This window comes from Eublepharis macularius, chromosome 12 (assembly GCF_028583425.1).
Source record: "Eublepharis macularius isolate TG4126 chromosome 12, MPM_Emac_v1.0, whole genome shotgun sequence".
In the NCBI taxonomy this organism is placed as follows: domain Eukaryota; kingdom Metazoa; phylum Chordata; class Lepidosauria; order Squamata; family Eublepharidae; genus Eublepharis; species Eublepharis macularius.
Genome location: NC_072801.1, coordinates 48412028 through 48538526, shown reverse-complemented (window position 1 = coordinate 48538526; position 126499 = coordinate 48412028). Strand labels below are relative to the sequence as shown.

Here is a 126499-nt window from a genome sequence, read left to right as displayed (position 1 = left end):
GACCCAGAAGGGGGAGGAAAGTTTAATCAGAATTTGAAATGTTTATTCTCTGTATGATTAACCACTCCATCATTATTCTATGGAGCTATTTTTGTATTATGACAGTATGAAGGGAAACATTGAAGTGTAGTGTTTAGTGTTTGTAGTTCATTCCCCCCCCCTTTTCTTTTTCCACTCCCCTTTGTCCCTTCCCTCTTCCCTTTCCTTGTGATAGTCTGGTGTAGTGTTTTGTAGTTATGAAAAATAAAAAAATTTATAAAAAAAAAAAATAAATAAACTTTTGTGAGTCATTTCACCTGGACTCAATCCCCACTCTGCCATGGAAGCTCGCTGGGTGACCTTGGGCCAGTTTTCCAGACCAACCTACCTTATAAGGTTGTTGTTGTGAATATAAAATGGGGGGGGGATGATGTGCCGCTCTCTGAGCTATTGAAGAAAGGGCAGGATAAAAACATGCTAAATAAATAACAAATGTGGGGCCTACAAGAAATCTTCCCCCCCCAACAAGATTTCCCCTTTCAGGGTTTTATAAGCTTTCAAGTGCTTTAGGCAGGCTAATATCCCTACCACCAGTTTTCCCTATATCTCTCTTTCAGCTACATTTTCAGTCCTCTTTTACCCTCCCCCCTTTTCTGGTTAATTTACAAGATCATATTTGTCAGCATCTTCCCTGAGCAGGCAAAACAATTGCGTTATTGTATGTTACCTGCACAATGGGCAGCCAATTTGCTATGGGGATCTCTTGCTGGTGAGGGGTAAATCTTGGGGTGAGAGGGTAGGCCCTCAGTTTGTTATTTATTTGGCATGTTGATGAAATGGATAAGTAACATAAAATATGCTCAACCCAGCTATTAAATGGATTGGTCCAGAAATGGATGCAGAAATGAATTCATAAATGTTGGGCTGTAACAGTGCCATCCTAAACAGCCTTTCACTCCTGAGATCAGTGAGCATAGAAGGGTCTAACTCTGCTTAGTCTTGTGGAAACTGCTCTCCCAGGAAGGGGCTTGCAAATCCACCTACAAAGAAAGCCTTGCCCTGACATTTGCACAACAAGGGGCCATTGACCTAAGTTCCTCCTGATGAGTTTAGTTCATGAAAGCCACTGATCAAAGAAAAGGGGGGAGGGAAAATCAAGGGAGTGACTCTCCCTGAGCAGCCAATCCATAAGCAAAATGATCATTTTAGCAAATCAATGATAATGGTCAAGAGATAACCAGGAAATGTTCACAAATGTCATCAGAAGGAGCAGGTCTTCTTTCTTTAAAAAGCCTTCTCTGGGTCTAATCTTATCTTCTCTTCATTGCATTCTACCCCATTAAGGTAATTTGATTGCTTTTTTAAAGTAAAGAGATCTGGAGAAGTAAAAAGATTGCACAATGTATTGTGCTAAAAATGCCCTATCCCTTTAGTAAAGAAGAATGGGCAACTGGAGCTGTTCATGGCAGGGAGGTGAATAACATCACCTGGTAAATAATCTCCCATTAAGTCTCAGATCCAGTTTGCAGGATCTGAGCAGGTCTGTTAGAGACAGAACGTTTTGGAGGTCTTTCATTCATAGGGTCGCCAATTGGAAATGACTTGACGGCACATAACACACAAGTGTCTATTAAAAGGACAGGACATTTTGTTTTCTCCAGGCATTTGGTAGCATTAAACATAGCTTCTATTTCTCTACAACAAGATGTATTTTCCAGTGCAAAATACTCTCCTCCTGTGTCCTTCTCTACTGTAATTATATCCTTCCCTGCAAGATGTGTTTTATTGTTTTTTTGGAACCTGAGAAATCACAGTGGTGCCTCTGAGCATGCGGTGAGTGTCTTTGCTTTGCTTCTGAGAAACCACAAGCAACCTCCCACACATTCTAGCTTAAGGAAGAGAGAACTCTGAAGACAGAACTCTTATATCTGCAAGCTTGGACTATAGCATTTTTTCTTGTCCTTGCCTGTTAACTCTGGGCTGAGGCTGAATACAGACAAAGCCTTTCATAGGGTCACTTGCCAAGATATACATACAAACTGTTGGTCAATCAGGCCCACAAAGTGGCAAGGAGAATCCATTCTGGATTTCTGGTTGAGTGTGTGAATCAGTGAGGAGAAAACTCAGCATAACAGATTACCAGTTGTGCCTCTGGAAAATATGCGTGTGGAGAAGTCAGTGCTGGGGAAAACAGATGTTTGTATTTCCTCTAAATCTTTGAACAACTTTGGCCTCCCAAGGGAGACTTTCACATTGCCTGCTCAAACCAGCGGCTCCCATGTACATATTAAGGGCTGATGTGTTTAAGCAGTTAGAATGTTAGGTAAGAGCTGGGAGGCCCAGGTTCAACCCCCTACTCTGTTGTAGAAGCCTGCTGGGTGACTTTGGGCCAATCACACACACTTGGCCTAACCTACCTCGCAGGGTTGTTGTTGTCATGAAAACAGGAGAGGCAAATGATGGTCCCAGTTGGAGAAGTAAATGAAGAAAATAAATGAGTAAGTAAGTAAATAAATAAATAAATATTGCTGTATATTACTGCAGAATAGCTATAGAGATATGAACATATCCCATCAAACCAACTGAGGTGAATATAAGTAAGGTGAAACTTCACCCGGGATGAGTAGAGTTTATGTGGGTACCTTACAGAAAGGCATCTTTTCTCTATCCATAGAAATAGGGAGTAGGAAAAGGGTGACAAACTACAAATTGCCAAAGAAAAGGACATAATTTTCATACGCCAATTTCGATTCATAGATAGTAACACACAACTACCATGATTTAAATCAAAATACAACTCACCATAGTGCCAGCTTTGCTAGGAGCAGCAGGCAGAGCCCAGTTCCTTGACTGACAGCCTGTCACTCAAAACTTTATGAAAGGCTTCTTTAGCAACACTTCCTCTCCCCCCACATACATTTCAGCCAAATTTACTGGACAGGAGCAGAATTTGGATGTTTGGGAAGACTTTTTTTCAGAGAATAAAAAAGAGGATTGAAAAAAAGGACATTTGGCCACCCAGGTAGTAAAAGAAGTACAGGAGAGCGATTTCAGCTTTCCGTCTTCCTTCTCAGAAAAGCACAATGCAAGCAGAAAACTAGAGCAAAGGTCCTCTCACCTTGTTGGGCTCTTGATCCTATTCCAAAATGTGACCTGAAGCGGCACAGTCCATTCGACTCTGCCAGTGTTCTGCTACCTTATTACTTCATCAAGGCTTTTGCCAATATGGACTCCAGATAAGTGGTCCCTCTGCCAAGTCATAATATATATGGGATGCTTGATTAGAAGAGGGGTGCTGCAGGGATCCCAGATCCCTGGAATTTTGTACCCCTGTTGGTTCTTCTTGGCAGACCTAGGGTGATCCTGCTCCTGTGAAGCAGACTTCAGGTTGTAATCCCATGCATACTAAGTGTAAGCCCTATTCTACATAGCGGGACTAAACTATGAGCAAACATGCATAGGATTAGATGACTAGTCATTTTCAGCACCACAAACCAGTCATTTGTAATATTTGGCAGTTGTAAATGAAGAGAAATACATTGTACCAATCCTCAATCTGCAATCGAAAGAGCCATAGGTACTTCCCTTGTCATCTAGCCACAACCATAATATACCTGATAAAAAAAGGACTAATTTTCTTTTCCAGAAGTGAAATTGGTGCTCCTATCAAGAAGGAGAAAATACAGTTCCTTAGGACCCAGTAGACATTCCTTGCTATTTATTTCTGAGATTGTTGTTCTTCAGAGCAGTATCTTCCCCTAAGGAAACGAATTACCCAAGTGACTGAAAAAAATGATGTTTTAAAATATGAACCTGTCTAGGGAGCTTGTCTGGGAGAAATGGGATTGACGGTAACAGAACTTGCTCCCATAAGAAGCTGCCTGGCTTTTGAGATCGACTCTGCTCTGAAAACCTCCATCTGACTACCAGAGTCGGGGCAGGTCTTCTCTGTGGTGGCACCTTGGTCAAGGAATACCCTTCCCTCCAACAATCTGTCTGGCATCTTCCTTATTGAATTTTACATGCTGGGCATTTGATTAGATTCTGTGCTTTTCACTGTCCAATATTTTTTCTACTTTGTACTTCAAACCGTTTTATTGCTCATATTGCTTTGCTTTTGCAAATTGCATATTGGGTTTTTTGCCATTGTTGAGATTACGTTTTAGCTTTGTACACTGTAACAAGGGTGGCATTTTCAGTGAAGAGGCAGCCAATAAGCACCGTGAGGGAGATAAATAAATAAAGCCAAATCTCACTCTGCAGGAGCATTGACCGTGATATAAAAATAATGTTAAAATCCAAGGGTTTCTTTGCTTATTTGTACAGTTGAGTTTTACTGTCCCTCTAGTTTAATGACTGCAGAAAAATCTGCATGTAAATACTGATATTTGTAAACTTTGCATACATAAATGCTGAAAATTAATACCCTGCTTTCCTCTTCAATGGGGACCCAAATCGGCTTATTACATCATTCTCCTCTCCTCCATTTTATTCTCACAATAATCCTGTGAGGTAGGTCAGGCTGAAACTGTCCCAAGGTCACCCGCCAAGCAAGGTTCCAAAGTAGAGTGGGGATTCGAACCAGGATCTCCCAGATCCTAGCCACTGCATCTAACTACTCCGTCACACTAACTTTCTTATGCTATGGTTATTTTGATTGCTGCTGTTTTAATATTATAATTTATTGTTATAGAGATATATAATGTCGTTCCATTTTGTTTCTGGAACAGAAGGGCATAAATTTCTTAAATCAGTATTTCTCCTGCATGTAGTTTGAAAGATCTGGTCATAAACCCCATTGAGGAAAATCAGTTCAGAAAATCAGCTCAGAAAATGAAACCAAACTCGCAAAGAGAAAAATCCAAGCACCTCTTAATCACAAAGTAGCATAAACTTATTTCACCAACTTAATCAGCACTGATTTGGGGGCTGCCTGCGGAGGGTTGAATATTGATGGGTTGGTTTGGGGTACTTTGGCAGAAGACTTTTGGAGTCATCCTGAACTATTGATTGGTAATTATATGTTCATAGGCTTAAGACAATTTAGACAATGTAACTTTAAATTAGAATGAACCCTAGGGTATTTAGGAAAGCTACACGTAGGATTAGGTTCAACTCTATTCTATTAGCCATTTGCTTTTATTATTTATTTAGCACATTTTTATCTGGTTAGAACTCCATAGAGCTGAGGGTCTCTCCTCACAACCCTGTGAGGTAGGTTAGGCTAAGAGAGACAGCAACTGCCCCAAGGTCACCCAGCAAGTACCATAATTAATTGAGGATTCGAACTTGGGCCTTCCAAATAGGTTGCCAACCTCCAGATAGGGCTTGGAGATCTCCTGGACTTACAACTGATCTCTAGACATCAGAGATCAGTCCCCTAGAAGAAAATAGCTACACTGGAGGATGGTTTCAGTTAGGTAACCATGTTGGTCTGCAGTAGAACAGCAGGATTTGGGTCTAGTGGCACCTTTGAGACCAACGAAATTTTCCAGGGTATAAACTTATGAGACTTAAAGCTTTCTTCTTCAGATTGGAGAGTGGACTTTATAGCATCATATTCTGCTGAGCTGCCTCTCCTCTCTAACCTCCTCCTCCTGGTTTTCACCCCTAAATCTCCAGGAATTTCCCAACCTAAGTTGGGAACCCTACTTCCAGCTTTATTCAGTCCATTGCTCCACCTCATCTAAAATTACTTTTTATCCATTATTTTAAATTTTGACCCTTTTTATTATTGTATCCCATAAATTGCTTTAATTCATTGCACTTAAGCTATGGAGTCTGTCTGTGTCTTCTGTACTAATCTAGTGTGTGCCTCCTGGGGAGACTCGAGGCCCTCATTTTCACACTGCCCCCACCCTGAAAAGAAGGTAAACAGATTACCCGCACACCAGATCTTAGAAGCTAACCAGGGTTGGCCCTGGTCAGTACTTGAATGGAAGACGGGAAGGAAGTCCAGAGTTGCAACTCCTGTTTGTCTCTTTCCTTGAAAACTGTATGTAGTTGCCTTAAGTTGGCTGACTTGATGGCACTTTACACAAAGACATAACATGGCTTTTATTTTGTACTGTATACTTGTGACTGGGGAATGTCCCTAGAAATTTCTCCATCTGTATTACCTGCCTCCACATGGGGACTTCTTTTTTAAAATCTCTGGTGGGTCTCACTCCAAGAATGTTTGGTAATTAGCATCCTGAAAAGACTGGCTTCAGTGAGCTTGATGAATTTGGTGATACAATCAATGTGAAAAGATTAGAGAAGGTGCATTCAGTGACACACCCAGAGCAGCCAGGCCATAAAAGAAAGTCTGAGGAGATCCAACAGACAGAAGCAAAGGGAGAGTCAGCATGAAGGAACTCAGTAAACTGCAAAAGGACATCTTCCAGAAAAGGCCTCATCACATGGAAGCTTCATTCCACTTGGTAAGAGGGGTTTTGGGGATCTCTAGAGTTTGTGATGTTAGAAGGCTGAGGGAGAATGTTCTGGATTTTTTCAAAGGTGCCAGGGCAGACTATCCTAAAATGCAGCACTGTCTGGTATCTTGAGATAGCACTGTCTGCTTGGGAGAAATCACCATGCTGTGTTTTCAGAAAGCTTGGAGAGAGTGAGCTGGTCAAAAGAGAAATGATTCCTGAAGGAGATGATGGCGCCCAAACAAGCATCACTCTCTGTTACAAATGAGATAGTGCTGCCTGATTGGGTACTATTTCCCTTGCTAAAAACCACGAAGTTATTCCCTTCCTCACTCCATGAGAAGTAAATGCAAGTGAAGTACTTCTTAATACTCTCTGCTCTTTAGAGAGAGAAAGAATGGGTCTTATCCAGTCCTGTGATATGGAAATCCAATATATCAGGGGGGCTATTTTGAAAGGGCTCCACACTCTGGCTGCTTTGTTGGCCAGGGATTGTCCACACTGACAATCTCTGAATGTGTGCCATGCCAAAAGTGATGCAGGGTTTGGTTGCTGTCAGTTGAGAGAAAGCTCTCTGAGTAATGAAAGGTTTTCTTTGGTTTGTCATTTGCTTGGAAAGTTTGGAGAGATTTCCTCAGCCTAGGAGAGTTTTCAAGCTTTCTCTTGCTTCTCCAAAGACCTTCCTTGACCTTTCGCCCCAACTAAGCCATATGCCTTGTATTTGTGAATGGTGTATGCTTACTTTGCGGCTCTGGTCATGTGGAGACCTCTCCCGTGGCCATTCTGCCAAGTTGGTAGTTTCCTTTCTGCTCTGCAAAGGCCAAGACTAAATATATGCAGGTTAGATCAAGCATCATGGAGAATTCATTACATATACATTGAATCAAATGATTGATATTTTATTGTTTGTTTCATAATAATCCTGGGTATTGCTAGAATCTTTGAATTAATGTGTGTGCGTGTTTTAAATTATCTTTTATAATGCAATCCTATGTAGTGTTACTCCCGTCTAAGCCCTTTGCTCTCAAAGACTGGGGTATCTCTGCAAAGGAATGTACCAGCAGCCATTCTGGCATGGTGCTTAAAGGGGATTGGGGTGACTAGAAGCCATAAGAGGGGGTCCAAAATGGAGACCTGCATGTTGCATCTGATCCCTGCCTGAGTTTTTCCCTTATTCCCCTGCCCACTTCAGCTAAGGAGGGTGCCAGCCCCCTAAGGGAAGGAAGCTGACTAAGGGGGCTGACTTTTGCTTAGCCAGCTTCTTTGTAAAGCTTCTTTCTGAGCCCCCTCCCCCCCATCTCACAAATGCTTCTCTTGGCCTCTTCCTGGTGCTGTTGCAGAAACTTTCCTGGCATCTTTTGCATCATATGGTGCCCATGCCTGAGGAGAATCAGCAGCTTACATCCTGCAAAGCACCACGGGAAGTGTCACTGAAAGCATCCTTTGTGAAAATGAGGGTGTGTGAGAACAGGGGATCGAAAGTGGCTTTCTGGTGAGGGGTTTTTTGTGATGCACAAGGAGCTGAACAAAAAGAGAGGGACACCTTGGCTGTCTTATGGGCCAAAATAAATGTGCAGGTTTTTGGGTCTGGGTTCCTCAGACCCAACTCAGGTTTCCACAACCATACAGCAGTTAGAAAGTAAATGGCTGTTAGAGAAATTAAAAAGAGCCCAAATGTCTGAAGCCATTTAGGGTCTCCTTTATTTTTAACAGCTACTCCCCAACGCTGCTGTATAGCTGCAGGGAACTTGAATTGGGTCTGGGGAACCAGATGTGATTGCTTGGAAGGAACTCTCTGGATAAATTAAAAAGTTTTTTGTGTGGCAAGGTTGTAGAATCTTCTTTGGCTTGCTTTATTAACACATCAAGCAAGGTCTCTAGCTAAGGAGGAACTGTCAAACAGAAGGACAGGGAGAACTCTTTCTCACTATTGTCCATCCTCCACCTCCATTCCCCTTCCCTTGTATGTCTTCTCTTTTTAATTTGTTGGATCACGTAGTGAGGTATCTTTCTTTATCAGCTCTAGAAGTTTCTCCAGTGCAACATCCTTATAACGGGATGCAGCATATTGTAATGAGATGCTTTAGAAAAGTAAAGATATTCACATACAATGAATCCTATTTATCTTGGGAGAAGAGCTTATATTGGAGCTTATATTTTTTTAGAAGGTGTCAAGCAATGCCTGAAAGTTCCATATCTGTGGCCATTGTTCTAGATCTATATCATGCCCCAGATTTTGTGCCCACTTTGTCCTGCAGTCTTTTATTTCTTCATCTTCCCTTTTCAATTGCATTAGATATAAATAGAATTTCTTAATTATTTTTTCATTTGTCTCCAATAGCAATTTATCAAAGGGGGGCTTTTCCAAACAGAATCCTTGTCGTTTGTCTTTGGCAAATCTGGATTCAATTTGTGCTCTTTGCCACCAGTCCATCTGTATATCTTGTATATCTTGTTCTTTTAATTCCTCTATTGAGTTTAGCTTTCCATCTTTCCCTAGTAGTTGCTCATATCTATATATTTTCTCCCAGTTTAGTGGGTAAATGCTTCCACTGGTGACACCCATTTTGGAATTATTTTGTAAATCTGCGGTTTTAATTTATCCCACACTAACATTAAAGACTTTCTTATTACATGAGCTTTGAAGTACTTATGTACCTCATCTTTCTGATACCAGAGGAATGCATGCCACCCCAATTTAAGATCATGCCCTTCTAACTTTAAAAGCCTTATATTCTGAATTAAGATCCATTCTTGAATCCATACCAGTACACAGGCTTCGTAGTGCGTTTCCCAGTCTGGCAAGGCACATCCCGCTTTCTCTTTTAATTCCTGTAACACTTTAAATCTTCTAGGTCTTTTGCCTTGCCATATAAATTTTGAAGTTATTCTATTTAATTCTTGAAAATCGCTTTTTTCTGTATGATTGGTATGGTCTGGAATAAAAACATGAACCTTGGCAATATATTCATTTTGATTGTGGCTATATACCCCAACAGTGATATATGCATATCTTTCCACTTATTTAAGTCCTCCACAACTGCTTTAATTAATTTTTGGTAATTGTCCTCCCTCAGTGAACTAGCTCTATTGGTTATATAAATTCCTAGGTATTTCACTCTTTTTTCCCATTGGAATCCAGACTTCTCTGTTAATTCTTTAATTTGTGCTTTTGTCATATTTTTGGTGATTATCTTTGTTTTTTGCTGATTGACCATTCCTGCCATTTCCCCAAACTTTTTATTTTCAATATCAAACAGTCAATGTGTTCTATTGGTTCTTCCAAAATACATACTAGGTCATCAGCAAAAGCTTGTAAGTTATATTCTTCACCTTTTGTTACTATTCCTTTTATCTCTTTATCTTTTCTAATTATTTAGGACTTCCAGATACAAAAGGAATAGGAGTGGCGATAATGAGCATCCTTGCCTCGGTCCTTTTTCTATTTTGATGGATTCTGTCAAATCTCCATTCAAACTTATTTTCGCCCATTGTTCTGTATATATCGCTCAAATCATATTAAAAAAATTTCTCCACAATTCATCTGTTTTATTTGTTCTAACATAAATTGCCAGTTAATGTTGTCAAATGCCTTCTCTGCATCCAGAAATATCAAGGCCATTTATTTTTCTGGGTGTGCTTCATAATATTCTAAAATATCTATAGCCATTCTAACATTGTTCCTCAACTGCCCTTTTGGTAAAAAAACCTGTCTGATCTTGATGTATTACCTGATTCAATATCCTTTTCAGTCTGGATGCTAAAATAGTGGCAAATATTTTATAGTCCACATTCAATAGTGAAATAGGTCTAACATTTTTCACCTCTTTGTGGTTCACCACCTCATGTGTTTTTCAAGTGCTTCAAGGGAATGTGACTGTCCAAGGTGGGGTCTGGAAATCTCCCAGAAGAACAACTGATTCCCAGATGACAGAGATCAGTTTCCCTGGAGAAAATGGCTGTTTTTGAGGGTGGCCTCTGGGGCTTTATACCCTGTTGAGGGCTCCACTCCCAAATTGTCAGGAATTTCCCAGTCTGGAGCTGGCAACCCAAAGAAGAGTCCTTATTGTTTTGTTCAAGGGACTTAAATATTCCACATAGGGTGTTCAGAGAAACAATACAAAGTGGTTTCTCTGAGGCCTTTTTTTAAAAAAAGGAAATCCATTCTGAAATCCATTTCTGAATTTTCTTCCCCATTGTAAAGGAATGCTGCTCTGAGACAGTATTGCTTGTGTCATTCCCAAAGTATCTCAAATCTGTTTTAGCTTTAGTAGCAGCATCCAAACACATTGTCTGAGAGTTTCACAAGAATGTGTTCAAATGTTTGACTTTGCTTGAGAGAGAGCCATCAGGAGAAAGTGAAAAGTTTGGCAGTCACAAGATGAGAGAAAATTTGGAGGGTTGCCTCAACTTGGGTAGATTTGTCAAATGTGTTCCCATTGACTTGCCACCTCAACAGAAGCATATGCCGTATAAGTATTAAAAGGTGAGTGCTTCCTTGTTGAGGGTCAAGTGATGGGGAAATGTCACCTTTCTCTTTAGTGTAGCAGGTTTTAGTTTGCTCCCCTTCAGAAATTATATCATCCAGAACTTTTCATAACAGAATGATTGTGTATGTCAGTCCAGGGGAGTATGCAATAATAGTTAGAATACTGGACTGGGAAGGCCCAGGTTCAGATCCTAACTGTGCCATGAAGCTTAGCAGCCTGGGGTAGTCGCTGTCTCAGCATAGCCAACCTCACAGGGTTGTTGTGAGGAGAAATTGAAGAGGGACTCTTTTTTAGTTTCTTGGGGGAAATGTAGATAAAAATATTTGTTTATTTGTGGCTTCCAATGTCATTCTCTTCTCCATTATTATCGTCACCCATGCATGGTTATCTTTTATAAAATGTGTTGGATCCAGCAATCTTTCGCTCTAAATCTTCTCTTTATTACAACCTTCATCCCATTAGGTTTTTGTCTATATAGATCCCCTGGTGCCTAGGATATCCTTTTTTGGTGGCTAAAGGGAAACCCCTCCAGATGGCTGGATCCAAATCTATTCTGTTTACAGGTGTCCATGGATCTTTGGGAAAGAAAAAAGGATGAAATTCTAGCTTTTCTCAAAAGTGCCAAGATATTCCCGGAAAGTCCCATTCTAACTGGAGCACTCTCTGTTATTCAATAAGAAAGTGCTGCTGTTTAGAATGGGGCTTTTGGGGAGAAAACACCAGCCAATATTTTGAGAAAGTTTGAGAGGAAGTTCCTGTTCAGAGAGAAATTTGTTCCAGAACTGACCCCAAACAATTGCAAGACAATGGATAAGCACTCCTTTTGAGATCGACGTTTCCTGAAGAAAATATGTTCTGAAATGGAAAGGTAACTAGATTCTCCACACGTTTCCAGGCAATAACGCCCAAACAAGCCTTCACTCTCCGTACTACAAATGGGAAAGTGCACTTGTATGGGTGCTATTTCCTGTGATGAAAAACACAAGGAAACCTTCTTTTGGGACAGAGATAGCAAATGTCAGAAAGGTGCTTCCTTCCCTTGATCTTTAGTGAGATGATGGGTTGGATCCAAGCAGCATTTTCACTTAATCTCTTCCTTCAGTCCCCATCCCACATGGCTTTTGTCCATGTAGGTCCCATGATCCCCTCTGCCCTGCCACCTCAACTGAGGCACATGCGCCATGTATTTGCAAACGGTGCGTGCTAAGGTTGAGGCCTGGGTTCTGAGGAATGTCTTCATCATCTTTCTCCACTAAAGGAAGTGAGGGGACTGTCCTAGGGGGGTTCCTCCTCATGCAGGGTCAAATCTTTAGTGCACAATGATTTTTGCTGGGGAGAAAACCTAGGGCAAGCATTTCTATCTGCAGAGCAGAAGTTTCTGCATCAGTAGAAAGATGGGACATGAAACTTTTTTCTCTCTCCAGAATGCCAAGAATTGCCCTAAAGGCCCACTCTAACTGCAGCACTCTCTGGTACTTATTGAGATAGTGCTTTGTGGTTAGGGTGGGGTTGTTCAGGACAATACACATCTCTGCGTCTCAAGAGGAGAAGCCTACAAGAAGCAAAATGGTTCTTGAACACCTTGTGCTTGACTTGTTTTGGGATTTTTATTTACTTAGATATATTTATACCCCACTTTTCTCCCCAAGAGGGACTCAAAGCAGTTTACAGCATCATTCTCCACTTTTCAATGTTATCCTCACAACCTCCTGTAAGGTAGGTAAGACTGAGATGGTGTGACTGACCCAAGGTCACCCAGTGAGCTTCCATGGCAGAGTGGGGCTTTGAAGCTGGTTTACCCAGATCCTAGTCCAAACTCTCCAGCCACTAAGCTGAACTGCCTCTATTCCTAGATCTGTCCCAAGAGTAATTGCTACATTTGGGTCCTCAGTTCATTGGCAATATATAACTTCTGAAATATATTGGATTCTCCTGGACATTTCAAACAGATGGCAAATGCCTTATAACTGTTGTTTTTTCTGTTCTTTGATGTGTGATCTGCTTTTTCAGGAAACCCCCTTCCAGCACCAAGAAGACCACAATGGGAGTTGTCAGACTGTGAGGACAGTTTCAAAGGCTACATTCGCCAGACCTGCCCCATCGTTTCTGGCTTCTGAGCATCTAAATCAAGACATTCTGTGGATTCCACCAAGAAAATATTGTTTGAATGTTGTTGCTTGTGGCAAGCTACCCAGGAGGTGGAAAAAGACTCTTCTTTGGTCTACCTTGACTGTCTTCAGACTGAATGGCAAATTCTCACATGGTGAAGCCAAGCTGATGAAGTAAAATTGGCCCTTTCTACCCATTACATGGGTTGATTTCCCTCTCTACTGGAAAATGTATCACATAACTGAACTGGGATTGGATCGTATTACCCCTGTGTTGAAAGATCTGCACTGCCTGCCCATTGTTTCCAATTCAAAGTACCAGTTCCAACCTTCAAGGCCCTAAATGGCTTGAGGCTGGGGTAGTTGAAGGCCTGCTCCTGTCCATACTGTCCAGCCTCCCAGAGAACATGTTCTTCCCAAGTCCTGCTCTCTGTCTCTGCCTACAGAGGTGAGTTGGGTGGCAACCAGAGACAGGGCATTTTCAGTCATTGCACCTCGCCTTAGAAATGCCCTCTCCCTTGAGGTTCCACCTGGTGCCTACCATGCAGTCTTTTAGGTACAAGACGAGATTTTTTTTAACCCAGGATTTTAACGAAGGGGGTTTCACTTTTGAGCTGTTTTAGGGTCTGCTTCTGATTTGAAGTCTGTTTTATGAATGTTTTTAGGATGTTCGTTGCTGTTTTAATTTAATTTAATTTTAATTTAACATATAACTTAATTTTAATTTAATTTAACTTAGTTTAATTTAATTTTAATTTAATTTAATGTATTAATTTTTTTGACTGTCCTCCCCACAAGCAGGCTCAGGGTGGCTCACAACATTATAATAACAATACAATAAAATTCAAAAGATGAAAAAATAAAAATAGATAATCACCAATACAAAAGTTAAAACCAACATATCCAAGATGTGGCTTTCAGTTTTAAGTCCCCGGATGTTTTTAAAGGAATTATTTTGGTAATTCATGATAGCTTTTAAATGACTTTCAGGTATTGTTTTTACTTGTAAGCGATTTCAAGTAGGAGGTGGCATATAAATTCCACAAACAAATGGGTTCTATATAGCTTATTTTGCTGTATTGTGGGCTCAGGTTACAGCTTGATTCTCACATGTCACTTAAAAAGCACGGTTCCATCCCTCTTCCATTGTCCCTCTCCGTTCCATTGTTCCCTAGGTGCTTATACGGTACCAGAATTGTGAATAACAATAATATACTGCTTATATACCACCTTTCTAGACAGATTAGTGCCCCACCCAGAGCATTGAACAAGTTAGTGTTGTTATTATCCCCACAATACAGCTGGGGAGCAGGGGCTGAGAGGAGTGGCTTACCCAAGGCCATCTACTGAGCTCATGGCAGTGGGATTTGCATCAGTAGGTTGCTGATTCACAGCTGAACCACTTAACCACTGTGCTACAGCAACTCCAGTTTTGTGGCATTGTGTGTGTGATTTCTATCGATTCAATTTTTATTCCCCACTTCCTTCAAGGAGCTCAGGGTGGTAATATGCTTCTCTCCCTCCTTAGTATTTTATCCTCACAACAACCTTGTAAGGTAGTTTAAACCCTGTAAGGTCGTGTTGGCCTTGGGTCATCCAATGAGCTTCATAGCAGAGTGGGAATTTCCCACATCTCCCCAATCACAGCATATCAGATTATTTGATTTCTAGGAATTTTTCTGTTTCCATATTAAATTGCATTTTTGTAAACTGTATTTTTGGTTTTGTAAGATACTTGCTGAGAAGAAAAATGAAATGGAACAAATTAATACGTGAACAATGGCTCTCAGTTTGACCTTAATTTGTTGGTGACTTAGGAGTAGCAACTGCAGGTTTTCAGTTTTTTGATACAGGTAGTCAAAATACTCCTTGCTTTCCTCCATCTCTGATCCAAAATGACCAAATCAAAGACCAATTCCTTGGACATTCAATGACAGAATAAAGGTTTCTGTATTTCAGGTAAAAGTGAACCAGACAGAGACTGGGAGTGGCTCTGCCACTACAGGAAATCATTGCTCCTTTTTACAGGTTTATATAAATCATCTATTTTACTTCTCCAAATCATTCATAGTTAAATAGTCCACTCCAACTCTGACTGACTGTTTTACTTTTTTGACAAGAGCTTGTTTTCATCTCTGTTCTATGTTTAAATGTAAAGCATCTGTGTTTTGGTGTCTTTGTAATACATCCCCTCCCTCTCACACGCACCTACACACTGAAAGTCAGAGCAAAGGTCCGTAAGTCAATGTTGTCTACTCTGATTAGTGCCAGCCCTCCGGGGTGCTGGGTGGAGGTCTTTTGCATCAGCTACTTGCTGTCTGATCCTTTTAACTGGAAATCATAGGAACTGAACCTGGGACCACCTGCATTCAAAGCTAATTCTTTCCACTACTGTTGTTTGTAACTTGTGTATATGTGCCCATTGACTGTATCACTGCAAGCATATGACAAAACGGAGCTCTGGCCCACAGAAACTTGTAAAGGGCTGTACACAACGAAGAACCCCAAAAAGTGTGAAAAGGAAAATATTTCATTAATAGTATTGGATCCTGGGGCATTTCTTCTATAGGGGGATCCAGAAAATCACACAATACTCAGTAAATAGTGTGGTGAGTGGTGGGGCAGGGGGGAAATACACACACCTCAAAATAATAAAATGACACTAAAAATACATTGCAAAGTGCACAAAGGAGCTGTGTTGTTAACAGCATGATACTTCTGTTCATCCATAAGGCACCTCAAGAATCTTTCTTGTTTTAGATCGGAGAGGGATTTTGTGTCAAAGCCTTAGATGAAAAAACCTCTGATCCAGGCTAGCCTAGATGAGAGACCACCATGGAAGTCTAGGGTTGCTACACAGAAGCAGGGGGTGGCAAACTACCTCCATTTGTCTTCTGTACGGGATTGTCATTAGTCAGCTGCAACTTGACAGCACTTTCCACAGCCAGTTCTTGGGAGGCCCTAAGATGCAATCCTAAAAACACTCTCCTTGGAGTAAGCCCCACTGGACCAACTGGGATTAACTGAGTAGACCTTCTTAGGGTTGCTCTCTATGTATATTTTGGCAAGTGTTTTGAAAGAGATAAGGCCAGATTACACTTATGGGGAGGATCATATGCATTTATAACTGTGCCCAACTATTCGCATCTATGTGTGTGTTTAAAAAAACAGCTCGTTAGTGAGGGGAAATAAAACTGTCGTCCCCCCACCCCACTCCTGCTGACCTTACCGTATTCTGTTGCTTTAAGGGGCAGAGTCTATTATTGTATTTGTTTAATGGAATTGTTTGTCAATTAACACAAATCTGTGAAGATGTTTCCAAAGGTCGAAAAGCAAGGAGACAGCAAAGACTTGAGATCAAATGGGCTTGGGTTACAGGAGGGTAGATTTCAGATGAACATTAGGGGAACAATTTGATAATGGGATCATTAACCTAAGGCTTCAAGCAGTGTCTGGGCAGCCATGTGTTGGGAATTCTGTAGATTTCGATTCTTGCACTGAGCAGGGGGTCAAACTCAAGACTAGGGCTGTGGGTCCCCAACCTTTTCAAGCCTGTGACCATTATTGGAATTTTAAGAACAAGTAGTGGGCACCACCTCAAAATGGCTGCCAGGAGGGGGCTCAGCTAATTATAAAATAGCTGCTGTGAGGAAGGAGCAGGGTTGCCAACCTCCAGGTGGTATCTGGAGTTCCCTTGGCATTCCAACTGATCTCCACACTACAGAGGGAGTTCGAGCCTTGGAGATCAGACTGCATGGCATCACATCACTGCTGAATTACTTATTTCCCCAAACTCCACCCTCTCAAATTTCCCAAGACAGAGATGGCAACCCTAGGCCAGGGCCAATCAGACTGTTGGAGGTTCCAAACCAAGTGTCCTTCTACAATGGAAAGAGCAGTTTCCAAAGAGATAGTCCCAGCGCACACAAAAAGGATGCCTCCTGGGCTAATCTTCCTCCTGTTCCAGTGATGGAGATGGAGGAACGCCAGGATGCTTTGGGAAGACGGACATTGACAGGGCACCAGGAACCACATCAGTGGGCACCGCTCTGGGAATAACCGGACTAGGAGTTTGGACCTCGAAGAACCTTTCCAGCTCTAGGGGTACTTAACAGCAAAATTGGAATCTTAACGTTCAATACAGTTCAATCACAGCAACTTCAGGAACGATATGAATGGTTGTTTAAATAGTACTGTATTGATTTAATAGGATTTCATTGTTTTATTGAATATTGAGCCACCTCAATGGAGTACAAGTATATTAAGTAATAATTGTAAATATATAAACAGAAGAAACTGAAAGAACCAAAACAGCAGAACCATACACAAGGCATCATCTTCCCTTTTTTGCATCCTTTATTTCTGTGTAAAAAATAGGACCTCTACCCTACATGTGAGTAATTTTAGGTAGATCCTGCCATTATGTGCCATTTGACCCTTAGATTTCAGCAAAAACAAACAAGCACGGAGGATTGTCAGCTTGAAGGCCCACTCGATAAAATAACTTAAGAGGAAGGGAACAGATGACCATATATGCAGAGCTTTAGGGATTGGGAAACAAGCCAAAAAACTCACAGTGTGAAGACATTGGTAGTGTATTTGAGGTCCTTTGCATATGTCAGTTAAAAGCTTGCAAGCATATTCTCAAGCACTGAGCATCTAGGAATTTGGCCAGTTATTGGGGCTACAGGGACAGAGCCTTTTGGGGGCTGAGCACTCGCTTGAGAGCCTCCTTCATTTCTTTGTTCCTCAAGCAGTAGATGATGGGGTTCAACATTGGGGTCACCACATTGTAAAGCACAGAAGCCAGAGTGTCTATATAAGCAGGGTGGTTTGAAGTGGGCCGGTTATAATTAAACATGCAGGTGGTGTAGAACAAGGTAACCACAGTGAGGTGAGAAGCACAGGTGGAGAACGCTTTGCGGCGGCCCTGGGATGTTCGGATCCTTAAGACTGCTGCAACAATATGGATGTAGGAAACTACAATACAGAGGAAAGGGCTGACACCAAGAAGCATCGTTACCGCCAGCAATGTGATTTGGTTGGGGAAAGTGTCCGCACAAGACAGCTTGAGCAACTGGGGGACATCACAGAACAAATGGTCCAGCTTGCGAGAGGCACAGAAGGGCAGGAGAGAGGTCATGGCTGTGTGCAGGACTGAGTTGAGGAGGCCACAGGCCCATGAGGCCACCACTAGCTGGGCACATAAAGTTCGGTTCATGAAGAGGGTGTATGTGAGGGGATGGCAGATGGCGACGTATCGGTCATAGGCCATCACAGCCAGCAAGAGGCACTCAACTCCCACAAAGGCCACAAGGAAGTACAACTGGGCCAGGCAGCCCTGGAAGGAAATCGCCTTGGACTCAATCAGCAAGTTTTTCAGCACGTGGGGTACAGTGACTGAGGTGTAGCACATGTCCAGGAATGAGAGATGCCGAATGAAATAGTACATGGGTGTATGGAGGCTGGAATCCAGAAAAGCCGTGGCCAGGATGAGGCCATTTCCAAGCAAGGTGGTGATGTACATGGTCAGGAACACAAGGAAGAACAACAACTGGGGTTCAGGGAAATGGGAAAAACCCACAAAGACAAATCCTCTGAATGCCGTTTGATTTCCCATCTGCTCCCACAAGGATCACATCTTGCATCTAAAATACGGAAGAGAGCTAGAAGAAAACAAAGAGAACAATTTTGTAATGGCTTCACTCTGCTGAACAGGCCATTCAGCAGAAGTGCCACTTCCTCTTTTTCTTGGTGGGGAGAACGTTCACAGGATGGGGAAAGTGGCTGCCTTTTAAAATGCATCCCTGGAGATTAGATACCTGATGCTGAAAGTATGCTGTTAACCAAAGAGTTTAAAAAGCTATAATTTGTTTTCATGAATATATTTCTGAAAGGTCTGTTGACTGTATAATAAAGGTGATGATGAAACAGGACTATTTCTGCAACTGAATCTGGTACTTATCTGATGATATTTTGGATTTTTCTCCCCTTCCCTACCTGCATTTATTTTTCATGTGATGATACTTGGGTTATATCAGCCAGCTTTTCTGCTAAATCTTGCCTGGTTTCTCTTTTTATTATGGCTCCATCCCACATAGTTTTCCTCTATGCAGGTCCCATAATTCCCAGCATAGACTGTTTGCTGGTCAAAGGGGATTTCTTCCCCATTTTTTACCCATGGAAGAGCTGGTTAGATCCAACCTACTGGTATAGAAATCAACATACAATTCTCCAGCATACGCATAATAAGTGATATGAATTTAATCTATCAAAAAACAATGCAAATGAATAATGTCTTGCAGGGATTCTGAGGAAGGAAATCACATAGCATTTCAACCACGTCTTCTTCCAGAAGTCATTATGAGTAGTAGTAATATGAATGCTTTATCTTAGTCATCATTACAACAACTCTGTAAACTTGGTGACCGTAGTTATTCCCATATAAATAGGAAGATGTTTGGGAGAGACTGAGCCAATGGTGGCTCGCCCAAGCCATAGGCAGCGCAGTCCACTCCTAGGCAGCTTTAGTCTAAGCTAAGTTCCTTTATTTCAATGGGTTTAGACTGGAATACCTCTGCATGGGATTGCCCATTTTAAAAAAGGGCATGTTTGTCTGAAAGTCAGTCACACTTGGTTTAGTGGGCATTTCTTCCAAGTATATGTAGATAGGATTTTCTTCTTCACTTCTTCAACTAGCATGTACCAGCCAAACTCAGCACATTGGCAGCCATCCGACATTTAACACAGGAAAGCAGCAGGTGTACTTTTACAATATTATTTGAACATGGAGCTCAAAGTACTGCAGTCAAAAGTGATCATTCCAAGCCGTTTTAGTCTGTAGCAGCAAAATAAAGCAGGAATTCAGGGCACCTTAAAGACCAACATCAGAGCTGACTTTGTCAAATGCATGATTACTTATCCTCAAAGCTACAGACAATAGAAAGGTGGAGGGTGGCTGGAAAATGTTACAAAAAGATGCCAGATTAAAACAAGATTCAATCAACAGCATAAACAATCCACTCAACTGGATGAGGACCCCACCCAATTTATAACAGAAAGGCATGGTAGGATTAACATAAAATAGATCTGACACAGGGAAACTCATAACACAGCATATGCAGGCTCAGCTGGAAAAGTAAAGAGATAATGCTGAACTAACAGTGTAATCTTATGGTGAGTTACTCTAGTCTAAGCCCATTGGAGTCAATGGACTTAGACTGGAGTAACTCTCCATAGGATTGCACTGTAATATTAGCACCTATAGCAAGTCAGAAATGCCAGGTCCTGGCTGAGACTACATTAAATGTCTCGAATTAATAATAATTCAGCAATTTCCTGTTGGACTCTCCCTTTGATGTTCTTTTCTAGGAAATAGATCCAGAGGAGTTAGCCGTGTTAGTCTGTAGTTGCAAAATAGTAAAGAGTCCAGTAGCACCTTTAAAACTAACCAATTTTATTGTAGAATAAGCTTTCAAGAATCTCAGTTCTCTTCGTCACTGATGAAGAGAACAGAGTTTCTCGAAAGCTTATGCTATGATAAAATTGGTTAGTCTTAAAGGTGGTGCTGGACTCTACTCTAGGAAAGACTGTGACCCCTTGTGATTGTATTTGTTGCTCCCTGTATTATAACCCTATATAATCCAATATATATGCACATTCCTATGTTCACCAGAAGGACAAATAGAGTAGTAGAACCAGCACAACCTCAGTTCTTTCTATTCCAAAACATGCTAGCTAGCTACTTCTAGCAATCTGAATTTGTTTTCCTTTAGTCTTTAATTTTTCTGTCTGTCTCTGTTCTGCTTGTCTCTGTCTCTTGCTCCTTCTACGATCTTGTACACATTTGTGGCACCAAGCAGAAAAGCTGGTAGGATCCAGCCCTATATGCACAAAATTCAAGGGGCACAAAAACTCAAAATTATGCTCTAATCCTCAACATTTCTACCAGCTCATCCTTTTGCCATACTGGGTTGAATCTAGTTGGATTTTTCACTCCAACTCATCAGTTCCCCTTCTTACTGCATTCCTCATCCCAATTGGCTTTTGTTCGCACAGGTTCCATGATCCACGCCATGGACTTTTGGGTGGTCAAAGAGAACCTCTCCTCTTTTTTTCACCAGTAGAAAAGCTGTTTGTATCCAACCTACTGTATTGTAGCTGCAAGTGACAGCAGACTTTGTGCATACATTAATGTTGGGATCTTTCCTTTTAAATGGAGATGACAAAATCATGCTGAATGCGAAAGAGACAGACAGAATGGTAGGAAAAATTGCATTATTTAAATATATTACCAAAGAATCTCACAATGATGCAGTGTCCATTTTGCATTTTCTACACAATGCTTTCTGTATTCTGCTTCACACCAAATGAATAATTCCATGTATATTTCAGTTGTGTTTTTGTATCCAGATAGCCATAAAATATTTCCATGTCTTTGAATCAGAAGTAAAAGACAGACTATATAAACATACATTGGTACCACTGGGACTGATTCATACAGGGATTATTACATAAATCCCAACCCAGAACGTAGGTTTGTTTTCCTTTTCCTGAAAAATGACGTTCCTTTATTTGGACCCAGAAGATCTCACAGGCCAACTATACCCAGCATACCATGGTCTTCCATAATGTGATAAATATAGACACTGTTTGATTTAATGTTTTTTTTCTGAGTAGCATTTTCCATTTGAGAAACTTTTGGTCCTATCCAATAACTTTTTTAAAAAGAATTTTCTCCTTTCCAATTTGGGAGAACCCTCTAAACCTCAGTTTCTTAATTCATTACAGCAATGAACACTTCGGTGGTTTTAATGAAGGAAAAGTTTATTGAGAGATATCCTCACATAAACTTGATGCACTCTTACCTCAAAAGTGCATGCCCACAAAATATTGTGGACTTGCATATATACCTTCACACAGATGTAACAAACAAACTTGTTTATAATAACAGGGACAGACCAAGAAAACAGAAATCAATGGAATTTTAAAGATTTGCAATTAATACAAAAAGTGATGGGTCTGTCTTAAATTGTAACAGGTCATAAGAACAACAGACAGCAAACGTCACCAGCTTGGCTCTGCCTGTTATCTTAAAATACTCTTAGAAAACACACCCAAGGATAAGAAAAAGTGTTATGCGGGATTCATAGTCTTCAAGGCTTTATCCATGGTCTGCTGAGACCTCCCTAAACAACCTCTTTTGCCTTTCTTGTGTCACAATTAGAGATGGGCACAAACCGCATTACGAACTTCAAAAACCCATGAAATTGGCAATCGCGAGATCGCAATCCGGTGGTTCGTGTTTGTCCACGGCCAACGAACCAGCGTTCGGGAGAGGCCTGGTTCGGTGCGTTCAGCTGCAGTTTGGGAAGCCAGACAGTCAGGTGCCAGCAATCAATTTCCCTGGCAACGGAGCTGGGAGAGTGCCTGAACTCTGTCTGCGCTCCTTCTGTCGCCCTGGAAACCCGAATGGAAGCCCAGCTTACCTTGATTGGCAGGTCTTCCTTCCAACCACGGAGCTGCAAAGTGGTTACAAGTTGGGAGAAGACACCCAGGGGAGGGAGGGGGAAGGGGGTGTTCTGTAGCCATGGGCACTCCAATCTCATCCCTGCAAACCCTGATAGGCAGCTCTGACGTCCAAACACAGACCTCCTGCATTGCTCAATGGGACTTGAGCTTATAAATAGCCGTGGGCTCCCAGGCTGGGTTTCACTTTCAGCGAGGAGTGGAGTGGGACAGAGCTCTTGCTTGCCACTTGCTAGCCTTTGGAGAGAGAAACTGAGAGTATAATTGAGCTTGGATTTTTGTGGGAGTTTTCTGGGGGCCTTGGATTGGAGAGGTATAACTCCAAGATCCCTTTTGCAATCTTGTCCAAACTTGGGTGATGGCTGTAGGAGAGCTTGCAAAACACTCCCTGGGAATATGGGTTCTCTAAGTGCCACGGGGCCGTTCCGCGCCCCACAAACCACGAACTGGTTTGACAACGGAAAATGTTCGTTGTGGTTCGTGACTTCGGGATTGTTGTCGGCACCAAACCACGAACCACTGGTTTGTTAATTTTTTGGGTTTGTGCCCATGTCTAGTCACTATCTCCTTTAGACTGCGCAAAAAAATATGTAAATAGAGGACAAAAGTATTTGAAGAAAAGTAACATCCAAGGTGAATTCTGACTTACAGTAAACCAAAATGGAGAAGATCTGGTTTCACTATTAAAAATCCCTTAGCACTTTTATATAACCATGAGTTACCAAAGAAAATGAGAGGCATATATATTCAAATTGTTCTAGGTAACTTTGCTCAGGCTTGATTCAGATAGGCATATACTAAAGAAGGAGCTACAGATTAATATGGCCTCTAGTAGATTAGAAATGGTTCAAATTTAGACATTTAAAAATTGCTACAATACAACTTTTTGGTTTGTTTTGAGTGTAGTACACAAGTAAAAAGATCACGAGAGAATCCTTGCTTCCATTTTATCTTTTTACATAACTATTTACATCTGTAACATTAACTAATTTTAAAGGATATGATAATATAATCCCTTACATAGTTTCAGGTGGGTAGCCATTTTGATCTGCAGTAGAAGAGCAAGATTCAAGACCAGTAGCACCTTAAAGATCTACAAGATTTCCAGGCTATACCTGGAAAAGGCATCTGACAAACTAAACTTTGACTCTCAAATGCTTATACCCTGGAAATCTTGTTGATCTTTAAAGTGATATTGGACTCAAATCTTGTGTTTATGCATAGATACTTAGAGGAAAGCAGTTACTATGAAAATGTCTTATCAAAAGTAAGCAGGTCACAAGTAAGGAGCCCCTTCAAAGAAGGAGTTGATACTCAATATAAACTTCCATCTTTATAGGTTTTCTAAATCCTCTTCCAACTGCCCCACCCAACTGCTCACATTCTTGGCTAACTAAACATTGGCCGTTTTCACACATCTTACCTGCCACCGGAACATCGCGCAAAACACCCAAAATACACCATCTTCTTGCGTGAAATCGCACCAGGAAGACGCTGTCATCCGGGAGTTTTGCGCAAAATCACGTCTTCCTGGCATGATTTTGCGCAAGAAGACGCTGTTTTCCAGGTGTTTTGCACGATGTTCCGGCGGCCCGTAAGACATGTGAAAATGGCCATCTTGTAACTTCAAACACATAGTTTTCTATACAGATCTTGTAAAAGACATATAAATGCTATGTTAGTTCTTGTTACTCAGGATCATCATAACCAAGAATATAAAAAATAGTCATTACAGGTTTCTCATGCCCTGACCTGGGTGGCCCAGGCTAGCCTGATCTTGTCAGATCTTAGAAGCTAAGCAGGATCTGCCCTGCTTAATACCTGAATAGGAAACCACCAAGGAAGTCCAAGGTTGCCACACAGAGGCAAGTAATAGCAAACCACCTCTACAGTCTCTTTTCTTGAGTATCCTGGCTTCGACTTGATGTCCACCACCACAAGTTTCTCATAGATATCACTCTCTGCTGGACTCCAACACATGCACTCCATCTTTGAAGTGTATCTTCAGTTCTGTATTTAGTTGGACATTCTTGCCATTCTCAGGTGTTTCTCATACTAATACATATACTATCTATTAATATGAATTTGGACCATTTCTAATCTACTAGAGGCCATACTAATCTGTAGCTCCTTCTTTAGTATATGCCTATATTTGAATAAAGCTGGAGCAGAGTTATCTAGAACAATCAGAATATATATAATTGCCTCTCATTTTCTTTGATAATTCATGGTTATATAAATGTTATTGGACAGGACTGAAAGTTTCCTCAAATGGGAAGATTTAATGCTATCACGTTAAATCAAACAGTGCCCATATTTGTCACATTTTGGAAGCGTGAAATCTTCTGAGTCAAAATCTAGAAACTTCATTTTTCAGGAAAAAGAAAACAAACCATTTACTGGATTGGGAATTATATAATGATCCCAGTGGTGCCAAGATAGGTTTATATAGTATGGATACAAAATAACAATCGAACTTATATGGATTTAGTCATTTGATGTGAGGCAGAATACAGGATGTATCATGTAGAAACTATGCTGCGGATGCCTTCTCGTTTTGAAATTCTCTGGTAAATATATTTCTGCTATGCAATTTCCATTCTGCCTTCCTATACATCTGTCTGTCCATCTCTCTTTCACATTAACTCACTCACACAAACACACACATTTTGCATTAGTTTGTCACCTCCATTTAGAATGAAGGTTCTCAACATCAGTTTATGCCCAAGTCTGCTGACATTGCAGCTACAAGACTACATCCAGCCAGTTTTTCTGCTGGTGAAAAGGGGACTATCCAAAAAGGCTATGCTGTGGATCACGGGACCTTCAAGGACAAAAGCCAGGTGGGGCAGGGGGTGCAGTAAGGAGCTGGCTAGTTATCGTGACAAGATGAGCTGGCAGAAATGGTGTGGAGTAGAGCTTGCTTGCTTGCTTTCTTCCTTCCTCTACTCCTCAGACCTATAGGTCTTAAGTAGTACTTATCAAACGTAACTGGGAATATGAGGAAGAAAAGAAGAATTCAGGCCAGAGAAGGTCAAACACAAGCTGCAGAAAAGCTGACTTCCCGTGAATTGCTCGAATTCTCATGGCCTGAACCAAAAATTTAGCTAAAATGAGTAAATTTTCTACTCTAGGATCTACTAATAATTTAGGAATTAAAATATCTGCTGTAGACTCTGTCCATTGTAATATCAATGGTTTAATCCATTTCTGCCTTGCCTTGTTGTACGAAGGGCATTCAAATAAAACATGACTTATAGATTCAATAGCACCCAAACCACAGCCACAATATCTGTTTGAGAAAGGTACTCCCAGTATTCATTCTTCCGAAACTGCAGAGGGTAGTGCATTTTGACTTGCAGCATAATTGCTGTCTATACTTTGGAAAAGTTAAACTAAACAAACAGATTGGGATTGTAAAACTTGGTGGAATCCCCATACAGAGGGAAGAGCAAACCCTCCTAGCTCTGCAAGTAATGCTGTTTGCATCAATCTTCGTAATTAATTTCTTGATGGTTTTGTGATCTGAAGCCCATTCTACGAAAACAATTACATCCTCTGAGTATTGCATGGCATTCAATTTTTCTTCTATTGTTTGGTTCCACACACTGGAGAAGTTATCATGCTTCATATAATACAGTAAGCTGTTATTCTCTGTAAATATTATTTTAAGTTTCATAGTCAGAGCCAAAATCCAAGTTCTGGCTTTGATGGAATGTTGGCCCAATTCTAATCTGAGGGCGGTACCAGCCATGTACTTCGGTATGCCACATATCTGACGTAAGAACTGTATTAATGGTCAATCTATGGTTTCATCTATTATATGGATCTAAACTGCTGCTTCATTTAATGTTTGAGGTATTGCTTTGGTGTTTTAAACTATAATTGCAGCTGGGAGGTATTGTCTACCTTTTCTATAGAAGAAACACTTTATTGCTGCTCCAGAAGAAGCTGCTGATGCCATAACAGCCTTACATTGGGATTTCCTGAGGACTAGAGCATAATTTTGAGTTTCCTTGCTGCAACACTTGTCCAATGCGGCTTGTTCATGCAGCTGCCACAATTCCCTTCACAGCCTTCTTGGTGGTGAAAAGGGGGCCCTTCTTCCGTTACTGCAGGTGGAAAAGCTGGTACGCTCCAACCTATTGACTCTGTTTGTTCAGGGCAAGAATAAAGCATGAATGAAATCTCTTTACTTGTTACAGGGGTGAATGTTTGTGATAGGGATGGTCTTGTCTATCTGATGGGATGAAGCGGGACTGAGGATGGCGATGCAAAAGCAGCGAAAGATAGAGAGCAGCTGAAGGGAAAGCAGCTGTTGTACACAAAAATGTGTGTGTCTGTATATCCTAGCCATTTAAAAGAAATTAATACACCGAAAGAATGAAGTCTAATAAAGGAGATAAATGTATTGGTTGTACAAGCAATAGAAGAAGAATCAGGCAAGGCTAAAAGGTACCCAGAAACTCGCTCTTCTTGCCTTCTAAAGCAAATACATAAAATATTATACCTGCTGATTCATTAGCAAATATTTCAATGAAATATACATAATTGGTTGAAAAGTTTAAACATATCGATAGGCTGGCAGAATTCCATTGGTGAATTAAAACTTTGGGCTGTCCCTCACACATTAGTAATTACTTAGTGTTTCAAAGAACATCCCCAGCCTCACTGGCACCTCTGATATCTGTTCTTTGGGAGACTGTCAGTTTTTCAAGGGCGGGGGGGGGGGTGTTTCTCAAACCAATTACATTTCCTTACCGGCCATAAACCTGTCTGTGTAGCAAGGGGGAGTTTCCCCTGTGGCCATAACTTGATTTGGAATTACTGAGGATGTTTTTGCTTTGACAAGTCTTTTCCTAATCTATTGCTGGCCTTGCTAATAAGAAGTTACAATTTGCTCCTTCTAGCTTCCCATTATCAGTTAACTATAGCCAGAACCCAAACCGCAAGACTGCCTTCACCTTTTAGTGTCAGATCAAGAATCCTAAAGGAATGTCGGGGAGGGTCTTTAACACCGACCCCTTTTGTATGAGTGAGGGGTAGAGAGAGACTTATCCATATGGATGTGCATGCCTAAAGTTAGAATCAGATGCTTGTATACTTTGGTCCTACTAGATATATGTGTATATGTGCTTATTGTAACAGTCAGGACACATGAGACTAATATGCAAGCATGAATAATATGCAAATATGCTAAATGAAGTTAGCTAAGGTTATTGAGATGCTTATTGGAATATTCTGTATCAGCACTGTATCCCACGAGTCCCCACTATTATTAGGTGACCACAGGGTTTTTTTTCTGGGAAAAGAGGTGGTGGAACTCAGTGGGTTGCCCTTAGAGAAAATGGTCACATGGCTGGTGGCCCTGCCCCCTGATCTCCAGACAGAGGGGAGTTTAGATGGCCCTCCGTGCCACTGAGTGGCGCGGAGGGCCATCTAAACTCCCCTCTGTCTGGAGATCAGGGGGTGGGGCCACCAGCCATGTGACCATTTTCAAGAGGTTCCGGAACTCCGTTCCACCGCGTTCCCCCTGAAAAAAAGCCCTGGGTGACCATAATGGAGACAGGTATATGTAAGAAAATATTCATTCCACAAATCCCCCCCTTTGTTTCTCTTGAGATTCCTTATCACAAGGGAAACTCTCTACATTACTAAGGCACTTAAGCATAAGCACATGTATATAAAGTGTATGACATAAAATGGAAATGACCCCCAATTTAAGTTCTACCTACAAATGAGTAAGTTCTGTAGCACAGCCATGACGAACTAGCCACAAACGGGTGAAAGAAAGCAATTCAGAAGGAGCAAGGGGGAGACACCCGGACAGAAATGCAACAGAACTGATGCTTACTGGTCTTACATGACGGAGGTAAAACACTCATATTACTGTTACTCATAAGTCATAATGACTTCTGAAAGAATACATGGTTGAAATGCTATGCAGGTTGCATCTTTAGTATACTCTCAACTTCGTTTGAATTGCTTTTTGGAGTTGAAATTCGTATCGCTTACTGTGTGTTTGCCGGAGAAGTGTGTGTTGCTGGCCAATTCGCACGCCAGTGGGTTGGATTCACCCAGCTTTGCCACTGATAAAAAAGGCAGGAGGGAGTCTCCTTTGACTATGCTGAGGATCAAGGGCTCTGCATGGATAAAAGCTATCGGCTTTTTCATGCTGGGTTTTTCAGCAGCTCAGCTTCTTAACTGCCCCCACACAACTCCTTTACACACTCCCCCCTGCCCCACACAACTCCTTTGCGCACAGTACCTCTGTTTTCATTGCTCTCCTGTTTTACCTTTGAATTTTTCCTGTGTTTTTTCAGACTCAGAAAAGCCAAGGGGGGGATCTCTGAAGATTTAGCAAAAAAGCCCCAATGTCATCCCAAAGGAAAAGAACACATCATTGAAATGCTCTACAGATGACATCCTCTGTTGTAGAATGGTATGCGTTTGAATCACTTTTTATTTGATATGTAACGTTCATATAACTTGTTGCATGCCTCCAGGAGAATTGGGGACCCTATTTTGGGAAGAAAGGTGACATATAATTGTTTTAAGTTAAAATTGTGTATTGATGGCTGAGTTACAGGCCAATGTCATCACAAAAAATAAATACATGAATAAATGCAGGCAGGCAAGGGATGCAGCATGTCAGGAAGGAAGCACAAATTGTTCTCTTTGTTTTCTTCTAGCTCTCTTCCGCATTTCAGATGCAAGATGTGATCCTTGTGGGAGCTGATGGGAAATCAAACGGCATTCAGAGGATTTGTCTTTGTGGGTTTTTCCCATTTCCCCGAACCCCAGTTGTTGTTCTTCCTTGTGTTTCTGACCATGTACATCACCACCTTGCTTGGAAATGGCCTCATCCTGGCCACGGCTTTTCTGGATTCCAGCCTCCATACACCCATGTACTATTTCATTCGGCATCTCTCATTCCTGGACATGTGCTACACCTCAGTCACTGTACCCCACGTGCTGAAAAACTTGCTGATTGAGTCCAAGGCCATTTCCTTCCAGGGCTGCCTGGCCCAGTTGTACTTCCTCGTGGCCTTTGTGGGAGTTGAGTGCCTCTTGCTGGCCGTGATGGCCTATGACCGATACATGGCCATCTGCCATCCCCTCACGTACACCCTCTTCATGAACCGAACCTTATGTGCCCAGCTGGTGGCTGCCTCGTGGACCTTTGGCCTCCTCAACTCAGTCCTGCACACAGCCATGACCTCTCTCCTGCCCTTCTGTGCCTCTCGCAAGCTGGACCATTTGTTCTGCGATGTCCCCCAGTTGCTCAAGCTGTCTTGCGCGGACACTTTCCCCAACCAAATCACACTGGTGGTCGTAACGATGCTTCTTGGTGTCAGCCCTTTCCTTTGCATTGTAGTTTCCTACATCCATATTGTCATGGCAGTCTTGAGGATCCGAACATCTCAGGGCCGCCGCAAAGCATTCTCCACCTGTGCTTCCCATCTCGCAGTGGTCACCTTGTTCTTCACTAGTGGCATGTTTAATTATAACCGGCCCAGTTCTGGCTACCCTGCATATTTAGATACTTTGGCCTCTGTTCTTTACAATGTGGTGACCCCAATGCTGAACCCCATCATCTATTGCCTGAGGAACAAAGAAATGAAGGAGGCTCTCAAGCGAGTGCTCAGCCCCCAAAAGCTCTCCTCCCTCTAGCTCCAAGGAGCCAAATTCCTTAATGCTCACTGCCTTGAAAGCTTGCTCTTGTTATATCCCGAGAGCCTCAAATATATCACATGAGGCATTAATCAGGAGCCGCCTGACAGCTAATTCTTCTCACACATTACATCCATGCACACCCAGAGCCTGGCAACTGCATAGATTGGGGACATGAGCTACCCACGATACTGCCAATACCACCATCACCATGTCATCTGAACAGGGGCACTATGCATATTTTGCATGTGCCTATGAGCATGCATGAATCAGAACTTCAGAAAATCCAGTGGCCAGTTGACACATACTGAGGCTGTATGTATATGCAAAATAAGTGTTTTGCCCCTTTTTTGAGACAATGTGGTAACAATATGTATTAGGAGGATCTATGGACTGTCGCTGAGATCCCAATAGGCATGGATGTAATGTCTGAAAGGGATTTCTGTGTCATCATTTCCTGGTGCTTAGGCTGAGTAGTTCAGGCAGTGGCGTTACAAGGCACATCCTGCATGTGATAGAGATACATTATGTGGAAGTTCATTGTTTCAGGTAGGTAGCCATGTTGGTCTGCAGTAGGACAGCAAGATTTGGGATCTGAAGAAGGGAGCTTTGACTCTCGAAAGATTATACCCTGAAAATCTTGTTGGTCTCTTGTTGCCACCAGACTCCAATCCTGCTGAAGTCCATAAAACCCCAAGGTATGATTAGAGGGCACATGACACAAGATAGCTGAAGCCAAACAGATGTGAGTCTGATCAGTGCCTGAGTAGGAGACCACTTGGGAATTCTGTGTAAACTGCTTTGAGTGCCACAGCAGAAGAAGATCCAACAAGTAATGGTCTAGATTAGGATTGGGGTGACCTGGGTTCAAGCCTTACCCTACTTGGGGTTTGCTGTGAGCCATTCCCATTTAGCCTCGCCCATCTCATAGGGTTATTCTGAGGATAAAATGGGAGAAGACCCTTGGGTTGGATCCAAACAGCTTGTTCGCTCAGTAATTACATCACAGCTAACAGCACAGAGACCAGGTAGCTGATGTGAAAGACAGAGCCACTACCAGTCTGCATAGACAATACTGACCTAGATGGACCAGTGGCCTGATTCAGTCTGAGGCAGTTTCATGTGACCCTGCTGGGTGCGTGTTTTAGTGATAGAATTTACAATTTAAAGACATTCCCTTACATATAACAGTGTTAGGGAACTTGTAGTTTTGGACTTGCCCAAGGCTTAAAGACTGCTGTACAGGGTGTTTAAGTTACTCTTCATATTCAAATTATTTTAAGCCATTCCTCATCCTGGTAGGTCTTCAGCTGTGGATATTGAAATATTACACAAGATAAGTTGACAGACAGATATTCTCTGGCACAATGGAAGCCCAGAGAGAAATTCTCAGAAGGTTGTTTTAGTGATGAAAGAAGGTGCCTCCAGAAAAGCTGATTGGATGCAACCCAGTGTTCTCTCCCTTCACATGACACCCCATGCTCTGACCAGACAAGATGCACTTCTTTCCTGTTCCATGCCTTCTTCCTTTCACTGCCAGATTTTAAATACTCATACACAGGGCTTTTTTTCAGCTGGAATGTGGTGGAACAGAGTTCCGGAACCTCTTGAAAATGGTCGCATGGCTGGTGGCCCCGCCCCCTGATCTCCAGACAGAGAGGAGTTTAGATTGCCCTCCACACTGAAGCAGCATGGAGGGCAATCTAAACTCCCCTCTGTCTGGAGATCAGGGGGCGGGGCCACCAGCCATGTGACCATTTTCACCAAGGACGATTTAAAAACTCCCCCTTGTTCCAGCTGACCCAAAATGATGTTATTGGTCCTGTGAGCATGCACACACTTTGCACGCGCACATGTGGTACAAGGCGCACCACCTCCCGCCAAGAGTTGCCCCCTGTACTGGCAACCCACTGAGTTCCACCACCTCTTTTCCCAGAAAAAAAAGCCCTGCTCATACATAAATATAATGGGGGGGGAAACAAAGATTAATTTAGGATGCTGTAAGCCAAAGGCATTTGTGGGAGTTTGGTTCCAGTTTGTAGATTATATAGATTCACATGTGGCAAAGCCACCCATGCAACGTCGCCGTAAAGCTGTTTGGTGCTTTGCAGTAACGTTGTTACCACTGATGTTACTTCAGAATATGTGCTTTTCTCTGTGATTGGCCAGCAACAAGTTTACCACGTGAAATCTTACTAAGTATTGTTTATGATGTTCACAATAAATAAAAGTGTAAAAACAGTTAAATCAGTGTCTTATATTTACTTGTAACAATAAAGTGTATGCTTCTATATTGGCATATATATTCAAATTCAACTATAAAGTTTATACTCCATACCAACAAGGAGAAAGCCTCTTAAAGTGCCATGTACATAAGTAAATAGTTCATACAGAGGTAACATATACTTGAATAGTAAAGTGCTAGTTCTCCAGTATTAGCTCTGATAAAAGGCCCTCAATTCATCTACAACATATTGCACAAACATCCATAAAGTGAAAATGCACAGAAAACTTCTTTATAGTACACATTTCAAACAGAGTATCATACAATTCATTCTCTACATGGAGCAGCAAAGTCCATGTGCACTCCTTCCTTGTGGTATCCAAGAGTCCAAGAGTAAAAGTTCAGTTAGGGTGTCCCATAGATGGCTGTGATTAATGGTTCTTAGATGGCTGTTATTAATAGTTCTGACAGGGCATCTAGATCGAAAATTACCCGTTTCAAAAGAATCCTTTGTCACAATCACAGGCCAATATCCAAAAGTGTCTTTCATATGTCTAGAAGAATCATTCCTCTTTCCAGTTTAGCATTCACTTTCTCTTCTTGGTTGTTTCTCTGTGATTGGGCAGAAACTGCCTTCACACACACAACAGACATCGTATGTTGGCTCCAACCAGCTTTTCTGCTTTTGGAAAAAAGGAGAAGACATCTCCTTTGACCACTCAAATAGACAATGCTCCCCTAAGTTTTCCTCCAATGAAAAGAGCTTTTCCATCCAAGGATATATTTTGTGATGGCAGAAAGTTTTTTCTCTGTTGGACAAAGGCTTAGTTTTTAAAAAAATCTTAGGATCCAGTTTAGCAGAATGATCTTGCCCAAATTGATCTAATCCTTTGGTACACAAATTGACTTTGAAAACTTCTGCTGCTGCAGATTCTAACTTAAACCCAAGATGCTTTGTAGTTAATTGCCCACTGGAGAATAGGAGCTGCCGTTGAATTCAATTGACTTTTAAACTTAATATGCATATAGGTGAGAACTCAAAAGTTCTTCAGTGTTATCTGTGATGAAACCTTCTTGCCTGCACACCTGTCAAGGTAAGCTGTGAGGTGGAGATGGGGTCCAACTGAAGAAATGTCCTTCCTGTCCTTCCTAACACTACCTTGGCAGGACAAAGATTCTCTTGTGGGTAGATGGGCTCCAGTCAGCTTTTGCACTCTATCTTATCCAATTCTCCTTACCACTGTCTTGTTCTCCATGGCTTTTGTCCATGCCAGTCTCATGATCCCCAGGCATAGCAATTTTTGGAGGTGAAAGGGGTGTGTGTAATTAGACAATAACGGCAGATCCTGGGCAGACTTGCGGAACCAGCTGTAAGACAAATAGCCTTCCCCCTCATGGCCCTTCTTCTCAAGTTAAACCATGTGGGGTGGAAAGAAGGGAATCAAGATGCTCAATGTGAAAGACTTTTTCCTGAGACCTCAAAGAGCCACTCAGAGTAGACAAGATTGATCTTGATTAGACCACTGGTCTGACTCAATAGGAGGAAGCTTCATGTGTGTCCATGTGAGTTGTCCAGTTGCAGTACAGCCTGGCGACCTTCATAAAACTGTCCAGACGTTGGATAACACCATAAAATCACATTGCGTTCTTGTGTCACTTTGTAAATTTGCAACACTTAGTGAGAAATTGTGCTGTGTGCAAGGGCAACTGAAAAAAAAAAGTTCGGGTAAACTTGCATAGACCATTGCAATACTCTGCGAGGGAGACCAATGGATACAAAATGAGTTGGATCCCATAAGACTTTTTGCTGGTGAAATTGAGAGACGGGGTCCTCTTTGACTATCCAAAATTGCTGCGCTGGGAATCATGGGACCTGCATGGACAAAGGCCTTGTGAGGCCAGGGCTATAGTAAGGAGGATTGTTTGGGTGGAATTGAGTAAAAAAGCTGGCTGGATCCAACCCATTATCTTTAAAATAACTCCTATAAAATCTTACAGCTAGTGTGTGACAGACTCATGTTCCAACATTTGTTTCTGCATTTTCTTTGTGCTTAGTTTGTAATGATTTTAATGTACTTCCATCATTTGCAGGGAAGAATGTGACGGGTGGAGGAGCTTTGCTTGCTAGTGTGTATGTCAGAGAGAAAATAATAAACTTACACTCAGAGGCTTGGCTTAGGTTTAGAAAAGAAATAAGAGTTCTTTATTATAGGAACTCCATACTCTGATAGGAAAGAGGAGAGAGATTTTTATCTATCGAGTCTGGCACTAGATGCCATGACAAACCCTGCATCCATCATGCAAGATGGAGAAGAGAGAAGATTTTGAGAAGGACTGTGACTGAAAAGAGAGGAAGAAGAAGGTGTCATGAGGAGGAAGTCCTGAGATTAGCAATCTACACATCAAAGGATAGTTCAGGGCAGAAAAGAGTAAACAGATTCCTGACCTCTCTATCTTTCTAACTTTCTAGTTTGTCCTTCTCTGAAATTTGAGGAAGTGACAGTGTTACTTTTTGTGGTGGCATGTGGCTGATTGCATTCAGATTTGGGGAGGGAATGTTCATGAATACTTTCACAGTGCCCAAACAAAATTTCTCTGTAAGCGACTCGGCTTTTGTCCTTGAGTGATTTGGTGGGCTTAACTTTAAAAAAAATTTCTAGGTCACCTGAGATTGGTACTAATCACTTTCATCTTCTCTAGAAACCTACAAACCTGAGGTTTGATTATTTATCTGCTCCCAATGCTGCAATCCTATGCCCACTAATCTGGGTGTGAATGCTATAGAATTCAATGGGATTTACTTCCAAGTAGATCTGCCTAGGCTTTCACCCCATATCTTCCCCAAAACTGCATGTAGCTGTAACGGTTGGGAAGTGGGGTGGGGGTGGGGGGGTGCTGAATGCAACAGAAGAATAATACATTTTCTTAGGATTGGTTTAAACATCCCCTCCCAAACACCGTTGAGAACTGGTTTTAAAAAATCATAAACTTGTGGAATACAGCTCTGTTGGAGATATAAACATAAAATTAGATTAGCAAAAAAATCAAACGAGTGCACATGCTTTTTATGCTGTTTGGAATCTATTTATATGTTTTGTCAGCCAACACTCAACAACTCTTCATCTTCCATTTATGGAATGATGTGATTTAATAAAGGAAGTAGGTGATAAAGCTGTAAAAACATCTTGTATAACTGTAAAACAATGTATAACAATAATTGTAAATGTTTAATTTTTCCATTTATTTTCTCTTTTTAATGCTTCTATTAAGCATTTGCCTTTTTGGTTTTCCCCCCTTGTTTGTTATGTTTGGTTAATGTGTAGTTATATGTATTCATTGTGTAACAGAGTAACAAAATTTAAATTAAAAATATCAGCAACTAATGAGCAAGCTTTGAGGTTCTTGTAACAATTATTTAGGTTAGCTATGAAATACAAAGGGAGAGGATGGAAAAGTCCTCCAAGTGTTGGCAGAGTGCAAACAGAGCAGAGAAGTTACGCTGTGCTGATTAAAGAGGCTAAAAAGTTTATTTAAGAAATACATACTTGAGAGTAAAGAAGAGAGACAGAGATAGAGGTCCTTGCTATCCAACTACATCTTGTAGAAGAGTGAATAAGGCAGGAGAGAGAAGAAACAGGTTATTAACCTGTTTAGCCCAATAGGAGACAAGACAAGGAAATGACCCCAGGAAACAAGAGAGATGCTGCTCTCAGAGCCAAACTACAAGTGACGTCTTACACAGGTTGGACACTAGTTGGCTTCCCTCAAGTTTTGATGGGAAATGTAGGCATCCTGGTCTTGCAGCTGTAATGGAGAGCCAAGCTGTAAAACCAGGACGCCTACATTTCCCATCAAAACTTGAGGGAAGCCGACTAGTGTCCAACCTGTGTAAGACGTCACTTGTAGTTTGGCTCTTATTGTCCTTGCTGCCCCCGCACCTCTTCCCTTCTGGCTGCTGCAGTACACCAGACACTGCAATTTCCAACACCAAGTCTGTAACAGTTTCAAGACAGAGGCATTGCAGATGTCATTAGGTTAGACAGTTTAAATTAAATTTTACATGCACCAAGGGCGGATAGGGACAGAGAAGCAAAAAATGGTGGCTTCCCTTGGATAATATAAAAGCCAGCAGTAGTTTCAATCTGTCTCTAGCATCTCATGGACCATACAGATCCTTCAAAAGGCAGAGAGGGAATGTAAAGAAAACCATGACTCTCCTGAGTTGGTGTAGCAGTGGATAAGAGGCTGAGCTACAATCCAGGAGTTCCTAGGTTTGAATCTTATCTCTGATCCAAACTTGCAAGATGATCTTAGGCAGTGTATCCCTTTCTCATCCTACTAATTTCTAATATTACTTGCCTCTCTTACATGTAAACACTGAAACAAGACAAGTTGTGTAAAGTGAACACTAAAAGTGCCATATAAATGAATAATAATAATAACATTTGATTTATATACCGCCCTTCAGGACGACTTAATGCCTACTCAGAGCAGTTTACAAAGTATGTCATTATTATCCTCCTGGAGCTTTGCTGTCCGTCGGCTGGAACCCATGTGGCCACGACGGTCCGTTACCTGAAAGATATTTTAGGAAGGACATTTGACAAGAAAGCATTATATAGGATGGACACTGCTTAATACAAGCTTGGTTGATTATATTTAGGAGTTGACTATTCATGAATGAACCTTTCAGTTGTGGAAATACTTATTGAATGTTTGTGATTGATAAAATAATACTATATAGTCTCCTTGGATGTTTTGTCCCCCTTTTTGATTAGTATCCCCACAACAGAGGTGGGTGGGGCTGAGAGAGCTCCAGAGAGCCGTGACTAGCCCAAGGTCACCCAGCTGGCTTCAAGTGGAGGAGCGGGGAATCAAACCCGGCTCCCCAGGTTAGAGTCCTGTGCTCTTAACCACTACACCAAACTGGCTCTCAATGCTATATATTTCTTGTATTAACATTGATTTTTACGTACACCAGGTAAAAGCCAATTTGCATAGCATTGCCCAGGGAACCTATAAGCCCCCATAACCAAAGTCCCATCATGCCACAACTCCCTTTCCTTCTGCTCTCTGCTTTACAGGGGACCCATTTGTTCCAGTTTTACAGCATCTGTAGCATACACCAGCATCGATTCACCAATCTGCAAAATGGTGCCATCAAGGCTGGATTTGTGAGTGGGCTGGAAGTTGTAGCAGGTTGCAGTTTTGCATGTGCGTTATATATTATAATCTAAAGCGAGTTCCCCACAAAACCATACAGTCCAGAGTCCAAAGTTAACTAACTGGATGGATCTGCTGCTGGCACATGTGCATTAAAAAAAGAGCTCAAAGTCCATTTCCAGGACAGTGAGCCTCTTTTTCGAATTGCAACTCCAGCCTTAAAATGTATCATCTGTATTCATCCACAGCTGCTAGACAAGGAGCAAAGAGGGGCTTACCGCACAGGTTTAGGTTTGTCAGCTTCAGACTGGGAAATTCTTGGAGATTTGGGGGATGGAGCCTGGGGAGGGCGGGGTTTGGGGAGGGGAGGGACCTCAGCAGGGTATAATGCTGTAGAGTCCACCCTCAAAAGCAGCCATTTTCTCCAGGGGAACGGATCTCTGACATCTGGAGATCAGTTATCATTCCAGGAGATTCTCCAGTCCCACCTGGAGGTTGGCAACCCTATTCAGGTCACAAGGTAGAAGCCACACCTCACACTTCCATTGTGCTTCCTTTTGGTTAGCTCTACAATGAGACCCCACAATCAGACAAATGTGAGAGAGTTTGTGTTTCTGGGATTCTCCCATGTGCGAGCAACCAACCTGTGGCTCTTTGCCGTGGTCTTCTCCATGTACCTCATCACTCTGGCAGGCAACGTGCTCATCATTACAGCCATCCGCAGTGACCCACGGCTCAACACCCCCATGTACTTCTTCCTGAGCAATCTCTCCTTTCTGGATATCTGCTACACAACAAGTGTGGTGCCCCAGTTGTTGGCCCATTTCCTGACCAGTCACAAGACTATCTCTTTTGATCGGTGCATGGCTCAGCTCTACATCTCTTTGTTCCTGGGTAGCACTGAGTTTATCTTGTTGGCAGCCATGGCCTATGACCGATATGTTGCCGTCTGCCACCCCTTGCATTACACAGCCATCATGAACCCAAGAGTGTGCAACCGCTTGGCAATCGCTTCCTGGTTCGTCGGTTTCCTCAATGCCCTGGTGCAGACGGGGTTCACCCTGTGCCTTCGCTTCTGCAACCTCAACATCATCAACCACTTTGCATGTGAAGTCCTGGCTGTTGTCAAGCTGTCGTGCTCGGACACGTTCATCAATGACATTTCACTGATGGTGGCTGGTGTCATTGTGCTGTTGATCCCTTGTATACTGGTCATGTTGTCCTATGTTTACATCATCAGTGCCATCTTGCGTATCCATTCATCAGAAGGCCGTCACCGAGCCTTCTCCACATGTACCTCTCACCTGACTGTGGTCATCCTCTGCTATGGCACAGCCATCTTTGCTTACTTGAGTCCCAAAGACAACAGTGCATCCAACCAGGACAAGATGCTTGCGTTCTTCTATGCAGTGGTTACACCCATGCTCAACCCTATTATTTACAGCCTAAGGAACAAAGAAGTCAAAGGGGCCTTGTCTAAAGTTGGAAGGAAGCGGCAATGAAAGGCAATGGAAGGCAGTGGAAGGCAATGATCCGCCTGTAAAGTTTTATCATTATGGCTGGGTGGCACAGTGGACAGACATTTCCATATTGATTCTGGGAGATTCTACTAGCACCATCCTAGAGTGTTACTCTTCTAAGCCTATGATGTCAAAGGGTGCAACTCTGCATAGGATGGGATTGTCAGGGGGGGCACCCTATGCACACTTACCTCAGAGTAAGTGTCATCTTTCTGAGTCCACTGATGAAGAATGAGCAATAACCAGAAACAACAGTCAGAAAGAACTCATACCAAGAATACATGTGATGTTAACTGAATTCGGGGTGTGTGTGTGTGTGTGTTTGTGTTTTTGGGTAACCAAAAATATCCTGAGCTACTCCTCCCTGCTCCACCTCAGTAAACAGGATTGGATCCAACAGGATTGGATCCAGCCAGCTTTTCCACTGAATTTTGCCCTGCCCACCTTTATTAAAGTCTCTGTGATGCATGTCTCATGATTCCCATCATAGCCTTTTGGGTGGCCAAAGGGGACTCTGTCCATCTTCTTTTGTCAATGGAAAAGCCGGTTGGATCCAATGCACTGATTGGTTCTTTCTTTCACATCTGGCGACAATCTTCAATTGCTGATATATTTTGACATGACACATTTCAGTCTTAGAAGAAAAAGTCAATGATAAAATATTATATAATCCAGGAATAACTCTGCTGGGATATTTCTACCAAACAGTAAAAACGGCCTACAAATACATTATAAATAACCTGTTGACAACAGCTAGAATATTGTTAAGGCAGAACTACACCAAACAATAGAAAAATGTCTACATTAGGCATGGTTTATTATGCTTCAGGACACATTAACTGCATATAAACCTTTGTGAAAAACAAAACATATTCAAAAATAATTAATTCATAATTTGCTGTCTTTTATTCAATCCTGGTATAAGACCAAATGGGATGAGAATGTTAAGATACAAAATGTTGCATTATGTACAAAATATGTAATACTTGAACAGATGCTGATATGATTTCATCTGGAAAGTAAGATTTCTTTTTGAGACACTACAATGGTATTTACTTGTATATTTATAAAAAAAAATCAACTTTCATATGAACAATGACTAAAATATTATTTTCTAGAACTAAGGCCATGTGATCAAGGGGGGCAGACTACCATTTCCCTAACACTGTTAAACCTAAGAGAGTATCTCAAAAATTATAAATTCTATTACTACAGTAATCACCATTGAAAACAGTGGAATTTACCTGTATAGCCCAGGTGAGCCTGATCCCACCAGATCTCAGAAGCTAAGCAGGGTGGGCCTTGGTTAGTAATTGGGACACCTCCAACAAAAACCAGGGTCAGAGCCAAGCAATAGCAAACCACCCCTATTTGTCTCTTGCCATGAAAACCCCACCCGCGGGGGGTGGGTGTGGGTGTTCAGCTATGACCCGAGGGCAGGATTTCATTTCAGACAGGCATAGACTTGTACTGTATGAGTTGGTCCACATATTCCTGTATGTTGCTTGATTATTCAGCACTGTGTGTTTCATCGCCTATGACTGGTTCACACCTGCAGGTTATTGCTTAATTTTGTAGGGATTGAGTGATACGTGTGATACAATGTGCTTGTTGTGACACAAAAAATCTCTCGTCAGGGCACTACCTCCCAATCTAACTTTTGTCTCAGTAGCTCTGTTCACATATGTTCACTTTACAAGTGAAACCAGGGACCACTACCTGAATAAATGTGCAGATTCAGTCACACTTTCAACTGTAGGTGTATTGAGATTAAGCAGTACAAAAAGCTTTTATTGTGAATAGCCAAAGGCCATTACAATCCAGTCCAGTGAATCAAAAGAATGGAATAAAACAAAATTATTCAACACACTTAAGAAGTGTAAGCAGAGGTGCACATGGTAAAGAACCTATGTGGTGGCTGCTGTGGAACAAAGAGTCTATTTTTATCTTCAGTGAAGAAATATGAATCCTATACATATAAGAAGTCCGTTCTGGATAATATAGCATAGACACAGCATTCTAATCTAGTTAAACTACACTAGGATAGATAAGAGATGCAGAAAGCATCTCTGCTTCCAGGTGGTTAGGTGGAAAAGAGAGATTGTATAAACTAGAAGAAGGAAGATACCTGAGAGTAACAATCTACACATCAAAGGAACAGCAGCAGATCAGTAGAAAGGAAGGGTGCACAGGTCTTGCATGACCTATCTATCTAGTGCAAAGTCCTTCATTACCATTACCAACAAGAGCCAGTTTGGTGTAGTGGTTAAGAGTGCGAGACTCTAATCTGGAGAGCCAGGTTTGATTTCCCCTCCTCCACTTGAAGACAGCTGGGTGACCTCGAGTCAGTCACTCACAGCTTCTAGCTCTCTCAGCCCCACCCACCTCACAGGGTGATTGTTGTGGGGATAATAATAACATACTTTGTAAACCTCTCTGAGTGGGCACTGTCCGGAAGGGTGGTATATAAATTGAATGTTGTTGTTGTTGTTGTTAAAAGTCAAATGTACACTGTTACTTGATTGGATGGAACTCTCTGTCTAGGGCAGTGATGCTCTGTATTCTTGGTGTTTGGAGGGCAATCAGTCGGAGGGCTTCTAGTGTCCCTTCCCCACTGGCAGACCTTCTGATGACATCTGGTTTTTTGGCCACTGTGTGACACAGAGTGTTGGACTGGATAGGCCATTGGCCTGATCCAACATGGCTTCTGTTATGTTCTTATGGATTGTACATGCATTCACTGAAACTTGTGAACAGTATACAAGGGTCAAGCAGTGGGTTAAATTCATTCAGCTTTTTCACTCAGTCTCACCCAATTCTCTTTCTTATTAAAGCAACATCCCACATGGCTTTTGTCCGCGGAAGTCCCCTGATCCCCAACCTAGCCTTTTGGTGATTAAAAGGGACCCTTCTTCCCTCTCCTGTAAGACCCTCCCTTCTGAGAAGAGAGCAATGGGAACTTCTGGAACTTTTTTCAGGTCAGCTTCCCAACTCTTGAAAGCTCACTCTGGAAATCTAGTTAGTCTCTAAGGTGCTACTGGACCCTAATCTTGATCTTCTACTACAGACCAACATATCTACCCACCTGAAATGATCTTCTGGAACTTATGTAACAGAAAAATATGTAACTTGAGCAGAGAGGGAATACTAGTCTTTAAAGGGAAATAAAGGACCCGTTTCCCATATGTGCCTGCTCCGACATTATCATCATCAGAAATCTTATTGAGTGTGCCTCACCAAAGGATGGCACATGGTTTGTAAGGAACAGAGGGAGCAGGGGGGACCTCATCTGTGGAACTTTCTTCCCACCATTATAATCCTGGCACCTATATTGCTATCTGAGGTACCAAATACAAACAACTCTCTCTTCCTAATGTTCCTAAACGGCAGGCTGGCTCTGCTTCTGGCTTTCACTGGCTTTGCTTTGTGTTTTTAGTGTCTGATTTTTTTTTTTTACTGCTGTGGTGATTCTGTTTATTCATACTGTTTTGCCTCATTTTTTTTTAAAAAAAACTTATAAAGCCATTGTTTTCATGTAATCTATTGCCAGCTCCTTTTACTTTATCAATCGTGATTGTTTTATTTTTATACACCACCTTGAGAACTGCCTTGAGAATCATACAATTGAGAGGCAGCATAGAAATGTAGACAGCATTTAAAAAAAAAAAAGCAAAAGCCAGTGTTTGAAATATGATTGGCTGGGGAAATGACTTCATGAATGATATAAAGGCCAGCCAATCAGCTTGTGCCAACCCAGTTTCTAATCTGTCAGCATTCTGAAGTTCTGAGTCTGTAGTGGAGCCATGAGACTGGGTGGCAGTGGTGCTCTCTATTTCATATTCCAGATCACCTTTGAATTTCACATCAATTCATCAATATTTATTAATTCAGAGTAACTTATTATTTGCTGATTTTATATCCATAGTGCCCCATTCTCAGATGGCTAATGTCATGGAAGATGGTTCAGGGCAAGATCACACAGTGCTGCATAAATATATGAATACTGGAAGCACGTGTAGAACTAATCACACAGGCCCTTCAACTCACCTTCAAGTCAGTCATAAGTATATCTTGAAAGGCATGGGGGGATTCACCTTTCTTAAGCCACCCTAAGTTTCATGTATGACAGGATAGCTAGTGGAGGGTGAGATAAATTATCCATCCTAAATTCCAAATTCAAATTCCCAGTCTTTGACCGTCCTAAATTATATTGAATGTTTGTCCCTATGAATCACTAGGGCAGATTTGCAAGGGGATCTCTGTATCCCAGACCTGAAAAAAGGGAAACATCCTCTCAGAAAATGGATAATTGAAACTAAAGAGATGTTCCATGGAGTCGCCATCATAAAATGAGAGGATGCCACGGTCATAGTCCAGGTGTACTTTGATTCTCTGTGGTGATTTCCAAAGGAAAAGGGTGGTGAAAGGGGTAGTCGAGACCTCGTACTCTCCCTCAGTCAGCTGTAGTACCCAAAACCCTTGTTTAGCTGTTATGTAGAGGTGCGATTTTCTATCTATTGATTCCTGGACAGCACCAATGGACCAGCCTTTAGCCTTTCCCACGTTCACTACCCATTCCAGAGTCCCAGAGGTGATGCCTTCTGCTCCCAGAACACATGGTGAAAATTTGAATCGCTCAGGGTTGTCTGGAAGAAGCTTGGCTCTTTCTCCCAAATGGACCCTCTTCCGGTCTTCAGAAAGGATAAGTGTGGGAAAAGCTGTTTTTGGATCCAGTGTCACCTCCACTACACAGAGAGAGAGAGTCAGAAAAAAGGCAGTGCAATGCTCTCCATATTCACCAGCTGAAGAAACTATTCTTTACATGTTTTCAAATTCATACTGGGGTTGTGGAGACGAATGTACTATTTTAAGATTGGTGGAGTTGTTTGATAATGCCATTGCTATCTTCAGAATATAGACTCTGTCTCTTTCTGGAGGTAGCATTTAAAAAGTTGGTTCTACAAAGGTTTGGCACAGTTACAAGTTGGACTTGGGAAAATCCAACACCTCAGATGCTCTCTGTATAGTGGCCATAACAAATACCACTTGGCTAGCATCAGTAACATCACCAACATCTCCCTCTCCCCCCTACTCCACAAAGCAGATGTTTTAAAAATCCTCATTGTAAGGTCATGGATGAATGTATATTTGCATAAATCTATATGCAGTTTTTAAAAAATTATTTCCTGCTTAGCAAGTCATTTTCAATTAAGGCCATTTTGGAGGAAAGATTTTTTTCTCTGTTGGTCTGCTGGAAGCTTTGTGCTTCAGCAAAATGTCCCGCTATTTGATAAGTCTTTTCTAGATGCATCTACCTGCTTTCCCCTCCTAACTTAACTTGTTCCCTGCAGGGATGGGATTCTCATTGTAGATATGGAAGGATGAGCTGCCTGCAGCTTTTCCGCAGCCCTCCCACCTGGAAGCATCTCGATTTTTGGCCAGAAACATACCTTTCTTTGAAGTCCCAAAGAGCCGGTTGTAGATAGCTGACTCTGTCTCCCCTTGCTGTTTTTGTTTTTCTTCTTTGCTCAAGGAGACTGGTTTTACAGGCTGGAAGAAACCTGTCAGAAGCAAATAGCCATTCTTGTTAAAGAAATAAATATCATATACAAATATAAATATTTTAAACATTTAATTTAAAATACTATAGTGTGTGTGTGCGTGTGAGTGTCTTCTCACATACACACACACACACACACACACACAGGATCTTTCTGCTTTTTATGGGGTTGGGGCTATGGCTCAGTGGTGAAACATCTTCTTGGCATGCAGAAAGTCTCATGTTCAATCCCCAGCATTTTCAGTCAAAAAGATCAGACAGTAGGTGACGAAAGACCTCTGCCTGCGAGGCCCTGGAGAGCTGCTGCCAGTCAGAGAAGACAATAGTGGCTTTTAAAAATTTACACCCATAGCAAAGTGGATCGAAGGCCTAAGAAGAAACAACAACTAAGAAAATGTTGCTTTCTTAGCAGTCCGGTTTCTTTTACTTACGTGCCGGCATCTCCCGTTGGACTTTGGCTGACAGATTCTTCTTGTTTATTCTGTCGAAGATTCTGACTGTCATCTGCAAGGCCTTGGCCTCCTCGTATGCTCGGACCATGAGCCGGGCAATTTCAATGGCATCAGCCCTCTCTGTCTTACAGCGCCGAATGGGCTTGTAGCCTTCCTCAAGCGGGTAGTCTTCAAGATGCATCTTGAATTTCTTGAATTCCTCCTCTGTCAGCTCTTCCAAGTAGTCCACCAATTTGCAGCAGACACTATTGGACATCTTGGCCCAGCCAGAAGTTTCTGACGAAGAAAAAGGGAAGCTATGAGGGATACAAGAAATGGATTCAATCCGGATTATATGAATACACTGTGAGGGGGTTTTGAGGCGTCCAGATACAAAGTTGAAAAGGTCTGACAGTAGTCTGAGAGTCAGAGGGGATACCGTTGAGGCATAAACTACTTGCCTGCCAGATGTTCCTTTTGGTTGTTCAGAGTTACTTTAGGCACACTGTGAAATCCACAAAGAGAAGGCCGTTTCCCAGAAGTTGCAACAGTTATTGGAGAAACTAGCAGCTTTAACAAAGCCATTTTACTCACTAACTGCCCCATGTATAGAAATATGTCAACCCCAGAGGCCATGAAAGGGCAAAGGACAGAACATGGAAAGTGGACTCTTTGGTATTATTCCCTGCTGAGGTCCCTCCGCTCCCCCAGCCCAAACCGCTGCAGGCTCCACCCCCTCAAATCTCTAGGAATTTCCCTGTCCCCAGATGGCACCTCTACGGCACTTTCTACTGGTCTCTAAAAATCAGAGTTCAACAGCAGCACAGAGTCTTCACTCACCCCAGGGCGGAGACCTGCCCGCCGCTCCAAAGAGCCCCTAGAAACAGCCTCATCCTAGCTTTGTCCTTCTTCCGCACGCGAAGCAGCTGCTCTGCCACAGCCCCAGGGCCCCGTCCTTCGAAAACGCCCTCCAGCCCAAAGAAGCACGGGAAGGCCTGAGCTTTGGGGAGACTCACCGCTTCCGTCGTGCCGCCCTTCTTCCTCTGCCGCGCTCCGAGAATGAAAGCGAAAGTACCACGAACAAGAAAAGACAGCGGGAGCCGCTTTCTCTTTCCCCTCTTTTCCTGGAAAGCTGGAGACTGACGGTGGGATGTTTTTCCTCCATGCGGAAGTGAAAGCCGTTGACAGCTCACCAGGGACCGACCTGCCAGCTCCTCCTCGCACAGAATTTTTGTACAGGTCGCGCAAGCTTTTGATGTTAGGAGGGGCAGGTATTAAAAACCCCGTGCAAAACTTGTTTAAAGCGGGCGAGGGTGCGTACTGCACGCCACAAGCAACGATGGGTCGATCAAACCATTTCCCACCGTTCTTCAAAATGTGGATCCACCCAAGACTCAGTTACTGCAAAGGACCTGGACCATGTACCACTTACTGCCCCTTGAGCCCCATTATCGGTGTGTTGGTTGCCTTCCCCTACTCTCAACTTTGGATCAACTGTCTCTCTTTGGCAACTGAAAGGCTTAACGTGCTTAGGGAGGAAGCCTAAGCAAGTCTTCTCAGAACTAAACCCCACTTTATTCAATGGGCCTACCTTCCAGGAAAGTTTTTACCGAATTATTTAGATATATTTATACCCTGACGTCTCTGCCCACAAGGAGACCCACAAACGTTCTCCTCTCCTCTATGGAAAACTAGCCTGTGAGGTAGGCTACAAGATCACCCAGGGAGGGTTGCAATCTGATGATTGTAGCTCAAGCACGAAGCCGCCGTTTTCAAGGTTTTCTCTAGCTGAGACCTGACCCACTTTGCTAGTGCCAAAGCAAACAAGACCGGAGTCAGAAGACTATGTTTCATAAAAAGAATTACTTGAGTCTTTGAAAAGCACAATTAAAATTTCGTAAATCTATAACTAGAGAAGCAAATTCCGTGCTTTAATTTTCTTCCATTTCTGACTCGTCCTTTCAGTATTTGCTGTGCTCCAGTCTCTCTCTAGCCTGCTACACACAACTCCACTCTGCACATTAACTAAACCAACCTCCAAAAACCTGGCACCTTCCTGTAGCATAGTGGTTAAGTGACTGGACTGCAAATCAGCACTCGGCTAGTTCAGTTTCCACTACTGTCGTGAGCTCAGCAGATGGCCTTGGGTGCGCTCTCAGCCCCAGCTCTCCAGCTATATTGAAAGGATAATAATAACACTGCTTTTGTTCACTACTCTGAGTGGGACATTAATCTGTTTAGAAGAGTGGTATATAAGCACAGATTGTTGTTGTTGTTGTTAATGTTATCCTCCACCCAACAACCTTAATAGCTGGCTAACCAAAACCACAATCAATGTAAAATCTAGCCTCCCTTTCCCACTTCCTAGGCTATGTTGCCCTCTTGTGGATATTTCTTGTCATTGTACGTTCAGGCTCTTACATTGTTTTCTTTTTAAAAAATAATTTTTATTTTATTAATAAGATTAAAAGCCCAATAAAGGGGCAGAGAAAAGAAAAATTAAAGAAGCAGGAATAAAAAGAGAGAAGAAAAGAAAAAAAGAAAGAAACGAAAATTAAAGGGAAAACAAAGGAAAAATAATACATATTTCATTTTCCATTTTCTTCTACAACATCTATTATATCTTTACACACATTATACTTGTAGTTTTAATACCTCTAAAACTTACTTTTTCAATACTGTCCCCCTTCTATTTATTTTTCCCAAGTTTATCTTCTTAGAAATCAAATCCACAAATCATCAATTCATTTTTTCTCGTCTCACTCTGCAAGTCAATAAGGGGTTTCCAATTAACCATGAAAGTAAACAATGTTTTTTCTCTGATCAAAGCTGTAAGTTTAGCTATCTCCGCTAACTCCATAATTTTCACAATCCAGTCATCCATTGAAAGCAATACTGTACTTTTCCATTTTTGCACATATAAAAGCCTAGCTTTTGTCATACATAGAAATAGAATACCATGTTTATTTTCCAGCTTTTTGTCCTTTAATCCCAATAAAAAGCTTCTAGTTTAAACTGTACATTGATCTTCAAAATTTTCTGTATCATCATATGAATTTGTGACCGTTTTTTGTGCTTTAAGACAAGTCCACCAAAGATGATAAAATGTTCCTTCATGTTGCTTACATTTCCAACATTTGTTTGACATATCTTTACTCATTTTTGCTAATTTATCAGGAGACATATACCACCGATACATCATTTTCTAAAAATTTTCTTTTAGTGTGGAACTTAAAGTGAATTTAAGCCCCTTTACCCACATATTTTCCCACTGGTTCATTTGTATATTATACCCCAAATTTTTAGTCCATTTTACCATACAGTCTTTCACACATTCTTCTTCTGTTTCAGATTTCAATAAAAGTTTGTACATTTTAGAGATAAAATGTTCATCATTTGTACAAAGCTTTTTTTCCCAATTCTGTCTTACCCTAGTCAAAACCCCATAATTTTTTATCTGATTTAAACCTTTCTAGCAATTGTGCATAGAAGAACCATTGACATGTACAGCCTTTAGCTATCAGATCTTCCCTTGTCTTCAATTTACAGTCTCCTTGTGAGAACTCTAATAATTCTCCATACATCAACCATCTCTGTTTAGTTGTCATTTCACCTCTATTAAAAGCTTCCTGTGTTGAAATCCAAAGCGATATCTTCTGTGATAGTCTCAACAACAACAACATTAGATTTATATACCACCCTTCAGGATGACTTAACACCCACTCAGAGCAGTTTACAAAGTATGTCATTATTATCCCCACAACAAAACACCCTGTGAAGTGGGTGGGGTTGAGAGAGCTCCAGAGAACTGTGACTAGCCCAAGGTCACCCAACTGGCTTCAAGTGGAGGAGTGGGGAATCAAACCCAGTTCTCCAGATTAGAGTCCCGCGCTCTTAACCACTACACCAAACTGGCTCAGTTTACATTTATTACAAATTCTCTAGATGGCTCTCCTAATATAGTGATTTTTAAAGTCTACGTTGACCTTTACTTTATCATACCACAAATAAGCATGCCATCCAAATCTCAGGTCATGACCTTCCAAAGTCAAGAGCCTATCATTTCTCAGAAACATCCATTCCTTTATCCACATTAGACATGAGGATCTTATATTGTTTTCTAAAAGACATCTTGCCTATTTATTGGGTAATGATATTTAACTTTCTGCCATGGAAAGCTTCAGTTGCAATTTCCGCACATGAAACCTCTATTAAAGGGACAGGACATTTTCCTCCAGGTTGGTTGGCAACCATAACCATGGAGATTAGGTACATCAACGGCTATTAGTCATGATGACAAATTGGAACTTATGTTCAAAGGCAGTGCAGCTTGGAATGCCAGTTTCCGGGGGGCGGGGGGCGGGCGGGGGAAGTTTTGGCATCTGTGCCCTGCTTAACAGGTGTTTGGTTGGCCACTGAGGCTGGACTAGATGGACCATTGGTCTGATCCAGCAAGTTTTTCTCATGTTTGTGTATCACAAGCATATAGGAACTGTGTTGTGTCATATTTTATTTAAATACTTCCATGTGTTATTTATACTCCACAATGGAGACCTGGAGTGGCTTACAACATCATTCTTCCCTCCTCCATTTTACCCTTCCAACAACAACCCTGTGAGGTACATCAGGCTGAGAAACAGTGACTGCTCCAAAGTCACCGAGAGAGCTTGTGTGGCAGAGTGGGAAATTCATGCCTGGATATCATAGAGCCTTGTCCGACACTCTAACCCATGGCTTCCCAATGTAGTGCCTGCCAGTACTTTCCTGGGCACTTGCCTCATGCAGATGAAAGGTTTTTCCACAGGAGGATCCAGAAGGCGGGTAGGCATCTTAGTTTTCCTTCGTCAGTGTGTGGTTCTATTCCCCCTTCAGGCTTTCCTTCTTCCCAGAAGGTGTGAGGAGGGAGGGCTCCATCTCCTCCAACAGCCATTATGGTGTGGTCACTCACCACCTCCTCTCAAAATTCTAAAGGTGCCTGCAGGCTCAAAAAACCTGGGGACCCCTGCTCTAACCATTATACCATGCTGTGTCAAAATACAGCATAAACATGCCTATCCTGAAGCCCTGCAGAGTCCGGCATTAAGGGCACATAGTCCAGTCATATGCTGGTTTACACAGAATTAAACCCCCCACAGTTCAATCAGTGCTTTTTAAAAAGAATTCCCACCAGTACAAATAGAGAGGAATGGATTCAAAAGGACACGACTATCAGAGAGAGAAATGCTTTTAACAGTGAGTAAAAAATAAAAATAACATTATAAATCATCATAAAACATGTATTTTAATATTTAATAAAATTTAGCACTTGAAATATTTGGAGAAGGCAGTGTAGCAAACAGAGTGAAAAGGGCTCCTAAAGAGGGAATTTTTAGTCACCAGAATAGACAGAAGGGCCGCTCTGTGGTACTCTGTGGAACGAAGCACAGCGAAAGCAGAATCTGTTCCCTCAGACAGTTTGGCCACACCACACCTTGGCTGTGTGAAGCGATACAGAATGTACAGAAATACACAAAGCTGCCTTCTAGCGAGTCTGACCATTGGTCTATCGACGTGTGTTTTGTTTACTCTGATTTGCAGGAGCGTTTCAGTGTCTCAAGCAGATCACTTCCTACCTGATCCTTTCAACAGGAGGTGCGGGGGGTTGAACCCGGGACCTTCTGCATACAAAGCAGATACTGTATCTCTGAGCCAAAAGGCTGCTCTGTTATAAACCCGGATCTTTGGACATTTTTCCACTCAGACCTGACCTGCCAGGGAACTTGCAGCTTGCATCTGACTAGAAGTCCTCTTGGTGGACCCAGATGTGACCTAAGGACTGTGTAACGTGTAGTGAATGTTTAAACCCGGTGCTGAAATAATCAACGTTGTTGATTCCATTTCCAGTTAAGGATTCCGCATGAGGAAATATCCTGCTACTTCTGCCAGTCATAAAAATCAATTTGATTGAAGCTGAAACCCATCAGTCTAGTCCCGAAGGAGAGACCTATTGATGTAAACAGCCTTCGGAACAAGTAACAGTGTCAGTGAGTTGAACGGGATTTATTGTTCTGCTTATTTATATCCCAACTTTAATCCAAAGAGGTGGGTAGCATCTGCTGCCTGTTATTCCCCCTTGATCCTCACAATAGCTATGTAATAGGGGAAATTTTTTTAACCACTCTCTGTTGATGTTTTCCCCAAAGTTTTAAGCATGGCCCCTTTAACTCCCTTGTTCCTCAGACTATATATCATTGGGGTAAGTATTGGTGTGACCACAGCATAAAGCACAGAAACCTTCTTGTCATGTTCCAGTGAGTGGCTACAGCAGGGCAGCATGTACAGGAAGCTGATGGTACCATAGTACAGGGACACCATGGCCAGGTGTGAGCTGCAGGTGGAGATCGCCCTGCGAAGGCTGGTGGCTGACCATGTATGAAGCACCGTGGCTAGGATGCGGAGGTAGGAAGCCAGGATGAGGGCCAAAGGACTTATATGGATGGTGACACCAGATGTGTAGACGACAGCCTTGGTGGATGCTGCTGTCGGCACAGGCCAGCTGCAGCACATCTGGAGCCTCACAGAAGAAATGGTTTATCTGGTTGGGCCCACAGTAGGGCAAGAGAAAGGTGACCTGCCGGGCGAGAGCAGAGACCTGGCTCCATGGTTCCTGCATAATACAGAGGATGACACACTGCCACATTAATAGGACATCACAGCCAGCAGGAAGCACTCTGCTGTGCCCATGGCCATGTTGACGTCAAGTTGTCCCATGCAACCGATTAGGGAATTTTGGGAGTGCTCTATTGTTTTCTACATGTGGCTGAAGTTGACTAAAGAACTCTTTTCCCTACGTGCTCATCACCACTCATTCCATCCTGAGTTTTGGTTGTAATACACAGTCAGTTGGCACGCTGGAAACAAATGAAGGCTACATATGTTCCCTTCCTTGCCTGGTCTCCCCCCAAGGTAATTAATATCCCCATATCAGACTGTAAAATCAAAACACTTGCTACCTCTCAGATGAATGGGAAAATCACAAAGGAGAGTCCAGTCACAATGTGTTTTATGGTGGTGGAAGGACACCTGGCGGAATGGGTTGAGATCCAACTTTTCATTCAGAATCATCCACTTCTCTTTAGTACAGCCACTGCCCGCATGATTTTTGTCCATGCAGGTCCCATGATCCTCAGAATTGCCTTTTTGGGAGCCAACAGGGACCCCTCCTCCCTTTTTCGTCAGTGGAAAAGCTGGTTGGATCCAACTCTAGGTACTTGTTATGTATTGTAACTATTAAGAAAAAATATGTGGGGATGAAGTCAGTAACCCTACAGCATAGTATTTGGGCTATGGATTGGATCCAGCCAGCTTTTTTCACTCAATCTTGCCCAGTTTTTCTTCTCACTACATCCCCCATCCCACCTAGCTTTTGCTCATGCATGTCTCATGATCCCATAGCCTTTTGGTATGGTCAAAGGGGGCCCCATCCTCCCTTTCTCACCTGCACAAGAGCTGGTTGAATCTCACTCAATAGTTTTTCCAGAGTTGCAAACGCAAAATATACATACTACCTTTCTAGCATTTAAAAAATCTGAAAGGAGATTCACACAATTTAAAAAAAAATTATATCCTATCTTTCTGCTTGAAAAAAAACAGCAAGACAACTCACATACACAAAAATAAGTTATAAATTGATAATACAATCCTAAAATATAAAACTGCAGTGTAAATATGATAAACTGATTAATATTAATTACTATGAAAAGCTCTTGTAAATTTTGCGTGGTGCTTAAAGATAGCAATGATGATGTCAGTTGATTCTGTCTTCCTAGAGAAGGAATTCCAGAGCTGGGGTACCACCACAGTAAAGGTATTCTCTCCGTTAGTCACCTGCCTAATCAGGCACCATGAAAAGGACCAGTGGAAGACTGCAGTTGATGAGTAGATTCCTACAGCAGAAGGTCATTGTTTGTGATCCATACAGTCATTCCTTAATTGTCTCTGGTTAAACAAGTTTGGCAGTTTATGGCAGTGCTTCAAAAACCTGCAAGACCTCTGTCACCTGAAATGACAGGACAAAAGAGACAGGTGAGCCATGATGAACAGGTGGGCCAGGTGAACTCATGAAACAAGATGGCTCTAGCAAACTGCCTTTACTCTATAAAACCAATTGCCTGTAACTAGTCCTAGTGTTGCTTCTGAATGTCAGAGTCTGGACAGATGACTGGAGTTATCTATCACCAGTTTCCATGAACTAAATGATTTTAATGGAGGAAGGGGCCCAGAGTTTTCAAATATAGTAATTTTTCTAGAATCACCAGTTTCTAGAATTCACTGAGAATAAAGCTTGTTCTCTGAATGATTATTTCTCTGAAGAGCTCTCCCCTATGCTCCATTCAAATGATATTCTTTTGTTGCATTTTAGATATTCCTGTTTCTTTTTTGCACGTTTGTGCTACCTTTCCAAGTTGTTCAACTTTCTAAATGATAGATTCCCAAACTGCAGTTCAGACATAAATCTTTAAGTCTAAGTAGGCTTAGTAACACCTATACCATTTGTTGACTCTGAAATGAAAACACAACTGTGTGTGTCGATGGAGAAATTATCTGCAGTGTAGAGTACTATTACTTGGCTCAAATCCCCTGGCTGACAAGAAGTTCACTAGATAAGATGACATTGGGCCAGTCACAGTCACCCTAAACTACTGTATAGGGCTGTTGTATGGATAATATGTGGGAGAACCAAGTATGCTGCCCTGAACTCCTTGGAAGGACTTGATAAAAATAAGTTAGATATGTGATGAGGGAAGAAATGTAGGCTGCTGTCAGAACATGATACCCATGGTGGTGAAGTGGTCAGTTGTTGGAGAAGAACAGGAGAGACCTGGGTTCAAATCCCCTCTTGGTTAAAAAAAGTCACTGTGTGACCTTACATCAGTCACACTTTTACAGATGAGTGCTGTGAGAATAAAAAGGAGGCTGGATCTGTAACACGTAGGCCGTTCTGAGCTTCCTGGAGAGCGAGCCAGGTAAGAGTGTAATGAAATTTTCAAAACTGAGGCCTAGCTAAGCTCTCAGGCGGACACCAGTGAAGCCCACAACCAATAAACATAGTTATTCTGCAGAGGGGGTAGCACAGGGAGAGGGAGGAATAAACTCGCAGTTGGAGGACCTTGTGTGAATTGCCCAGCCTACAGCCAGAGAGTGCTCCCTAACTGCTCATTTCAAGTGTGTGCATTTATTTTAAGGTCAACGTTCAATTTTTCTGGGCCTGGTACAAACTTTTAAAACACACATACACCAATTTATTCATAACGTAAGTCTCAGGAGTCATAAAAGATAGCTTTTTATTTTATTTTCAAAATGACAAAAACGGACCATATCATAGTAATAGGCTTACAGGCTAGGCTGAGCTCCCACTCCATGCCCAGTCCCTCTAAGCCCCAGTCAAGTGTACCCATTTCCTCCATGTGTGGCCTGAGTGTACATCTACCAAAGCAATTGAAAGGTTTTTTTAAAAAATTAGTGGCTCACTAATTGCTTCAAATCAGCTAAGGGCCTCTGAGGAGAATTATGAGATGTTTGGATGATTTAATAATCTTTTCACTCCACCCAAAGTCAGGGTTCTATATGCTCTGGAGACTTAAGGGGAATTTCATCATCACATTCAGTTGGATCCAGCCAGTTTTGCTGAATCTCACTATTTCCCTTACTACAGCCCCCTTTCCAAATGTTTTTTGTCCATTCTGGTCCAATGAATCTATGTATAGCTTTTCTTGGGGGGGGGGGTGCTCAAAGGATACCCATCTTTCCATTTTCACCAGGGGAAAGGCTGGTTAGAGCTCACCGTAGTTTCTATTGTCTTTCAATAATCTGTGCCTCCTGGGCATGCTCAATCCTCATCTGACCATTTTGGGAATCCTACCACCTGTTGGTTAATTTACAAAATCTTATTTTTCTGCCTATCTGGGGAGACCTTGGAGTACAGAGAAAGCCCAAGTATGTCTGGGAGAGCCCCCGTTTTCTTGCTTTTGTGATCCTAATGGGGCTAGCCACTTTACTATTAGGTATGAAGTAAATGAAATCCTAGGCATGAAAGAGGACATGGCTTGGAAGCAGCCTGTTACATTTAAAGAGTTCTTGATTGCTGTGTTTGCCCCTACACACACAGCATTTGTACGTAGCATCCACCCAGAGTGCTGGTACACAAATGCCATGTGTTTGGAACACCACAAGTTTTTTTTTTAAAAAACCCTAATGTCACAGAAGTTTGATAGGGAAGTAAGAGTTTATGCTGGACTGTGACCTGTGGCTGTTTAGTGGACATCCTCCAAAGGAAAATTCCATTGTTGCCACCTCATGGTCCAGCTAGGAAAGATTCTCCTCCTACCAATCCATTAGAGTTCTCTCTTTAGACAGCAAAGGTTATAAAACAGAATGTAAATTGCTCAGATAGAAGCCCTAAAGTCGTTATGCTAATAGGGTTAAAAACATTTTGCTTAAAAACACATTTCTTTTTCTTGACAAGTGAAGAGAGATCAGTGGTAACATGGTTTCAGGATGGGAAATCCTTAAATCCCCAAACCCAAAATTAAATTACTATGATGGTGCTTTTGAGATGGTAGGTTTTTGAAAAGCAAATTGTTTTAGCTTCTTGAGCAGGGGGAGAGCATGGGAGCATGCTCTAGCTGTGCAAATTTGACTGATGTGAACCATCAGTAACTAGAGCAAAAGAGATGTCAAAGGTTTCAGCAACTATTGGATCACCTCATTAATTTTCCATTCAAGCAAAGTGAAGCTCAAAATTTTACAACAAAGACTCTGATCGTATATGGAACAAGAAATGACAGATGTTCAAGTGAGATTCAGCAAAGGAAAAGTACTAGAGATCATACTGTAAATTTACAATGGTTACTCAAGCATATTACAGAATGTCAGAAGAAAATCAGTTTATGCTTCATAGATTACAGCAAAGCCTTCAGCTGTGTAGATCACGAGATGCTATAGATGGTTTTAAAAGAAACAAGTGTGTTGTGCCATCTGGCTCTTTTGATGTACAACCTTTAATCTGGACAAGAGGCTACTGTTAGGACAGAACATGGGGAAACAGAATGGTTTCCAAGTGGCAAGGGCGTCTCCCTACTTGTTCAACCTATATGCAGATCATAAAGCAAGCTGGATTATATTTAGATGAAAGTGGCGTTGAAACTGGTGGAAGAAACACTAGCCATTTGAGATATGTAGATGACACATCACTAGCAGAAAACAGCAAAGACTTGAAATGACTGCTGATGAACATTGAACGAAAAGGTGGCAAAGCACGTTTACAGCTGAATATCAAGAAGACTGAAGCAATTACTGAGGAATTACACAATTTTATAGTTGAAAATGAAAAAATTGAAATTGTTAAAAAGATTTTCTATTCTTTGGCTCAATTATTAACCCAAAGGGAGACTGTAAACAAGAAATCAGGAGATTAAGACTTGGAAGGGCAGCCATTACGTAGAAAAGATCCTTAAGGATAAGGAAGTGTTTCTGGGGACCAAGATCAAGATTATTCATACTGTGGTACTCCTCATCACAATATATGTATGTGAAAGTTGAACAACGAAGAAAGAAAACAAGAACATCAGTTCATTTAAAATGTAGTGTTGAAGAAGAGTTTTACAGATTCCATGGACTGCCAAAAAGACAAATAATTGGGTTCTAGTTTAGATCAAATCAAGTGTGAATTCTCCCTAGAAGCTACAATGGCTAAATTGAGGCTATCATACTTTGATCACATCATGAGAAGACAAGACTCACTGGAAAAGATGATAATGATTGGAAAAGTTGAAGGAAGTAGGAAACAAAGGAAGACCCAACACGAGATGGATTGACTTAATAAAGGGAGCCACAGCCATCAGATTGCAAGACCTGAGCAAGGCTCTTAATGGTAGGAAGTTTTGGAGGTCATTGATTCATAGGGCCACAGCACATCGCACATACACAGAGCATAAGAAATAGTTTCAAGCGTATATCCTGCCATGACAGTTCTGAGTGCCAGGCTGATAGACCCTCAGGAGCGTTTCACAGATCAAAACAGTGGATTTTAACACTGGCAACAAGAATACAACTGACAAATGAGAGATAAGCAATTGTGAATCCATTTGCACTTTGGGACATGGACACACAGCCTTCTTTATGGCTGGAAGCAGAGCGAGCTCAGTATCAAGCATCCCAAAGATTTCTTGCTCTACCTGTAACATTTGGCAGGCGGTGAGGGGGATGGGGGGGACGCTGCTCAGATCTGCCCTATCAAGACCGCAGAAATACACTATTATCTAATTAATCTTTGTTCTTATGCATGTTGCTAAAATGGTAGCAGGCACGAGGGAGGCTAAAAAACAAAGCACATGGAGCAAATTGGAACAGGGGCTCCTTCCCACCACCAAATGAAACAACTGAGAGGGCCTAGCCAGGGTGCCAGATAGCAACTGCAACTCAGATCCAAACTGTTTGTCCCTAGGAGAAGTCTGAACTTTTCAGATGTCAGTCCTTTGATTAGTATACGTTGTATCAATGGATAGTTTCAGGCGGGTAGTCGTATTGGTCTACAGTAGAAGAACAAGATTCAAGTCTAGTTGCACCTTAAAGACCAAAAGGATTTTCAGGGTGTAGGTTTTCAAGAGTCAAGCTTCGTTTGGCAGATCAGTGGTCCTGTTCTGTTTTGGGGGACACACACTGACTTAAGTCTGGCCTACCTAGTCAGCAGCATACACAGGCCTATCTCCCTCCATTGAGTAAATTTTGCTTTTCCTCCATCACCTTTTCCAGGCCCTTACAGATGAGGTTGAGCAGCTAGAATTAACACACTGAGCATGCTGGAAGAGACAGGAATCACATATAGGAAAACCAGGAACTCTTCCTTGTTCACCATGGCAACTAGTTTTCCCAAAGAATTGCGAGGGAAAGGAAGAAAGAAAATTCAGATGGAGAAAACAGCCTGCTGCTCATTTGCCACTGTATGTGTGTGGTTTTTATCACCCTGGATAGGAGACCTGTCAAAAATCTCAATAGGGTGAGAACACTGGGGCTACTCACACATGGCAAACAGAATGCACGGTTAGGCTTAATTGCTAGAGCTGTCATGGCTTCACTGCCTGTTACTTGGTCTGTACCCAAAATATGCCCTTAACAGCTATCCTGAATCGGTTTATAAGCAACCAAAATGTCTTTCCCCTGAGTTGGGAGCATCCAATCATACAAAACAATCTTTATTTACATACATTGAGAAAACATAAATGGGGTGTGTGTGTGGGAGGAGAGGGGTAAGTGCCAAGCAGCAGTTAGGAGGGACTCAGAGCTGCCCAACAAACAGTTTGGCCAAAAGAAACTGTTGCACAGCCAATGGCCAAGACAGTGCTCAATGGGCGAAAGATTAGTTGCTAGAGTCACTCCAGGTCATTCAATAGCTGCAGTTCAAAGACCTGTAGTTGTTCCTTCAGCCGCTTGTGGGCATCGGCACTGTGTGGCCGTCGTTCACACTGCAGCTCACAGATGCGTAGGCGAAGCCGCTGTTCTCGGCGCCGGCAGGCCTGCAGCTGACGCTGAGCTTTGCCTAAAGCGTCGAGCGCTGCCTCAGCTCGCCGTTTCCACAGCAGGGCACTGCCGACCTGGTAGCTGTGCTCGTTCTGGATGTAGGCCCCAGCTGGGGGAGGGAGGCGCAGCATATAGAGGGAGAGGGAAACGGGGTGAGAGGAATCCCCCATAGGCTCAGGGAGGGCTGGAGAGGGAGAGGCTTCCTCCTGGCCTGTGGCAGCTGGTGACTGTTCCAGGGGAATGTCTGGGAGGGGAGCCAGGCTTTCTGGCTCTGGCCCAGGAAGGATGGGCTGGCTTCGGGGCTCCCCACTGGTGGGAGCAGCCACAGGGCTCGGAAGCTCTTGCACAGGGAAGCATGAGATGTCCATGGACAATGAGGTCGACTCCTCCTCTGGGCAAAGGCCACAGCTGTAAGGGAAGAAACAGGGTCAGACAGAAAGGCAGTGGGGATGATCTGCTCCACACAGAAAAGCAGCAAGGAGCATGGGCAAAGAACAGAACTGAGAGAAATGACGCTGATGCCAAAGGCCAGATGCTGTCTTCAAGACTGAAGCATTCCAGCATAGAGCAGCAGAGGCAGCACTAGACACGGAAACTCTTTGGGTGGTCTTCAGCAAGTAACTGCCTTCTCACCAAAGGTACCTCACAAGGCTGTTGCAAGGTTGAAATGTGATGATCTACTGCATATACTGCAACTTGCCTTACACCTACAGAACAGAGTTGGGCATCTAATTAAGCCCCATGCTACCAGATCCTCCATTTCAATCTCATTTATGTGTATTAAACTATATGTACCGTGTTAGCCATTTCCCTCCCTTTTTTTCTCTGTCCCTAGCCTCAGCTGCCACCGTTTTCTCTTATGATGCTTCTCTGCAAACTGGCCATTATCCCAAGAATACCGATAGGAACATCTGAGAAGCTATAAAGTGAGGAAACAAAGCAATGGAAGATAAAGAACAGCAACAGCTCACCTCTGCTTCTGCTGACGCCTTGCAAGTTTGGAGTTGCCTAGTTTTGATTTCCGTCGTGGCTTGGCATGAAGCTCAAATATAGTGGGGACAGCACCTTCCTTGAGCCGATGGTAACCACTAGGAAGGAAAACATACACAGGCCATCGCTAACCAGTATTATTCTGAATTGTGGACCATGGTACAGGAAGATGAAGTTTAATGTAAGCTGTGGGACCCTGGGAGATACTGGTTGTGTACCTACAGCTAACTAGTTGCATTCTACTTTAACAAGAGATTGGTGGGCTTTTTTGGCTGTAGCCCCTGGGTCTAAACCTCCAGCTGTAAAAAGCCATCCCCCTTGGCCCTTCAGAAATCTGTTAAAACAAGCTCTATTCCAGAAAGTGTTTAATGACTGTTGATCGCAATGACTGTTGATCTCCCACTGGGTTTTCAGTGACTATTTTCTTTTCTTGCTGGTTGGTGGCTATTTTCAGTACTTCAGTAAGTGCCTCAAAACTATAATAAAACAACTGAACAAACTACCAGTCACAGACAGCAGCTGTTACACTTGTACTAATTGACTGTTTGCTAAGGAAGGAGGAAGAATTAAATATTTATATTATTTTGTCTTACTTGTGAAATCTATATTAATAAAAGAATGGGGCAGAAATTTCCTAAATAAATACTCTGTCCAAATGTCTACATGTGTGTGTATATTCCAGGTCCAAAATAAACAGTCTTGAGACTGTAACCTGCGCTTTGTGGATTCCCATTCTCTCCTTGCAAAAGACAATGGAAATAACCCAGATATATAGCAAGCATACAAACACATTTTTCATTACATCCTCAAGATTGGTAGGAATCTGGCCTGCGAGCAAGACACCAAGTTTGCTACCGCTGGGACTGTAGCATGTCACAAACACTCTTGCCTTCCAATTTAGATTTATCAAGAGCTACTTCATCAGCATTTATGCTGGTATTTTCCCTACAAAGATACACTATTAACAATTGGAAATGTATCATCCTTAAGTAAACCAAATAGATTGAAAGTTCTTTTGTGCCTTCAAGGTTTGATTAATTTCCTCATCTTCAGATCCATTTTTATGTACATTTTCTTCTCTTGGCAAGAACGCTCAAAAAAGAAAAAGTTTGCAGAGTTGGGCCTGGTTTCTCAGCAGTTCCCTCACAAGTGACAGATCTGTCTTTAAATCATGCCAAGCTGTGACCATAATCGACCACTTTTTTTTTTTAACCAGGCCCAGTGAGACTCCAATTACCTACCTGGTGCCCACCAGTTCAAAGCAAGTCTTCTCAAAGTGCTTGGAGCAAAAGTAAACATACTTGGAGGCAGGGTCCCAGAGACCTTGTCCACTCATGTCCTTCCTGCGACAGTTCTCCAGCCACATGGCTCGCCGGGGGTTGTCCTTTGGCAGTCTGCAAGAACACACAAGGTACAAATTGCAGCTAGCCTTGCAAAGATCCAATACAATAAGCAGGATGATGGATGTCCTCAGACTCAAGAACGTTTGCTTGAATTCATCCAAGAAGCTTTGTCGTACCTACGAGTAGACTACTGAGGAATTCAACCAGTCCAACCCCACAATCCCAGTCCCTCACATGACCTAATGCTCCCTCTCCCAACTTCTACCAGGAAGAGAATCACAGCACTAGCATGGCCTTTTAAAACTGAGAGAGGTCATAGCACCTGCACTACTCTTTTAAGCCAGCATCTGAGATTTTGGTGGGCAAGAAAGTGCCAGAATGATGGAAGCAGATCAGCAAGGGAGCAAACAGCAATGTATCACAGCTATATGAAAAATCCAATCCCCGAAGCCTGTTGTCTCATTCCTGCAAATGTATAAGCTGTATTTGAAACATATGCAGCAGTCATTTTAATTTCTTCTATGTTTCAGATTTGAGTTTTCAACTAGTAATAGCTTTGGGAGGCAAGGTCTAGGGAGGTAAAGGTCAAAGATGGGAAAAGCACAGAAATCAGAGCTTGAAGAATAGCGGCAAAAATATGGAGCCACATGAGATGCTAAAGATCTTCACTTCTGTGTTCGAGTTTCAGCGGCTTCACCATACATTACATATGCTTGACATCTACTGAGAGTATAAGAGGCAATAAGTTCTGCTAATCAGAATTCTGACTAGAAAAGTGCAGGATGGTGCCAACTCTCACCGATGGAAGGAAATGCCACGGTTGCGGGTTTCAGGAGTGTCACGGGTGCAGCAGCCTGTGGCAGAGCAGTGCCGGGGCATCTGTAAGGGAAAGTAGGATATTTATAAATGAGCTCCCTACCCTTCAGATTCAGGTTAAGTTACAGAAATAGTTACCAGTTTACCAGAAGAGAAAAGCACTAGTCAGGTATGTAGAAGTGCAAAGGGCTGTGGGTTTTCTATGCTAAGATAACCCAAACATGTTGTGCTGTTAACATAATTCTGTGACAGGACGAATTAAATTCTGCCACTGGCATATGTAAATCTGCAGTTGCTTACTTTGTATAACTAAGTATGGTTAGGTTTATTAGGAGGTAGGATAAACATTGGGCTGTAAGGTTGTGTCCTATGACTACCAGAAATTTATTTTATTTATGTCATTTATGGTCTACTTTTCTCACTGAGACTCAAGGCAGATTACACAGTGTGAGAGTAGTACAGTCAGTATGAAGGACAATTTCATAAACAATGCCATAGAGTAAATAAACACAAGTTTACAAAGACATAACATTAGCAAGAATCCAATCCAGTGTTGAAGAAATGCCGAAACAGAACATAAGCAATTGTAGGGCTGCCATAGGAACACATATTTAAAGCAACAGATAGTACATAAGGCAACATAGTGGTGAAGTCTATGGGTGAAGTCTATAGTCCCTAACTCATCAGTGGAGCATCTGAGACCCCTCCCTACAATATAAAAGCCTTTTAAAATAATTCAGTTTTGCATCGTTTGCAATGTACCCTTACGCTTCTTCTTGGTTACCCCCTGCTCTCCACAATTCTGTGAGTAAGTTAGGCTGAGAGAAGGTCTCTGGCCCAGAGTCACCCAGTGAATTCCATGACAGAGATTTGAACCTTGATCTCATCCCCTCGACCCACATTCTACATTTTAACCACAGCTGCACTCCCACTCTTTTATTTGGCTTCTGAGATTCCACTAGGCAATGCCCATACAACTCCAAACCCTTCTGAGAAATCAAGACTGACAGGCAGATGAATTCTGTACACAGCAGCACATTGATTTTTCTGCACTACCAGTGTATGTACATGGCCTTGCACAAGAATAATTAATGTGGCTATTATTTTGACCACATCTGCTCTCTGTGTATGTCCAACCATACACTTGATTGCACATGGTTATCTGGGAGAGAGAAGTGGGTGGTCTTGTACTGTGTCAGGGAGAGGAACCCTTCCCCCTAACTCTTAAATTCCATCAACAAGCACAATACGAATTATGAGTGTGGAACAGGGATGTTGTTACTCCAGATTAATCAGTCTGTTGTAAAAAAAGGAGGAAAGGGAAATATATAATATACAAAGGCCCTACTAACCAAAGAGGAAGACTCAACTTCTCTCCTGCAGAAAACTGATTTACTTATTTTACACTCCACCTTTCTCACTGAGACTGAAGGTGGATTACACAGTGTAATTCAATCCAATCAAAAGCTGGGACATTCAATAAACAAATAGAGTATAGAGTGCAAAAATTCCAAAAGAAGCAGAAATCTGATACAGAGCTGAAACAATGTTGAAACAAAACAAGCAATTTGACATGATGCTGTCTTTGACAAGGCAGACAACATGGAGCTACTCTGTATAGAAGTTACAATTTGGGGCTACAGGAAGATTTGGGTCCAGTAGCCCCTTAAAGATCAACTAGATTTCCAGGATAGGAGATTTCAATTGTCAAAGCACCCTTCTTTTTTAGTATTTTTACTGCTAGGGTAGGACTGCAAAAGACCCAGGTTCAAGTCTCCATCTGCTCAGAAGCTCACTGGGGGACTTGGATCCAGTCCTTCTCTCTCACAAACCGCATAGAAGGTAAAATGAAGGCGAGAAGACCCACATATGCTGCCCTGAGCTCTTTGGAGGAAAGGCAGGATTTTTTTAAAACACCAAATACGTACAGTTGGCATGCACAAGCTCCTAGGTCTAACCGTGGGCATCTCCTAGACTCTCGAGTAGCGGGTGACGGAAAACAACCCTCTGTGCTCGAGACCCCGGAGAGCCGCTGCCAAAGTACACCCATCTCGGACTAAATGGATAAATGGATACTGGGCACGCATGCGCAAACCCCGGCAAGAAGCAGATGCTGAGGGAAAACGTTCCTCTGCGCAGGTACAGGAAAGGTAGTGACCTGCCGGGGGAGAGGCTGTTGAGCTGGATGGGCCACGGCCCTGATGGGACACATCAGCAGCTTTCAAAGGTCCAGGCCGGGGCGCCAAAGGGCCCGGGGGTGGGGGAGGGGGTGCTCGGGCGCTCCTCCCTCCTCCCCGCCCCCGTGTGAAGGGAAGGCGAAGAACCCGCTCGAACAGCCACGGGGCCGCCCCACTCATGCTCACCTCCCCACTCCCATCGCTCAGAGCGCCCCGCCGACACGGCTGCCGAGGCTGCCTGGAAAAGGAAATCCCTTCCTCCTCTCGCGAGAAGAGCGAGCGGGATTAGCTGCGCTCGCGAGACCAACCGCCTGACCGATTTCTCCCTTCCGTTTTCACATACTGCTGTTTATTACTTATTTGTCATTTTTTTCTACAACCTGAAGCCACTGAGGGTTCAGGTTTTTAAAAAGAGATGAGCATGACAAGCTCGGTCTAAAACCCGACAGCTCTTTGAACGTCCTATGCAAAGGATGTCGGGGCTTGACCATAGAGATCCGAAGCGTAGAGAGCGAGACCGTTCCGGTCGCTTGCTCATCATAGAGGCTTTCAATGGAAGACCGGAAGTGCTACCTATGAAGTAGCCCCTCTCACCGCCCTGGCTCTGTGTGTATGAAAAGAAGGCCCTGACTTAGTTGACCCAGGCTAGCCGGGTCCCCTCAGATCCCGGAAGCTAAGCAGGGTCAACCTTGGTTATACTTGGATGGGCCAGTCCAGGTCCCTAGCAGAGGCAGCCGGAGGCCGCTCTTCAGGTGGCGTGTTGCGCCGGGCCCTCGACCAATCACAAACTTTGCTGAAGAGCCGTCTAATTGGAAAGCGAGGGCCAGCCTGTCGGTGTATAAAATGAGAGAAATGGTGGACTGTCTTCGTTATCAAGCCAGGGCTTTAGGAGAGCCATGGCTTGAAGTTCTGGCGAGTATCATTGCCATAAATCAATGTGAAATAAATAAATAACAGCATCCCTTGGACTATAAATGAATACATAAACGTGCATTTCCCTCACCGGAGAAAGTGCCAACCTTCTCTATAGAGATGAGAAGCTTTAGGCTTTGAGATGAGAGACTGAACACAGAGTTCAGTCTCACCATCAAAGAGTTTTGCCAAGTCACCCCAAGAGGGCAAAATCAGAATAATGATTACCTGGAGCAGGTAACACAGGTATGATTATCCATAGAGTGTCAACCTTTGGGTGGTGGCTGGGGATCTCCCAGAATTACAGCTGATCTCCAGGTGACAGAGAAACTGTAGTTAAGTTACGGTTCTTTTGCTCCATAATAAAGTATGATCTAACCCATTCTTTCTACAGGAAGGGCCCAAATGAAGTTCATCAGTACACTAAGTTGTTCACCCGCTTCTGGACTTCACATGGACATGTGCTGGCTTTCTTGTTGTGGATGATGAGAGCGGGGAGGGAGGGAGTTTTTACAGACTGCAACCACAGCTTTCTCAAAGATGCATTTGCTCTGCCTTTGCAGAGAACTTTCCAAAATCCATTTATTTCCCAGAGCATTATGAAATACTGTTCAGGTGGCTTCCAATCTATCAAGAAACCATGGACACTAAAGCCAATGCTATCACTGTCTATGGAAATACTAAGTACATGCTAAGTACATGGTTTAGTTTCAATCATTGCTAGCAGCAGGGGAAATGGAAAAAAATAGCCAATGCCTCCATAGGTAAGGTATGGTCAATTATGACTACTCAGCTTGATTTTGCATCTCTGAATGGAATGAAGCTATGGAATGAAGTGGGATATGCAAGTCTTTCATAGGGCACAATCCTAGGCAGATCTACTCAGAAGTAAGTCCTGATGTTAACCTGGGCTTACTCACAGGAAAATGGCCTTAGGCTTGCAGCCACAGTATCATCCCTTGGTAAAACCTTTCACAACTTGGGATTTACAGCAGTGCTTTGCAAGGGCCAAATTCCTTCTGACAGACAGGTGGCAGAAAGTAGGTTCTATGGATTTTCGTTCCTCCCTGTCTGAATTTTCCTGATCTGTGAGGTTCTGTTTGATCACCCTTTTAAATACCAATATAAAGCCTCTGTGGGAACTCATCTATAGTTCCACAACATCCATGTGTCAGTGACATAGATAGGGCAGCTTTTATCGTATCAAACATTGTAAAAAAATTCAGATTTTTAAAACCTTTTAGATCATTATATAGAAATAAATTACAAGTAGGATACCTAGGTGGACAATGTTGGTCTCCACTCTTACCCCTCTTGCTGTGCCTATTCTCCATCTCTTCTGGTTGCATTATCTCCTCCCCAGTCATCTACTATCTAGTGCTGCTTCACATGAAAGTAGCCAGATGCAATACCCTGCCCCGATTCATAGATTTGCCAGAAGCCAGTGGTAAAATAACATGATGGTGTGGTACAAGACACCCCTCTCTTCAGATAGCATCTTGAAGGAAAAGACTCAAGTAACAGTCTACTGCTTGACTTGTCAGTACTTCTAGTCTCATACTGAACTGCTCTTAGAGTGGACGAGAACTGTAGACGAACGCTCTCTAGAATTGGCTCAGTGTAGACAAGGCTCCAATCTTCTTCTCTCTGTCTAGATAACCTTGCATGCAAGTGTTTGTAGAAAGGCCCTGTCTATACAATACCAGTCACCAGCAAACATAGACATGGAAACTTGACACACCAAGAGAAAACAGGACTTAGCTTTGGAAATAGGAATAGGTTGTCAGGACAACTAAAAGATCCCATTGATTTCCAGAGGCACTGCTGACTTCCATTATATGATACTTGATCTCCCCACCAATTAATAATTAGTATGATAACAATAGGTATTTATGATGAGCTTATTTCTGTATATGTGAATGTCTTTTGAGGGGAGGGGGAGAAATCACTTTGAAAATGAGCTCTAAATGAATTTCGGTTTTATTAGGAAATATCATTACACACAGTTTGAGAATCAAATCAAACAAAGAGATAGTGAAGTGAAAACCAGAACTGTGAATTATATTCCATGACTAGCTTCAGTCATACTGGATACACACAATGTAGGTTTAATTTTCCAGTTTCACATCTCAGGGTGCAGTGGGAGGTTGTTTCTGGTCTTGCTGTTTTGCATTCTCCTGACGAACACAACTCTGAGGTGCATTTCTATCAGAAACAAAACAGGGACCTTGCAACACAATCACTTTATTTGGAGGTAGAAAATCAGAACTGAGGATGCAGAAGGAACTCCAGATTCTTTCATACAGACTATGTGATGGAGGCTGTAAATACATATGCAGATTACCCATGTGCTCCAGTGGTTAGACTGCTGGACTTTGACCCAAGAGATTCGCATTCAAATCCATCAGCCATGAACCTCTCATAATGGCTATGGTCAAAAATGGCATGATTCAAAGGTAACCACAACCCACAACAAATGAGCTTTTTGCTATGCTTCACACCATTTCATCTAAATGATGCCCCATTCTTTCTCTAATTTGTGGGAATCAAACAGGATTAATTCCATGCCTACTGCACTTAGTCCCATGGAGGAAAAAGTGGGACAAAACAGAAAACCATCATTTTACTGTTGCAACTGATTCTGAATGAACCTATTCACACAAGCAAGTTTAACAGAGCTTGGTTGTGTGAAACAGGATGCGGCTTTATTACATGAAATATCTACCCCTTATTATTTGATAACCATCCCTTCAATGGATTAGCTCTGATAAAGGGACTCATACAGATGCAGAGCAAATGAATTGAGAGAGACAGAGGTGGAGGAAGGGAGGACTGAAATAGAGAAAATAAGCTTAGGAGTGAGGTAAGAGAGAGAGAAATGTCAGTTTCAGGCAGTCTCTGTGGAAATGTGCCATGTACACTGGCTCTAGTGCTTTCCAATGAGTGAGTCACATGTAGCACAAGGCACCTAAATTTAGGAGCATGTGGAGAGCGGGGGGGGGGCATATCTTCACACTCTTCAAAGCTGCAATTTCCTGTGGTCAGCATTCCCCCTCCATGTTTTGTGCATCTGCCTTGAGAAACAAAGCAGTGAGAAGCATGCAGGGAAGTGGGACTAAGAAAGTGATCAAGGAGAAAAAGAGAGCGAACATGCACACATATGATCTTGAAGCAAGAAATCCTCAAAAGACCATGTAAAAAGAATGAGAGAAAGAAGGGCAGTCAAGGCAACAGGAAAGGAGATTCAGAGGCCAAAGTGAGTGAGAGAAGACAAGTGAGCATGCAAATGAGGGAAAATATGCAAGAGCAAGACACATTCTGAGCAAACCATGCCCCAGCACTGCTCCCAGAATCACATGGATTCAACTACTGTAAAGCTTACGGCTGGCAACTAGTAGGGGACTGCAAGTGAGGTCATGATATCATCAGTGAGAGTGAGAGTGAGAGTGAGAGTGAGAGTGAGAGAGAGTGAGAGTGAGAGTGAGAGAGAGAGAGAGAGAGAGAGAGAGAGAGAGAGAGAGAGAGAGAGAGGTGAAAAAATTAGCAAGATCAGGTAGTCGAGAATGTGATAAAGAACAGTGAGGGAGGATAGATTCAAGAGGAAGGTTGCTTGTGGAAATTGAAAGAAAAGAAGGCAAAAAAGAAGAGCAATAAGAAACCAAGAAGAAACAGTGTGAACGAAGAGAGAAAGACAAGAAATGTGAAAAAGCAGTGATATGAAAACAGTTCTTTGCACTTTAGTGGAAAAACTATTGGTTTGCTTCTTTTAAAAAAGGGAGGCTAGAGGTAGACGATCCATTGCTGCAGTGAGCAAATGCAATCCTTTTAAAAAGAAAGTGGTGTAGCAATGAAGATGTAACGGTTAAGAACAAAAGATGGGACCATAGTGGAGGAGGGTTAGAAATTATTTTATTTCATTTTTGAGATGGTGATCCAGTCAAGGCAACCAGAGCTGGAGAGAAAAGCTGTGGACAGGTGGGATGCCATCAAGGGCTGGGCACTTTCTAAAGTCCAAAGTGCAGCAAAAAGCCTGCCCATGACTGGAGAGGGTGGACTGATCTCCTGTTCCCCATTGGGTAATGTGCCAGGTGGAGTAGAGGAAGCAGAGCACGAGAGAACCATGTCCTGCTGCCTCCTCCTGGCTCTCCTCCCACCAAGAAATGAGATTGCCCCAGAGGCCCAGTGATGTTGCAGGAGCATCTGGGGCAGTCTCCCCACTTCCTGATGGGAGGCATGCTGGATCCCTGACTCCTTTTTTAGGCCTGTGGGCATCCAGGGCTTAAAAACTTGCACCTTCAGCATACCTATGATTGGTGGTGGGGAGAAGAGGAAGTATACATCTGGGTTGGAGGGGAGGGAGCAGAGAAAAGAGACAGCAGACAAGGCTACAGGAGGAGGAGATGTTGAGAGCAGAGAAAAGGACAAAATTAACAAATGACAGAGGGCAAAGGAGAAGCTGAAATGGGCCAAGAAAGAGAAGGAATGCCTGAATGATTAGTCTCTCTCTCTACATGAGACATCTTACACGAGGATGCTCAAGTGTAGGGAGATACAAGGTTAGCCGGGAAGCGTAGTTTAAAAAGACACATTTCACCTCTCTACAGGAGGGTAGTTTAAAAAGACAAGAGCAGGCAGAGAGCGCTCCTCGGAGGGTTTGTTAATTTCATCTTCTCCTCCCCTGAAGGCTCTATCAATTTCACCTCCCCTTTATGGAGAGAAATCAAAGCAGCACAACTGGGAGTGATGGCAGGAAGTAAATGAAGAATGTGGCTAGACCGCAAGCCAAGCAGGAGAGAGAAGACACACCAAAGCAGACAATTTGCTCCACTCTGGTTCTCAAACAGCACGAGGGGTTTTCAGAGCCTCCGCATATAATGTCCTCCTCCTCCTCCCATTCCCCTTCTGCCACTTTACACAGTTCCTGTGACTCTGCTCTAGGTGTTTCCAGAACTTGCTTTGATCCAATGTTTCTGAAACCAACAGAATCCACACGGAGTGGGCTCGCAATTTGAACAGGAAAATGCTTACTTCTGTACTTCCTAGCCAACATCCAGCACCATTTTCACTTCCCATGCCATCACGCCTACTGTATCCCCCCAAAGTTGGTGGGCTGTTTGCCACTTTTTAAACCATGGTAGTTGGTTCATTGTTGTAATGCAATTATCTACTATGCATATATATTTAAAAGCCCTTTGGCAGCACCAGGGCAGGGAGGAATAGCAGGGGCAAGAAATGGGGAGGGGAGGAGAGGAGAGGGAAAAACCAGAATCCGCCTGTATGGACTCTCCAGTGATGCTGCAAATACCTCTGCATTTGATATGGCAAGGAGGTTTCAACAGGGCATTGTCCCCATGTGGAGCTAGTTAAAGAGAGCTAGACCCCATAGTAATTTTGCTGCAGTCAAGCCCCTGTAAGAAGGCTTTTGCCTTTCTTTCAACTGGGCAACACTTTCTTCTGAAAGCAGGGTGGGGAGGAGAGAACTGGAGCTCAATTTATTGTGATCAGAGGAACTTTGGAGACAAGGGGAGTGACCAAGGGTGCCCCAATTCAAGGGTAACTGACAACAGCAGTCTTGCATTTTCACAGGATGGCTGCAGATACGATATCATGGGCAATCAAGATTGGTAGGAAAAAATGAAAAAGAGTGAGAGAGAGAGAGAGAGAGAGAGAGAGAGAGAGAGAGAGAGAGAGAGAAAGCAAGTGTGGCTGTGTGAGAAGCAAAAGTAGAAAAAAGCAAGCAAGAGTGAGTGAGTCAAGGCAAAGAATGAGCCAGAGAGCAGAGAAAGTGAATGAGAATAGGAAAATAAAACAGCAAGAGGGTCAAAAAGAGATGGCTTCTCCACCCACCTTAGCTAAGAAGCATCCTTCGGAGGCTGTGAATTGAAGTAGGCAGCAGCTGGAGGGGAGGGGCTAATGAACCCTTTTCCCTTGGACCATTCCCTCCCATTTGAAATTTACCCCTCAGCTGCTTTTCTCCATGATGGAAAATAGTATCTTCTTCCATAGAGAAAAAAAATCAGGGGAGGAGGGGCGGGGGAAGATTTAAGCAGTCCTTTGTAAAGGCAGGGAGGATACATGTGTAGGCTTTAAACCCAAGTGGAAAGGAAAAAGCAGTTTTGCTTAGGTGGGGGTGGCATTATGGGGCATTTCAGCAGCCCTAAGCAAAGCAGCAGCACAAAGAAGAGGTTGAAAGTAAAGAGTGGAAAGTGAGCAGGCATGCAAGGAATGCAAGCAGGATGCGTGCAAGCAGAAAGCGACAGGCTTGAGATGAGCAACTGCAAGAAAGAGAACAAGAAGTGCGTGCAAGCAGAAAGAGAAAGAAAGAGCAAGCAAGCGAGGGCAAGAAAGAGCGAGAGCGCATGCACATCATGAAGAAAGCAAGGATCACTAGAAGGCAGGTACAGGCCTGTCCCTTATTTCAACGAGGTTCAAAATGCCCCCTTTCCACTTTGAACTGCATCCCATCCACCTCCATTCCTTTTGGGTTGAATACTATCAGGGAGTTGCCTAGAAGCTGAGCTCAGTCCCAAGCTCTTTGCAAGACCGCAGCTCATCTTGTGTCTCAATAGAAGCACCAGCATTACATCAGATTTGCATGTGAGCCACCCCTGATGAGAACCACAGGTTGCAAAAGGACACGCAAGTTCTAATGTGGCCCAGAATGAATGAAGTGGAATATCAAAATACCCTTACAGACAAGAAAATATTACTGGCGTCAAGTGTGCTGCTTTAAAGTCATAGGCCTGCCTGTTTATCTGGAGATATTCCCCTCTGAGTTCTGTGGGAGTTATTTCCCAGTAAGCATGCCCAAGTACTGAGTTTTATTTTGCAAATCTTTTGTTGTGGTGCATTTGCCAACCTCCAAATAGTAGCTGGAGATCTCCTGGAATTAAAACTGATCTCCAGACTGCAGCACTCGGAGGAAAACGGCAGCTTCAAAGGGTGGACTCTATGCCATCACATCACTGCTAAGCTCCCTCTGCCCCCTACACTCTGCCCTCCCCAGGCACCACTCCCATATCTCCAGGAATTTCCCAGGCTGGAGTTGGCAACCTAAGTCGCACCAGTGTTACATCCCAGTCTTAGAAAGGAGCGAGTGTCACAGGAGGTGGGGGTCCATGGAGGAAGCCTACATTGAGGGGAGGGTTAGGGGGGGGGAATAAGTAGAGCAAGAGCAAGCAGAATGAAAGTACTCCTCCCTCTCCCTTTTGTCAAACCCGTCTCATGGCCCAGCTCCAATTTGCACCAACAGAATGCCATTCCCTTCCTCCCAGAGACACAAGCAGGTCCCCCCACAATAAAATGGGCTTCCCGATGAAATCTGCTCAGTTTTACTTCAAGACCAACCGTTCTCTTCCTCTGTGCCGAAGGCAGGCTTACTCTCAGATACAGCATTTACAGACTATGAGCAGAGAAATGGCCATTTTGAAAACTTTAAATCCTTGAGAGCTCTATTCATCCTCCCTGTTTTTCATGATTTCAGCCAGCATCGTCCAACTGGATCCAAACTTTCACAGCCATGGGGGCTTGAAGCTCTCTCTTTAGAAGGCGGCCAGAGTTCTCAGGGTGCAGAATTGAGAGCCGGGTGCTACCTTCCAACATTCGCAAGGTGCTTCACACAGGCCACTGATTATAGCAGAACTGCAGCCCTTCACCGAAGCTCCATGAAAGAAGGGTTTGGGGGAAAGTCCAAACCCATTTTCTCAGGGGGTTGGACAAATCAAGATGTCCTTTCAGGAGGACCCTGGAGAATCATATGAAGATGCCTTTTATATCACTGACCCATCAAGCCTAGCACAGCTTACAATAGGCAGAAATAGTTGTTCTAGGTCTCAGGACCAAACTAGATGTGACATTTTTAGCAGTTAGGTCCAGGTTCCCCAGACCAGACTCACTTTCCCCACAACAGCAGAGAATTAATGTTTAAAGCACTGCAGGAGACCGATTCAGATCGGAACCAGGGTGCAGGGGGGGGGGAAGGATTTCTGCCTCCCCCATACACCATTTTCCTGAGCCAAAGTAGCCTGGGAAGGGGCATCTTGTTTGGCCCTCAGGCAGAGGCCTCTCCCAGCCTTCTTCCATGAAAGCCTACAAAGGGAGAGGGTGGGGACTGAACCTGGGACCTTCTGAGCACAGAGCACTTTCCCACTGAGCTGTGACTCCTCCTGTGCTTCGATATCCACCATTTGTTTTAAGAACAGCTGAACGCAGCTATTCTAAGGCTGGAGATAGGCAACATCTTTTAAAAATAGTTGAAAACGGTATAGGGATGGCATCACTTGCTCACCTTTTTTGCTCTCTTCCACCTCCATTCAAATAAGAAAACCTGCCAGATCTGGGCTGTTTCCACAGAGCAACGGTTCTCCATGGTCTATTCAATGCTACTGCAAATGTTGCAATGACGTAGCAACTACTGATATGTTTTTTTTTAAAAAAAACCTGGCAGTGGTGATGTGCCCATGAGGGAATGATGTGTGTCGAATAGCACCAATCTGGGCAGGAAGTCTGAAAAACTGGCCCCTTCTCATCCACATGGTGTGCAACCCTGCTTTGACTGCAATCTTCCTGAAAAGATTCCAGCAAACCGGTTTGGGAAAGATCACAGTGAAGGAGAGGGGGAAGCAGAGAAGAGCACAAATGAAAGATGTTGTCATGCAGATGCTCCATGAAAAGACCGTTCCTATTCAAGAGCCAGAGTGGAGAAAAACAGCCATGTGGAAGCAGCCCTGTTAAGGGGGAGACCAGAAAGGAGCATAAACCACTACAAGCAGCAATCCCTTGTTGAAGCCATCTTCAACTTGGGCAGGGGGACGACGACACCCGTCTCCAGCTTGGGTTGTCCTGCCCCCCCCCCCTGGCCCTTCAAGCCAACAGAAAGCTGGAAGCAAGCGAGTGATCACTCCAGACAAGGAAACGAGCAAGAAGGGAGCAGCAGGAAGGAAGGAAGAAAAAGAGGCAGAGTAATAGAAGTTAGCCAGAACCAGGATTTTATTACAACAACAAGGAAACAGTGGAAAGAGGAACAAGCAGCAATTCAGAAGGGGTTTCCCTGAGATATTGCGCCGTGACCCTAGGCAGAAACAGCCACACGTTGCAGCCAAGGAAGACTAGAAACAGGATGCTTAGAAACAAGAGAATGGCTTCTGCTTTGGGGTCAGCACCCACAGAATAAATGTGAAACCTGATAGGTGACATTTTATTCATTTATATACCTTTTTTTGCTATTAAAAAGCCACAGGCGGCAGACTTGCGCTAAACTGCACGCAAACTATGCCAATTTGCTCGGAACTGTCTGCATGTCAGTGGATGAAACATTGCAAAATCTGAATATCTGGAAAGTTTGTTTTGACCGATATGCAGATTTCAGAAACGTGAGGCCATTTTTGTAGTTAAAACAAAATCCCCCCTTCCCCGTTACAAATGCCAACATTAAAACCAAAAAAGAAACTTGTTGCAGGTTTTAAGGGCAGAATCCAGCCAAACCAAAAAACCTGTTTTAAGTTTCATCAATTTACCTGGGAACGAGTTAAGCACATGGAAACCTGTGGGGCTTAGATTTTATTCTAAGTTTTAATACTACATTTTGAAAAGGTTTAATGCAGAGCTAGCTGCTCTTCAGAAGAATGCACAATTCTGTATGCACATTAGTGCATACAGAGAAGTGTACATGCTTCTCCACACAAAGACACACAGACCTCTCACACACAAGCAATCGTACAACACGATGTGCATTTGGGAAGCTATGCAAACAGTGTCTGTATGTCAAAGGCTTTCATGTGAAACTGATTTAAACGATTTAAAAACTAAGCATATGAATTTTTGCTGAGATTTTTCACTAAAGAATTTTTCAAAATAGGGGGAGTAGACTATACAGTTATTTATGATCTTCTCCACCCTTTACAAATAATAATAATAAAAAACATTCTGAGCATTTTCATAGAACAATAAAAGGCTTGCTTCAGCCACTGCCTTTCCTGAGCTGATACCCAAAGCAGATCTGAAATATAGGGAGAACACACGGAGATTAAAAGTGAGAGGTGCAGAGCATGAAGGGAAATAATATAAAAGATCAAGAGAGAAGGAAAAGGACAGGCAATGAGAGAAGGGAAATCTGCAAATGACTTGTCTAGACCACAGATTTTAACTGGTCTAAGTCATTCTCTCTCTCCAAGGAACTTCAGGAACCATAGTCTGGAGGGAAAGGGGAGAGGGAGGAGTCTCAGAAAGAATTCTGGGAGCCAAGCTACAAGTTGACGAATGACACTTGAATGGCAAGTGAACAGACTCGCGTGTATTCCTCCCTGTTCACTTGCGCTCCACTTGATCACTACGTGCAAGTGGAGCGCAAGTGAACACGGAGGAATACATGTGAGTCTGTTCACTTGCTGTTCAAGTGTCCTTCGTCACTTGTAGCTTGGCCCTCAGCATCTTCAAACTACAGTTCCCAAGATTCCTGGGGAGAAGGCAGGCTAATCAAACTGCAGCATGGATGTGCCCTTGGAAGCACCAAAATGCCAAAACAACTCAACCTCCTATTTTATGTTAAGGGTAAAAAAAAATAAGAAAAACAGCCATTACACCAAGGATAACTTCATTCTATCCAAAACTGGGCTTATATGTGCTGGCCAGAAGCACCATGATACAAATTAAAACCTAAAGTGGATTAATTGACATGGCAACCGCCCCCCCCCCCCCCCAAATTCTCCCAAAGAGTGTAACTTTGTGCAGGCGTTGAAAGTTTGTCAGAGGTGCTTAGCTCTTTTTTAGCTTTTTTCTCCCTAAGCCCCAAGTGTGGCAGGTGAAGTGAGAAGTAGATCAGAAAAGGGCTCCCCCTCCCCGCCCTACACCTCTACTTTCCTGTACGCTAACAGCTGTGATCACACATTTGAATTTGGTTTGCCCCTCAAACTTTTCACCCCTCAGCAACACACAGGAGAAATCAGAATTCAGAGTAATGGTGAAGATCCTTGTCGGGCTGGAAAGAAGTCCCAAGGTGTACTCTGGCTGTCCCCAACATCTCCATACAACTAGATGAGAAGGGTCAGCCCCCAGTGTCTGCCTGCCTTTCTCTTTCATTCTCTCTCACAGAGAAGGATCTCAGTGCAGGGTGCGGCCATATGGATCCTCAGCTCACAATCTCCTCCCAGTCTCTCAGCACATTGCTTGGTCCCTCAGTACGGAGTGAAGCGGTTGCATCCTCCACGGTACAAGCTGGCCTGCCAGAAAGAGAAAATAAGGGTATAGTGAGCACTGGAATGGTGTGTGTGTGTGTTTAAAAAGCAATAGACCGGAATCCAAAAATTCTGTATGTCACCATGTCCGCTCACACATATTCTGAGCTTCTTTTATTTATTTATACCCTGCTTTTCTTCCCAATGGGATCCCAAAGTGGCTTGCAACATCATTCTCCTCTCTTTCGATTTATCCTAACACCACATTAGGCAGAAAGAGTGTGAACAGTCCACTGCCACCAAGGCAGACTCGTGGCAGAGTGGACATTCGAACCTGGATCTCCCAGAGCAGTTGGATGTTCTAACCACTATGCTAGTCACCCATCCTTTGTCTCCACCCCCACCGAGTTGTCTCACATACTTTAATCTACAAGTCCTTGGAGGATGGCCCTGATTCTTTGCTTGTGCAACCTGGCAAAGTACCATGTGCACAGAGGGCTTCCAATATATAGTCCACCAGTATCTTTCCTGAAGAAAACCATTCATATGCACATGCTCCACAGGTACCCCTCACAGCCCAGGTACCCCAAGAAGAAAAAAGGTGCCCCACAGGAGGGAGAAAAACGACGCCAATCACTTTTACTGTGTCCTCCTCCAAGCAGTTCTGGGCGATTTTCTACCTTAAGCTCACAATGACTTGGTGAGGTAAGTTAGTACATTTGCAAGTATGAACACCCAGAGAATCTCATGACCAGGTGAGGATTTGAATGTGGCTCTTCTCTGTCCTGGTCTGACAAGCTAGACTCTACATTGGATCTCTTCCTGCCAAAAGATGACATGGAAAACAGAGATGGGAAGCTTTAGCTTTTTCTGCTTCTCCATTTCTTCTTATTCATCTCCATCTTGAAAGCCAGTGCAGGTTAGAATGCTGGACCTATGATCTAGGAGACTCAGGTTCAAATCCCCACTCTGCCATGCTAAGTAATCTGGGGCCAGTCAGTCTCTCAGCCTTGCCCTACCTCACAGGGCCATTGTGAGGATAAAATGGAGGAGCGGAGAATGATGTAAGCTGCTTTGGATCCTATTCGGAAGAAAGGCAGGGCATACATATCGAAATAAAATAACAAAATAAAACTCAGATTTCCTCATTGGGAGCAGTTTAGCATTTTCTGATGAGGAAAAAATCAAAAGTTTCATGTCGGAAGTGATGCAAGGCACTCACACCCATTGAAACTCAAACGCAGGATCAGAAACTGCTGAAGTTCCATGTAGGGCCATTAAATAAATTAGAAATGGTTATTTGAGGGGGGTGGGGGGAAGACAGCATGGCATAGCCAGATCTCAGCAGATCTAGAAAGCGAAGCAAGGATCAGTACCTGGATGGGAGACCCCCAAGGAAGACCGGGGTTGCTATGCAGAGGAAGACAATGGCAAACCACCTCCTATTCTCACTTGCCTTTAATGCCCTTTGCTGGGGCCACCATAAGTCAGCTGCAACTTGAGGACACGTAAAAATGTAATTGAGGCGGGAAGACCTTTCACAGACAGCTAAACACTACCATCTGCTGGCCATGTTAGACCAATGCAATCAAGCTAGATTAAAAGTTCCAGAGATTTTCTCAATGAACCCCCAACCATGAGGTGTACTAACCTTTGGTTGCCATAACATTCCAGAGGATATTTACACATTTGCTTTTTGAACCTATATAAAAACCACCTTGCCATGTACATATCAAAGCTTGTCCTTCACTCTGTATCTGTATCCAATCCCGTTGTCAATAAGGGAATAATGAGCTGGCCAGAAGTGGCTTTGGGAGGTACTGATCCCCAAATAGAATCTTCTGGTGCTGGCAGACTAGCAATGTTTATCCCAAGGAGGAAAGGAGGAAGCTTTTTTAAAAAAACAGATCTTGCTCTTGGTAGTGAGCAGCTTGGGACCAGGGTCTGAAAGGGATTCAGTTCCCTTAAGGCAAGCAAAATCAACCGGAGCAGGATGGCACCATATCAACCATCAGTCACAGGAATAATCCCAACCAATCAAAGGAACAATAAGAATGACATCATTATGCCATGGTAACCAGTCAGATTTGGCTCCCTGCTGACACCATGAAGACTGATGCAGCAAGTTCTGGAGCTCTGTGCCCTCCCGCTAATTCACTGTCTTTTGACATGACTGCTCTTCCACCCTCCCAAACACATTCCAGAAAGAGGACATACTTGTCAACATCTTCTATAACACATCTCACTCTCAAAGCATTTCCCTCCCGTCATCTTGTCCTGTGTTCGCAGCACTGGGGTTCAAATGGAGATGCTGCTGAACAGATGACTCAGCTTCACTATGAGCGACTGGACAAGAGGACCACCTGTGCCCACTCAGTTCTTATGACTCAATGACGGACATGCAAGATGTACCACCCACTGATGCAATGGCTCACCATGGCACCAACTCCATAGGCAGGGGTCACTGTGTGATGATAGGGCTCAGCAGTAGTGTAGACCCGTCCATACCTGTAGGAGAAAGATCCAAGAGGCCATGTTTTATAGTCCCAGGGAAGAGCTGCATGCACGCTTGCATATGAGTGGGCAAGACCCCACATTTACACTTTTTCAGACTTGCCATCACCAAGCTGATTTCCAGGCTTCCCTTTCACCGGCAGTTTGGCACTGATGAGCCCCTGAGCACAAGCAGACTGCCACATGTGAACAAACAGCTAGGCACAAGGGGAAGAATCTTGGCACAGCCTTCTTAAACAGAGAAAGATCTTTATTGTACTACACTCAATACGTTGCAGAGCACAGGAATGCTAGGAAGACAAGGTCATGGCATAAAGGCTAAATAGAGCTAACAGAAGAAAAAGAAAACATTCTAAATAGTCTAACTTAGGGTTTACTCTGACGTTACCTTGGCATCCTAAATCCAAGCCAATGGGATGGATGTCCTATTTCCTCAAACACAACAGATAGAGGCAAATCCCCATCCCTCCACCCCCAACTGGCCAGCTCCTGTTTCAGAATGGACACCCTCACAATGGACCTACAGATCTTTTTAAACTCCTTCGCCCTTTGAGCAGATTCCCCCCTCCTCCCACATCTTGGGTTGAGGAAGCATCCCTCGTAAGTCAGATTGGCCAGCCCGTCCCCCATGCAGAGTCTCTGGCTTTATTAGCCATCAAAGGTCATACAATCATCCTTCTAGCCCAGTTTGACAGTGGAGCAAATGGTTGGAACTTCAACTCCACCCCATGGCAATGTGAACATTTTACTGCCCTGTCTTCCTGAGAAAAAGTCTTCCCGGAGGAGTTGAATTAAAGGGCATCTTTATGTCTCCTTTACACAACACTGTGGATGAAACGGTTTAAGGTCGTTAAAACGGACACCCTACAGACTCTTCTGTTTCAGACTTACCCATCACTATAAGCTGCTGCCGTTGCTGCCGCAGCAGTGGGTGTTTGGGCCACTCGGTAAGCTGTGGGGTAACCCTGCAGGGCGGAAAACAGAGGAAAATTAGACCAAGATTCTGCATTACATGAAAATCCCAGGAAGATGCCCCCCACCCCTAATCCTCAACTGAGACTTCCTCCACAAGCTTGGCATCCCTTGCTGAATGACAGCCAAGGCAGACATTGAGCTGAATCTTGGCCAACTTGTTCAATCACCAACCAGGAGGGTGTAACAATTCCCACGCTGATATAAACACAGCTTGCCCGTGGCCCAAAGAATCTCCTGACCACCCTCAGGAGATTCCAGTCTCCTCACCTACACCATCGTGAGATTCCTCCTAGACCATCTCATCAGCCGCACACCCCCCCCCCAAAGGCACGTGATCACCAGTCTTCATAGAGCTGAAGCATCCCCCATGCAAACACGTCCCTCGAGCACTGCCCCAGAGATCTGTCTCAAGGCCTTTTCTTTGTCTTGAAAGACCCAGAGGGCCAATGTCCTTCCTGTTACCCCACCTTCAAACAACTGGCACCAGAATACACAGGGAGCCCATGAACCCCAAACCCCAAAGACATCCAGATGAAGACTTACATAGAGGTCAGAGCTGTAGAGGCCATCCGGATACAGGACACTAGATGGAAAGGGGGGGGGGATGTCAGTGCCAACAGTTAACCCCATCTTATCCACCCCATCACCAAATTCCACTCAGACCTCACAATGATTTTCACTGAGCATCTATAGATTGCTTTTCCATCACTGTTCAAAAACTGCAAAGAGACACCATTCATCTGGGACAAGACTTTTAGAAACAAGCCATAACTCGGAGGCAAGTTTAGCCCTAGCCCATATCTTTTTGCATATGAATATAAGACAAGCATCCCCTGTCCGGAAGAGGTCCCACAGATGATTCTGGGAAGCACACAAGCAAGCAACAGTCTTTTGCCACCATTTTGTCTCCCGGCAACTGGTATTCAGAGATACACTGCTCCTGAGCCTGGGGGTTCTATGCAGCTGTTGGGGATAATAGTCCCAACAGACTCATCTTTTGCCTAAACCCTTTTTAAAACCTTCTACACCAGTGTCCATCAAAACTTCCCATAGTTTTTCCTTGTAGTCCACTCTCACCTCCAAGGCATCATCAACCTCCTCTATTTTCTCATCACTTGTTTTACCTCAAAGTTGATCTCCACCCCAGCCTTGCCCTGCATAAGGCACTTCATCCCAGCTCTTCTAAGGGCCAAACCAGACATGTAGGTTTTTAAAGAGTTGGGTCTGGGTTGGGTCTCCTCCCTCCCCCCTCAAGCCATTTTCCATGTCACAATAGCATGGGAGGAGTCCCCCCCCTCTATTTTTACTGCTCCACGTGCACAGAGTACTCCATGTGGAGTAGAAAAAACAAGGGGAAATCCTCTCTCCCCTGCTATTTTGGCATGGGGAAATGGCTTGAGGGGAAGGAGGAGCCCCTCCTCCCGCCATGGAGGCACTCTGAGGCCCTTTAGGGTCTCCTTTATTTTTAACAGCCACTCCCCAAAGCTGCTGTGTAGCTGCAGGGAACTCAAGTTGGGTCTGGGGGACCCAATCCCAACTCTTTAAAAACCTGCATGTCTAGCTTGGCCCTCAGTATTCCAATCATTTGAGGAGTTCCTGCATAGATCTTTTAACTAGCAACTTCTGTGGGAAAAGCCTGTGATCCCAGTCCTTGGAACGGATATGAGGTTTCAGACAAATCTGAGATTAAAAAATTGGCCCTTTGCATCTTGAAGGTTAAATTTTTGTTTTTTCAACAATGATTGAGGGATACACTTTGGAAAAAAAATGACATCTCATAACTTTCAGACCCATTTTAAAGGGAATATCAGTAACATGCATCTCATAAAACAGGTCCCTCCTCATCCCTGTGGTACTCACCTGCCATAGGCTGGAACTGGTGAAGGGGCAGGTGCTGCTCGAATGGGATTGTAGATAGTGGCTCGACCACGCCCCCGCAAAGCCCCACGATAGGCCAGGGCAGCTGGCGCCATCATGGGGTAAGGGATACTAGCCACTGGTTAAGGAGTACACAAGAGAGAGAGAGAGAAAATGTTCCATTAGGAAGTAGAAATTTTGAAGACAAACTTGAACAAGGTAACTTCAGGTGGGTAGCCATGTTGGTCTGCAGTAAAACAGCAAGATGTGAGTCCAGTAGCACTTTAAAGACCAGGAACATTTTCAGGGTATAAACTTACGAGAGTCAAGCTCCCTTTATCAGATACAAGCAGGAGCAAGGTAAGAGAGGCAGTCAATAGACAACATTTATCTTATGGTAGGAGGCTTTATACCTCGTGCTAGGGTAGATTAACTATTGCTACAAAATGGTTTTTCCCTGTCTTGCATGATAAAAGTTTGGGTAAAGTTTCCCCATATGACTGAATGGTCATCTGATATACTAACAGCCAAGTGGCCCTGATCTGAGGATACTAAAATCTGGAGACTGGAGCCATAAATAGGCAAGAGAGATCTTCCTACACACCTGGAAAAAGCTCCAAGTTTGCAGAAAAATCTGAAATCTAGAAAAAAACATTGTGTGGTTTTAAAAAACTCAAAAATGATAAAATGCCTATAGCTTTAATCAGATGCCCTTAGTGCCTGTTGCTAGGCAACCATAAGAGTTTTGCCAGTATTCCAGGCTTAGTTTCTGTCAATAAAAGGCAGGTGGAAGGGGTAGGGCCCTTTCCAGGGCTCTTTTGGTCTTTGAGGGAGGGCTCATTGGGGCCAGGCCCAGAAGAAACCACCAGGCAACTCTATACAGTGAGACTTGTGTACACGTGCGAACAAGACGCTATTTTTAAAAAAAGCAAAATCCATCTGTGAAAAGAAAGTATGCACAGGGAATGTGCAAGGATAAGTTATACACAACAGGGATTGGTCTTAACCTCCTATCCAGCCGTCTTCATCTGTAGATCAAGGACCAGAAAGCCGTGACCAGACTTTCAAAGAGGGAGTCACAATTTTAGGCAAGCCTCTCTCCCCACTTGCAATGGCTTCAGGTAGCCCATGGAGAAGAGCTGTTCGTCCCACCCTAAGCATAAAACCCCAAATTACTCCACCAGGGTCTTAAAAATGCAGCGAACAGGAACCCAAGCCAACATTAATCAGTTGGCTGTATCCTGTAATATATAGTCTATGTAGCTATATGAATACAGCTTTGCCTGGAGTGCAGTTTTCACATCCTAATTTTGTGTGGCTGGGGGAGGGGATTTGATAATGCTGCATACATGGGGAAGGGGCAGCGGTGGGTTCAGTCACTGGCATGCAGCGAAGCAGAACTCTCTCTGAGAAGCTGCTGGGCTGCACTTCTCAGCCCAAAGTGGGTTCACTTCAGAATGCTAACAGCCATGGTCTCAAAACATGAGCGCGCACACCTCTTCAAAAGCTCTGCCCCCAAATCACCACAGGTGATCCATCTGAACTGAGGACACACCTGAGGCCTCTGCTGGAAAGTCTCCCCAGAGATGCCTTCGGCAGCAGAAGTATTGTGCCCAAAAGCCAGGCAAGGGGGTCAAAAAATCCTCTCCCTCCTACCTTAGTCAAACTGCACCTGCTCTCTGAATCCTGAGAAATCCCTTTGGCAAAGACCCTGAGAAGCCAGAAACAGAGACTCCATCCCTTGCATTCAGAACAGAAGTCATGCTGACAATTTATTGTCACTTTTTAAACATGCCCCAAACCTTAATCTGTCTTAGCATAGGGCCAACCCTGGGCAAGGTCACTGGCTAAAAAACGTGATTTTGTGGATTTTAACAGCTGATCAACTGCACCCTAAACAGGGACAGTTGTATATGTGACATACCGGGGAGCAGAAGCTTAGCAGGTTAAATATTTGCAGAGGGGGAGAAGGGGATTGGCAACTCACCTGTATACAGGTCAGGGGCATAAACAGCACCCATGACAGGATTAATCTTCCACCCTAAATACCACCAGACAGAAGGAGAGATCAGAAGAGATACCACCTCATTAAGATCTTGCCCATCCCTCAACCCAACAGAAAAGTCCACACATCCACCTTCACCACCAAGGAATGGAATCAAGGTTCATAACAGGGACTTTCATTCACTCTAATATACCCCTATGGTTCTACCTTGTGCATTTGCTGTATGTGTGTGACTATACAAGCCACGCTGGTCTATTTGATCAGGTGGGCCTTCCTCTCCTAGCCACAATGATGGGCCCCACCCAGGTTGTTGCATTATCCATATATATCTCACAAAGACAAGAGGACAGAGGACAGAACTACGGGGAACAGCTCCCACACATCACACTGTACGTGTAGGAGACATTGTCCTTGCACCCCACACCCACACCCACACACCCACCCCAGGCGCACTTGAAGAAAAGAAAGTCTTTCCCGCTTCACTATTTTCCTGACCTGAACTGGGCTTGAGGAGCTGCGGAAAGCTACACAGAAGTTTCCTCAATGGTGCAAATAGTGCTCCCCCCGGACTGTTTCAGGTTAGGAAAATGATGAAGTTGGAAAGACTCTGTCCCCACCCCATGTGCCAGATCAGAGGGTGCTGGCACGCACTGCCTTTTGAGCCCCAGCACCCCTCTTTTTAAAAACAAGATATGGAAAGGAATTTCTCTCTCCCCTGGCTACATACCATTCACCACAGGTGCTGCCGGGAGTTTCTTAGTGACTAAACGGGCCGTGGCGTTGTTGACCTGGGGTGGAAAGAGAAAGGGGACATGGAGGTGCATGTGGGATTGGCCCCAGTGGGCCAATTTGAGTCTGTGTGTTACTTACTGGCTCAGCATGACCAATGGGAGTGCGAACAGGTTCCAGATTAAGAGCAGTAGCTTTCAGGGAAGAAAAGGAGGGGCATAACTCCTCCTTGTGATTTGCCCCATTGCAGTATTGCCCACTCTGGCATGGTCAACACACCAGTGGGCACCTGATCCCTCATGCAATGAGCATGTCAGAAGCCACATTAAGTTACAAGGATTGCAAAACCCAAGGATTTCTTTTAAAAAAATCAAGCAATGCACAAGATCCCCCAAACAGGGGACACGGCATCATCTTTAAGATCAGTGATCCTTGCTTTTCTTTTACTCCACTTATACCACACCTTCCTTCCCAGGAGGGAGCCAAAACAGCTTACAACATTCCCCACGCTTCCATTTTATCCTCGTAACAACCCTGAGAGGTAGATTATGTGGAGTAAACAGAGACATAATCCTTTTTTATCTTCACCTTTTTCCAAGAAACTCAGCTCTTCATTTATCCTCCCAGCCACCCATTGTAATAAGAAAGGGCGACTGTTTCAAGGTCATCCAATGAGCTTCATGGCTGTGGGGGTATTAAACGTGGATTTCCCCAGTCCTACTCTGACACTTCCAACTACTGCACCATTGTAGCTATTCCACCACAGGAGCCAGCACAGGGGGGTTTTCACCCATGAAGTAAACCAAGCTTTTTTCCACCTTCACTCCCTGCATAAATGTGCCTCTTCAGCAAACACTGATTTCTCCACACATGCTTCTTTTGGGTTGCATACTTTAAAAAAAAAAAGTAGCACTGACATGATTATACATCAATTTTGTTTTCTATTTTGTCCCACCATTTTTTCTTTGTTTTGCAGCAGAAACCTAGTTATTTGATTCATTTACTGTGTTGAACACAGGTGGTTGTACAATTAACATAGAGTAACAGTTCATCTGTGAGCAGGGCTTTTTTTCTGGGAAAAGAGGTGGTGGAACTCAGTGGGTTGCCCTCGGAGAAAATGTTCACATGGCTGGTGGCCCCGCCCCCTGATCTCCAGACAGAGGGGAGTTTAGATTGCCTTCCGTGCTGTGGCTGGAGATCAGGGGGCAGGGCCACCAGCCATGTGACCATTTTCAAGAGGTTCCGGAACTCCATTCCCTGCCTGTGAGTCATCTGTGCAGTGTGCAGGCCAGCTGGAGAGAAGATTTAAAAACTTCCTAGAGCTTTCTGAAGCTCTGAGAGATGCTCCACCCAACTGTTTGTGAGCTGGAGCCTTCTTGCCAAAACTGCCATGCAGCACAGGTGGGAGAGTGTCCCCTTTCCTCAGTCCTCCTCTTGCTGCTGTTAAGAGAGCTTCATGTCTTGCACCTTTCTTCACTGACAGTCCTGTTGGTTCATCACTTCTTTCCTGAACTAAAAATTGTGCCAAATGGGGCCATAAGAGTTCCTTCTTCTCCATTTCTATCATGGCCTGGAAGGATTTATTCAAGACTGTGGTGCAAAGACAGCTTTCTTTGGCAGACGTTGGCCCTAACATCCACATCTTCCTTTGGTGGCTCGATGCACCCCAAGTTGATGTCAGTTTCTGCTCAAGGAATGGGACAGCGTGCATCCCAACATACCCAGCCATACCCAGATGTTGGTGTACGTTCCAACATTCTCATGTGTGGTTGTGACATAACTCTTGAGGTGCAGGACTAGGATCTCAAAAGTCTGGGTTCAAATCCCCTCCGCCATAAAGCTTGCTGGGTCAATTTGGGCCACTCACTCTTAATCTTGGTAACCTACTTTACAGGATTGTTATGAGGCTAGAATGAGGAAAGGACAACTACGTACTTTGTTCAAAGCTTCTCAAAGGAAAGGCAGGATAAAGAATATGCATGTCTCTAGTATTCATATGTGCAAGTATGGGCCTATTTCTGTCTATGTTTTGTCCCGCATGTGCACAAGGCTCCCACCTGCAGGCAGAGAAGAACATTAAGAAAGAATCTGATCAAAGAGGTGCCTGTTTTGTAGGGACCATGCACCTTCCTGTTCCAGCTGCTGGCAATTAGAGTGTATAGAAGCTAGTGTTGGAATATACATGTCTAGTGTACAACAGAAGAAACTCCTACAGGGGACAACAAAGAGGGAAATGAGTCAGACAGGAATACCGTCTTCCTTTCACTAAATGTCATTTCTTTCTTTGTCCCCACAATGCAACTCTCAGGCTTCCTTCCTGCTTCTTCTCAAGAGTCCTTTGTCTCTCCTCTTCTCCTGCCAGACACGTCGTTAGGTTCCGTACCTATCGTCTCTCCCTTTCTATGCAATAACGTTAGTTCCTAAAATAAAAATCGCTTTGTTTTCTTCAATTGTCTTTGCTTCTCTGCACACTAAATAGTCACTCTGCCGACACCCGGGAACACACACGCCCCAGAATCCAAGAAAATTCTGACCTCAATCTTCCTCCCTTCCACAATGCTGCTGTTCAGCTTCTCCCTCGCCTGATCAGCATCCTGGCTGTTTTCAAAAGTGACAAAGCCAAAACCCTAAAAAGAGCAGACATTTGTTAGATTGGAAGTTAGTGCTGTTGTCATTATTTTACTTATTTGAAAATATTTACAGGTCTATCTTTCTCTGAAACAAATGGGAATCAGGTAACAAATATAAAAAAAACTATTTAAAAATCAATCAGAAAACTGAGATACCTAAACAGCTAAAAAACAAAAATCACTTGACGTTCTCATGGTGCTGACTTGTACTTGATACCTAGGACCATCTTGGTACATTTTGCAACTCAACTCATGCTTCAAAAGATGTGCCTCCAAATCCCTTGTAATATAGACAATGCTGGGGCATTGCTTCAGGGGCAACTCATAAGAACATTGTCTTCTCAAGCACCTTTCTGGATTGCACATCTGGTACAACCAACACCAAATCCCCCCACTTCCCCTACTGGACCAAAGAAATGCACCGTCCTGCTAGGGAAGCCCTCCTCATCCTGTCCCACCTTCTTGGCCACTCCATACCTTAGAGCCACGCTCGTTGAAGATGATCTCCACATCCAGGATTTTCCCAAATTGCTAGGAAAGAGGGGGGAGACATTTGGTCATTTACATCTGCAACAAGCAATACCCTGCTACCTCAGGGACCATGCAAACCAAGATCTGAGGGCAGGGTCCCTTACAAATCAATGGTGCGTTCTCATATTCTGTTATTTGCATCCACCCCTACTCCCAGCATACCTCTTGTACTCATTCCCATGTGCCAAATGGCCAACACTAAACTCATCCCAAGCATCTGGGGCCTGCTTAAAATCCCCCATATGAAACTATGGCACCTACAACCGACTCCCTTCTGCTTTAAGTAGAGCCAGCACAAAAACTGAAGGGCACCACGGAATACTACAGCAATGGAAAGATACAAGATCTTCTGTGGAGAAACTTGCTGATGTTTAACCGTTTTATAATTCAAGTACACTGTGCTACAAAACTTTTTACTCATAGACATAAGAACATCACAAGTCACTGCTGAAAGTGCTCTGTGCTTTAAGGTCAATAAATACAGCAATATTGGTTGTTGTGGGTTTTCTGGGCTGTATTGCCGTGGTCTTGGCATTCAATGCCAAGACCACGGCAATACAGCCCGGAAAACCCACAACAACCATCGTTCTCCGGCCGTGAAAGCCTTCGACAATACAAATACAGCAATAAATACTAAATTCTTATGTCTATAGAGTCAAGTTTTGTAGCACAGTGCACTTTAATGATAAAACAGTTAAAGATCAGCAAGTTTCTCCACAGAAGATCTTGTATCTTTCCACTGCTTAAGTAGGGCCAGGCCAGACTTCTTGAGTCAGCTGTCTGCTTCAGACCGCTGATTGCTTGTACTACTGGAGATAGCATCACAGTGACGGTTTCTGCACAGAGTCGATGCTCTGAATTACTTGTATTGCCCCTGCATTGTCTTTTACCTCCTTTCTCCACATCAGGTATCATTTTATAAGTCTCTATCGTGCACCCCTTCCCTTCCTCAAATGTTTTAAGGGCATGCTCCTACCAGAGGTAGGGCACCATTTCCTGACTTAAGGGTTAAGGCTCACCCCAAACATCTGCCGCAGGTCCGGATCACGGAAGCGGAAGGGGATGTTGGAGACGTGGAGGCGTTTGGGTTGGGATTTATTCTCTCCACTCTCAGCATCCTCCACCTCAGGGGAGAGCTCAGGCGCAGGGACTTCTTCCGGCTGCTGGGGAAAAGGGCGGAGGGAAAACAAAGCAGGATCAAACCACACACAGCACTGCCACCCCCAACCTCGCGTTCGTACATAAAGGGAACGTGGTATAACAGAGCACCACAGCCTAGGAAGCTGCTGTTCAAATCCCTGTTCAGCCACAAGCATAAGGAGTCAGACAGTTTGGTGTAGTGGTTAAGAGCAGTAGGACTCTAATCTGGAGAACCAGGTTTGATTCCCTTCTCCTCCAGTTGAAGCCAGCTGGGTGACCTTGGGTCAGTCACAGCTTCTCAGAGCTCTCTCAGCCCCACCCACCTCACAGGATGATTGTCATGAGTATAATAACAACACACTTTGTAAACTTCTCTGAGTGTGGCATTAAGTTGTCCTGAAAGGTAGTATATAAGTCAAATGTTGTTGTTGTTGTTAAATTGGGGAATTCTCCAAAGTGGGTATTGTCCAGTCCATGCTCTGGGCATTCTTGAGGGCTGATATGGACACTCACAGTAGGCTGCCTCCAATCTACAGGGCCCAAATTCACCCAGTTGGAAAGGAGAACCATTATCACAGGGAGGCCATTTTCAGCAGCAACCACGCCAGAGGCCTGGTCTATACGGGCAGCAGAACAAGGTGATGGTACGGTAAGGCAGTAGAATGGACTGTGTCACTTCAGACTGCAGGTGGGGGAGAAATCACATGTTTTAATATCTCCCGGGGGAGGGGGGGAAACACCTCCCTGCAAATAGAAAATAAGCACAGCAGATTCTCTTTCTGATATGCTGGCTTTTTGTTTTCAGGGAAGGTTGCTTTCTTTACACAAAGGGGAAGCTTTGGAAAACGATTCTTCAACTGCAGCCTGAAGTGGCACAGTCTAGCTTTGTGTCCTTTCTTTGCTGCATGTACAGACCAGACCTCTGCAAGTAAAACCTTTATCTGTTTGGGAGATGCACTCTGCCTGAGATACAAGGGGCATCAGAGCCAGGTCAAATCTCATCCACAGACTTGCGGAGTAAGCTGGAAACAGAGTCAACTGGCGTAATGAACCCCCGGATCAAGACCTCATTCATCTTTGTGCTCCTTGCACAATTCAACCTCTCAAGGAAAGAAGGAAGTTGTACGTTACAAAGGGCCTAAGAATCAGATAAGATGGATAAATTTATGGGATGGAACTAGGGATGTCAGGTTCCCTGTGGGGGCCGCGATCCCTGCTCCCAGCCTCTGCCCCCTGCTGCTACACACCTGGCCAGCAGGCGGGAAAAGCCCAGAGAACAGACCTGGGAGGCAAAAAAACTCTCAGCCCAGCACACAGCGGCTGTGCTCCTGCCAACCATCACTTCTTTAAGTGGCCCCTGTGAAGCCCAGGAGCATGCTCACCAACAAGCGTGATGATGCCACTTCCGGAAGGAAATGAACCAAGGTCAATGCTTGGTCCCCACCCTCCTCACCAGGAGAGTAAAGGGACCTGGCAATTCTAGCTGGATCCAACCAAATTTTCTGCTACTGAAAAAGGAAGGAGAGGAGAGGGTCCCCCCTATGACCACCCCAAAAGGCTATGCTGCAGATCATGAGACCTACATGGATGAAACCCATGGGGAATTGAGGAGACTTGGGTGAGATGAAATGAAGAAGTCGGCTGGAGCCAACCTACAGCTCAGTCTCCATGTGGGGATTCATAGGCCCAGAGGTTTCATGTAGGTCCAAGCAATGGTCACACAATGGCAGGACATTACAAGCAATGGTTGCCCTTCATATCTTTTGCTCGTAGCCTTCATAACACATGAAACAGGAAAACATTATTCGCTACTTGAATGGTTCATCCGATTTAATCCACTTTACCTGGCAAATTTCAGTTTGCCCAAGGGAAAAAAACAAAGGCACCCTGATATATTATTGGAGATGCTTAGTGAAGATAACTACCCTGTCACCCATTTATAGAGTCAAGCCATGTGGTTCCTGACCCTATATAGGCAAACGATAAAATCCCTTGAATTAATTTTTTTCAAGAGGCAAAGACAGTGGAAAAGATCACAGTCCAGAGCAACCAAGGTTGGCTGAACAAAAATCTCCAGCCTTTCTGGAGATATATGAAGGGGCATTTGAAACACGCACGCCCTCATCTGCAGCTCCAAGCGAAACTGCCCAACTAAAGCAGTGGTACTCATTCTATGGCTTGTGGAGAGCCACATTCACAGTTACCCTCAACCAAAAAAAGCCACATTTACTTCTATTTGTGGCATGAGGTCTGTACCTCAGGGAGGCTCGTATCTTACCCATTCCTCCCACGGCAGTTTCAACATGGGAACCAGTTACCAATCACAAGTGCCACTGGGCAAGGGCCTTGCCCACCTTCCTGAAACATGCAGCAGGTGCCATGTCGTCTCTGAAGAGACACTGGTGGCACACTCAAGAGCCACATGAGGCTCCCAAGCCACTGAGAGAGTATCACTGAGCTAAAGTTTCCCCAGATCATCTCTACATGGCTAGATAGGCAACTGGGCTTATTTTCTAAACTGACAGGAAGACTCAAAAGAGAGCAGGCCCAAGAACCAAATCTCTTCTTTGTTTCCACCAGGACTCATTACCAAAGTATTTGAGGAAGGCCCAGTCTTTCTTCTTCTTCCCCACCTTTTCCCAGCTGAAAGGAGCTGTTCCAATACACCAGCAAACATTTTGTCTTGAGTTAATGAACTGGACAGAAACACACACTGGCACGCACAACGACATTAGTGGAGAGAAGAAGCAGGAGACAGGGTGTGGGGTGGGGGCAACTTCTGGGGATGTTGTGGAGATCAGAGACTGGGGACACAACGAATCATCCCACCCCAGCCCAGTTGGCACCTTGCCCCTCTCCATGCAGACGGCCCGGCTTGACCCACAATGCAAGCACCAAGATGCAACATTCCGAGGGCACAGCGAGGTGCAGGCGGCCTCTCTTGCAGTGTCTGAAGTGCTAAGGGGAGGGACAAGGAAGAACCTGGGGAGCAATTAATCCAGCGGCGGGGTGGGGGTTGAACTTGTCTTTGAAATCCCTACAGCAGCCTAACAATGAGGAACTGGGAATGTGTGAGCCTGTATGGATAGGGACAGTGGCCAACAGGAAGGAAAAGAGCGGCTTGTGTGTGTGTCTGTGAACAGGTTTTACTGCAGCATTGCTGATGCGGCAGTTACCACCAGACAATAAGCTCACCGCATCAAATGACTGGCAAGCAGGGACTGAGGCTCAGTGGCAGAGCATCTGCTTTGCATAGTTTCAGGATCAATCCCGGCATCTCCAGTACGAAGGATCAGATAGCAGGTGATATGTAAGATCTCTGACTGAGACCCTGGAGAGTCACTGCCAGTCAGAACAGCCAATGGACTGACTCATCTATGGCAGCTTGATGTGCGGCCAAATTCTCACAAACAATAGACAAATGGTAAACCTGTGACCAGGCAGTACTACTACATATTGCTGGGGGGGGGGGGGACGCTCACATAATGGAATGCTCCCTCATTTACCTCTCCCCCTGTTGCACCAATATAGATAAAAGCACATGACAATCAATACTGAGCAAAACTAGGCCATGTACTTGTATTCTAGATGAACTTTCAAACTTTGCATGAACCGTCTGTGTTTTTTTTTCTATGTGTTAGGCAATTCTAACAGGTGTGCTTTAATCTTTTGACAGTTAATTAAAATAGTGGACTCTATCGAGATTAATGTTCCTCTATCAGAGATTCAACCAATAGTGATCTCTCAACTTAACTTTTTCTGACATTTCTCAGAGATTTATAGTTTTGTAAGTTTGAATATAACGTCATTTTTTACTAATTGGAAGGTTGTACAATAGAAATTATGAATATTCAATGAAGCATCAGACCAATTATTGTTTGTTTGTGCTATCACATGAAAAGCTCTTAGATATTTGCATATGATGACATAAAAATGCAAATTCAGATAGAATGTCAGAGCTCTGACGGAAGAAATCTCTTGAGAGAATTTAGGAGAGATTTTATCTTTACCTATGCATTTCATAGAAACTTTGATTATGTTAAACTTGGTATTTATTAGGAAATGTTAGCAAACTTATTTCTTATTGCCTTTCTGTGTTCTGTTTTTATAGGATTTATATTAACAACCATTTATATTTTAATTACTTGCTTCATTAAAAAACTAGGGTGTATTTTCAATAAAGTGAAAAACTCTAGACAGGTGTCTGTGTGCTTGATGAAGAGTTGCAAAGCAATATTGAACCCTATATAAATAAATGTACTGATAAACAGGTGGTTCAAAGAACTTAGCTGTTTGACAGGTCTGAGAACTAACTGCTGAAAGCTTTCCAAGGCAAAGATACATCTTTCTTTTGGTTAAGTAGAAGCTTAGTTTCAGACATGGCAAATAGAAGAGGAAAAAATCCACAGGGAATACAATACTAATTTACAAAATTACAAAACTGTATTCAGAATGCAAAGGCTACAAAATTTCATCATTGTATTCAAATAAGTAAATAACAACCTCTTGATGCAATTTTCAGGCATCAAGAGGATGTTATTTACTTATTTGAATACAATAAATACAATACAATACAATACAAATACAATACAATACAATAAATACAATGATGAAATTTTGTAGCCTTTGCACTCTGAATACAGTTTTGTAATTTTGTAAATTAGTATTGTATTCCCTGTGGATTTTTTCCTCTTCTATTTGCTGTTTCGCAAGGGAATAGCCATTTTGTTCTCCATAGTTTCAGACATGGGCAAAAGCTCGTTACACCCCCAATTCTTGCATAAAGGAAATCTAGCGTATCAGGGAGTGAGTCCAGCTACAGCCTTTCTCCTTGATACTTAAGGGCTGCTTGATACATGATAGAGTATACAGATTGGCTTAAGACCCCTACCCTGTCAGATGTAACACAATCACACACGTTATGGGTTCTCCCCAATTCCTGTGTGTGGGGTGCCCAATTCGGATCAGGATGGAGGGAGGGACATGTGGAGAGGGGACTTCAGCCCTCCCCCCATTTCTCCAACCTAACACAGTCCCAGGGAAATACTTGAGTTTCCCCAACAGCACTTGTCTGGGGCTGTTTCAGGATCTAGGACAGTGAACACTATGTGTAAGCAAGCTTCTATGCGTAGGCAGTGCAAGAACTCTACCTGCTTGAGCGTATTGTGCCAGCTGCAAGGAGCCCTGAAATGTTGCTATTAACACAACACACAATTCCAGCCACTCACAAGTGCAAACATTCCACCAGGCAGATTCCCCCCTTTACCTTTCCACCTGACCCATTGCACCTCCCCATAATATGCCATACCTCCCCCCACCCCAGATGCATCACTTGAGTGCTACAGACTCTGGGCTCATCAAGACAAGTTCAACGGGGATTAAACTCCCCCCACCAGGGAGGATCAAATGCATGGGCGGTGGGAGGGAGGTGGTGTCAGGCTGAGAAGACAGGCAGGTGCAGTTGCGCAGTGAGTAAGGGGTTAACTAGTCATGTATTAAAGAGACTAGAACAAGAGAAATGTGATGGAATCCAAGATGCCTGGGAGAAAACCTGAGCTTGACGTGTGGTCCACCACGAATGCCGCTCTTAACACCCCGGGGAAGGCCCTAGTCCAGGAAAGAGACAGTCATTGGGGGAGATTTTGCTACAAACCAGGAATTCTTGGGTGGCTGTTTCTTGGCATCAGCTTTCCAGAGGAAGACAGAAAGGGGAAAAAAACAACACACATATTACAGACTCAGTCCCTCCCCCAAGGTCTCTGTTTTGTCTATCAAGTCAACTGAAGATAGCTGGAGAGGAAAAGCAGTAGGGTAGGAAAGAGCTACAAAACTGGGACTGCATGCAAGAGAGCTAAGTGACAGGCTTTCAGAAACTCAGCAGTTTAAGCCCTGGTGGAAATGGAACCCTGGGGCTGGATCTAACCATCTTTTCTAGTGGCGAGAAAGGAAGGAGCCCCGCCCCCATACTTCTGATCATCTCAGGAACCAGGGGACCTGCATGTACAAAAGCCATATGGGACAGGGACTGTAGTAGGAGGAAAACTGGGCAAGACTGAGTGAAAAACCTAGCTAGATCCAACCTCTAGGACTGAGGCAGGTAAAAATGGCTAAAGAAATTAGATCATCATCATCATCACCATATCAAATAGCATCTGGGTGGCATGTGTCACTCATGAAAGCAGCAAAACCTAGCTACTCACAGACAAGGAAGGCCTTCTAGACTTTGGGTGGGGAGCTCTCCAAGTGAGCATAAAAATATGGATCTAAGTTAATTGAAAGAAAAAAATAGTAGTGGTGTGATGCAGACCAAATATGCTCTAGAAAGCCCAGAAAGTTGAGAGGTAATTAAAAGGTGGGGCAAGATAGGGAAATAGACCTGTTTAACCTCTCAAGAGCATACTGAATCCTGGAAGAAGAGATCTGGATATGCATATGGAATTTTCCCCCCTGACCTGGATAGCCTGGGCAAACCTGATCTCATCAGATCTCAGAAGCTAAGCCAGATCACTCTTGGTTAGGAATTGGATGGGAGACCTCCAAGGAAGACACTAGGGTTGCTACGCAGAGGCAGGCAATGGCAAACTATCTCTGTTAGTCTCTTGCCTTGAATTTCCCAGCAGGAGGGTCAGTATAAGTCTGCTATGACTTGACGGCACTTTCCACCACCATCATGGAATTTCCAGCTTGTTCACCCCCCGCCCCCCTCTTTATTCCTCTGGCTCTCTCCACTTCTTTAGACCAGATTGCAAAACCAGAACCAGACAAGTTCCTAAACCTACTCCGCTTGAGCTCCAGTTCAGAGCCATGTCTCACCATCCTGGTTATGAAACCAGTCCTTAAAAGATAAGTTGGATCCAGCTAGCTTGCCCACTAAATCTTGCTCAGTTCCCCTCCATATTCCAGCCCCCACCTCCACTCCCCATAGCTTTTGTCCATAGAGGCCCCATGCCTCCCAGCAATGCCTCCTTCCTTTTTCATCAGCAGAAATCTGGCTGGATCCAACCTGATGATTTCATAAAATCATCTCTGAATTCTGGCAATAATCGCCCAATAAGCATGATGGAGCTGAAAGCCTCATATCTGAGTAGTGGGTCTCATCCAATCTGTCATGTTAGTAAGACCCAGGATTTTTTTTTATGATGATGATGATGATGATGATGATGGAGAAAATTCAAGCAAGACAAATGTGCCCTTTTATTTCATTACCTACAAATTGAAGATGCAGAAAATCAGCGGCATTTCCTGCAACTCGCTACATAGGAGTTTGAATTTGAGGGCTGGGGGTCCTGGACTCGGTGGGAATCCAAAGGCACTGCTCCTTCAAGGCCACTTAATGCAGATTAGCTCCCTCTTGAACTTCAACCACTTTTAAAATTCGTAAATCATAGTGGTTAAAGCACAAGCAGAGAATGGATTTCTCCTCCTACTCTGGAATAATGACTCTAATCTGCATTAACGATTGCAAGCCTAGTAGTTATTCTGGGAGAGTAAATCCAAATTGCAAGCATACTGGGATCGGCGTTTACAAGGGTGAATGAAGATTAGGGGTTTGTCTTATCAGCTTTTTTTTAATGGTCTGCTCTGTTTTATGGATAGTTTAATGCTGCTTATGTCTAATGGCTCATGCTTTTTAAATGGCTTCTGTTTTACACTTTGGTTTTTAATTGTAAACCACCTTGAACAGTACTCTAAAGAGGTATAGAAATATTTTAAATAAATTAAATATAACACAACTCTAATATAGGTATCAAATGGAAAAATAAGGGCGTTGCTGCTTTTCCCCCCACTGCTCCTGCAATTTTAAGAGCTGCCTGATGTGTAGCTATTCACAAGGTAAGTTTTTCTTGGTACAGAGATCAAGTTGGGAAATCCTTTATCTCACAGAGGATAGAATAGCCAGCTGCTGTTAAAGGCAGAGGAGCAGGGCTAGGGTAAAAAATGGTATAACTGATTGTTGCCAGGGAGAGCTGGAAACAGTTGGCTATTCCAGCTCAGAGCCCATTTCGTATGAGACATGTATTCTGCTTCATATGCAGTGAAAGCAAAGATGAAAGATTGCCTGGATGCACAACTGACAAGCTCTGGATTAGCTTCAGTGGTCATCTTCAACATTTTCAGAGCTTTGACTACTCTAATTTAAACATTCGTGGCTATTTTTCTGTGGAAGAGTTGTAGCTCAGCGGTAAGGAACATGCATTCCCCAGTGGAAGTCCAGGTTTATTCCCCATCTCCTGTTAAAGATCAGGTAGGAGGATTCGGGAAAGGCCTTTCTTGAGACTGTGGCAAGTCATGCCTGTCAGAGTTGACCATATTGAACTAGGCTGATACATGGCAGTTTCATTAGTGCTGTTTTGCCCTCTAGGGTGTTCAAGGTTCCAGTACCTGTCATAGTTGTGTGAATTTTAAAGGGAATTTTGGTTGGTACAGCTTATATAGAGGGAAGAGAATCAGCATCTACTCGAATTTCCTCCTCTACATAGCTGTAGAGGTACTAGATTATTTGTTAAGAAACCGCGCAAAGAACGAACATAGTACAATCCATCTGTGGATCCTACCCCTCTCAGCTAAAAACAGGATATAACATTTACCTGGACAAGCAGGAGAGCAGACAAGGGGATCAGTGGGAGAAGAAAAGGAGGCCTGAAAAGGGTTTGGGGCTATCCGAGGGAAGCTAGGTTGAGACCAAGAGCAGAGGCCTATCAATGAGGACCGGCTCTATCACTGAATAGCCGCCTGCCTCAGGCAGGCAGAAGGTGTGGGAATGCGACTGAAGGGCAGCAAGTTGTTAACTGTGCCAATTATTATCATTATTAAATCACTTGAAGGCAAGGAGAAGATGTCTTTTTGATTTTCTGCCTCAAGCAGAAACAAACACCAACACATCTTGGCCCTTCTGATTATAGCCTCTGAAAGGACACAGTGCCCTTCAGTTGAAAGATTCAGCAACGCACCACTTGTCCTGTGTGGAGATAAACAGCTGCCAGTAAAGATGGAGTGGCTGGGGAGAGGAACAGGGAACCTGATAGGGGCGCAGCTGTCTCTCCTGGAGAAAAAAAACGTGTTACCCAATATGGCCACAGAAACCTGCTCCTCAGAGTCACTGGCTCAGGAGAAGGAGGCCTTGCACGAAAGCAGGGGGGAGTGGGCGGGGGGGGGGCGGGGCGGGACCAGATATCTTTGCTTCCTTTTGACCAGAAATTTGGCGCTCCTTCCTTGGAACATGGAAGTCCCACTTCAGAACCTTCTGACTATAACCTTTAATAGACGTGATCTGTTTTCTAGGCCATAGTGGTGTGAGAAAGATAAAGGTGACAGAATACAAAATTGTCAACAGGGATTTGGCTGGTCAGCTACAACAACCAAGAATCGGCTCCAAGAAAAGAAGCTTGATTGACGTTGGTGCCCCCCCCTCGCCATGGTTATTTAACCAAACAGCAGTCCTATTTACAAGTCACACTGAACGCATGTACAATCCACGTTCAGTATACACTGGATTTTTCTCTATGTATACACTGAGTAATTCCCATGTTTTGTTCAATGCACATACATCTGACTCAAACCCCACATTTATCCAGGTACTGGTTCCTGGTTTTATTTGTAAAGTGAACACAAATTGGCTCTCTCTTACTGTCACTTTCTTACAAACGTGTATGCACACCAAGGCAGGATGTGCATTCACTGTAATTTCTGAACAGGGCTAATATATGTAGGGGGTTGTGTTGCCAGATCTCAGACTCCAGCCCTGAGACTCCGGTTTTGGGGCTCATTCTAAGGGCCATCAGCTAGCTCAGATGCTGGCTTCTTTGAAGACTTCTGGGGCATGCCTGCCTGGAAGGAGGACTGCAGAAGTAAACTGGAGACAGGAGGCAATAACCTGGCAGTACATTCTATGTAGAGCATATAGGGTTGGAGTCAACCAGCTTTTCAACTGGTGAAAAAGGGGGGAGAAGGCCATCCAAAAAGGCCATGCTATGGATCACGGGACCTACATGGACAAAAGCCTTGTGTGATGGAGGCTGCAGTGAGGAGGGGAACTGGGTAAGAAACAGTGAAAAAGCAGGCTGGATCCAACTCATAATTTCCATTTTTTCTCCCAATGTGGTGCACAGCCTATCTTTTCCATGGTCCACGATTGTGACTACACATACAAATTCATGCAGACCATGTGGCAAAATTCCCAGTAATAGGCTATTTAATACAACATCACCAGGTCCCAGCCCATGAGGATTTGCAACAGGGAGGGGACCAGGCAAGCCTACAAGATGGGCTAATCGCTTCTAGGTATATTTGGTGTATTGGGAGCTAATAGACCATCACTGCATATTGGGGCAGGGAGTTCCAAATACCAGAATCAGGAATAAATATTTAATTTCTCTCTTCTGCCTACCTTAATCACACATCTGAACTAGGAAGAGACCCTAATTTTATAACATTGCTCATCCTACACAGGCAATGCTTTCTCAAAATGCCCAAACACAGGGACTTCACCCTCAACACCCTCTCGAGCCATTGTTTATATCAAATTCACACTGTTTAATGATCACTGCATAGACAAGGAATCTTCAGAACTGTATTAGGTCCTGAGAACTTTTAACAGTCCTTCCCTGTTCAATGTTTACAATTCCGTATTTTATTTTGTGCATTTCAGGATTTGGCTGTATATGCAAAAGCCATGAAAGCTTATTCATGCTATTCAGGCTCTCTCACTGAAACTCAAGGCGGATTACACAATTATGAATTTAGGGGACTACATGAGATAACTTTGATACTAATGTAAAAGAAAAATTCAAGAGCCTTTCCTATCAGATGCAGGATGTGGGCATCTACTTAGAACAGAGTGAGTATCCCAGAACTTCACACAGCACCATAAAGGATTGTGTTTAAACCAGAAGCTGCCAAGAATGAACCAAGCATGTGCCCTAGATTAGAATCCTTCTATAAACATTGTAGAGTATTAAAGGATGCAATACATAATTCCTGGAGAGAACCAGTTATGTGAGAATGAGAAATGGGATTTGTTAGCTGCTTCTGGCACTGGGAGCATTTCTGGAACTGACCCAGCATGGCGGAGCTGACCTCTTAAAGATGAAGGCACAATCCACTATTCTATCTCCCTTCTCTTGCTCATTCCAATAATAAACTCAATGGTGCTGTGCTTATCAGCAGAGAAGCGGGCCACTATAATACAACAAGGATATCTGCATACTCTAGAGATTCTCCAGGTATGCAGGAAAGTATTTCTTTATAAATTAAGAAGAAAACTCCCCCCACCACCACCCAAACGAGCCTAATGAAGATTATGTTCATTGCCCTCCAGGTACTGTGGAATGTCGAAGGCTGGGGCAGGGGAGAGACAAGGGGACAGACTTGCTCAAACTCCAAACAATTCATAGTGTTCTGGAGGTGGGGAGGACAGGCCTGGGAGGTGTACCATGAGGCACGCATCCTCCAACCCAATAATACTATGACTTATTGAACAGATGATGCGCTCTGGACACACGGAGCATGCTATATAAATTCTCAGGAAAAGCTTCTATCTGAGGTTAAGGCTTTCTGGCTTGCTTCATTAGGCCAGCTGGCGGTCCCAATGACAACAAAGTCTTTCCTATGACAAAGTCTTACTTATGCCGCTCACTTCTGCCCCAGTGCTGGGAACTCACTTCATGCAAGACAAATATGACCTTTTCCTCCCCATCTAATGAGTGTTCAAAGGTAAGCAACTCCTCCCAGGCACTGCCCAATCTGCACTATCCCTGCCCCAGGAGTGTACCATGGCTTCCTACATCGTCCGTATTCTACTCATTCACTGCTGCTGGCAGAAAGGACATAGGCATCAAAGATGCATGACAGCTGGCCCTGGAAGCTACGATTGTCAATAGGCCTGGAGGAAAAAAGAGTCCTGTCTCTTTAAGAGAGGCTTACTGGGATGTTATTTACCAGGTGATGTTATTTATCTTCATGTCATGATAAGTTTCAGATGCCTATTTGTATATATTAAGCCTCTATTAAAGGGACAGGACATTTTTCCCCAGGCTTGTTCGCAACCCTATTGCTGGCAGCCATCACAAGCACAGAACAGGTGAACGTTGCCAGGGTTGAAGCCCAAGACCCAGTTAGAGATGGGGAGGGGCGAGTTTCCAGACTTTCATGCCTCTAAACACAACTATACTGATTATGAGTGTGTCAAGCATCTAAGGAGAAATTTGTGGCCAATTTTGAAGGGCAACCCATCCAAGGAACTCCGTTGTTGTTTTTTTTAAAGAAACAAGAAGCTATTAAAGGAATTTAGAAATAACTTAAATTTTTGTGTCAGTCTGATAGTTTCTTTTTCGCTACAGCTGACAGCAAAACAAGAACATCTTCATTGGAATGTGTAATCAGACTATGTAATATTTTTGCATATCCCTTCAGCACAGAACACTGGCCTCCCAACTCACTGCCTCCCCAGAAGAATCCAAGTCAGCGACCAGAAGAGCCAGATGCTTGGCTCCTAGAATCAGTTGTGAGGGTCAGTGTCGTATAGTGGTTAGTGCCCAGACGAGCATCCGGGAGATCTACGTTTGAATCCCCACTCTGCCCTGGAAGCCTGCTGGGTGACCTTGGGCTCACATAGCCTTCAGGGATGTTGCGAGGATAAAAAGGAGGTGGTGGGCTCTCCCTCCTTGGAGGAATTTAAGAGGAGTATAGATGGCCATGTGACAGCAATGATGATTCTATGACTTAACATGAACGTACGCAGATCAGGAGACGGAGGGCATAGAGATGAGCCACTGCTAGGCTCTTGTGGCCCTGTCTTACATGTCCAGGGTAATGCTGATCATTACTTTGGGATCAGGACGGAATTTTCCTCCAGGTCAGATTGGCTGGGTATCCTGGAGCGTTTTTGCCTTCCTCTGAGCATAGAGCAGGGGTCATTGGGGAGGTGGTGGTGGGGAGATAGGTGTGAATTTCCTGCATTGTGGCTGGGATTGGACTAGATGACACTTGAGGTTCCTTCCAGATCTATGTTTCTAAGGATATAAGCTGCTCTGGCTCTAAACAGGGGGGAAAAGCAGGGCATAAAATAATTTACTTCCAACCCTCTTTAGGAGGCATTTGTATGAGAATTACCTACAGTCTAGGTTTGTCATTTCCATGACAAATGAAGCATTCAGAAGTAGATTTTCCTGTCCAGAGTAAGGAACAGTGCACTGGTACCCCGCTCCCTCTGCAGTCAACATGGGGCTGGAGGAACCCTGATGCTGGGAGCCATAAAATGTCTTCCATGTGCATGTACACATGTTAATGGCTTATGAGGAATGGAACCCATTGAAGACTCCAGGGCTCTTATGAGCACCTTACAATCCTCACATTTGCCAAGAACACCAGAGACATCAAAGGGGAAGAAAGAACCACAGTCCTCCAATTGGTTTGCTAGCCGAGGAGGGGAGGGAGAAGGGAGGAAATATGTGTGTGCCATTATTAAATCTCCTGTCCCAGCAAAGCCATTCCTTTCCTCCTAAGCCCACAGATAGAAAGGGAGAGAGGAGAGAAAACATTGTAGAGAAAACATTCTGCCCATGCTCAAAGGCACTTCCACTTATGCTCCAGATTCAGCCATGGTCCTGGTAATATATGCCAGGGTTCACTGCCTTTGAGCCCTAACACAAGTGAAACTTTGAGCAAGGCACCATTTTCCTTGTAGTTTGGGATGGTGTGGGGGGGGGGGGGGTGAAGATGGGACACAAGGAATTCCAGTATGCAGGCAGGCCCTTTGCTTCCTGAGAAACAGAGACCTACAGGACAAACTGGCTTAAATGAAAGAGGGATATAAGCAGTTGATGGCCAATGTACCAGAAGCCCTAAAGGAAAACAGCCCAGATGGTTTGTGGCATAGGCATAAGTGGAAAGTTTTGGTGGCTCTGGGCTAAGGGACCCAAAAGCTCAGCAACAAGGTGGGAGTCTGAATTTTCAAAACTGATTGCAGTTAATCAGCCAGGCCACTAATTCATCTTTGTAAAATTGTAGGAAGTGCAAATTCCCGTTCTACTTAACTTTTTGTGCAACAGGAATCATGCTACCCAATGCTCTTTGGGATGCAGGTATAGACAGGGGAATTAAACATCAGTCCCCTTTTCTCTTTCTAAGGCTTGGCGTTTCTGACGCTAGACGGAGGTCCAGATCCTGAGAGTCTCTAAGCTCCCCAGGGAACATCCTCTACCTGTGAGGTCCCCAATATTTGCCAAAGAGAGGCAACCCATCACTTACCGCAGGGGGTGGGGGTAATGGTTCTGGAGCAGTCGTTCCTTGCTCAGGAAAGATGCGTAGGCCATGATCTGGTGCTGTTGGAGACGGGTACTCTGAAGGGGTGCTGTGGAGGTGGTACTGTGGAGGCAGCCGAGCCTGGGGAGGGGGTGGAGGGTACTGGGCCGGGAACGTCTGTGTCATGGCATCAGCAGGCGGTACTGTGGCATCTGGGCTACCCTGTGCAAATGGGAAGGATTGGGGGGGGGGGAGAAAAGGAAGAGGAAGACAGTGAAACCAGGCCCTGCAACAAGTGGCTAAAAAGGTGAAAAATGCATTTTCAAGCAAGTCAGGCCACATCTCACTAAACCAGCTCCTTTCCCAGATACCCTCCTCTTTCTAATGCACTCTTTTCAGAGAGCTGTGCAGGCTGCAAGAATCCCTCAACCCTGGGAGAACCACTAACAGCATTATGCAGCATTTTCTCCAAATGTCTGCTTCTCAGACATTATTTCAGGGACCCTAACAACACTCCTTCAAGGTAAGTCAATATCCTGACCTCCATGTTACAGACCTGAGAGGCAGCAGTTCTTTTGAGGGCACCCCCTGAGTACTAAACAGGGCATTTCCTTACCTTAAGAGCCAGAAACAAGAGATTTAGCTCCCCCCACATTCTTGCTTTCAGAAAAGTCTTCCTTCTAAACAGCAGGTGCAGGTCTCCCCTCCTCTATCCACATAACAACCCTGTGAGATAGGCTAGGTAAAAAACAAAAAGCGACTAAGCCAAGATCCTGCAACCAGCTAAGGCAGAATTTGAACCTCCCTCTTCCTGGCCTCAGATCCGCACTCCATATCACGTTGGCTCTTAAGAGTCCTACATCCTGTCGTTATATCTAACAAGCCTGTCTTTTTACAAAAAACAAAGCGAGGCTTCCCATTGTCTTTAGGGTTCTCCCTCCTTCCTGCTAAGGGACCCCAGGATTCCCGTCTTGCAGCCCCCGACCCCAAATGCCCAACCACCCATAACCATCACCCACCTACACCAACAGGCCCCATCCCCTGGCAGCCTTGGGGTCCGCAGACAAAAATGCACCCTTCTCTCCCCGCGGCCCTACACTATAAAGCCATCGCTTGTCTTGCGCCTCCACCAATCAGAAACCCCCAGAACAGCCACGGGCGCTCCGATTGGCTCCCTACTCCTCGACTCCCCCCCACCCCGATCTTTGTAGCTTCACGCCTCTCCCTTTTGTCTTTCAGCTGTTGGGGGTTTTGCAACAGCGAAGGAGGGGAAACAGCTGCGGCTTCCTCTGGAATTTGCAACTGCCCAGGAAGGCTCAGCCCTGTGGCCCACGCACCTGTCCCACCTGTCCCGAGGACAGGGAAAGGGATTAGGGGAGCCAAAGGGCCCTTCGGCCTGGAAGGAACCGCGTTCAGCCTCAAACTGTGCAATCGCAGGAAGATATACGTAGCTGGGAATGGGAGGAGAAGCGGTTGCCAACCTCCGGGTGGACATGGATTGGAAACCTCCCAGAATTATAGCTGATCTCCAGGCCACGGAGATCAATCCTCCTGAAGAAAATGGCTGTTTTGGAAAGTGGACTCTATGGCATTATACCCCACAGAGGTCCCTCGTCTCCCCAAAGTCCACTCACTACCACCCCCCTCAAAAAATCTCCAGGAATATCCCACCCTGGAGCTGGCAACCTGGAGAGGGGTGCTTTAAGAACGATCAAGGACTCCTCCAAAGTACTTCCCAAGATAGCTGCTGGTTAGATTGAAGCTTGCTGGGTGCAGCCTTGCCTACCTCACAGAGTTGTTGTGATGACGTATTTGTTATGTGTTGTTTGTAATTATATATACCCTGTATATATTGGAAGCCAAAGTGGCTTACAAAACATTCCTCTCCATTTTTTCACAACAATAACCCTGGGAGGTAGGTTATGGTAAGGGATGTGATGGGCCCAAAGGCACAGAGAAAACCTCCATAGCAGAGGGGGAATTTGAACCCAGGTCTCCCAGATCCTGATCCGATACTCTGTCCCTTATGCCAAACGAGAAATTGGAGGAGAACTATATGGGCCACTCTCAGCTCCTTGGAGAAAAGGCAGAACAAAAATATACCAGCTAGTTGATTAATTGGGGGGCGGAGTTGAGAAGTAAAGGTGTTTACATTCATTTTCATGAACTGTTTAGATTCTGGTTTTAACAATGAACAAATACCTACTAACGTTTCGCATTTGTAGACATGCAAACATATATATTGTCCTTACAAGAAGCCTGTAAGCACAGGTGGAATTTTGAATCACAAACAAGGGAAGCCACCACAGATGATATCATGTGCGACCTTGGTTTAGTGGTTGGACATCTTCTTTGCATGCAGAAGGTCCCAGGTTTGATCCTTAGCATCTCTAGCTAAACAGATCACATAGGTGGTAGTGTGAACTTGACACTTGGGAGAGCGTGGTCAGCTAGCATAACCAATGCTGACCTTGATAGAATTCCTCTCCTGTTGTACACACACCATTAAATAGACTACTGAGCATCGGCTCTGCACATATTTCTACTCTGTTTAATGATGTTTGTGTATATAAAATTGCATAAAATATGTTGATTAAAATATAAACCTGAATATAATTTTAACACTATTTCTATTGCTTTCTTTTAATTTAAAAAAGTGAAAAAAGAGTAACTGCCTGTAATTCCACCCTGCCTGTAAATTGGGCAAGTATTATTACCTCCATATTCCAGATAGAGACATTATGGCTTGCCGAAGGCCATAGGGCAGAATTAAACCAGGGGCTTCTTCATTTACAGCCAAGATGCTTAACCTACTAAGCTACAGCTGCTCTCAAATGGACAAAAGGTGGAGCTTAAACAATGAAATACAGCTTTTCCTCTTGCGAGCGGGTGGTATTGTACGTTACCTCATACTGCCTTCTCATAAAGGCATCTATAGGGAAGTGGTGATGATATGCCAGTGTATATTGATCAGTCATTAGTTTGATGATGGAGCCAGCATAGTATAGTGGTTCGAACTAGGATCTGAGAAACCCATATCTGAATCCCTAAGTTCTGCCATGGAAGCTCATTTGGTGGCTTGGACCATTCACTTGCTCATCTTGACCTACCTCATGGCATTGTTGTGAAGATAAAGTGAAGAAGAGAATGATATTGTAAACTGCTTTGGGTCTCCTTTGGTGAGAAAAGTGGAGTATAAATAAAATCCTAATCCTGAACTGGTCGGCAGCCATGATTTTGCTTACCGTGGCTCCTTCATTTGACCCATCCAACCCTGTCCATGGTTTCCTTTCCTATGCTCTCTTCCTGTTGTTGTGAATGGTTGCAGCTCTTGCCAAGCCTTGCATACAGTCTGTGACAGACTGTATATCTGGCATTTAATTACTTTTTAGTCCCCACTGTTTACTATTTTCTCTATCCTGTCAACTGAAGGCACATTCCGTGCATTCTGATGAAGTGGACTGTAGGCCGCAAAAGCAGCTGCCATACTAAGAGTACGATCTTAAACAGAGTTACACCAGTCTAAATCCATTTACTTCAGAAGGCTTAAACAGATGTAACTTTGTTTATGACTGCACTGTAAATCTGTTTCTTTAAGGTACCATGAGACTGAAAAAGGGTAGTAGTCACCACCACAAAATGGCTTCCAAAATAGGCAGGACGAAGTAGAAAATGTCTACCACAGGGACCAGTCACAAGAGTTTTGGAGGTTCCAAGCCAAGTGGCTTCCTATAATAGGGCAGTTGTTTCTGGGCAGTCCCTGCAGACCCAAATGTGATTCCACTTGGGATCTTTCAAAACATCTTCTGTTCCTACGAGCTGGGAAAAGTCTAGATTGGTCCTTTGCTTGGGGGAAAAAACAAATGGGCACCAGGAAGGAAGATGACCTGGTTTTAAAAAAATAGAAGTAGTGGATGGTACACTCTGCAGGGGAAAACCAAGGAAGCACAGAGTAGTACTGTAGCCAATGTTAGACTCTGGGCTTACTGATCTTAAAGAGAACCCACTTTGTGAGAACTACCACTCCCAGAATGCACTGGGGGGTGGAGAAGAAGTGGAAAAATAAAGATGGAGGTAAGCTGGGCAGAGCTTGTCCATTCCTAATTACAGCTTGCTTGGGGGGTGAGCCCTATTGAGCCAAGGTGACTAGGAACTGACCAAAGTCCATCCCTTATGGCACGAATGGAAACAATAGTCAGGAATTCCTCCTGTGGGTTCCAGACTGCACTGCAGAACATAGTCAACAAAGAACATAGCCAACGCATGCTCCCAGTTTACCAGGGACAGCTCCTGTCCTAGGGATGATTTAAAACTTCTTTCTTTTTAATGAAAGAATCCCTCTTTCCATTTCGCTTCTCTCTTGAGTGAATCAAATCTGTGATTCTTCTGGGACATTTGCTGCTTTCTCTTCTAAGGTCTTCCCCGCAGAATATATGCATTTTGCCATGTCTGAAGAAGGGAGCTCTGACTCTTGAAAGCTTACACTCTGAAAATCTTGTTGGCCTCTAAGGTGCTACTGAACTCAAATCCGGCTGTGTTTTGCAGTGGAATCCTAAGCAAAGTTACACCCTTCTAAGTTCACTGAAGTCAACAGCTGTCACTTAGGATTTCATTTTAAATTAGCATTATTTATATATGAAGTATGCATAAACTGCACAGATAAACCATGCAACATACATATGCTATTCAAACAAATGTACAATTGCAACAGCAAAGTGCAGAAAACCCAAACCCCGATGAAATCTAAATGAAATGGGGAACAACCCTATTTTTGCCTTTTATGGATGCCTTGTAAAAATGTCACCTGAGTGAGTCGTGTTGTCATTCCTCAGGGTTTAGATCCTTCCCCAGAACCTCTAGAAATTAAATCTCTGAGTGGGAGGTGGATCTATTCTGTCTCGAGCACCACATTCATGTAAATCCACATGCATGAAGACTAAGGCACTGAGTGCTCTTTTGCATACTGCAGCTGTCAAGACATATTTTGGATAACATCACAGAACAGTTATCTTTTTTTCTCTAAACACCATCCAAGCTTTTAAATCTGCGTAATGCTAGAACAGGGTAAATAAAGCAGACAGCAGTGGATCATAGCGGAGATGGCTCAGGTAATTATTTTCCTTGGAGAAATGTAAAAAAGCGCACATCCTACAAATCAGGATGCTGCTTACCATTGTTTTGAGCAAACTTCAGTCTAGATATTTTTATAATTTCAACTAAATATAGTGCTGAAAGTAGATGAAAAGCTCAGTGCAAAATTACCCTTAATTTTGGAACTTGCTGGTTTGATCATGACATAGCTGCCAAAAGGCTCTTTTGAAAACAGATTCATCCAGGATCGTGCTTAGTGCCACACCACTTGTTCCTATAAAGCTGTTTGCTCATTTAAGGAACAAAGGGAGTAAACAGATAGCTGAAATGTTCCAGGCTTGCAACCTGTTTCCAGAGCTTACTCGCTACTTCACTGTCCCATTGGTAGGAGCAACACACATATCTCAGGGTGGTTTACAAAGGAGTCCTTGGAGGCCATTTCTTATCAAGGTTGGCTCCACTTTCTGTTTTTATAAATAGTGCCACTTTACTGCAGTACTATCATGTCACTCACCGCTCAAGAGGGGCCTGGAGAAGGGGTGAGCAGACATAAATAGATTCGGCCCCAGGTCCCAAGGGGTCTCTCTCAGATCCAGGAACTGATAAGGTGCTTTGGGCAAAAAGCCAGATCAGTTCTACTCAAGGGATTTGATCCAGCTGACTTCTCTTAATCTTGGCCATTTCTGCTTGTTACTAGGCTTCAGTCTCACATGGCTTTTTTTGTAGGCAGGTCCCGTGATCCCCAACATAAGCTTTTTGGGTGATGAAAGAGTGAGGAAAAACTGCCTGGATCCAACACAAGCATTCCTTTTTCTTCCCCTCTCTAGACCCTTTCCCCTTACAGAATGAACCCAACAAATTGCAAGCCTTAGCAAAATCTATAATGCTTCAGCCTAACCTCACATCCTAAGTAGAAACCATAAAAGTGCTTCCAGTTTTCTTGTGCCTTCTAGTTTATTGAGAGTCAGAATAAAACTTTTTTTCTCTTTCCATTAGTCTGAGTGGCAGAAAGTTTATTGCCATTTCAGAGTTTAGTAGAGGACTAAAACTGAGCAGGATTGTGAATAGGCCAGGGGATTCTATACCGTGTCACATTTCCTTCCTTCCAAACCTGCTCATGCATGTCTATTGCAATCTGAACACAAGACAGATCACTAACAAGATGCATTCTGTGTATGTATCCACTGGCTGGCTTTGTGTTTGGTGGAAGGCCTCCAACAGTGTAATATGCTGCCACACCAGTGGTGCCCTGCCATGTTAGTGGTGCCCTGTATGTTCTATGTTCAAACAATGAGGGCATGCATGGAAGTACTCTTGGTAGCTTCCCCCTAGCACTCCGATTCCTTTCCTCCTGAAGCTCTGTGAAGTTCCTCCCCTCTCCAAACTTTGTCTTCCCTAGGTTATGCCCCTAAATCTCCACGAATTTCCTAACCCGTTGTTGGCAACTATATGCCATTATGACACTTCCAGCCCAAACGTTTGGGGCCTAGGCAAGCTACTCCTCCACACACAATTTTAAGAGCAAACATGACCAAGTGCAAACAAGACAGCCTGAGTGCTCACTGGATTCTTGTTTAAGAGGAAGGATAGAGTTCCAGAGGCACTGAAGGTTCAGCAATTCTACACATACTGAATACAAAAAGGATTTTAAACTTTGTTGTAATCCGCCCTGAGCCTGCTGATGTGGAGAGGGCAGAATATAAATTGAATATAAACAAACAAACAAACAAACAGTTAGCAAAAGTGGATGAATGGACTATGCTTCATCCAGATCAAACTTCCGAGAGGACCCCGGGGTGGGGGGAGGTCTCCTTACCAATTGTTCAGGGTCCAAGGGAAGTTCCCTTGTCAGGTGCTTTCAACTTTAGAGAGAGGATAACTTGCCACAGGGAAGGGAAGTGCTATTAATGATGCCCTATCAGTTCTCAGCTGGCACAAAACAATCATATACATTCAGATATTACATTTTTATCTTGCTGGAAAGGTATCATATGTCAGTCAAGAAGATGATTTGTCCATTCAAAGCAAGCGAGTATCAGCTAAAAAGCAATCCTTTTTAGCCAGCTGATAGCCCTAAAAAAGATTGCTCTTGAGGCTGCTTCCTGCACTAACACAATACGGGCTTGATCCAACCAGCTTTTCTGGTGGTGAAAAAGAGAGGAGGAGGAGATCCTTTGACTTCCCAAAAAAGGCTGTGTAGGGGATAACAAGGCGTGCAGGTACAAAATCCATGCGGGGTGGAGTCTGGGTTGCCAACTCTGGCTTGGATTCCTAACCTCTAGGTGGAGCCTGGAGACTCCCAACATTACAACTAATTTCCAGACTGCAGAGAACAATTCCCCTGGGGGAAATAGCAGATTCAGGGGGAAAGCTCTATGGTACACCACAGATTGTAGGTGAAATCCTTCTCAAAATTCCCCCCATCTACAGGCCAAATCTCCAGGAATTTCCCTACATGTTTCCTACTTCCTTTTAGGTGCCAGGCCAAACCATTTCTCTTTACCCAGGCTGTTAGGTAAGGGAATCTTTTTAGATATTTTATGGTCTGCTGCTTGGCGGAGGACTTATATCAACATCATTTTAGACTGCTGTTTCGTGTTCTTTTATGCCCCAGCTTGCTTTTATTGGCATTTTAAGTGATTTGGATTGTTTTATTGATACATTTGTATTGGTATGATTTGTTGTTATTGCTTGCTTGGCTTTGTTTTATTGTTGTGAGCTGCTTTGAGCAGGTCTGAAGAGGTGGCATACAACGTTTCTGATCTAAATCAATTGTGGTGCCTCAACATAACATTAGAGCGGTTTATTGTCAAAGGCTTTCACGGCCGGAGAACGATGGTTGTTGTGGGTTTTCCGGGCTGTATTGCCGTGGTCTTGGCATTGTAGTTCCTGACGTTTCGCCAGCAGCTGTGGCTGGCATCTTCAGAGGTGTAGCACCAAAAGACAGAGACTGAGAGATCTCTGTCTTTTGGTGCTACACCTCTGAAGATGCCCCCCACAGCTGCTGGCGAAACGTCAGGAACTACAATGCCAAGACCACGGCAATACAGCCCGGAAAACCCACAACAACCATTAGAGCGGTTAATGTTGGACTAAGGTCTGATAGGCCTAGGTACAAATCCTCACACTACCATAAAACTTGGATCAGTCTCAGGCTCTCTGCCTCACCTACATGGCAGGATGGTTGTGAGGATAAAACAGGAAAGAGAGAACAATGTCTCCCGCCCTGAGCTTTTTGGAAGAAAGGGTGTGATGGGTAGCTAAAATGTGATGGGTAGCTAAATGAGATGGATCAATTGTAAGGGGTAGATGAAGAATGTCTGTGGGCTGGGTATGGATAAACCATGATCTGGCCACTCCTAAACTAGGGGATTTACTAGAAGAGAAAGCCATTAAATCTGTACAAAAAGATTGAAGCACTCCTCTGAGCACACCTTTAAATCATTAATGTGCCATCCAACAATACATAGGTTGTGCATGAAAATTAAAACACAGTGAGAGGACAATGCGGGCAATTCGACAGGAGGTAACATTTGTTTTCAGCATGGAAGCAACTGCCCAAGCCAGATACTTTGGGTACGAATACAGTTGGGGTCACCCATGAAACAACTTACAATTTGTTATCACGGGGCCAGCATAGTAGAGATTAGGGTGTTGAACTAGGATCTGAAAGATCCAGATTCAAATCCCAGGCTTGCCGGTGGGTGACCTTAATGGGCCAGTCACTTTCACTCTCTGACCCTTAGAGGTGGTTCTGTGGATAAAATGGCAGAGTGGACCACAGACTCTACCTGAGTCATTTAGATAAATGGGGAAATAAAAATGTGATAATTCAAGAGCGATAGCATCATTGCAAGGGAAAACACATTCTTTTTAGACATAAAAATGTCTTTGGTTAATCCTGCAAATACCAGTTTGCTTGCCCAGTTAAACTTATTTCTAAAGGTATTTCACTCTTCATTCTGGGTAATTTACAATTCAATCCTAATCAGAGTTACACTCTTCTGAGTCCACTGAAGTCCCTGGGTTCTCTGTTTAGGAATATTAGTGCTACATTTTTAGCTTCTGAGCGCTCGTGTTTACCTGTACACAGGATCCTACAAACTGCTTATGGCTTCAGGAACGGCCTTTAAAACCTACGAAGTAACTTCTGAGGTGCCTTATGTTAAAGAAGTTGGAAGCCATTTGCAACCACTTAAAATATCATAGATGACATGGCGTCACTAAGAAACCTTGCACCGGAGCACAGTGAAGCCTTAAGATAAAGACAGCCTATGGAGACTGAGTAATTTGTACTCTCTTCAACCCCTTTTCCCTTTGGTGGGTTTCACAGAAGTCAGGAACTTCTCTTACGGCCTCACCATTTTAACCTTGAGAGTGGCGCATTGTTAAATCTACAGGGACATCATCTGTGACTGTCCCGTGACAGATTCCATCTGGCGCAACACCAAGGAGAATTTACAGAATCAGGTCAAAAAATGGATTGCTCTCTCAGTTCCCACAGGAGCTGTAAATACCTCTCCCCTTACAAGGAAGCGACTTTCTCTCTCAGAGAATGATTCTGTAAAAATAACTCAGGAATGAAGGGAATTAGCTGCGGGGGTGGCGTTATCAGCTGTCCCCTCAAGACCACCAGCAAGCCGCAGCTGGGCCTTGTCAGTGACATGGAGATTACACCCCATCACACACACACGCTCGCACACACACACACACACCAAACAACGTACCTGAACCAGCCCGGAGTAACATTGGGGTGCCGGTGGGTAGACGGGTAGGCTGTAGGGGTGCAGAACCACAGCTGGAGGGGACAGCATGGCACATAATAAAGACAGGGCCTGACCACCCAGTCCCAAAAGAAGTCACGCACACCTCTGTCCAAGCGACTTTCGCACCAGCTGAGGGAGCGTTGAGTGGCAGATGGGACGGTGCCATTGAAAGACGCCAACAGCTGCTGGGAACACAAGCTCCTGTCACAAGCTGCCTGGGCAAGAGCATCTGCATAGGGATGGAGACTCAGTGGGGACACATAATTTCATGAGGTACAAAGCAGCCTTTGAGGTAATCGCCAAGATAAATGGGATGATTTCCTTAGGTTTATGGCCACCCCAGCATCATTCTTTTTTTGTGCATCTCCTTTGTGCATATGCTCAAAAGGTACCCGTGTTTCACTTTCTCTCCTATATCCAGGGCCTTTTTTCAGGGGGAATGCGGGGGAACGGAGTTCCGGAACCTCTTGAAAATGGTCACATGGCTGGTGGCCCCGCCCCCTGATCTCCAGACAGAGGGGAGTTGAGATTGCCCTCCGCACCGCTGAATGGCGCGGAGGGCAATCTAAACTCCCCTCTGTCTCGAGATCAGGGGGGCGGGGCCACCAGCCATGTGACCATTTTCTCTGAGGGAACCCACTGAGTTCCACCACCTCTTTCCCCAGAAAAAAAGCCCTGCCTATATCTATATATTATTTTTAAAACTAAGGAGTGCAGTTTTTTTTGTTTTTTCTTACTCAGTCTTGCTCAATTCTCCTCCTACAACCCCCACCCCCACATGGCCTTTGTACATGTAGATTCCATGAGTCTTAGCAGAGCCTTTTTCAGGTGGTTCCACAGGGCCATTCCTCCCTTTTTCACTTGCAGAAAAGCTGGCTTGACCCACTCCATTGTTTTCTTATTTAGATATTTTTATTTCCCAATTTTAAGTTTGGATTCAAATGGTTTACCAAAAATACAATTTAAATGGAAAGTCCATGTGGTATAGTGGTTGGGGAGTTGGATTAGGATCTGGGAGACCCAGGCTCAAATTCCCATTCTGCTATGAAAGCTCAGTGGGTGACCTTGGGCCAGTCACACCCTTTCTTTCTCTCTCTTAGCCTAACCTACTTCACAGGGTTGTTGTGAGGATAAAATGGAAGAGGGGAGAATGATGCAGTAAGCCATTTTGGGTCTCCATTTGAGAAAAAAGCAGAGTATAAATAAATAAAATATGCCACAAGTGTGGATCATGAAAAGCTATGGACAGTTTTAAAAGAAATGGGTGTGCCACAACATCTGTTTTGATGCACAATCTGTACACTGGACAAATGGCTGCTGTTAGGATGGAACATGGAGAAACAGAATGGTTTCCAATTGGCAAAGGATGCATATTATCTCCCTATCTGTTCAATCTATATGTAGAACATGCCATAAGGAAAGCTGGATTATATTTAAATGAAAGTGGAGTGGAAATTGGTGGAAGGAACATTGACAATTTGAGATACACAGATGATATCATGTTACAGGCAGAAAATAGTAAAGACTTGAAACGACTACTGATGAAGGTTAAAAGAGAAAATGGCAAAACAGTATAACAGCTGAATATCAAGATGTAAGTAATGATTACTGAGGAATTGTACAGCTTTAACGTTGACGATGAAGCAGCTGAAATTGTTAAAGATTTTCTATTCCTTAGCTTAATCATCAACCCAAAGGGTGACTGCAACCAAGAAATCAGAAGGAGATTGGGACTTGGAAGAGCAGCTATTAACTAGAAAACATCCTTAAGGATAAAGAAATGTGGCTGGGGACCAAGATCAAGATAATTCATACTGTGGTATTCATTACTATGTATGAATGTGAAAGATGGACAGTGAAGAAAGCTGACAAAAAGAACACTGATTCATTCAAAATTTGTTGTTGGAGGAGAGTTTTGCAGATACCATGGACAGCCAAAAAGACAACTAACTAGATTCTAGATCAAATCAAGCCTGAATTCTCTCTAGAAACTAAAATGACTAAACTGAGGCTATGGTACTTTGGTCGCATCATGAGAAGACAAGATTCACTAGAAAAGATAATAAAGCTAGAAAAAGTTGAAAGCAGTAGGAAATGAGGAAGACCCAACATAACATGTCCTGTCTCCATAAAGACAGGAAGGCACGGCTTCCAGTTAACGATATGACATTTTGGAGACCATCGATTCATAGGATCGCCATAAGTTGGAAGTGACTTGATGGCACATAACACACACATACTAAGGTTCAGGACAACTAAATCTATAATGGCTGTAGAGTTTTTCTCTCACACCCTTTTCTAAAGAGAGTTTTGTACCCCTCCATTGTGTTGCCTATATGGAGATTGGCATAACTCTCTGCTGCCTCCTAGTGTCCTGAGCAGACACTGCAGAGATCAGAATACAGGAACACACTGGTTTGGTGCACATTTGAAAAAATTTTCAATTTATTTTCCCAATAGACTACCCTTTTGGTATGAGTGCCAAACAACTGCAACATTTACCCAGGAAGATGCTATGCACCACCAAACAATTCATGGGAGAAAAAATATATTTTTCCAGACACACTGGGAGCAAGCCAAGGCCCAGTGGCTCAGCCAGTGCCTCAGGGACGCGCCTTTTTTCCTTGAGAGAACCAGCCCTGCAGGTTGAGCAAAATAGTCTGGTGAGATGGTGTTTGGCACCGGTGCCAGGATTTGCCAACCTCTGTTGCAGCCTCCATTTCCCCATCTATACTATTAAAGACTTATTTTGGAAACATGTATGCTGTTTTCTCAGGCATTTGTGGTACAGTCCCTAGGAGGCTGAGCTAGGATTTGTGATTCAGGTTTAAATCCCCACTCCACCATGGAAGCACACCCAGATGACCTACCAGTCATGTTCTATCAGCAGCAGCGGGTTTGGTGTGAGAATTAAAGGAAAGAGACCAACGTTCTAACCTGCTCTGGGATCCCCATGAGGGAGAAAAGCAGGCTATAGATGTTCAAAGAAATAAACAAACTTCTGGTGGCTAACAAGAATCATATGGATAGGAAACAGAAAACGGAGGGCCTTTGAAAGAATCCACTGGTTGGAATAGGGATGTAAAATGGAAGGCTATACTTGAGCCTCACTCTGCCACAGCATTTGGCATCCCCTCTGCCAGTAACAGGGCAAATAGAAGGATCTCCAAATAGATCCTCCTCTCTGCTATGAAGCATTCATGGTGAACTTGGGCCCATTTCACTCAGTCTAAACTACCTTACAGGGTTGTTGTGATGATAAAATTGAGGGTAACACTGTATTTCAGTCTGAGCTCCTTGGCGGGGGTGGGGGGGAAAGAAATCCTTGGAACCTATTATGACAAAGTCACAAGGAAAGTAAAAACTGTACACGTTCCAGAACAGTATTACAAACATTTCTATCAATGAACCTCAATCCTATGCAAAACTGAGGGCCCCAGGGACACACAACTCTGCAAAGGGTTGGGTTATAAATTTAAACCACACCACAAAGGCAAGACATGTTCCGTAAAGTACAAGACATAAGAAGCTGCACTGGGGGAAAAAAATTAATGTATAAAGATTTTTTTTTAAAGACCTTATAAACCACACACATCCAGCTATGTGAGGAAGTCAAATCAATGGATCTTAAGTACCACGTACTTTATGGTCATTTTTGCCTGGCTATGGCTGCGCCTCTCTCTGGAGGAATGAAGGAGGAAGAGAAACTGGCATGAAAATTAAGGGAAATGTATGTTTGGAGGACCAGCCAACAGCTCTTTACAGACTTAACTGGCTTGTAAAAGGTCAAAGGCCCCCTCGATGCCTTTGGGGAAAAGTTGGCCAGTACCTTAGACCTATTCTCTCCAAGAAACAAAGCAGGAGAAACAGGCTGTACAGGCCTCGGGAGAAGGCCGAGAGCCTCCAGCTCAGGAAAAAAATGCTTGTTTGGCCAGTCCCCCTTTCACCATGAGCTGGTTCTGTGACCAGCCAGCTCAGTGCTGTGGTTAGTGTTGGACTAGGATCTGGGAGTGCCAAGTCCAAACCCCTTATGTGCCCCAAAGTCTAGGAGGGGGGGGGGGCGCTTGGGCCAGTTACTCTGCAGCGGAGCCAAACCAGTCTCAAGGGATTGTTTGAGGGTAAAAATGGAGGCAGGATGACTGATGTATGCCTCCTTGAAATCCTCAGAGGAGGGGTGGAATAAAAATGCATTCAATAAATAAAGCTGTGATGGGACGGGCAGGAACATTCATCGATCTGGCCCAGCCAAAACAATTATGCAAAGACATTTACAATGCAGCCATAAACAGAGATACACCTTTCCAAGGCCATTGAGTTCAAAGGCAGAGGGGTGCTATTTTGCTTACGATGGCACTACTAGTTACCCATCGGGTTCTCCCCGGCTTCTTAGACCCGTCACAACACACCCACCACCATCACAGTATTACTTTGCTGCAAGCCCTCAGCTCCACAATTTTAAGTCACTTTAACCCTTTCCCACCCATGCTCACAAAAGACTTAAAGACACACCTCACACCATTTCCACACAATGACGAGTCACAAAACGCTGGCACACGTTTTATTTGGTTTTGCATAATTGTGTTGTCTTCTTTTCAGCTTTGTAAAAGACTTCACAAGGTTGGGTTTGGATCTTTTCCAGGAGGAAGGCATGATAGCATGGGAACAGAGGCAGCCAAAAGACACAGAAATATTGGGACTAGAGTGGAGAGCTGAGCGCAGCGCTCACAGCCCATTGCCTGACCATACTATAGACAGACACCCTCCACCAAGCATCTGGTGCAGGTTTCTGACCTTTCTCAAGATACCTCCTCACCTATTTTCATTACTTCCCTCCTCATGAGGGCTAGAAACTTGCTTTCCCTTAAGAGAAAAATAAAGCAACAGATCCTTTTGCTTATATAGGAACACGAGTAGCCAACTTATTTTTATCCCTTTTGGGGCTTGTCCTTAAAAAATTCAACGAGTCCAGCTTTTTTGCATAGCAGATCATTGTTGAACGCAGGTCTGCCTGTTCAATTTTCATAACCAGGCTATTGATGCCCTGCTTAGAGTTTTGTGGATCTGCGTTCCACCGCGGAGACAAGGTCCATAGCCTCCCGATTCCCAGGTCTCCCTGACCCCAGTCCCCTTTGTACCTCGTTAGCACCCTATTAGCTGGCTTTTTCCTTTGCAATCCCATAACAAGAAAAAAAATCTCCTTTTGCCCTTTCTCCTGCTTCACTTGTAACTACTCCAGAGCTCTTCTTGATCCCATCTTCTCTGTGGTCAGTAGTAGAACATCCCTTGCAAATGCCATTATGCGCTGGGGAAACAGACAAGCTTCCAGAAAGCCAAGCAGGGATGTTGTCGCTCCTTGCCTGACTTGCATATTGATCTCACTCTCCCATAGCATTCCCTCTCCCTTGACTGCAAAAGGCCCCTCCACCACTATAAAAACCCAAAGATATCTGGTCAATTCATAATACTTCAGCACGCAGCATCCCCCTGACTTGATCATACCAGACTCTCACAAAAACCCCGTATGTTCTTCAAGGGTCAGCCCTGAAATGAGCAGGCAGCAGGTTTAGGGCAAACCAAAAAAACAAAGAGTTCCTGATTGGCCCATGGAACTTCATGCATTAGCAGAAACAATTTTTACAAAAAGGATCACATAAATATAGGGAGGAAAGGTCTGCGGGGGATGATTAGCCATAACAGCTAAAAACATATTCTTTACATTCAGGCACATTGATACCAAGGACTGATACACTCTAGGGATCAACAGGGTTAGGTTATCACTACCATGCCCTGCTTATAAACTCTTCCTCGCCCTAGAGAGGTTACTAATGGAAGACACAACATTTCTATTCTTTCAGCTTCAGTGTGCCCGGAAGAGATCCTCCACCATTTTTACTGCAACCTTTATTCCATACTATCCCAGGACAGGCTGAGTCTTTTAAAAGCAGGGGAAAGCCAGGGACCCTTATATCCTGGAGCAGAGGGAGGATGGATTTCTGGAAATCAGCTCTGAGACTGGCAGTGTAACGGGAGTGCACTGCCCTCTCCTCCTCACATCGCGGTTGCAAGGAGGTGGCAGAGCAGATTGCTCTGGGCGCAGATGGAGTTCTTTGGTACCAAGGTTCACTTGACAGTGCTTAGCCAGCTCCTGGCTTCTTCTGCTTCGTGAGGCACAACCAGCAGCAACTCACAGGGGCCCTGAGAAAGCACCTCCTGTAGGAATAACCTGGGAGGAAAAGGAAAGAGGGTTATGGAACAGCACTTCCTAAAAAGCAGGGATAGTTCCAGGGGACACACGAAGTTACTTTATACCAAGTCAAATCACTGGGCTAGCGAGGTCAGTAATGTCTGCTCTGACTGGCCACGGCTCTCCAGGGTCTCATGTAACCTCCTACCTGCTCCTTTTAACTGGAGATGAGAAAAGGGGAGGGATCAAAGGGGGAGAGTTGGGGGCAGAGAGAGGCTTTGGAATGAATCCGGCCATCCACACTTCAGGTGAGAAGCAATTAGGTTGTTTCATACAATGCATGAGCAGAGAGGTCAGAAGTTAGAGGTCAGAGGTTCCAGCCTCTCTTTCATGGCAGTGCAGATAAACAAAAATTTAACAGGATAAACAACAACAAATTGAGGAAGGAGTAGTCTGAAACCTAAGAAAATTTATTGGCATCAGGAAAGCATAGTATGACGGTTGGGCCAGTCACTCATTCACCGTCTTTCCGCCTAGCTGCTCTGCCTTCCAATTGTCCCCTGAGAGCTGGAATCACATCTAATAACAACAACATTCGATTTATATACTGCCCTTCAGGACAACTTAACGCCCACTGAGAGAGCTCTACAAAGTATGTTATCATTATCCTCACAATAATTACCCTGTGAAGTGGGTGGGGCTGAGAGAGCTCTGGAAGAGCTGTGACTGACCCAAGGTCACCCAGCTGGCTTCAAGCAGAGAAGTGGGGCATCAAACCTGGTTCTCCAGATTAGAGTCTCGCCGCTCTTAACTGCTACACCACACTGGTGTATGCCAGATACCAGATGTGTTCCCTGCTTTCTTGCCATCTTTCCCAGCCCACGAAATTGGTTCCTGCTTGTGAATACATTAACTGAACTCTCTTTGAATCTGTATGCTTGAAGGCTTTGCAATGAAAAAGTGAGGTATGATTATTCAAAATAAGAACAGAGGCAAATAAAAGCTACGTCCATCACAAAAGCAATCCTGAGAAACTTTCAGTGCCCAACTAAGCAGAATTACATTCTTCTAAGTCTGCTGATGTCCATAAGCGTAGAAGGGTGTCATTCTGCTTAGGATCACACTGTTATGGGTGAGAACCTGAATTCTAAACCTTGAAATTTCTTCCAGCTACACTACTTTGATTTAATCCATCATAACCATCAAACACAGTCTTGTGCAGAGATTGATTGACACAGACCCAGCATTCCCCCAAAGCAAGCTTCACCTTCCAGCTCCCTCCCTTCCCTTTAATTTATCCTCAGTACAACATAGTATCCCAAAAGAGACGTCACAGCATCAGCACCTGAGCTCAGTTTCCCCGCCAATTGGAATGGGAGCCTTCAGCTTGGAATCAAGGTTGTAGTAGGTGCCATCGAGCTGTCGCACAGCGACCCAGTGCCGACGCCTCACGGGAAGAGACAGGAAGCCCAGGGACACATTGGATGGGACATTCACAATGAAGCCAAGAACCCCTGCCAGGGACAGCTGTTCCAGGGGCCTGAAACACAGGAGAGAGACAATGGGTGCAGCGATGGTTCTGAAGAGAGTTCTGCTTCTAAAGGGGCCCACAGAATGATCTGAAGACAAAAGCACACTGCTGAAGCTAAGCAAAGTCTCAGCCTGGCCAAGAACCTGGATGGGAGACTCTCTGGAAGTCTCATATAAACCATTCTAAGCCTTTTGCATACCTGAAAGTCAGCCTGATTGGATCCCAGTTTTAGAAGATGTCTTTTGGTCCTTTGTTGACCCCAAACCCGGGTTAAAGCAAGAGGATTCTATATCTATAGAGCCAGTAGTTAAAAGGTCACACTAGGAACTGGTTCAAATCCCTGCTCTGCCATGAAAGCTTGCTAGGTGACCTTGGGCTTATCACAATCTCTCAGCCTAACCTACCTCACAAAGTTTTTGTTGCAATGATAAATTGGAATAGGGGAGAATTTTGTGGTAAGCCATTTTGAGTCCTAATAATGAGAAATAATAAGATGTATATTTTTAAGAAAATTAAAAATCCTGTAATTTTCTGGATCGGTTTCAGTAACAAGGTTCAGAATTCCTGAACATTTGGGTATTCCCATTCGGCAGGCTCCCCCATTAGCAACTCACCTGCGCTTGTCCCACCAGATGGCTACGAGCCCGACACTCTGTAGGGCCGCCATGATGACGTTGACATCATAGTTACCCGTACCCAGAAAGCTGCGGTGGGGATTCCATCTGGCGTCTGGGGCCAGCCTGTTGGAGAAAGAAAAGAAGGGACCCAATAATTAAGTAGACTTGTTCTAGGTCAGATCCTTCATCTACCAAGACCAGTATTGCCTCTTCCGCCTGGCAGCGGTTCTCTAAGGTCTTTCCCAAGTCTGCTGTGGGATGCTTTGGCTGGAATTAGGAACCTTTGGCATGTGGGCCACGGACATTCACTGGGTGTCTTTGGGCCATCACTCTCTCTCAGCATCAGCTACCTCACAAGGTGGTTATTGTGTGGCCAGAATGGAGGAGGGAAAGAATGGCAAATAAAGCTGCTTTGTGTCCCATTTTGAGAGAACAGTGTGTGTGTGTGGGGGGGGGTAATAAATTTGTAAACAAACAACATTTCATATCAGTAAAAATCACATTACATTACATTTTGATCTGGAGCTCAGGGCAATTTACAAGGTGTTCCCTTCTCCAAGTTTACCCCTCCCCATCACACTTTTCCAGTAGATCACACAGGAGGTATGGAATTGGCTCAAGGTTGCCCAGAGGCGTCCTTGAGGGATGTGAACCCGCAGGTGAGTGGCTATGGCTCAGTGGTAGAGCATCTACTTGGCATGCAGAAAGTACAGGGTTCTATCCTCTGCAACTTTAGGTAAAGGGAGCAAGTAGCAGGTGAAGTGACAGATTGCCACCTGAGACCCTGCAGGGCTGCTGCCAGTCAGAGTAGACAATAACAAATTTGATAGACCAAGAGACTGAGAGTCTCTCTACATGAGACATCATACACGGGGACGCTCAAGTGTAGGGAGATGCAATGTTTGTTGGGAAGCATAGTTTAAAAAGACAGAGCCAGTGGAGATCGCTCCTCAGAGGGTTTGTTAATTTCATCTTCAATTGACAGAGTCTTCCAGAGGCAAAGATGAAACTAATAAACCCTCTGAGGAGCAATGTCCGCTGGCTCTAACTTTTAAAACTACACTTCCCGGCTAACATTGCATCTCCCTACACTTGAGCATTCCAGTGTAAGATGTCTCTTGTTGAGAGATTCTAAATCAAAGGAAACAAGTTAAGGTAAACCTACTGATCTGTAGGGTGTCACAAGCCGTATTTTAGACCTAAATGCTTACCTAAATAGCTTACTCTGCTTCAGTAAAGTGGCTGTCAAATACGAGATGCTATCAGGACTGAGCTAATTAAAACGGGCGTGCCATCTCAATGGTTTTAAACAAATGAATGAAACTGAATCAAAGAGTTAATGAGGGTGCAAATGTCTGGAAACAGGAAGGCGCCTATTACACAGTAGGAACACGGAACAAAACTTCCTTTTACAGGTATAGTAGGAGCATTTCACTCAAGACACTTCGGGAGTTGCCTGTCCCAATTGTCCACTGTCAAGGAGGGCATTTGCATTGGTGGGGAGTGCCCCGAGTGAGCACTTTGCCCCAGCCCACGAAGTTTCCTGGCCAGATTCTTGAGAAGACTTGCAGCTCTCGAGGAGCAGCAGATTGGTGCCAAGCAGGAAGAGTCAGCTGGTGAACTTTAAAACAACCAATTTAAGGCAAATGGGCAGGTTCTGTCAAGGCCTGTAGTAATGTAGGCACTACCAAGTTTGTAGGTGAACTGGGAAAAAGAGGTGCAGCAGTTTGGCTGCAGAGGTAAAGCTGTCGACTGTCATGTAGGAATGCCCACTTCTCTTCGGCAATTCAGCACATACACACAATTTGGATTGCTTCATCTTTCCTTATTTTTAAAAACAACAAGAAGAAGATAAACAGCCAAGCTTCCAGTCCTCATGAAGATTGTAGAGATAGATAAAACTTACTGGAAGCATTTATATTTTTCAGGTCAACTGAAACCTCTATGGAAAATAAAATGCAGGTCATTTCCAATAATTTTCTTTCTTCTTACCACATACCTAGTCCAGCAGAAACTGGCCACCAAGGAGAGTGAATTAATATAGTTTTCCCATTCTCAGCATATAGTAATATATACTACTATATGTACTAATATATTAATATACAGAAATATAGTTTTTCCATTCAGTCCGTGTCTACTTTCACAATGCAGCCCAATGTTTATATGGGCCCCCTCAGACACCAGCTGAACCTGTACTGCAGCCTCTTTCACCAGTCTATTCACAGCTCGTCTTTCTTCCATCACTTATTTTTCAAGTCTCACACACTTGGCCTAACCTACCTACCTCACAGGCCTGTTGTAAAGCTACAATGGAGGAGAGGAGAATGATGTAAGCTGATTTCAGTCACCCACTGGAGATAAATGTGGGCTATAACAGAAATGAATAAATACATTTTGGAAATGCTGAAATACTGACGTTCAAACTATAGCACCTAACTGCATATCTCTTTATATAATAGTTGTCCGATTGGTATTAACATAATTGCACAGTTAATTTTGAGCCAAGGGGCAGGGCTTGGTCTTTGATTTTTTTTTATTTCCTTACCAAGAACTGGTATTTCTCATGGAGCAGAGCAGTTTACATATCACAAAGGGTCGGGGTGGTGGTGGTCACAAAAGTAGAGACAGGAACGCTCAGGGGAAAAGATGACAGGGAAAAAAACACCACTACCCCCCGTGGAAATCTTGGGAAATTTGGGGAAACACTGAAAAAAATAACTGCTACGGATTGTTTTCCTTCTAGAATGAGTAAAGCGCTAGTTAAGACTCCCCCCTGCCCCAATCAACTTTGCCACTGGAAAATTTGGGAGAGCACTAAAAACCTCTGGAGAGATACATGAGAAAACAGAGAAGAGGAACTCCCATTCCACACCTCTTGCAGATCTCATCAGCTGCCTCTTGGGTGAAGAGTCGCTCCTGGAGGACGTTATTGAGGGCATGGACGGCACACAGTTCAAGGCGCTGACGTTCGTGGTAAAGCCCAGTTGCCTCACTTCGCCCTGAGCTCCCCGACATCACGCCCACGCAGGCCCAAAAAGTCCTCCTCCATGAGGTCACCCCTGAAATGAAAATCCATGCATCACAGAGACAGAGAAGGAGGACAAACCACAACTTGTATCTAGGGGTATGTCAAATATGTTAGGTGGTTAGAACTGGCAAATTAGGGTGACCAGGGTTCAACTCCTCACTCAGTCTCGGAGTGACCATGATCAGTTGCATGCTCTCGCATCCAGATCTACCTCACAGGGTTGTTGGGAAGGTTAAACAACAGAGGAAAGGAGAAATATACATGCCACCCCCAATCTCCTTGGAGGAAAGACAGGATAATAGACAGACTAGACTGGTCATTTTGGAACAGTGAACATTTGCTGGCCTCTCTCACCTCTAAACCTCCTGACAATGCGCAGCTCTTCGGACTGCCCATTCTTCCTTGTATTTTTCCTTCCCCTCTCAGACGCCTTCCTCTGGCCTTCTCATTCCTTTACACTAGTCACAGCACTCCTTTCCCTACACTCCCCTTGCCCTAGTGACTTCTGCATCACCTACCTTCTCTTCTACTTCCTCAAGCCCTTCTGCCCACCATGCCCCCCCTCTAGGATTTCAGCAGCTCAGCCAATAGCAGCAGCTTCTGCTTACTAGTCAGTCTTTAAAGTACTAAGTACTCCTCCTCTAACACAAGGGAACCCAGCCAATCACTCCCAAAGCTTCAGTTGTCACCAATACAAGCCCCCTTCATCATCATCATCAACAACAACAACAACAACAACAACAGCCTGATTCACTCCTTGGAGTTCATCAGGTCCCCCACTAACCCCTCAAATCTTGGGAGAAGGGGGGTAAAAACAATAATTCAAAATAAACATGCTACGGTACCACACAGAGACCAATACAAGCTCACTGGAATGGATTTTTTTAAAGAGCTATATACTTATATACTTACAGGTCATGGAGGGAAGCTGTTTTAGTCTAGAAGGTGCCACTGGGCATTGGCTTTAATTCTACTGCAAATTTATTCCAGGGCAATCTTTCATGAGTCAGAACTTGCCTTATCAAATACGTTCGTGGAAGAGGACTCGTAGAAGTGCGCTCTGACTCATGAAAGATTATGCCGGAATCAATTTTGTTAGTCCCACCGGACTCCTGTTTTACAGTTATAGGTGGAACAGAGATTCTCACTTATGGTAAGGGACCAACAGGGGCAAAAATCCCAGAACAGGACATGGTGAACGGATATGAATAGATTCATGGCCCGACCTAGTATCTCTTCAAGGAGGGCTGAAAGCCTCCCAAAACATTTCCCCTACGACCCCAGTGCCAATTCCAAGCTAGAGGAAGATCGATCGATCACTGGGCAATTGCTGTATTTCCCAACAACTGCACATTACTTCAGTAGCAGGTGTCAGTTGCCAAACAGGGCAAGAAGTATCAGAGCTGAGAAGAAAAAAAGGAACAACTCATTTCGTTATTGCTAAACACCTTAAAATGAGAAGCCACGAAAATTGGCCCTCTTGAGAGAGCCAGCATCGGTCCAAACCTCAAAAGCTGCGCTGAACTTCTCCCAAACAGCCGCGTCCGAGAGTACAGGGGAAGTTGAGCGCGTCCCGTTCGCAGGAGGAGAGGACTCTGCACATGCTCTAAGCACCGCTATTCACCAGCCGCCCTTGGCTGATCACACATGCCGGCCTTCCCCGAAGGACCCGGCCTCCTCTTTACATTGAATCTCTCCCTCCGACAACGAACACCCGCTTCGGGCCAGGCTGGGGCAACACCCTCGCCCGGCTTTGGGAGCGGAGAGATGAAGAGAGGCCGGGAGGCCGCCGAGAAGGAGAAAACGGCCCCGGATTCTTCTCGCTTTCTCCAAACTTACCTTAAAGGAGCCGGCGCGTCCCAGCAGCAGCAGCCGTGCCCCAAGAAACGGCTCTGAAGGCCAGGCTGACTATGCAGAGGCTGAGGACTACGATACCCAGCAAGCTCCAGGGACAACGGCAGAACTACATCTCCCAGCATGCGTTGCGGGTGGTCCAGAAAAACAGGTTGGACTACAACTTCCGGCATGCTCTGACAGCGCAGCAGGAGGCGGAGAGAGAGAGAGAGAGAGAGAGAGAGAGAGAGGCAGTGCTGGAAGAAGAGATTCCGGTTCCCCCCAATAGGGATGTAGAAAAACTAGTGGGTTGCCAGCTCCAGGTTGAGAAATTCTTGGAGACTGTGGGGTTGGGCCCGGAGAGGGCAGGTTTCGGGGAGGGGAGAAATCTCAGAAAGATTTTTTATATGTATTTTTAATTAAGCATTTTAAAACAGGATATATAAAAGATTAAAAAAATTAAAAGCAAACAGAAAAAGAGCACTAAAATAAAGAAAAATATAGGAATAATCTGTTTGCTCTGTGAAAGATATATGTATTACATATTATACACTCACTCCAAAATCACCATAAACAAATACTTCTCTTTTCCTCCTAAACATTTTTTTTGCTTTTGAAGATTAACATTTCTTAATCTTCAAATATCCAGAGGAGTTAGCCATGTTAGTCTGTAGTAGCAAAATCAAAAAGAGTCCAGTAGAGTCTTAAAGGTGCTACTGGACTCTTTTTGATTTTAATCTTCAAAAGCACAAATCGTTAGTTCATTTCTTT

General features: G+C 43.8%; 7 protein-coding genes across 12 annotated transcripts; 2 read left to right on the top strand and 5 right to left on the bottom strand.

Annotated features, from left to right (window-relative positions):
• Positions 1-17674: 17674 nt before the first annotated feature.
• On the bottom strand, positions 17675-18610 carry LOC129339112 (olfactory receptor 5V1-like). The gene has a single exon (XM_054993716.1). It carries the CDS (start codon positions 18608-18610, stop codon positions 17675-17677), a length of 936 nt encoding a protein of 311 aa, XP_054849691.1.
• A 10646-nt stretch (positions 18611-29256) lies between these two features.
• LOC129339111 (olfactory receptor 5V1-like) lies at positions 29257-30192 on the top strand. Its single transcript, XM_054993715.1, has one exon. It carries the CDS (start codon positions 29257-29259, stop codon positions 30190-30192), a length of 936 nt encoding a protein of 311 aa, XP_054849690.1.
• Positions 30193-38151: 7959 nt separating this feature from the next.
• LOC129340470 (olfactory receptor 2F1-like) lies at positions 38152-47272 on the top strand. Of its 2 annotated transcripts, XM_054995289.1 has the most exons (2): positions 38152-39060; positions 47264-47272. In XM_054995289.1, exons 1-2 carry the CDS (start codon positions 38152-38154, stop codon positions 47270-47272), a joined length of 918 nt encoding a protein of 305 aa, XP_054851264.1. The 2 variants fall into 2 exon arrangements, with proteins under 2 accessions (XP_054851264.1, XP_054851263.1); XM_054995288.1 differs by lacking the exon at positions 47264-47272 and having other exon boundaries at positions 38152-39081.
• LOC129340471 (E3 ubiquitin-protein ligase TRIM39-like) lies at positions 42639-46805 on the bottom strand. 2 transcript variants are annotated; one of them, XM_054995290.1, is made up of 4 exons: positions 46107-46805; positions 45091-45387; positions 44550-44660; positions 42639-43844 (listed from the first exon to the last, which is right to left on the bottom strand). In XM_054995290.1, the coding sequence occupies exons 2-4, from the start codon at positions 45365-45367 to the stop codon at positions 43324-43326; spliced, it is 909 nt and encodes a 302-aa protein (XP_054851265.1). In that variant the 5' UTR covers positions 45368-45387; positions 46107-46805; the 3' UTR covers positions 42639-43323. The 2 variants fall into 2 exon arrangements, with proteins under 2 accessions (XP_054851265.1, XP_054851266.1); XM_054995291.1 differs by lacking the exon at positions 46107-46805 and adding an exon at positions 45931-46100.
• Positions 47273-54396: 7124 nt separating the features above from the next.
• On the bottom strand, positions 54397-64222 carry THAP7 (THAP domain containing 7). 3 transcript variants are annotated; one of them, XM_054994633.1, is made up of 5 exons: positions 64160-64222; positions 61780-61859; positions 60879-61031; positions 59619-59735; positions 54397-59055 (listed from the first exon to the last, which is right to left on the bottom strand). In XM_054994633.1, the coding sequence occupies exons 2-5, from the start codon at positions 61857-61859 to the stop codon at positions 58500-58502; spliced, it is 906 nt and encodes a 301-aa protein (XP_054850608.1). In that variant the 5' UTR covers positions 64160-64222; the 3' UTR covers positions 54397-58499. The 3 variants fall into 3 exon arrangements, with proteins under 3 accessions (XP_054850608.1, XP_054850607.1, XP_054850609.1); XM_054994632.1 differs by lacking the exon at positions 64160-64222 and adding an exon at positions 63955-63997; XM_054994634.1 differs by lacking the exon at positions 64160-64222 and adding an exon at positions 63955-63997 and having other exon boundaries at positions 60939-61031.
• An 11053-nt stretch (positions 64223-75275) lies between these two features.
• LOC129340154 (RNA binding protein fox-1 homolog 1-like) lies at positions 75276-112645 on the bottom strand. Its single transcript, XM_054994759.1, has 12 exons — positions 112497-112645; positions 102685-102900; positions 88317-88460; positions 87244-87297; positions 86671-86763; positions 84135-84195; positions 83390-83443; positions 81406-81541; positions 80089-80128; positions 79462-79535; positions 78492-78564; positions 75276-76101 (listed from the first exon to the last, which is right to left on the bottom strand). The coding sequence occupies exons 1-12, from the start codon at positions 112581-112583 to the stop codon at positions 76057-76059; spliced, it is 1077 nt and encodes a 358-aa protein (XP_054850734.1). The 5' UTR covers positions 112584-112645; the 3' UTR covers positions 75276-76056.
• A 4434-nt stretch (positions 112646-117079) lies between these two features.
• Positions 117080-125909, bottom strand: JOSD2 (Josephin domain containing 2). 2 transcript variants are annotated; one of them, XM_054995621.1, is made up of 5 exons: positions 125735-125909; positions 123740-123926; positions 120865-120990; positions 120065-120259; positions 117080-118758 (listed from the first exon to the last, which is right to left on the bottom strand). In XM_054995621.1, exons 2-5 carry the CDS (start codon positions 123880-123882, stop codon positions 118656-118658), a joined length of 567 nt encoding a protein of 188 aa, XP_054851596.1. In that variant the 5' UTR covers positions 123883-123926; positions 125735-125909; the 3' UTR covers positions 117080-118655. The 2 variants fall into 2 exon arrangements, with proteins under 2 accessions (XP_054851596.1, XP_054851597.1); XM_054995622.1 differs by lacking the exon at positions 125735-125909 and adding an exon at positions 125402-125589.
• Positions 125910-126499: the final 590 nt, after the last annotated feature.

Bases quoted from the DNA above. Each gene is read 5' to 3' on its own strand.
- LOC129339112 (XM_054993716.1), bottom strand. From the start codon at position 18,610: ATGGGAAATCAAACGGCATTCAGAGGATTTGTCTTTGTGGGTTTTTCC.
- LOC129339111 (XM_054993715.1), top strand. From the start codon at position 29,257: ATGGGAAATCAAACGGCATTCAGAGGATTTGTCTTTGTGGGTTTTTCC.
- LOC129340470 (XM_054995288.1), top strand. From the start codon at position 38,152: ATGAGACCCCACAATCAGACAAATGTGAGAGAGTTTGTGTTTCTGGGA.
- LOC129340471 (XM_054995290.1), bottom strand. From the start codon at position 45,367: ATGTCCAATAGTGTCTGCTGCAAATTGGTGGACTACTTGGAAGAGCTG. The intron at 44,661-45,090 runs GTAAGTAAAAGA...TGCTTCTGACAG, and splicing joins CCAACGGGAGATGCCGGCAC to GTTTCTTCCAGCCTGTAAAA. The intron at 43,845-44,549 runs GTATGTTTCTGG...CTCTCTGTGTAG, and splicing joins CTTTGGGACTTCAAAGAAAG to TGGAGGTGACACTGGATCCA.
- THAP7 (XM_054994633.1), bottom strand. From the start codon at position 61,859: ATGCCCCGGCACTGCTCTGCCACAGGCTGCTGCACCCGTGACACTCCT. The intron at 59,736-60,878 runs GTAGGTAATTGG...TTTCCTTCCTAG, and splicing joins TTTGAACTGGTGGGCACCAG to TGGTTACCATCGGCTCAAGG. The intron at 59,056-59,618 runs GTGAGCTGTTGC...CTTCCCTTACAG, and splicing joins AGGCGTCAGCAGAAGCAGAG to CTGTGGCCTTTGCCCAGAGG.
- LOC129340154 (XM_054994759.1), bottom strand. From the start codon at position 112,583: ATGCTGTCCCCTCCAGCTGTGGTTCTGCACCCCTACAGCCTACCCGTC. The intron at 83,444-84,134 runs GTATGTAGCCAG...GGTGGTATTTAG, and splicing joins GGCAGCACCTGTGGTGAATG to GGTGGAAGATTAATCCTGTC. The intron at 76,102-78,491 runs GTGAGCCATTGC...TCTTTCTGGCAG, and splicing joins CCTATGGAGTTGGTGCCATG to GCCAGCTTGTACCGTGGAGG.
- JOSD2 (XM_054995621.1), bottom strand. From the start codon at position 123,882: ATGTCGGGGAGCTCAGGGCGAAGTGAGGCAACTGGGCTTTACCACGAA. The intron at 120,991-123,739 runs GTGTGGAATGGG...TTTCTCCAACAG, and splicing joins GCTGATGAGATCTGCAAGAG to GCTGGCCCCAGACGCCAGAT. The intron at 118,759-120,064 runs GTGCTGATGCTG...TTTTCCTCCCAG, and splicing joins GGCGGGGAAACTGAGCTCAG to GTTATTCCTACAGGAGGTGC.